General features: G+C 42.7%; 3 protein-coding genes and 1 long non-coding RNA gene across 5 annotated transcripts in view; 3 read left to right on the top strand and 1 right to left on the bottom strand.

Moving 5' to 3' along the window:
- KLHL31 (kelch like family member 31) overlaps positions 1–7,114 on the bottom strand; it is a 12,436-nt gene extending 5,322 nt beyond the window's left edge. The window contains exons 1-3 of the mRNA XM_054196869.1: positions 6,922–7,114; positions 3,425–4,628; positions 1–1,534 (exon numbers count right to left, since the gene is read on the bottom strand). The exon at positions 1–1,534 is cut by the window's left edge and continues 5,322 nt beyond it. Coding sequence (XP_054052844.1) covers positions 802–1,534; positions 3,425–4,596 — 1,905 coding nt within the window. The 5' untranslated portion in view covers positions 4,597–4,628; positions 6,922–7,114 and the 3' untranslated portion in view covers positions 1–801. The remainder of the gene's footprint in view (positions 1,535–3,424; positions 4,629–6,921) is intronic.
- Positions 7,115–14,104: 6,990 nt separating this feature from the next.
- LOC128907008 (elongin-A-like) lies at positions 14,105–34,092 on the top strand. Of its 2 annotated transcripts, XM_054195309.1 has the most exons (11): positions 14,105–14,182; positions 21,178–21,234; positions 23,114–23,226; positions 24,854–25,700; positions 27,262–27,361; positions 28,167–28,340; positions 28,950–29,047; positions 29,854–30,034; positions 30,539–30,662; positions 33,496–33,614; positions 33,755–34,092. In XM_054195309.1, exons 1-11 carry the CDS (start codon positions 14,105–14,107, stop codon positions 33,814–33,816), a joined length of 1,953 nt encoding a protein of 650 aa, XP_054051284.1. In that variant the 3' UTR covers positions 33,817–34,092. The 2 variants fall into 2 exon arrangements, with proteins under 2 accessions (XP_054051284.1, XP_054051283.1); XM_054195308.1 differs by lacking the exons at positions 27,262–27,361; positions 28,167–28,340; positions 28,950–29,047.
- Positions 34,093–52,848: 18,756 nt separating this feature from the next.
- On the top strand, positions 52,849–58,532 carry LOC128907010 (uncharacterized). Its single transcript, XR_008465409.1, has 2 exons — positions 52,849–53,120; positions 54,544–58,532. It is a non-coding gene; the product is annotated as an uncharacterized LOC128907010 (long non-coding RNA).
- A 5,445-nt stretch (positions 58,533–63,977) lies between these two features.
- LRRC1 (leucine rich repeat containing 1) lies at positions 63,978–135,843 on the top strand. Its single transcript, XM_054195310.1, has 14 exons — positions 63,978–64,151; positions 80,260–80,377; positions 94,027–94,105; positions 97,278–97,367; positions 113,203–113,259; positions 114,868–114,931; positions 115,683–115,757; positions 117,542–117,686; positions 119,934–120,052; positions 121,125–121,208; positions 129,517–129,632; positions 130,553–130,725; positions 132,278–132,414; positions 134,347–135,843. Exons 1-14 carry the CDS (start codon positions 63,993–63,995, stop codon positions 134,503–134,505), a joined length of 1,575 nt encoding a protein of 524 aa, XP_054051285.1. The 5' UTR covers positions 63,978–63,992; the 3' UTR covers positions 134,506–135,843.
- Positions 135,844–142,998: the final 7,155 nt, after the last annotated feature.

The raw sequence follows: 142,998 nt of genomic DNA, 5'->3' as shown, positions 1-142,998 counted from the left end.
GTGTACGCATGGAGGTCAGGACAGCAATCTGGCACCCAAGGCAGCCCTTGCGGCTGGTCCACAATGCTTACAGGAGCTAAGGCATTTTGTGGATTCAGGTCTTGAAGGCTGTATCACAGCATTAGATATGAGAATTAAAGGGTTTCATGGCAGAAGACAGTGATCTCTTTCTAACTTCAGAAGGAGAAAATATTTTGAGAAATTTTCTGTGAGTGCCACTGCCCCAAAAGGAAAGTATGCACGTGCTACATGCTATATTTTTTTTTGTTTTTCTTTTTTCCTTCTGTTTGTCAAAATAGAAAAAGCTTAGAAAAGAACAAAACTGAGCACTTTTATAATGACATGGCACATTTCTGATGTATGTTGAGATTTATTACTAGCAATATTTGACTTTCAATTTGGGTTCTGAAAGCATTTAAAACTCAATATTAAAAAAGCCTCACAACAATCTTCTGAAGCAAGTTTATCTCTATTTTACAGGTAAGGAAACCGAGGCACAAAGAAATTAAATGATTTGCCACAGATAGTATGGTGAGTCAGTGGCAAAATCAGGAAAAGAAAGAAATTCTGCAGTTATGGGTTAACTCTCTCTTCCTGCTAAGAACATTCATATTATCCCTAACATGCTGTTTCACGCCACCTGTATTAAAGATCATGAAAACTGGCCAATTTGCACTGTTAAAACTCTTGCAAAGCCAATGATTTTTTTTTTCCCATATAAACACAAAAATGCTACTTAAAGGGTTAATTATACTGCTGTGCTGGTAAACATTTTTTCTTTGTTGCTGGTTAGACCCGTATTCAAATACTGACTGGGACAGAAGAGACTGAGCTGGCCCTGGACTCCCTTGTCTTGGTGTTGGGCATGGATATCGTACAACAGGATACCCCCACTGTGGCCTCGGGCAGCTCATCTTCCTCTGTCCATTCGTTGAGATCCGGGTTATAGCACTGAATGCACTTCTTATATTTTTTCTCTATTTCATTCCAGCCACCCACTAAATAAATTTTCCCGTTAAGGGTGGAGGCGCCAGCCGTGCTAACTCCGGTTTGAAGAGGCGCCGCGTAACTCCATTGCCCTGTGTAAGGACTGTAACACTCCACGGGGAGAACGTCCACCCTTTCAGCTCGCCCCCCCAGCTGAGACCCACCCATGACGTAGACCCTCTCCAGAAGGGACACCGCGCAGTGCCACCCCCTTGGGGTGCTGAGGCTGGACTTATCCTGCCAGCTATCTTTGCTGGGGTCGTACATGCACACCGAGCGAGAGTAAGCGTTATTAATGTAACCTCCTGTCACCAGGATGCGACCATCCACCACCGCGCTGGCGTGGCAGCACCTGGGCACCTCCAGAGGTGCCTTCATCTGCCACTGGTTAGTTGCGGGCACATAGCATTCGACCGAGGAGAGGCACCCCTCAGAGTTGCGACCTCCCACTGCAAAAAGGAGGCCATTGAACACATTCAGGCTAAAGTGGGTGCGCCGCTGATTCATGTTTGCCAGGTGAATCCAGGTGTTGAAACGAGGATCGTATCTGGAAGCATTAAAAAAAGAGGGTAACTGTCTCGCGTACTCCGCTGCTAAATTCTACAGTCCTGTCTCTGTCCCACTACTGCTGCAGCTGCGGCGTTGCTAAAGTTTTAGTTATTTATTTAGCCCATCAGAAGTCAGTGGAATGAAACTGGTATTCCTGGTTAAATTTCCAAATAAATTTAACTTTTGATTAGAGAAAAAAAATTGTTTGTATCATTCAAACCTAGCATTATTTCAATAAAGTAAATCTGACTTTTTCCTGTAATTCAATTTTGTATAATAACCTCATTAGAATATTGGAAAGAGGTACTTTCAATTGTGTGTTGAAATTTTAGAAGTTTTTTTGCAATTTACACCTACAGCAAAGATGTCAAAATTTACTCAAAGGGTTTTAAAAAATGTTAGGTGGTGATTTATACATCTTTTTAGTACTTTCTAAATAGTAAGTATTCCTTCCCTGCCACTCATATGGAGAAAGAATTATGTGGAAAGAACATCTTTGCTTCCTAACACCATACCTATCCGAAATAACATTCTCTGTTGCTGACATTTAAATGAGCAATTCTGAAGTAGGGAATAGCATGTTATGACTCCTGAAGGAGCTGGGTGAGGTACATTAGTTGGTCCACACATTTCTCTTGTTGCACGCTGAGGCGGCCAGAGAATCACACGAGAAAAAGACTATGGGAAAGTAAATAATAATTGTTATCTGTCGTACTGCATTGTCATCTGCAGCTCTGAAAGCAAGTCCACAGACAGACTGATGTGACTTGACACGCTTGAGGTGAATGGCAGAACAGGGAGCAGAACCCATCCAGCCACGGACCACGAGAATTTCCCCACCACCTCCCCACCATCAAGGTGTGCACCAAGCACACAGCTCCTTGTGAGAACATGAGGCATAGCTTAAAAGCAGAAAGTTGGGAGAACAACAACATAATCTCCTTTATGTGAGATATTTTTCTGACAAAGCAGATTACACAATAAAAATGATCTAGAGAAGGTTCCTTATTCGTTAACTTTGCATGTTGGTTGATGTCTTCAGAAGTTATCTGAATGTTCCTTCCGGGAGCAGAAAAGGAAGCATTGGTGGACTGTGACTGTGTATCGCCATTGCATGGCCGTACTCTGGTTATAGATAAAAAGCTGAGTTGTGTCACCTCCAGCCTTTGCTTCAAGCTATTTTGTGTCATTAGCTCTTAGGCTGAACTCTTTAAAAGAGAGTTCCATCCATTTGACTACTGCATGTCAGCCTATGCATTCTTCTGACCTTGCTATCACCAGTGCAGTCCTTGGATGACTATAGATACAGATAGGAACTGGAATATTTCAGAAGTGAGATATTATTTGGAGCACACTGTAGAAGAGAAATACAGCCTTCCAAGAGATGGTGACATTGTTTTCAAAATCTCAATAAATAAAAGAGCTAAAGGATATGAAATACAGCTCTTGAAAATATGGTGGATGGTGCATAAAAAGTCAAGATTATAATACCTAGAAGGTGGCTTGCAGAACTTTCTGTTAGGCATCAGAAGCTCCTGAAATTTAAAAAGTCTCACCTTGTCTGATTTGGTGTATTTAATGGTACCTTAGAACATCCAAGAACTTCCTATTTATGTTTCTATTTGTTTCCTCCATGTGGAGGAAGTTTTCTCTGTCTTCCTCACTTCTCATTGTGCATGTGTAACCATGGTGAACTTTTTGCATAACTACAGTTGCGTATTTCTGTTCATTCAAATCTTAATATAGAATAGCACCCATACCTCCCCAACCTTCTCCCCTTCCTTTTTATCTGAGCAGTTCACACTGCACATCACAAACCAGCTTGGTCTATCTACCTGCATTGTTTGGAATTGATCTCTCCATCCCTTTTAAATAAATAACCCGTTACCTGCAGAAATTGCTGACTGCATGCTTAGCTTGGTTCCTGGCATCGTTCTGGTCTTCCCCACCAGCCACATAGAGAAATCCATCCATCACCGTCACACACTGATTAAAACTTTTAGCAGGCATTTCACTCAGCTTTTTCCATCCATTTTCCGGATCTCTGTACAAGATGTCTCTGCTAAGAGACTTTTCTGTTAGCGCAGGACGTCCCCCTACAGTAACTAAGACTCTGAAACCTCCACGGATCCTCGTTCTTCTGGACTGCAGTGTATTCTGGTGGTAGGGAAGCAAATGATAGTTCATGGCATCCACTAGGAGCTTATGGCAGTCAGCATCTTGCATCATTCTCGGCACAGTTTGAACATAATTGACAAGGTCTTGAGCTGAGATGGTACCAAAGCGGATGTTACCTAAGAGATCGGCAGCAAACTTTACTCTTTTTTGGTCAAATTCCAGCCATTTTATTGCAATCTGGAATGCAACAATTTCAGAAGGCAACTGCAAGTCGTCATCTGCAAGAAGTTCGTTAATCTGATCAAAAGTAAGTTTTAAGAACTGATCCGTTTCTGAAAATTCAATGAAGTTGTCTCTAATAAATTTGTGTGCTGCTTCCTTAGTTGTTTTTAGTCCATATGTTTCTGCAATATTGGCCACGTACATACAATTCTCAACATTGATTTCTTGGATCAGAAAATCACAGCACATCTTTACAAGGGTGTGAATCTGCAGATAAATTGCTGTGGAAATAATACTACCTATTGTATAAAGTGAGAGAGTAAGTTTTCCAGTGTAAGCATAGGTGATAACAGTAGCTAGACCCAACGGGGATACGTCATTGAGGTCTACTCGTTGAGTGGAGGGATCTTTCTTTAAGATGTTATGAAAGTAGTCACTGCTTGAAGCCATCACCACCTTATGAACACTGAAGGATTTGGTTTTGGTACTGATAGTCAAATCACAAAGAAAATTTTCTTGTCTCATTCTGCTTAGACCTTCCAAGAGATTTGGGCTATATGATGGGTCGGAAACTTCAGATGAGATGCAGCTGAAACCATTTCCTCCATCTAAGAGTCCATTCAAGACATTTAGTTTACTGAGGGGGCCATCTTCTACAATGATAGTCATTTCATTGATATCTGCTTTGTTCTTCTTCACATTCTTCTTCTTAGGGGCCATGACTGCAATGAAATATTACAGCCAAGGGCTTGCTAAAAATAAAATTAAAACATTTAGAGCGACACTGCAGTAGTGAAATTTAATAGCGGAATGATTATGCAACAAATCTAACCTTTGTCAATACATATAAACGCCACAAAACCACAACAGACAGGATAATATATCTTCCTAAGAGCTATTATACTGTCCTAGATTGTAGTGTGGATGCTTATTAATAACAATGGATACTCACATTGTGAAGAATACACCTACAACACCTAAAAAGAATTCCGTTTTTTAATAACAAGATCATAAAAATAACATTCCCCTAGTGTCACCACATTCAAAGAGTTAAATTCTCTTTCTAAACATTAAATGACTTTGTCAGAGCATAAAATCTTGTAAATATATATTTAAAGCAGCCAGGCTCTAGATATGAAATTCATTAGTCTGAAGCGTAGGAAAGATATGGGCCCCCAGCTTTGCTCATCCTTACTCCAGGGCTAGTACAGACTTACAGGCAAGATCAGAATTCGACCAGGAAATAATAAGAGTGAGAGAAATTCTTTAAAAAAAGAGGCAACACAAGACATAAATACAAAGTGAATTTTAGTATGATGTAGTGTTGATTTTAGATTTAGTATCTGCTCCAAATTGCTTCCAGGTTTTTGTAACTTTTGATTTTCTAGACTGATGATATTCTACTTCCCATGTCAGATTCACAAATGCATTCTACTCATAGCACACTTTGCTTGCTTTTCAATATCAGTAATTTGAAACACAATCCTACATTTAGGATTTTGTCTAACTTTTATTTGAGAAAAACGTCACGCAAATACTAGCAGGGTGTGTTATTTTAAACAAGTTCTGTATGTGTGAAGGGTAAGAATTACTCCCATTTTGTTAGAACGGATATTCGAATTAGACTTATCAACTCGAGGCAAGTTCCAGCTCTTGCTGAAATGAAGGGCCAAGTTTTTGTCAAATGCAATGTCAGATGGCCCCTAGGTAATTTTCAAAGGAGCTATTTCAAATAAATGTATGTATATGCAAATACACCTTGACGGAAAGCACTGATCTTCAGCAACACAGTTAAAAGAGAATCGCTGAGATCAGCATTCAAATATAGCATTTATCTTCAATATATCCATTGATTTTAAAACAATTTACACCAGCTAATTTTCTCTGAGATGCTTGCTCTCATTCATGAAGACATGCTACCTAACATAAACCATAAAACAAACAACTGGATTATTTTAGGTAACTTTTAATAAAAAAAACTCCAGTAGTATTTCAGTCTAAAATCTCAGCACATCAATTTTTCCTTAAGCACACAGCGCATAACAAAACGTGAATTCAGTTATAGAAAGGAATGGCTGCTGCCTGTGAGCACCAGGATTTTTTATTTTATTTTTTTGCTGCTGGGTGACGACCGTGTGCAGAGCAGGCGAGGGAGAAGGCCATGTGTGCCGAAAAGTGTCACTGACGTGAGCCGCGATCCCCAAAATGTCGGTGTGCCAGCGCGGGGGTCAGCTGCTGCCTGGCTCCCCCCGCTCCGGCTGCATTCCAGGAGCTCCATCTGTTGAGACCCATCAGAGTCACCTCCCAGAATAGCAACCTCCCAGCAGCTTGCCATTTTAAGACAGGTTCAAACGAAGGTATAGCTGGTGTTTTAGTATACTTTCGTGGTCTAATGCAACTTTTTGGCAAAAAAACCATGCTATCACAAGTGTCACGTATGTTTCTTGACATAGAATAAAAGCAAAATTAAACTTTCGGATGTTTTTGCATGTTACCCACGTAGTTATAGCTTTGCATATTAATAGCCACAGCTTTATAGTTGGCAAGGGCGTATTCTTTTTGGCAGTCATATTTGTGTTTCTAAATATTTTGAGAGACCCATAACTTAAAAATTTTAACACCTGCAGCATTTAACGTTTATTGTCTCGCTGCATCATTGCTGAGCTCATTTAAATATATGACATTTTAAGCTCTCTGTTCAAAAATGTCCACTCCCCAAAGTTTTTTTGTGAAAAACACTTTTCTATCAGCAGAAATACGAGCAACTAGTTTAGTGTATAAGCACATACGTGACAAGACATGCAAAAACAGTGAAACAAATCAAACGATGCCATCATAAATCCAAGTGACTGAACTTTGAAAGCCCTGCATGATTTGGTTTTCTATAGCCATTTGCTTTCACCTAATTTATTTTAGCTTAAGAAAAAATCATGCCTAAGGACACTCAGGGTCCCAAAACAATGCATTCAAACAACCAACCTTCCCCCCTCCTTTAAAATGTTACTTCTAACCACTATCAAAGTGAGGAGTTAAAAAACCCCTTACCCTCCTCAGAAAAAGGGTGTCCCAGAACTGTCCAAGAAGCTGTCAGTGAAAATGCCTCTTCCTTGGAAAAATGAGAAGACAAAAAGAGAGGAAGTGTGGTAAAAAAGAGAGAGAAAGATCACAGGCCACTTGGTAAGTCCCACCTTGTGGTTTCCAATGTGACGCTTTGCTGTCACGGTCAGCAAAAGAGACTGGAGCCTGCGCTCGGGTGCTCTTTAAAATGACCCCTCCTCTCCGTGCCTCGCTCCCTGCCTCTGCCCAGCCACGGGAGCTCAGCTTCCCCAGGCTGCCTGGCCTCCGTAAACCCGGGGGACAAGCCTGGACCCTCCAAATGCAGTGGTACAAGGGAGCAAAGAGAGGGGAACGTGAATATAGTAGGTAGATCCACAGCAGGCAATAATTGTACCATCTAAGTGTGGACCACTGGGTTCCCCGCCTCAAAATTGGGTACCTGGGTGAAAGCCAGTATGCTCAGAGAGGGGGACAGGTTTAGATTGGACATAAGAAAGATATTTTTTGCGATGAGGGTGGTGAGACAGTGGAACAGGTTGCCTAGAGAAGCTGTGGATGTTGCTGGAAGTGTTCAAGGACAGGACGGATGGGGCTTTGAGCACCCTGACCTACTGAAAGATGTCCCATGGCAGGGGGTTTGGACTAGATGATCTTTGAAGGTCCCTTCCAACCCAAACCATTCTTTGGTCTCTTCCAACACAAACCAATGATATTATCCTATGATCTGAAATAACCAGCAGGAAATGCCAAGGAAAAGGTGGCACTTTAGTTCCACTTTCTTAGGATTTCCATACTTAACTCTGGGCAGAGAGAAGGAGACAGGCTGATGGGGATTCACAGCCATGTCCTATTTCTTGGAATTAGGTTGCTGCTTCCATAAAGACTTGCCTCAGCTTTCAAGGATACTGGCTTACATCCTCTGATATATTTGCAAAGAGACGTGAGCATCGATCTTCTGTCTTGCAAGAAGGTATCCTAACTTGTGGATTATACCATACACCCTTTTTTACCTCCACCTCTTGCCAGACAACCTCAGGAATAATATAAAGCCAAACCTCCACATCCCAGGAGAATCTCTCCCACGGGAGAGATAAAAGGGGTGTGAGTGACTGCACGGGAAGGGAAGGATATTGGGGAAATGGAAGTCAGAGAAAGGAAAGATTTTCTCTTGGCTGTACTTTGTGTAATGCTTCATCTGGTAGATTTATTGGATTACCTCCAGGCTCAGATGGGCTATTACAACTACTGCTGCAAAATAACACTTGTCGTTTTGAACAAAAGGCCATCTCTGTGCTAGTGGAGTTACAAAAAGTTACAAAGTAAAAATGAAAAAAACAGAATAGGGAATTATAGTCGATAAAACATGTGAAATTAGAGTGACGGAGATGGACATGAAGCCAAGCTCTCCCAACAGCACCAAGGTAACAAACTTTCCTTGCGAACAACAGGGCTATAGATGTGAAAAAATAAGGACAAAGCATTATTTTAGGACATATTTTAGGAACTTCTCCTTACTATACTATTAGATTCCTATTGCCTCAAATATATAACTCAGTATAACATCAACTCAATATGTAGGATGACTGCTATCATCATCTTAACACATTTCAATATATTTTAGTTTACCAGTTCAACATAATTATAAAATTCCTTACATGGACAATTATCCTTAACTTTTTTTGAAACTCCGCCTTAAAAGGATCAGCTGTAATGATTTTTACACAAAGAATATATTCCCCACTCTGCTTCATGAGTTTGAGGAACTTGTAAAATTAACCTGTAAAAAACTTGTAAAAAAAGCTTTTGTAGATAGAACAGGCATATTTCTAAAAGAAGACTCCCAAACATATAAATACTAATGAACCTGAGTTACTCAGTGTTCCCTGTTCTAACAGCTCATGCCCAGACTTTTATCAATTTTTATAATTTTAAGATGTCCTCAAAACCCAACATTTTTCAGAGAAATAATATCTTTTTTTTCTTTTGTTATTTTTCAGTTAGGTTTTTTTTTTGATAAAGGGGACTCTTCTTCTCCAGAATGAATACACTATCATGATCTGTAGAAAATAAAGGATTATTCTAATTTTCATACCATACCTTTAAAATTTACTAGCACATTGTAAAATAAATTTAAATCTTATGCAGTCTCTACAAATGTGTTTCCAACACCCTTATATGATTCACTGTTAAAAAAAACAAACAACACAATGGGGAAATATCCTCACTGAAAATACAAAACTAATTTCTAATTTCCCGAAAATGCTGAACATGCTTTGAGCTGCGCAGTATAGAGATAACCATCTTGTGGGGCATGCCTTGATGACTCAATGTAATAACGCTGACGCAATCAAACATCTCCCATAGTTCTGAAACTTTGGTTGTACATTAGGGCAAAACCCACAAAACCTTTAGTTACTCGGTCTTCAAGATCAGAGGACAACTGATGGCATACTTGGCTATTATGTGTCATGCAAGCTGGTCTGGGAACTAGTCACTCTCAATTTCCATTAATTTGCCCATAACAAAGTGTTTTAAAAAATAACCATTACCAGGATTAGCTGCAGATCATGACACATTTTTTTAAAATCAAACTTTGATTTTTAAAATCAAACTTTGATTTAATAAATTTTTAAATTTTCAGATATGCTTAACATTGTTTCCTTTGTATCTTGAAAATGACCTGTTATCTTTCTGCTTATTTCCTTTCCAATGACATAGAAACTAATTACTGTAAAATACTTTTATATTGATTGAAGTCCTTGCAATCAAGTTATGAATTATCATCACAGTTAAAAGAGGGGGTAGCACATTTTTGGCAATATTTTAAACCTGTCAAGATGCATCCTTTTAGGTATAAGCGAATCTTGGTGAAAAAATACTTAATTTGCTCCATAGTCAACTGGTCTATGTGAGTGACTAAGGACAATACTATCAATGCACGCAGCCGTAGCAAGTCATGTAGTAATGTTTCAACATTTTTAGTGGAAAAAAAGCACAAACCTTTCAAGAGCCCAATAAACAAGAATAATTGTTACTATTTGTTCCATGTGCACGAGTCAGAATCAGCAATAGGGAACATTGTTCTTTCACCAAAAATAGGCCTTAAGGCAATTATAACCATCTTTTCTAATCCATGCACAAACATTATTGCAGCCTTTCTGGAAAACGTAAAGCCTTTTCTTTGAAGTCAACATGTTTTGATTTGTTGGTGGAATGCAAGCGTCACAGCCATTGCCACATGGAGATCTACCTTGGCCAACTAAAGATGTCAACAAAACTCAGGCGCAGCTTTAGACCGTGACTGCTTTGTTTGCTCTGAGCCCTTTGTGTATGCTCATCCAAATACTACACACCCCCAAAGCCCATACTTAGTTCACTATCATAAATAGTTACGAAAAATATCTTTAAATGCATTAGTCTGAATGTATTGAGCAATCACAACAATAATGCCTTTAGGAAGGCTGAAGCTCCTTATGCAGATAACTGTGAAAGAATATTGAATTTCAGTTGGAATGGCAGACTTTTCAGTACAAAGATGGAAAAGAAACTGGTTTTCTTTTTAAGCTGCTGAGTAAACGTACAAACTACTGCTATTTAGGATCAAATGCACTGGCCCTGATTTCACAGAAGGTGGCTTTGAAGAAATGTGTTCAGCAAGACACCCAACCCCAGGCGGGTCACTCAGACCTCCCCCAGTCCTCATGCACTTGCTCCCAGTTCATTGCCTGATTTTGCCCAGCCAAGCCTCTCACATCGGTCCACCCCCTGAAACTCTCCCCTAGCTCTTCTCCTTAGCTCATACAAAGCCTATTTCTCTTTCTGGTTTCCCTCTTTCCTCGGCAACTCACCGAGTACTGACAGTGCATGGAGAGGACCCTAGGGATGAGATGACAGCTTGCAAGCCTTGGAGAGGAGCTGATGGCACAACACAGCTCTCAAGCATGTAGTGACAGAGCAATTATTAGAGCTATATTTTTGTGCGTGGCAACCCCACTTCTTCCTAACAGGAGTCCCGCATCCATGCCAAATGAACAGATCCTCGTTAACGATCTGCACTGGCCAGCAGTTGTGAAGGACCAAGTAAACTTGGAATTCTTTCCTCTGCCAAAGTTATGACAGGTGATATAAGAAATGCCACAGTTAGATCTGGGCTAGAAACATTTTTCTTGTTCTAGGAAGGTTTTTGAGATTTTAAATGTTTTCTTCTTCTTCACTGGCATGAAATCATAATCTTTCAGAATAACTGGTCAGAAGTGCAGCAAGGAGATATTCCTCATCCCAGAAAACCCAGTAACTTGATAATTAAGGCTTTCAAACAACATATGGGAAACCCAGCTTCAATTGTATAATCCATATGAAAATCTAAGCCTCAATTTCTCTACTCAAAGATTACCTTAACCATAATGCTGGTGTGGGCTGAATCTCTTCCAAGATTTCTTCTGTATAAATGCCACTTGGTATAAGTAATTTCATATTATTAGAGTCAGAAAAATAAAGAAAGAGTAACTAGTTGCGGGTAGACGATTTTAAGGTAGGGTTGATGAAGTCTCTACACACTGTGAAGATGAGTTACTTATTTCTGTGAAATCAAAGATGAGCATGGGAACTGGAGAGCCAGTCTGCAACAGGGACCTAGATCTGTTTTTTCCATATGCAACCTGAGCGCCTTACCTACTGTATTGCACTGCCAGCTATTTTGGTTTCTCTGCTGATAATTTGCTATATGCTGTGCCAAGCTGTAATAAGATCTATTTTGCAAGAGTAGTAACCCTAACATGCAAATACCAGACTTTTGCCTACTTAAATTTCCCCTGTAATTCAGACTGGATACACTCTTTTAAACACTTCCCCAAAACACTGCTTTAAAGAGTGAAAGGTGTTCTAGATATCTATGTTAATTATACCTACATTAACTTCCGTGGAGATAATGCAAACACAGATTTTTTTAGGAGGGACTCATTCAGCTTGGAGCCTTTCACGCACATGCTCAGCCCCAGCAAGCTCCACGGCAGAGCTCCTGTTTCAACTACACAGTTCCTGCAGCACCAAAGACCGATTCCCTGCCCTATGTTTTTTGTGACCTTCGGTAAGCCAGAGGAGCTACACTGAAAGTCGGAGGACCCAAAAGCGCTCTGTCCCCCTCAAAAAAAAAAAAAAAAAAAAAAAAAAAAAGGCAAAAAAAAAGCATTAGCGATCAGGCTGTAAATAAGGCAGGAACGATAGAAAAGGATGCCCTCTTCAGCCTGAATGCTGCCTTCACTGCCTTCACCTGCAGGTTAGGACTGCAGCAGCATGCCTGCGGGCACAGTCATGCCTTTATGGGCTTGGCCTTGCTATCAGAACAGGTGAGGGGTTGACTCGCTGGAAAGCAGCTCTGCAGAGAGGGGCCTGGGAGGCCGGGTGTACAACAGGATGACCATGAGCCAGCAATGTGCCCTTGTGGCCAAGAAGGCCAATGGTCTCCTGGGGTGCATTAAAAAGAGCGTGGCCAGCAGGTCGAGGGAGGTCATCCTCCCCCTCTACTCTGCCCTGGTGAGGCCACACCTGGAGTACTGTGTCCAGTTCTGGGCTCCCCGGTTCAAGAAGGACCAGGAACTGCTGGAGAGAGTCCAGCGGAGGGCTACAAAGATGATCAAGGGACTGGAGCACCTCTCTCATGAGGAAAGGCTGAGAGACCTGGGTCTGTTTAGCCTGGAGAAGACTGAAAGGGGATCTCATCAACGCTTATAAATATCTAAAGGGCAGGTGTCAAAAGGCCGGGGCCAGACTCTTTTCAGTCATGCCCAGCTACAGGACAAGGGGCAAGGGGCACAAACTGGAACACAGGAAATTCCATCTCAACATGAGGAAAAACTTCTTTCCTTTGAGGGTGGCAGAGCACTGGAACAGGCTGCCCAGAGAGGTGGTGGAGTCTCCAACTCTGGAGATCTCAAAACCTGCCTGGACACGTTCCTGTGCAACCTGCTCTAGGTGAATCTGCTTTGGCAGGGGGGTTGGACTAGATGATCTCTGACAACCCCTACAATTCTGTGATTCTGTGATGAGCCAACAGCCCGGCAGGGAACAGCCACTTTGGGTCAGTCCCTGCTGGCTGTGCCTGGCTCTGTGGGACTGCTGACCAGAGCTTGGGCCCAGCCCCAGGACACATCTGTCTGCACCACCTCTCAGGAGGGCCCCGGCATGGTTCGGGCCCTGACCATTGACCCCCGTCCGTGAAATCATAGAATCACAGAATGGTTTGGGTTGAAAGGGACCTTAAAGATCATCTAGTTCCAACCCCCTGCCCTGGGCAGGGACACCTCCCATTAGTCCAGGCTGCTCAAAGCCCCATCCAGCCTGGCCTTGAACACTTCCAGGGATGGGGCATCCACAACCTCCCTCGGCAACCTGTTCCACTGCCTCACCACCTTCATAGTGAAAAATTTCTTCATGATATCTAATCTGAATCTCCCCTCTTCCAGTTTGAAGCCATTACCCCTCATCCTATCACTACATACCCTTGTAAAAAGGTATTTTTTACTCCAGCTTTCTTGTAGGCCCCCTTCAGGTACTGGAAAGCTGCTATAAGTTCTCCCCAGAGCCTTCTCTTCTCCAGGCTGAACAACCCCAGCTCTCTCAGCCTGTCTTCATAGCAGACGTGCTCCAGCCCTCGGATCATTTTTGGACCTCCTCTGGACCTGTTCCAACAGGTCCATGTCCTTCCTGTGCTGAGGGCTCCAGAGCTGGACACAGTACTCCAGGTGGGGTCTCACGAGATCAGAGCAGAGGGGCAGAATCACCTCTCTGGATCTGCTGGCCACGCTTCTTTTGATGCAGCCCAGGATGCGGTTGGCTTTCTGGGCTTCGAGCGCACATTGACGGATCATGTCCAGCTTTTCATCCACCAACACCTCCAAGTCCTTCTCCTCAGGGCTGCTCTCAAGGCATTCTCCGGGGAAAAGCTCAGAGGCCGGGTCGGGGCAGCGCTCCGCTTGGGTGAGCAGCCTGGGACGGATCGGAGGGGCAGAAGGCTGGGGTGGGAGCTGACGGCGCTGCAGCCTGGCGGAGACCGGGAAAGGCGCAGCCGCCAGCCCGCTACCCTGCGGCAGGGCCGGACCGGGCCTCTCCACCGCCTATGGCGGGGCGGGCGCTGCTACAAGAGGAGCAGGCGGGGGTGAGCGGGCCGGGTGCTATGGCGGAGGGGCGGAGCGTCGCCCGTAGGGTGCTGGAGCTGAAGGAGCTGCTGGGCTGCGCGCAAGAGCCCGAGGAGGTACCGGTGCCGTGGTCGCGCTGGCTCCGGCGTGGAGTTCCACCCGCGGGCGTCAGGGGGCCGCCCCGATCTCTTAATGTATATTATATATGTTTATGTGTACATACGTAACGCAGCAGTGAAGCCCCGTGGCGGGGCGGCCCTTGCCGTGCTGAGGCGATCCGGGCCCGCGCTGTGTCCCCTCGGCCCCGGCTGCCGTCCTTGCCGAGCGGGGAGAGGGGTGTCGGAGCTGAGGGGGAAGCCCCGTGTGAGGTTCCGGCCCCGCATCTCCATTTTGTTTCCCCTTCCTAGTCGTGGCTGTGAGGGGTTGGAGGAAGGCTGGGCAGCGGTCGGGTCACGCATGGCCATTTCCCGGGTGGGTGAGGGCCGAAGGTCCGTGGGGGTCACCAGGAGGCCCTGGGTGAGGAGGAGAAGGGCAAACAAAGGGAGGTGTTGTGTCCTTACATCCAACAGGTAGTGCTGGCTGTGCGAAGTGGCTGGCCAGGTCAGAACAGAGGTGTGGATTTCTGTTTTCTCGGTGGAATAGGTGTTTCTGCTTTGGTGTTTGGTTTTTTTGTTTTTTTTTTTTTTTTTTCCCTTTTCTGCCAGCAAGAGGCGTGTGAGCTGTCGTGCCCTGCGTTGTTGTTATCCCTGGTTCCTGAATAACAAAGCTCTTCTCTCTGAAAAGAAATGAAACCACCTGTAGGACAGCGGGGCTGCTCGGTAGCTGCACAGGCTAGATAAGGACTACTTGAAGCAAGCAAGCATCAGTGGGGAGATGAATCAGACCAGCCTCTGGAAGCTGCTCCTGATGCTCTGGAGGTAGCGGGAGGCAGACAGGGTGATAAGCGCAGGCTCCAGGGCTTAGCGGGGACGTAGACACTCTCCAAGCCCCATCCTGGGCTCTGGAGGATGATGGAAGCAAAGCAGTATGTGCCAAATCTGACTTATGAAGTAATAAATCACACTTGGCCGAAGGTATATTCTCTGAGGGTTGAATTCAGTTTGAAAGTCCAGAATGCGTTCGCCGTGATAGATTTCTAAGACGTTAAAACTTGATGCAAGTTTGTGGAAGTATTTGGAGTCAGAGACAGTATTTGGAGGCAGTAAAATTTAATCTGCAGTGTGTTTGGTAGTTAATGAACTTGAAAAGCTTAGTCATTAATCATATCTACTCTGTGTTTTCAAAGTGCGTGTGTATGCATATATAGGAAATACTGATTTTCTTAGCCAATAATGGTTTATCTTCCTGAATGCCGGTGCTGTAGGCTATATCTGCGCAAAATGCAAATATCTGTGCAGGTGCTTCTTCAGATTTTTTAATTTGAAGTTCAATGAACCTAAAACTTCTTTTTGTGCTACAGAACTGATCAGATCTTTGAATCTTTCGTCTTTCATTTTTTTAATACTTGGGACTGGTGTTGTTATGCTATTCTGAGCAAGTGATTGAAAGGGAAAAGAAACAATTATAGAGGTAATTAATCTTAAGTGATCACAAAACAGTAAGTTTCAAAACACATTCAACTCAAGTGAAAAATGTGAATAGCCCTGGCAGATTTGGCTCTGTTAAGGGAGGAGATGCACAGTTTTTCCTGTGGCATGACTGCAAGCAGGTGCTGCATAAAATGGGACTAATGGTGGTGCTGCAGCGCTTCTGCTGTCTCTGGTAAAACTGTGTCTAGTGAAATAGAAATATTTATGGATAACAGGGGCTAAGGAGTGGTAGGGGAAGGGAGAAATTGGCAGCTGTAAATTGGCAGTCATGAAATGCACTGCTAATAAAAGGTAAATCTAGTAATAGAAAACGCGTAGTTATCATGTTTAAAGGCAAAGAGGAAAGTATTAGGTGTGTGCGGAAAGAATAATAAATCAATATTACAGATGTGTCTGTAGGTAAGTGTTGGTGTTGTCAAATATTTCTGTTCCATACTTAAGAATAATATTTGTCTTGGCACTTTTTAATACTTGTTGAATACTTTCTGATCTGATAGTAACCAGGGAAGATGCAGAACATTGATTGTTCGTGTCAAAAGCTGCTTAATGTGCAAGGTTTGATAGCTACCCCAGTGAGTTTTCAGAGAACTGACCAAAGAATGAACAGAACTAATGATTTAAGTATTGAATGATGCTCAGGATGCTAGGGAAGTTCACCAGGACAGGGGAAAAAAAACCCTGTGCTATTGTTAACACAGGTAAATGAAATAGTCTTCATTGACATCGATCATGAAGGAATGCATTGAGCAGCTACATGATGTTGCGTATAAGATGTAATTGGTGTAGAATTAAAGGATGGTGCCATGATCTGTGCCACTTGATGAGACTTTATGTAGATATGTACTGCCAAATTTATCTCAGATCATATTCAGCTGACACTAACTGTCATAAATATATGCAAGTCTCTTAAGGCATTTGACTTGCTTCTGTATGACGCTGATTACAGTAGCAATGTTATGGACCTGATGCAATACATCAAATGGATTTCAATTGCACTCACCAAAAATAAGTGCCAGACCTTATCAGAAAACAATGTTGATTTGTGGATTTGGTTGTGGATTTGTGGTGGCTTTTCTTGGGGTGGGATGTGATTATACATCTGTTCTTGACATGATGCTACTCAGATCTTTCTTAATTTAGAAGACAGCAAGCAATGTAGGGAAATACTACAACTACTGAAGTAATTTGTGTAAAATGAAGAGAGACTCTTCTAGAAAACCAACTTTGATCACGTGTTAGGCTATGTTCATTTAAGCAACACACATTTTAACATGGCTCAGTGGAAAGTCACAGCTAGGAGCTGTGAATATAGGTCACTCAGGATAGGAGACTGTATTTTGGAAAGCATTGACTCAGAAAATGATTCGGAGCTCTGATGTATTACCAGTTGAGCATGAAATTGCAGTACAATGCAGTGGCTTATGGAATAAATGCTATCTTTGGGTAGTTTAGCAGGGCTCTATAGTATTAGAGGGACAATTACAGGAATATTATGTCCTGTTCTGGGGCCTGTTTTTAAAAACAGCCCTGTCAAGCTGGAAAGATAATAAGGCAGCCAGAGAATGGCTATAGCTCTGGTTAGTGTAACTTACTGGAACTAAAGAACCAAAGTAAAGTGTGTGATTAGTGTTTACATCTCTGTGTTGTATAAGATGCTTGAAAGAAGACTCCTTTAGTTAGCAGAAAGAGATAATTAGATTCAGTAGCTGAAAACAAAACTAGACAAACTTTTTTAGGCAAACAGTTGTTCTTTTTTTGGGTTTTGGGGGGTTTTTTGGTGTGTGTACGGGTTTTTTTTGTTTTTTTCTTTTTTTTTTTTTTTTACTGAGGGCATAGGAATGACTCGCTTGGGAATGTGTTGGGTTTTTCTAATGTCTTCAAAGTCTTGGTGCTCTTTCAAATGAGGTATCTAGCTCAGCCAGAAGTCACAGACTTGGTGAAATTTCATGGGCTGTGTTATAGAAGAGAAGGAGCTAAATAATTGTAGGGATTCCTTTGAGAGAGAGAGATGCAGCTAGTGAGTGAGGAGGGAAGGAGAGACAGCAGGAAAGAGTTACTGTGGTGAAATGTTGAATCAGTCCCTTGACCACAGATGGCCTGGGGACCTGTTAATGGGTCCCATCCTTCCTGAGGGTCCAGCTAGAAAAAAAACAAGGAGACTGTACAACAGTTGTGTAAGGGATGATAGAGCAACACCGGTTCAGTGGGAAGAGACCAAACTCAGTGCACCTGAGATCTGTTGTTATCATCACTTTGTTTTCAGTTTTGACTCTGGAAAATGTTGTTTGCTTGCATGCAACCCATTGTTTGTTACCATTGCCCCCTGCTCTCCCTCCTCCCCTTTACCTTAGCTTGCTCTTGCTCCTATTGTCGCCTTTGCTTTTGTCCCATACCAGTTTGTCCATAAGGCTCTGCTTCTGTTGTCTGTTTATGTTGCATGAAGACCAGTGTCTTGGGCTCGCTTGGAATGTCATTTGTTGGAAAAACAACAGTCCTAAAGGCTTTGGAACATTCGTTAGGAATGAGTATTTAGGAATTACATAGAACAGTTCAGGAATTGTATATAGAGATAATTTTGCATTCTTCACAAGTTTTCTATAAACTTTACCATCTCTTTTAAAAATAGAGTTTTTCTGTAAGGGTGTAGCTGATAGTGGTATGCAGGGTAAAATAAACCAGTGGAGGGTTACATAGGTATTGTGTGTATATGGAAGGACTTGGTGGGGGAAAAATTACTGGATACAGTCCAGTGAGATAAGAAGAGCCAGAGGGGCTACAAATGCTAATGGTAAAAGATATGGTTAGAGGGAGGCACCTCAACTGTCAATCTTCATTTTGTTTTTGAAGGCCTAGTCACAACAGACTTCAGATAAATGACTTTCTCTTTTTTTGCCTTATTTTATGTAATAATTGTAGGGGTGCACCATATAAATATCATGAAGCCAAAGTTTGTGTTTCTAACAAGCTTTAGTTTTGGTGACAGGCTTTACTGTGTCTTATGCTTCACAGTATACCTTTCTGTGACCTTCACCAAAGTCTAGTAGATACTGGAGACTGATATTTGTTCTTTAAAAAGCAAGCAGCCCCTCCTAGTCTTTGATAGAGAAATGAGGACTCTAGCAAATGGGATAAATACAAAGTTTTCCTTCTGTTACTGATGTTTGCCACAAATTAGATTTGATTTCTGATTGTTTGTGTAGGCTTGGTTCTAAATGCCAAAGGCTCAGAGCTGGGTGATTCCTACCGACAGTTTGGATGCTGCCACTTACGTTGTCCAGACACAGTACAAGGCAAAGGGAACTGTCTCTCCTTCAGTAGTCCCGTGCACGCATAGCTGCCGATCTCACTGCAGCCTGAGCCATTCCCTGCTTTCGAGAGGTCAGGATCGCTTCTCCTAAAAGGCTGTTCAGAGCGTTTGATCCATGCTTTCTGTTTTCTTTTTAATGAAACCCTCTTGTTTGTCTTAATTTGCCCAATGTGATATACATTTCAAGAAAGCAAAATGAACAGTATGATCTTTGGTTTAGAAAACTGTGAAAGTTTGTCTTTCATTAAAATGCATTGACTGCTTTTGGACATGCTTGTCATCTAGGTACTTTTGTAATTTAGCCTGTTGGTTTGAAGTTGTATGAGTAGTAATTGCCTGCTTCCTGAATCTGTTCGCCTGAAATGAACTCGGCTTGTCCAAAACCCATCAACAGAGAACACCCAAAACCCCCATTCTCTTTGTAGCTGGATGAAAACAACTTTTAGTATTCTTCCACGTATAGGTTTGTCTTTGGCCTATGGGATTTATTCCCAGTGACTCATACTGCTTGAGTATCTAGTCATCCTATATAGCACAATATAACCTGTCAGCAATGGGTTGCTTCTGTTTTTTCATTGCAAAATAAATTAAATGAATGGGGATATATATTTTTAATTTAATAAAAAAATGACGTAACCTGGCACTGATAACACAGTTTCTATTACTTGTGGTTAACATTGTGAACAATTATTATTTTGCATCTTTGCAATGTATTTTTTTTCCCTGATGGAGTTATTTAGAAGTCGTCCTTGGCTCATGAAATATGTAGGCTATACCTGTGAACTGTCTGGAAAAAGTGAAATGTTAAGCGTGTATTGTTCTCAGAAGTCAGAGTAGTTCTCTTGAGATGGAAAATTTGTTTTTTAAATTCATTGCATATATTCTTAACACAACTTGCTGGCTCAGGGAATGTCTTACTCTTGAATAGGAGATAAGCAGAACTTCACGTGGCTTCTGTATGGGTTCTGAAATTTCAGTCAGGAAGCCTTTTTTTGTAGGTGTCCGGCCCTTTTGTAGTTAGCTGAACTTTTTGGGAGAGAGTTGATTTGTTACCTCTGGTCCTAGGTGTATGTCTTGCTGTTAACAGCTTTTCTCATGCTTTCTCAGGCTGTGGAGCGTTTCTCCTGTACTTCTCTAGGTCTCAGAAACACTCTCGGAGGGTGGATGATTTACAGAAAGAACTGCATGCCAGGCATGTAGATAGAGCCCACTGAACGCAGTGAAATTTAGTGTCAAGTGTTGGATCCCACTACTAATGCATTATAGGAACAATGAAACTTAAAACAACAGTAGAGAAAAATATCCTTCAGTGCAATTTGTAAATAGTTTCTTTAAGTTTGCTACTCACTTTTCTACCTCTTCCACCTTCTGCACCATCGTTTCAGAAGCAATATATAATATGATAAATGACAGTTCATCGCTTATTTAAGTTACCATAGCTGTTATTGTAGTCAAAAAGTTTCTGGGTAGTCTGTTTTGCATTCCTACAGGTTCCTGCCATTGCATTTAAAAGTGGCAATGATCTGAAAAACCTGACTAGTATTCCAGGTTGTGTGAAAGCACTATGAAATGCTGTTCAGTTGCACATTAATTCTGTCATCTACATAATATGCCTTATCTTTGACAAACTTTCAGTGCGAAATAAAACAGCTGTTCTAGCTTGAGCTTGTTTTGTTACTGTACAAATTGCAGTTAAGTTTTCAAAACCTTATTTTTTTTCTCAAACTGGGCTCCCACCAGCTCTATTGCCCTTTCTTGGCCTGGGCTGATGGAGTGGTGCTGCTGACTGGGAGACCTGCTGGGAGACTTGCTGATTTTTTTGCATGGTGCTGGTTCTGCATAATGCAACTTTTCTATTGGTTCCGTGACAAATGGGGGTCACTGCTACACAAGGAGTGTGGGCGTATGTATGTAGCCTGTACTGCTTTATTATTAATCTTTAATGTTATCTCTGTAGTGGCAGATTCATACCTCCTGGATTTTCTGGTATTATGGAAACTGGGGGTTGGCAGAACTGGACTGGTTCACAGCACAGACTTCAAGCACAGCCCTGATGTGTAGTAAAGAAGTGCTTACATTTTCTTGGAGTTACTGGTTATTCCTCTTAACACAATTGAGTATTTTTGGGTTAAACATGTGAATGAAGATGAGAAAAACCAAATAGAACTTACGAATACTTGTTTTAAAAAAAATAAATCTAATGTTTTCCTTCCAGATCATAAAAACACTTAAGGTGCTACAGGATTTGGATATATCACTGGATATTCTAGTGGTAAGTGACCAATAATAGGTTAATCTCTTCCGTAGTGAATTATTGTGTAAATGTCAGGGGTCTGCAATCTTAAAAGCAGGGAACGTGTTGTGTTTTTAAATTTTGACTCTTAATCCTGATTCGTTTAGAGCTCTATACAAGGAACCATGGAGTCTTTTCTAAAAGCCAGCTGGAAGCTGGGCATACAATTTGACAAACAGTATTATGCCAACAGTGATAGTACTGAGCAGCAGTCTGAGCATACAGAGAACACTTTGGTACTTGGGGTTAGTTTCTTCTCCTTGTGAAACTGCTTTCAAGTCAATATCTTAAGACAGTACAAATAAGGGTGAACCATTCTTTAGGTTGGTTGTCTAAATCTTATGTCTTTTATTAGCAGCTCAACGTTAGTTTCCTGCATTTAAAGAGCAAGCATCCCAAGTAAAGGATACTTGTGACTTGTACCCTTTCTAAGCTGCATCCTATCAAATTTTATATTAGAAATTCTCACACTGGTCTGTGAAGCTTCTAGTTGTTATGAGCAATGTGTCTGTATTTTGGGAAGAAGGAAAATGTGGTATTTGCAAGAGAGTTCTTTGAAGACTAGGAGAAAAATATGGTAATTAAGATGTTGGGCTGGGCTGTTCAGGCAAAGGCATTTGCCTCCCTAAACACAGGTAGACTTCTACTGAAATACAGCAATATTTATATATTTTTATTGTAAAACAAAATAATCTCATTATGATTAGTTGTTTAAAATGACAAAGGGCTTCTACAGACAATTCATGTTCCCAGCAAACTTGCATGTTTTATAATGTGACAGACTTTGATGGAGGCCTTCAAGTCAAATAGAAGAAAGAGGTGTCTTACAACTGCTTACAACTCCACATATTTTTGATGCATTTGAAGAACATAAATAGCTTTAGGAAACAATCCCACCAAATTTCTTGCATCTATTTGCAGTACTCTGACCTACCAAACCAGTATTGCTCAAATTACGTAGAAGCTAAATATCCTTAAAGTGAATTTAACGAAGTCCTTTCTAAGGTGTGAGCTGATTATGTGGGAGTAGCACATGTATAGCTCTTGCTCAGGCTTCATATGAGTATCATTTCACTAGTTACAAGCTGCTGCTAACCTAGTGAATTCCAGGTTTTGTAGGCATCTTAAAAGTGGGAGTTTGTGAATCAGACACACTTTCTGATAATGCAGGATTGAAGAAAAAAAATCACCTGTGTTTCTATATACACTCAAAGTCTGCAAGATAGTTGTGCTTAAACAATGTAAAACTCAGTAGAGCAAGACTTGAAGGCACAATGATAATGTGAAAATAATTGTACTGGGGGCAAAATAGAAAATGACAGGTTCTAAATGTCTTTTTTCTTTCTTTTTTTTTTTTTTTTTTTTTTTACCCTGTGGCTGAAATTGAGACTGAGTTTGGTCATATGAACTCTGCACCTCTGACCCTTCTACCCCTGGCTGAGATGCATTTTAGATTACAATACGTCCATCATATGTGCTCTCTAATGTGCTAAAATGTTCCTGCATAAGCCTAAAGGGAGTTTGAATTGATTAATCTAATTCAGTGGAGCAGGATACATTTGTGGGCATAAGCATTCCAGCCAAGAGAAATTCCTGAAATACATACATTTAATGGAGGAAAACTAGTTCTCTTAGCTTTATGAATTAAGAGTGCATTTTGTTTGCCATATTTGGTTATAAATATCTACCTTTCCTTCAGTTCTGTTTGCAGTATAAAGAGTGTGTTTATTTCTTTAGCTGCCATAAGACTGCTCTGACTACTAGGCTAATACTGTTTGTAGCAGTTTTAGAGAAGACTTTTATTTGGTATGTTAGTTGTGATTTATTCTGACTATCTTTCTTGCACTATCTTCAACAGGAAACTGGCATAGGCAAAACAGTTAACAGTTTTAGGAAACATGCCACTGCTGGGAATGTAGCTAAAACCCTGGTAAAACAATGGAAAAAACTTATTCCTCCAGAAAATAAAAGGTAGGTGTCAACTAACTTTCAGAAAAAAGTTAATTATACCATAGTGTAACTTAATAAAATGCAGCTTGGAAAGCTTAGGAAAGTGTTTGGAATTACAAATGTGCATTAGGACAAATGCATAAATCAAATGGCAGAAATGAGGCTGTTGTGGCTTAACCCCAGCTGGCAGCAAGGACCATGCAGCCACTTGTGTGGTTCTCCCCTTTCCCCCTAGAAGTGTAGGGAGAAAAGGAGGGGAAAGGTAAAGGGGGGGGGGGGGAAAACCCTCTACCCTGTGCATTGAGATAAAGACAGTTTAATGGAACAATATCAGACAAGGAAAATAGCAATAATAATGAAAACGGTAAAAGAATAAACAAGACACAAGTTGCTCTCACCACCCAGTAAATTGGTGGATTGGCACCATCCCAAGCAGTGGTCACAAGTACCTGCTGCCTGGCTGATTGCATTTATATACTGAGCATGATGTCTATGTAGGGAATATTCCATTAGACATTCCATCATCCTATATATGCTCCTTCTTAGCTTCTGTGGGAAGCTGAAAAAAGTCCTTGAAAAACATAAACACCACCTGGCAACAACTAAACCAATATTCATTGCTGACATTCCTTTCATACCAAATCTGAAAAACAGCAATCAGTAGAAATAAAATTAACTCTCTCCTAACTGAAACCAGGACAGTCTTGTACAAAATACTAGAAAACAAATCAGAGCGACCAGTATCAGTCAATTTGTGAGCCAGCACTCAGACTTCAACTGCTTTGTTTTTTTTCTTACTGGTGCAAGTTCGTAGGACCCAGCTGATGCACGCAGGACTAAGCCAATGATGTGTATTGCTCTGCACTTCTTCAGGGAAGTGGGAAGCTTGCTCTTTCTTCACAGAGGTGGTGGTTAAATGAGGCAGCTCTCCAGTGATTTTGGTTCTATAGAGGACTTCCTTATAATGTTCTTGTGGACTGAGAGGGGCTTCCAATATTGGAGGAGTCACACTGAGGAGATGTGACTTCTCAGAATGGAGCAGCCACCACTGCCAAGGCCAGGCTAACTATGCTTTAGATGTTTTGCAGACCTCTGACAAGTTGAGCTGAGAAAGCCAAAGTTCTAGATTGACTAAACAGTCCATTTTAAATCTGAAGTTGTTCAAGCAACGGGAAAGTGAAATGCCAGAACCTGTGATAAGCAAAGTAAAAATACTGACCTGTATCACCTACAGAGCATGTCGTAAATTCTCTGTCTCGTAGTTATTTCAAGTACTATGTCTGTGTTATAAAGCATGCAGGGAAGACTGTTTAAAAAAAAAAAAAAAAAAAAGGCGATCCAGCACATTCTAAGCAAACAGTACTGTGTCAGGCATGTTTTCCTAGTGATGGTTGTGTTTCTACTCCCTGCTTGTCGTCTTGTTTCAGTATTTAGCAGCACTAGACTCAAGAGCTGCTTCTCTGGGATTCTGTACTGTTAATGGAAGAATAAGAGCACAGCAGAGCACAGTTCTGTCTTGTAAAATTATGACACATTGTGTGATTTAATGCTTTTAGTTTTACTAGTATAGGTAAAAAGATTGATTATTCAAGAATTTAGCATCAGATGTAGCATGGGATGTAATTTTTATTTTTTTTTAATACTGCAGTGGTCCCAGAGGAAGAAAACAAAATACTGAAAAAGAAAAAGATGAGACAAAAGCTTCTGTTTCCGAGGAGGTTAAGCATCCAGAGAAGTCCAAAGCATCTGTACTGGCATCCAGAAGTTCCAATAGCGCTCCCATTTTGAAAAAGTTAAATAAGCAGCGTACTTGTAGTGAAAAGACCCACCGAAGTAGAGATCGTGAGTCTCAGAAAGAATGTGATAATAAAGAATGGAGCAGCAGTTCTAAGCATGCTTCCCACAGTAACAATCCTCAAGCTAAAGAAAGTGACTTCAAAGAGAGAACCACCACAGACAGCAAGAAAGTTTCAGAAAAGCAGTGTTCCTCTGTAGCCAATAAAGACTTACCATCCCTGAAGGAAAAGCCTAGTAAGGATGCTTCCAAACAGAGAAATCCTAAGCATGTGAAGAAACCAAACCAAAAGCTCGTCATAAAAAGCAAAGTGGAATTATCTAGTGAGGAAAAGCAGTGTTCCTCTGTAGCCAATAAAGACTTACCATCCCTGAAGGAAAAGCCTAGTAAGGATGCTTCTAAACAGAGAAATCCGAAGCATGTGGAGAAACCAAACCAAAAACTCATCATAAAAAGCAAAGTGGAATTATCTAGTGAGGAAGAATTTGAGCCCCCTACTATGTCTTTTGAATCTTACCTTAATTATGATCAGGTTACCAAAAAAAGAAAGAGGAAGGCTTGTTCTACAGGTGAACGGACAAAGTGCAGTGAACAGAACAACTCACTACCACAAAAGGCTTCAAAATTTTTTCATGAAAAAGAGAGAGAGGACGATGAAAAAAAAAGTGAGAATGATCAATCAGAAACTCCCAATAAAAAGGTAAACCACTGCATGGTTGAGATAATAGCAAATAAACTGCAGACGAATAAGTGCTTTGGACTCCTATTTTCAGTGAAATTCAGCTGTATTTATTTTAAGCAATAGATTGCATGGCTCTGACATATCAGCTGCATTGCAGTTGCCAATAATTGCAATAATAGAGGTAAAAATGATTGTTTGTTGCATACTGGCAGTTTAAAATCATAGAATTGCCTAGGTTGGAAGGGACCTTTAAGATCGAGTCCAACAATCAACCTAACACTGCCAAAACCACCACTAAACAACATCCCTACAGTCAACTTGTCTTGTATTTTTAGGATGATTTCCAATATGGCAAAGGTCTTTGATCCATATGAGCTAAACTGCTTTTTACCCACAAAGTAAAAGTACTTACTTCTGGAAAGATGTCCTCTTCTGTTCTTGACCAGCCTGGTTTGTGACTGTAGCAGCTGGTTCTATATAGCACAGTTGTTCTGTCAGATGCTGTGGTTCTTTAATAGTGAATGTTAAGATCTGCAGTGGAACTAAACTTTCTTCTTCTAATGCATTGAAATAAACCACAGTATTGCATATAAAAGTGGCTTAAACATATTTGTAATCTGAACTATCCTAGTCCCTGGTAGTGAAGAAGCTTAAGTAGCTCCTCTGAGCCAAGGTAGATCTAAAATGTGCGTTAATTAGACCTTTAAATGAAGCCCTTTTGTGCACTGGGAATTGGAGGTCTTTTCAAGTCTTTTATCTTTACTGTGATGTGAAAGCTCTGTGAAGGCTTTATTTATTGTGGAAGATCTGCAATCTGAATGTAGTATCTTCTGTCCCAAATGGAGAAATAGTAATGTAGAGTCTTGTGTATGATACTCTAGCATAAACTGTTTGAGGAAAATTCTTGGATGTTCAAGCAGTTGTGAAAAGTTATTAAACATACTGAAGTGAAGTTCAGGGAGATGGAAGCTTTGGGCTGTAAGTGCCTGTCTTACAATTGGAGGACACCCAATACCCAATTTAGATGTTGCACACAACGCCGAGCATTTGTAGGGAACTGTACTTACCAGACTGCTGCATGTTTAAATCCCTTTTTAAGGGGTTGTCTGTGAAAATTTTAGGCTAAATGGCTTATCCAGCACAGTATAGGAGACTTGATAGGACTAGGTATAAAGCTGTTTCTTGTCTTTCAGGGTGGCATTTAGTTTGCCTTTAAACATTTAATTGTGGTTTTGTATTCTTGCAGTTTTGTCTCATTCACTGCATGCCTCTAACCTCAGTAACAGTTTATCTGAAAGCCTGTTAGCTGAACACATCTACTCTGTTCTTTAATTTCTTTTTATGCACTGATTGCAGATATCCCACTGAGTTCCCTTTGTGATGTAGTCTTGATAAATAGACTATGAAAGGGTATGCTGAAAAGTAATCCAGTGAGTAAATTTTATTGCCGAAAAGAAATAATTCTAGTTAGCCTAGTTAACTTTGGGGTTTGCTTAAGGGGTTTTTTTTGTAGCTTATTTTAAGCCTCAGTAAACCCAAACTTGTAATGTTGAAGCAATGTTTCCTTGACTGTGCACAGGCCAAGGTGGCATGTCTCCAAGATCTTCTTAATACTCCACTGCCTAAATTTCTGACAGGCATCTCGGTCTCATCTACCTCATATGCTGCTGAATTTAAAGGTAAGTAGAATGCAGGGCTGATAAATGTTGAACAGTGCAGACTTTTACAGCTTTATGTAGAGATGTCTTTATCCCCTTTCCTAATAAACTATATCAGCTCATCTGTCCATGGCAAAGAAATGCCTCGCCTTCACTTCCTCCTCTGTAGGAATCACATTGAAGTTGAAGGGAGTTACAAAGGCTTCCATCTTATGGCTTGCTGAACAAAGAAATACTGTAGAAGGTTACCACAGATGTAGAGAAGGCATAGGTCAGGTGGTAGTTCTACAGGCTCCATTTATCTTTACTCCTGGTAAAGCCTTAGTGGAAATTCTTAGGAAGCATTAGGTCTAGCTTTGGCATAGGAACTTGCTCGCATCTTTATAGGTAGGTGACACAAAGTGACAGTGGTTCCCCTCCCAGCTTTGGTGAGGTTTCAGTGGTTTCATATCGCCCTGGTCTTGAAACATCACTGCTATTGCAGCTTCTGGCTTCTCTAGGATAACTCAGGAAGATCAATAATGTGCTGTAGAACTACTAATGGAGTAATCTAGCTGTGAATACAGCTCACGTAGATCTGAACTAAATAATGCAAGGCTGGTTTGAGTTGGTGCAGCTCACTTGCAATGTACATGCTAATGATGAATGGACTTCTGTAACGTATGAGACGTGTAAGGGCCCCAAACCGTAATGCAGTAACCTTGTATTTCAAGAAAAATGAATGTACCTGTGTCCTACCAGCTGTGTTTCTCTCAAAGTTGAATGTTTAAAGCATTGTAAAATGTCACAAGGTAAAGGAAACCCTGCTTGATTGTTTTGTTTGCAGATTTCCTAGCACCTGCTGTAGAAGCACCCCAGCAAGTCGTTGAGACTAGTCAATTCACAGGACGGAGACTGAACTCTAAAATGCAAGTTTACTCTGGCTCTAAAACAGTCTGTCTTTCAAAGATGCTTACGCTGTATGAACAGTGCATCCGTGTACTTCAAAATAATATTGATTGTGAGTACTTTAAGGGAATTGTAGCAGTCTGTGCCTAAAGTGTATCAGATTTCTTTTTTTCCTGTCCATGCCAACAACTGGCCTACTAAAAGATATTTTCTGTCCCTACAAATGTTGACTCAGAGCAGGTTGAAAGGCACTTTAGGGGAAAAAAAAAAAAAAGGATTTATGACCATGCTAAAATGTAGTTTTGTGTTGAAAGCTTATGTTTTTTTAAAGTTCTAGTTTTAGTTAAAATATAATGTCCTATAAATTAAAAGCCAAAATAGCTGCTGACTTTTTTCCCCGCAAGATGTTTGTTTGCATAAATTATTAGAATGGGTGATCAAGAAATTTTTTATTCCCTTGCATAGGCAGAGAGGGGAGTGATGCATATCGGTAAAGATGGGACAATAGCTATTCAAAGATGCTTTCTCTGTCTTCAAATACAATTGCCAGTCAGTATGGAGCTGCTAATTTATAAATATTTTCATAGACCGACTTCAAAACATGTATTCTGTTAGTGTTGGCTAAAACTAACTTGTATTTTTATTTTTAAACTGTTTGGTGAGTGGTCTTATCCACTGAGTAAAATAAATGAGATGCTTAAAGTACTGTCCTCTTTTGTAGCACTACATGAAGTAGGAGGTGTGCCCTTTGAAATTCTTGAGCCTGTGCTAACACGTTGCACGCCAGAGCAGTTGTTTCGAATAGAGGAATGTAATCCGGTAAATTCTGCCTTGTTAAATTCAGGCAACCACAGAGGACATGAGGCATCTGTTTCTGCCTTCCTTGCACCCTTTTTGATAAAAACTCTCCACGGGTTACACTGGTTTTCTGTCTTGCATACTTATTTCTTTGACCTCAGCTGTCTTTATCAAGCCTCCCTTTCTCAAGTGTCAGGATTTAAAGCATTTGAGAGAATTATTACTGATAACTAAGTGAAAGCCAGTGGGGGTAGAAAAGTATTTCTCTCTCTAAAAATAAGGAGGGAAAAAAAAAAAAGACCACAGTATTTACCACTGAAATAGCTGGGAAAGTCGTAATAGAACCAACTGCTTTCAAGTCACAAACTGTTAAGGCTGCAAAGCATACCAATCAGCAAATATCAGGTGAGATTTCATGTGTGATAGATTTCTTATCTACACTGTTAAGACTTTAGCTCCATGATGCGTTTGGACATCAAGGTTGTAAGTGTGTAGTGCTTCATAGTGCAAGTTGGCCATTTCTCTGCATGCCTAAAGTTGAGAGCTGGGGTGGCCTGAGCTGGTGCTGGAAATACAAGTCTAGCCTGTAAGCATGGCTCACTAACTCAAATATAGAGCTCTGCTACTTGAAGCTTCGTGATTTCTAGACTGAAGTCAGTATCTGCATGGTATTGTCACACTATATGTTGGGGGTACCTGTGTAGCGGGATTTGTTCCGCACCTTTTTCCACCAGGGAATTGGGCTTTGTCTACAGGCTCAGCTAACAGGCACTCTTGAAAATGTTATTTTAAAATCTTTGATTTAAGATGCCTTGTGTTCAAATTAGACATTTACAGAAGAGTCTGACCGCTTGTGGAAGAAACACTGCCAGAGAGATTTTAAAAATGAGAGCCTTCTGGAATATGAGTCTTGGCGTGAAATGTACTTGAGGTTGTTTAATCAGAGAGAAGAAAAACTGAAGACGCTTACAAAAAATATTATTTCAGCTCAGTCTGAGAAACCAAAAGGTAAAATCTGTGGTTAGCTTTTCCGCTTGCAAAACCCAGTCTCTTCTGCTATCCTTGACACTTAATATGTAGGGTTTAGTGGTTTGTTTGCATTGAGCATTAATGCTGTATCTCTAGGAGAAGTCATCAGGAAAGAACACTTTTAATTTACAGATTGCTTAAAAAATAAATACATGCTTAATCCAATACATTAATGCATAATACTTGCAGCATACAGTAGATGGATCTTACCTTACTGGCTAGACTGAGGATCCTAAGTAACAATGCAAAGAGTACAAACGTAACTACAAATACCAAAGTTAATATGAAGAAATAATCTATGCAGTCTGTATATGATTTGCCATGGTTCAGTTACTACTTTGGTACCAGATTCTGCTGTTCTGAATTATTTTTTTTCCCAGTTTAAACCTAGAAATTGCCACATAACCATATTATTAACTGAGCTTTCAACATAATGGGCAAACAAAAAAGTTACGTATCCTCTGCTCCTTGCTTCTGTGTTAGGCAGGCAAGTAAAAATGGCTTATGTGACCAGTGCAGCAAAACCACCAAGGAACATTCGCCGACAGCAAGAAATCCACGGGACAGCAGGACCTGTCACCCAACTTCATCCCATAGAGAAGTGCAAGTAAGTGTTCTGTACTATGCTTTTAATTTGAGTTTAGTTGTCTTTGTCAGTACAAAAGCTTGCTGGCGAAATATTTTTGAAGTTATAAATAGCTCTCTACTTACTTTCCTTTTTTAAGCAGCTAGTGGCTAGAAACTAACTTGCCTTTTAAGTCTTGCATGCTCTTCTGCTGTGTATGCATCGTCATTGCACATTTCTCCAAAGTGCCAGCGATGAATTCGCCCTCCCAGCTGGAGAGTGAGTGGATGCTGTTGTTTTTCTCCAGATTACAGTAATGCCACTTGACATCCTGGGGAGATTCCAGTGTTGATGTTTCGTGTTTATAAACCTGCCTAGTAGCCTCACATGCTCTCCTGCTTTAATAAAATCCCAGTCAGCTGTCTGGAGTGATACAGCTGACCAGAGTGAATCTCGGCAACTTTTAATACTCTTCATGGTGGATTTCTGCTTTGGCAGCTTAGCGGGGTATCTGGAACAGTCTGTAGTAGTAGCCAACACTAATCACTAGAGGAACAGAAAACTGGGATTCCACAAATGTTTCCTTTGTACAGCACAAAGCCAAATATTCTTTGTGACATCTTAGTTCAGAGTAGTTCAACAGCCATGAGAACTAAAGCTGGGATGTGATGTTTGTTCTGCTGTTCCTGCCAGCCTAATGAATTCTCTTGTATCCAAGATGATGGCTGCAACAGGGAGATAAACCAGCTGTAGCACCAGCTTCTGCCTCTTCTTCCCTTCTCAACTATGTGGAGACAGACATGCTGGTTTTTACTGTTTCAATATCTGTTCTTGTCTGAAAGAAAGGTCAGCGGTTTGATTTAGAAGCACACCATGGGTTGATGAGTCCATGTGCCAGCAGCTGGACCGTAAAAGCTATGGAGAATATTCATACTGCCTGAACATGGGTATCTTAAGCTGTGGTCACTTGCTCTGCTGTGGCTGTTGGTGAGCATGGTGCCCTCCCTTGTCTCCATTGCCTGCGGTTGTTCCCATGTTGGCATAACTGCTTTTCAACTCTCTCTCAAAATTATCCCTTTGGGGGAGTGGCAGGTGGAACATTTTTCATTAATCTGAATTAAGGAACAGTTATGCAGGTTGACAAATATGTGAGTGGATACTGACAGATAGCTGGGAACAGGGACAACAAAAACTTAAGCTGTTGCAAATGTGATGCAAGACCGACTTAGTACAGTTGGACGTGTCAGGAGAGTCATTTTAAGTCGTTTCTGTTACGATGCTGCAGTGCCTGCAACTGTACTGAGTAATTGTTTGGTCTTAGGCACATGAAATTAGATAACTGAACTGACCTGGGCTGACTGGGGGGCAGGGATGTCAGCTCTGGTCATCATATAGTTGCTAATCAGTTGGTAGGGGATGTTTAATTCAGCTGGAGTTTTGTATCAAAACGGTGGGAAAGTGTGTTTTCTGTGTATTTCAGAAGCTTGACTTAGTCGAGCAGCCTTGACTTACTGCTCAAGATGGTGGTGGTATGGGGCAGGAATGGCAGCCTGGATGTAGGTTTACCTTTTAAGGCCTCTTAAAATCACCTTTTACACCAGATACGATGTTTTTATAGCTGCCCATTTAGCTGATGAAATTAGGAAACTACTTTCCATACTGTTGCTGCATTCAATGAAAAGATAGCCCCACGCCAAGGCAGTAGCTTAAGGCACTTCAAGTTAGGCTTTTGCTTTTAGTTGCACTGTGGGAGGGTGTATCTGTGTTTTGACAGACCAGCCTTCCAGTTTAGGTGCTTCAGGTATGTTAGTGTAAATGTCCTTTCTGCTCCAGTAATCTCTGGACCAGTAGCTGAATGATATACTCAAAGCTATGTGTTTGTTTTTCTCATGTATGCTAAATTTGGAAGAACTGTTGTTGTGTGAAACAAGCTGTAAGAGGGTCATTGCTTTGTCTTCTCGAGAAACAAGAGTTTGTTTAGGCACAATAAGTTTAACTTCATTGCTTTGACCGTGTCCTCTGAAAGCCTAGTGGTTTTGCAAGCTGTAGAATTTGTACAGCTGAAATCTTTACTTCAGAAGCTGGTCTTGGAGGAGCTGAAAAGGTCCTATGGCAATCACGCGGATCCCCAGCAGGCTGCTGTTCGCAGTTCAACAGTATACAATAACTGTCAGCAGACGTCAGTGACTGGTTCTGAGGCGTACAGGGCTGCCCAGTTTGGTGACATCATGCTCACACTATAATGCTGTGTTGATTTAACTGTCTTTAGCAGTAGGCATCAGCTCTATATCTGTGCCTGTCTCAGTACTTGTTCTGTTGATTGAGGATTCCAACCTGATATTTAAGGATAGCTATTGTGCCTTTTGCTAGACGTTCCTACTTAAAAAAAAAAAAAAAAAAAACAAAAAAAAAACCAATCAAACAAACAAACAAAAAAACAAACAAAAAAAACCCCAAAAAAACCAGGAAAGCTTGGGTAAATTTGTCCTCCTTTTCTGTCAGAGCTAGTTAGCAGTTCAGCTGTGCTCAAAGAAGAAAATAAAGAGCAAACTAGAGCACAGAGCACTATGAATCACAATGGTATTGCCAAACGTTTTGATCTGTCCCAAATTCTGGTCATGTAATTTTAAAGACAAATAAGATGCATAAAATCTAAGAAATGGAAAAATCTGTTCAAGAATGGAAATGGACTAGATGACCACCAAACATCCCTTCTAAGCTGAATTATCCTATGATTTTTAAATGTATGAAATCTTAAATGCTTGTGATCAGTTGGTTGGTTTTTTTTTCCCAAAATGAGCCAGAGCAGATAGTAGTTTAATATCAAATGCTAACTTTTTTCTTATTTCCTTTTTTTTTTTAAAAAAAAAAAAAGGTTAAGGATTGCAGAAAGCAGACACAGAAATAACTCATCATCAAATCCTATCCCTGCTAGCAACAGTGGAAGCTCTAGCTCAAGCGTAATGCCTCAAGATGGAAAGAAGCCTATCAAAAGTAAATGGAATTTCCTAAGATTATAAAGAAACTTGTTTTAAATTGCTGTCTATTAATATATGCTTAATATTATGCTAATACCATTTTAAGTCACTCACAGCTGTAATCCTAACTGGTCACTTTTTTTTTTGTTATTGAAGAAATTGCACCAATCATGAGGAAAACTTTGAAAGCCTTGAAGAGTAGAGCCGGACGACGATAAAATGAGGCTGCGTATTTGAAGCTTTTGTGACTATTTGTGTATCATGCTACAGCTAACGAAAGTAATGTTGATGTAAGCATTCTTCAATTTGCCTTAGTTAAAGTAGTTATGAAACGGTGCAGGGGCGAATGATTTGCAATAAAAATTGAAACATCTGAGTCCTTTCCTGCTGCTGCTTTCTTATTCATGAGCGAGAAAAACTGAATTGAAATAAAGTCAGTACAAACTAATAAACAAATCAGTTTATATGGACTTTTATGGACGCTGTCTTTATCAGTTTATATACACATTTGCATAAGCTTTTCATGGAAGCACTTAAGCTGTGGGTATATTTTTGCCAAGGTTAAGGTTATCTTGCAGAAATGGCCACAAGGTGTATTTAGATACAATTGCAAAGAGGTCTTGGCATCTCTTGCACAAAAGTGTTTTGGAAACTTAGTGTATTTGTTTCACTGAAGGTTTTTGTAGGCAGACTTTTATATTTTTCTTTTTATAAAAATGTGATTTGGTTGGATTTTAGTTTTAACTCTTCCAGAAACAGAAGGCTGTTTTATAAGACAGTTCTGGAGCTCAACTTCTGACCTGCTGGAATTGGGCTGTGAACTATCCTTACTTAGGACACCACGTGGTTTTCGGTTCTTTTACTTGACTTCAGCAATGCACCTTTAAAGGAGAGGTAGGAGAAGGCAATATTTAAATTTAAATTGCTTTTTAAAAGCAGAATTTATATACTGCCATGACAGTGAGTTAATGAAAAATCATGTGTTATTCAGGAGCTCCTTCTAGTTGGGACACTTTTGGTACAATAATTAAAGCCAGACCTGTTGTGTGATACCATTTAAAGGCATGAAGTCCTTGTGTGGGAGATAATATTTTGGGAACAAGCAGAAGGGAGGGAAAGCAAGAAAGTCATTAGTTTGATGCTGTGGTCATCCTGTAGAACTCATGCAGAATAATCCATTTAAGTCTGGAGATGAGAGAAACCTTGCGCTATACTCTGATCTGCTGCTTTCAGCCTGTCATGAAGAGGCCCATCTCACAACCTTGAATACAAGCCTTGTGTTCAAAGTGAAAAAGCTATTTGGTCTTGAATAGCTGTCCTCTCAAGAGTTGGGGACTGCTGCCGTTTGGGCTGATCTATTGAATGGGTTTGCTTTTATAAATGAGATAATTCTTTGTAGTCACTTCATCTAAACCATCTCACTTGCATGAATTGAAAGATTGACTTTGCCTTGAAGGCATGGCTTACAAATGGAGGGGTTTTTTTCTATAGGCTTCACTCAGTAGCTGCAAGTAGGTCTTGTTTCTTCCTTTGTACTTCTATAGGATTTGGCATCTTGAAACTCCTCCTGAAGCACAGGGTGAGGGTAAGATCATGAAACCAGTTGATGTCTCTTACTCAAGACACAATTTTGTCACCATCCTATAAATTTTCAGGTAGATGACAAAAATACAGCTACTAAAAATGGCTTTTGCAGTCAGGTTAACGTAGTTGCCCATATGTAACAGCTTGGGCAAATGCTCCATTTCTAGAGGGATTTTAAGTCAGCAGGTGTGCTACTGTGTTGTGATTTTTCTCATATGTTATGCTTGCACTGAGAAGAATGGAAGATGAAAACAGGTGTGTTGACCTGGAAACTCTGGGGGGAGCTTTCTCTGTCTCTGGAATCAAAACAAGCATTGACTAATAGGAGAGGTAGCGCGGTGTCTGCCATGCATGTCTGTAAAGAATGCTTCTGGGAGGAGCTATTAGGATTTAAACCTGGCTGAATGGCTAGTGTGCCACACTATCCATCAAACAGCTCTGGTCATTATATAGTTGCTAATCAGTGGTGGAAGTTTAATTCAGCTGGAGGTTTGTATCAAGTGTAGTCCAAATTGTTCAAGAATTATGTTTTTTTGCAGAATCACTTTTATTTGTTGTAGTTCTTGATGGTATGCTGTTATGTGAGAAAAGACAAAGCTGTAACTAAGCCTTCTGTTGGACTCTGGCATTAGAGAACACAGCTGTAACCATTTGGAGCAGCTATAGATGTCAGGAGTGTCCCCTTGGGAGACTGAAGGATAAATAGTTGTTTTAACTATAGACTTGTATTGTTAATTAAGGAGGAGATAACTCTTATCCTGTCCTTGACAGGGATGGCAGAGCTGTGTGGAGGGCAAATTTTGACTTCAAGATTAAGTGGCTTTCATTTCCTCCTCTTGCTTTCTCTCACTTCAAAGGCTGTAGATGTATCGTTGGTAAGAGATACGCAGAGGGTACCCATGGGATCAGATTGTTTTCCTGATAATTTCTACATTAGAAAATACTGTAGACAAGCAAATCTCTTTACGATACAGTAGTTGGGGTTACACACACTTGAGGCTAGGCTTTTTCTTTCACTTCAGATGTGCTGTGGTCTGTTCCTAGGGACTGAATGCCCAGCTGAGGCTGCAGCGTGTCAGGGGTGCTCTGGAAATTCATCTCCCAGCTCATCTGTGAGGAATCCTGTGTTTGTGGTTTGACGCTGCTTCATGACATGATTCAAAGCATACATGGAGGTAAATTCAAAGCTTACTTCAAAAGCATACCATTTTAATCTGGACTGGAACACTAATGTAGATGCTTTGGCAGTCTCCTGCCTTCCCTCCCTGTATGTAGTTACTCCAGTAAAGAGGAGTTCTTGCTAGGTCTGTATGTTCTTGGCATCTGGTATGCCTAACGGTACATAATGCTGCAGAACATTGACCTGAGGCAAATCAGTTTCCTTCTGGTGGATGCATGGAAAGACTCTTGGTTGCTTTTGTTTTCTACTCCCTGGGCTGGTTGCCACATCCCTCTTCCCGATAAATCCTCTATCTTCCCCTTGTGTGTTTGACCTGTTCTGTGTTCTAGTTGACTGGCTCTGAGCTCCCTGGTGGAGAGTTGAGAGTGACTCAGAGCAGCCTGGAGGGGGAGACCTGTGATCCTTCTCAGAGAAGTGGCTATTTTCACAGAAAGTCTAAACATCGTGAGTGCACGATGGCCTTCTCTTCCTTAGAAACACGTCCTGCAGTATCTCTGGAGCATCTCATCCCAGCAGCACAGTGTTTTTCCTTACAGGTGATGAGCAATTTCCAGCAAATTAAATCAGTAATGGGAGAAAAATACGGTCACAAAAGGAAAACCCTGCTGTTACGGAAAAGACCACAAATGGGGGATATTTCTTTTCTTCTTGAACTGTCCACTTCATGCAAAGAAACCACTTTCCACTTCCTGCCAATGTTTGTTTCATAGCATTCAGGAATGTTTTCCATACTGTTAGTGGTTGAACTCAAGAAGAAAGCTCGGCCTGACTGCTATTCCACTTGAAAAAGGATGTATGACCTTGCCATTTAAACAGTCCCTGTGGCAGGAGGAGAAAACACAGTTTTGAAGTGATGCATTTGCTCTTATGAGACCCTGTTCAGAAGGCATGTGAGGTTCCTGGAGCTAAGCTCTTCTCGGGAACCATGTAGGCGTTCAAATGCTAGGTTAAGTCCTGGGCCAAAGCCAGGAAGGGGTTTAGGGTTTGGCATGATCCTTGTGGAAGAATTTGGAGACCTCAGTGAACTGCCCTATGCGTACTGTTGTCAGTTGTTGCTGTTCCAAAGTAAGGCACAACTGGGATCCCTGTCAGCCGGGAGGATGTTGCAGCTCTGAGCATGGTGCTGTTGGCTGTCTAGTGCCTGAGGATTTCTGGTAGCCGTAGGATAATCTCGGTAGAGCGAAAAGAAATCCCCTCACGCAGTGTAAATCTCAGACTTGCCATCTGAAAGCTCAGGAAAATGTCTGCGCCAGGATTTAGTGTGGTGAAAAATGTTGATGGATTGACGAGTAAGAAGACGTTCCTAGATTTTTTGGGGGGGAAAAACACCAACAAAATAAAACCAAAACAACCAGTGAGGGTTGCCTGATCCTTTTATTTGTATTGTTTTCCTTCTCTGCCCTTCCCGTAAAGATAGGAGAGGTCTTTGAGTGAGTGACTGAAGGCTTTGGTTAGATAGCCTACTGTCTCCTCTTGCAGCCACCCTTGCCACCAAGCAGAGGTTTCCCTCCTCCCCCAGAGCTGCCACAGGCAGTGTCCACAGCAGAATTTATCAAAATCTTTTTCCTGCAGTTGTAACTAGTTATTGCCACTGGAGGAACAAGTCTAGTTCTTTCTGGATTAGAAATGTCTGCTTCTGCGAGCTTAGTTCTACCAGGCAAGGGAGGAAGGAGTAGCTTGCTCTCCTGGTTCACCACCTATGGGAGAAATGGTCTTTTTCTTGTTTCTTTACAGGCCAAACTTACTGTGGATTTTTTTTTTTTCTTTTTTAAATTCATCAGTAATTTCCATATGAGCAATTCTTCCCTCCAGCACCCAAAGCGTTTCCCATCTGATCTGCTGAACCAATTGGGGCAAAAAGAATGGTGATGTGTCCTCACCATCAATCAGGTTTGATCTGCTGTAGGGGCTGGGTTCAGCATTTCTTGGTGTGATTATTTGCCTTTGGTTTTCGATGTGTCTCTGCTTTGGGTACCCTTGTTTAGCACTGAAACCCTTCAGGAGGGTGGTGGAATCGCTCTCTGCAGTTGTGCCGCTTGGCGTGAGGATGGGAATAAATCATTCTTCCTCTTGTTTATTGGAAAGAATGTGCAATGTACAGGGGCGTATTATCGTCCTCTCTCCTAGAGTTTCTAGTAAATGTTTTTTTTTAACGTGCTTTTTTAATTTTCTGTTTTGCACACTTGTGAATTGCATCCTGACACAGCTATTGGATTTTCTCCCTCTCTCAACTTCTTCAAAGGGCTGAACTATGTTTTATTCTGTGGTACAGTCATTTTCTTTGGTTACACGTCTTGAATTGTTTTTAAAACTTCAACCTTAATCTTTAGCAAAAAGGGGCTTCTGTGACTACACACGTCTCAGAGACAGAGTTGGAGAGTTGGAGGCTTTTCAGAAAATAAATATAATTTGTGGAGAGGTGGGATGCAAAACAACAAAAAAGCAGATGAAAAACAAGCATTTCCAAATGTGCAAAGGAATGCACTAATCCCAGAAGGCTTGAGAAGACTGTTTCTGCAGATGGACATACAAAGCCCAAGTCTCATGGCCTAGAACGATGACGCTCAGGAGAAGCTGTGTTCTCCAAGATGGAGCATCCTGGAATCTGAGGTCTAATGGTCCTGTGCGTTTACCCTCCTCAGCTTCCTCACCCAGGTGGCCCTAGACAAAAGTAATAAAAATGGAGCGTGGAATTGCCAAGACTGTGGAATTAAATACATGATGAGGCTGTCATAGTTTTTCAGAAATGAAGCATCAAATATTGAGGAAATTACCAGATATTTTAAGGCATAGAAATCTAGTTTCAGAATCCAAGTGTCTCTCTTGGGTTCAGAAAAAGAAACTATTCAGGTCAAGATAGTGCAGAAGGTTGGGGTTTTTTTGTGTGGGTTTTCCTTTTTCTTTTTTTTTTTTCCCCCAAGACTTTAAAGTCCCTGATTTACATGTGAAACTACAAAGTCACGAATGTCATCTTTGTAGCTTAAGCCCTCAATGGTGCGCGTACTGTGGGAAGTGCTGGTGGAAGCCTTCAGCAGCGTATGTTTTGTGAACTCTGTTTACAGAGAAGTCGCTTCTTCTTATCCCTGGTGACAGACATAAAAATGGCACTCGCTCAGGGAGAGGCCTGAACGGCACTGGAAAATCTTACGTAGCCGTCCTCCTACAGAACTGCAAGTGGGTATCCAGGCAGTAGACAGAGCTTTTTACCGCTTCTCCAGGCCCTCTCCCTTAATGTTTATGGAATCGTTGAGGCTGCAGAAGAAGGGATGCTGCTTGCTAGAGCCTGTGGAAGCAGGAAAATAAGCTGCTTAGGCAGAAACGAAGAGGAACGAGCTGCTGCTTGCCTCTGGAAGAAGGAAGGAGTCTATGCTGCGAGAGGGGAGAAGGCTGCTGAGACCTGACTGGGAAGCAATATTCCCTCTTTCCAAGATGCTGACCTCTCTGAGGGGAAAAAAAAAAACAAACTCGGAGCCCTTGTCCTCCTGCCACCTTGCTCCCTGTATTTCATAAGTTTCTCTCACCAGACAAGGCACTTTCCCTACTTCCAGCTGTTCACAACGCTCAGGGCGTTCTTAGCTTTTCTCTCCCACGGATGTGCTGCATCCAGCTCTCTGCAAAGCGTGTTTTTCCCACAGTTACCTGTGTTGATGTGCTTTTCAATGCTTTCAGACCTTTCAGCCTGAAAGTTAGATAATTAGTCTGTCTGAAATTTAGATAAACACTAAAGTGGTGCGTTTAAGCGTGACTTTTCAAAGCATTAGCATCATGCTGGAGCGGTGCTGACAGCTGAGTTCTGGGCTTAGGCATTTAGAAAGGCACAGAGAGAATGAAATGTAGAGAAGCCCCAAAGGCTTGTGCACAAAGCAGCTTCTCCAGGTTTCTAGAAAGCCTGGGACCTGAGTTTGCTTCCACAGCTGAGGGACGAACACCACAGACCCTGAGTGGAGGTACCGATCTCTCTACTTTTACAGGGAAGAGAAAAATACTCCATGCGGCTCCGAAAATGCAAAATCAATTTATCAGGGACCTCGCTACAGCAAGGAGCTCTCTGCCCTGTCCCACAATGTTTTGTTATCATCTGGATGTTGATCAACGGCTGATTAATCCACTGGCATCATTTCAGATTCCTTCCTTTGGTAAGGGGGGGCATTGCTGACAGCCTCCCTCGCCTTTATGGTCGTAGCAAAAATGATTCAGTGCTTTAAGGAGGGGAGAAATACATGAGGAAGTAAGGCTTATGTTGCCTCTTGGACTTCTGCATCTACTCTTCTCTTCAGGCCTAATGAACCAGGGAAATGTATATTTTCTGAAACCTATTTTTCCAGTGACTATTTGGAGAACAAATACTTTTCTAAAAGAAACTGGAAACGTCAAGACATGGCTTTATTCTAGGAGTCCTAATAGGTTCTTAATGGACGATCAAAGATGTTAAAATTTAATGTTCTCAGAAAGGTACTGGTCCCTATGAAGGGAAATGTCCCCAGTCTCTACTACATGTCTTTCCCAGACGTCTCCTGATCAGGAGAGCTGCACGAAGCTGTACCTGTGTTTCCTCTGATGTTTGGTACAGCAACACATTTTTCATTACTGAGAGCTCAAATCGTTTTGGTCTGTCTAAGAAGAGAGGCTTAGGGAAGAGTTTCCTCTTGAAAACCTTGTAGTGGGTTCTTCTACTATGAAGTTATTTAATCATTCAGTGTTATCAAAACTTTCACCGCTAAGATGACAGCATATCTTGATTCTCTATAATCTGTACCAAGAGCTTTGTGGAAGAACTTCTGCATAATGTATGAAGCATTTGTCTCAGTTGTTTGAGTAAGACTGAGCTATATTTTGCATGTAAGTCAGTGTTAAACATAGAAAGCACAGTATAATTTTCCTCAAAATTATGACACTTACAGCACAAGAAACTCTGAGGGTTTAGGGAAAAACAAGAATGTGACAGACCATGTTTTTGGTGCTTTTCTGACTAGCATAGTGGTTTACAAGCTTCTTAGTTCTCAGGAGTTAAAACCCACTGAGATCCTGGGCTTGTAGGGGACGAGACAACCATTCTTCCTAACAGTCTCTTTTTTTTTTTTCTTGCTCTGCAACAGGAGGCTTCATCTCTTATCCATCATTTCCAACAATCTGTTGAAGTATATTAAAAATAATGCCTTTCTTCCGGGGATGAATTGCTGTAGTTCTCAAAGAGTGACAGTTTCCCACGGCGCTACTGTTCCCATAGGAGAGAAGATACTTTTGCTTGGGTGCTGACCCTCCTCCTGGATGCCCATCCGTTATTCCCTGCCTCCTCCTGGCAGCGCCTGGCTCCCGCCTCGCTGTAGCTGCCAGGGGAAGGGGAAGCTCTTACCTTCAGGGAGACAGCAGCGGGCTGCCTTTTTCTTCCTATGCTTTCAGGTACATCCTGATTACCTAACTTTAAAGTTACTTGGCTTTTTTAAGGTTATTATACCGTGGTTTCCAGGAAACAGGATTTGGCAAGAATTTCGGCAACAGAAGGATAACGGTGTCGCTGTGAGAGTGCTGCCCTGAGGGTGGTAAGGAGTCAGGCGGGTTCTGTGCGTCCCCCCTCCTGCCCTTCTTGAAGCATGGCTGCTGTCCCTGCTTGTCGCCTTCCTGGCGGCTGCTCCGTGACCCAGCAGGGGTTGTTACAGAGGGGTTCAAGTGCTGCAAGAAGTGGCTGTGAGAACTAGGTCCCTGTTTCCTCCCGAAGCTGGGTACGGTTTGACTCTGCAACTCCCTCGGGCAATTATGAAAATTATGGTCCGGGTCATTTCCTCTTAACAACCTCTTTCTGAGCACGCTGGCATGTAGCTGAGAGGGTATTTTTTCTCCAGATAGATGCCAAGCCACAAGCGTGGGCAGCCTTAAAAATCAGAGAAACATCGGGCTAATCCCCAACTATGAGATTAAAAATAATACACTGTTTTTTCAGTCTGTCATCCAAAGTGCTAACGTAGCTGCTTGCCTTGCCAGCTCTCCCTGTAACATCAAGTAAGGCGATTTTGGTTCTACCCCTTTTCCACCCAGAACCCACTGGCGTTTCAGCCTCTCCTCAGAAACGAAAGGCTCATTAACCCATGCTGTGTCCTTACCTCCACCCCAGCACCTCCTCTATCTACACAGCTCTTGCAGTCTGTCTGTCTGTCCTTTTTATCATAATGCTTCCTCCTCCAGCTCCTGATGCAATACGGCGACGCAACACCATGGCTTGGATGGGAGTACTCTTCACTGGGTTAAAAACCGGCTGGATAGCCAGGCCCAGAGAGTAGTGGTGAATGGAATTAAATCCAGTTTGGGGCCAGTCACAAGTGGTGTTCCCCAGGGCTCCATATTGGGGCCGGTTCTCTTTACTGTCGTTATCAATGATCTGGACAAGGGGATTGAGTGCACCCCCAGTAAGTTTGCAGATGACACCAAGTTAGGTGGGAGCGTCAACCTGCTTGAGGGTAGAAAGGCATTGCAAAGGGATCTGGACAGTCTGGATTGATGGGCCAAATCCAATGGTTTGATGTTCAACAAGGCCAAGTGCCGGGTCCTGCACTTGGGTCACAACAACCCCATGCAGCGCTACAGGCTTGGGGAAGAGTGGCTGGAAAGCTGCCCGGCAGAAAAGGACCTGGGGATGCTGCTCAACAGCCGGCTGAATATGAGCCAGCAGTGTGCCCAACAGCATCCTGGCCTGATCAGGAACAGTGCGGTGAGTAGGGCTAGGGAAGTGATCATCCCCCTTACTCAGCACTGGTGAGGCCCCACCTCAAGTACCACGTTCAGTTTTGGGCCCCTCAGCACAAAAAAGACACTGAGGTGCTGGAGAGTGTCCAGAGAAGGGCAACGAAGCTGGTGAGGGGTCTGGAAAACAAGTCTTATGAGGAGTGGCTGAGGGAGCCAGGATTGTTCAGCCTGGAGAAGAGGAGGCTGAGGGGAGACCTTATCGCTCTCTACAACTACCTGAAAGGAGGCTGTAGAGAGGTGGGGGTCGGTCTCTTCTCCCAAGTAACAGGTGATAGGACAAGAGGAAACAGACTCAAGTTGCACCAGGGAGGTTTAGACTGGATATTAGGAAAAATTTTTGCACTTTAAGGGTTGTCAAGCATCGGAGCAGGCTGCCCAGGGAAGTGGTTGAGGCACCATCCCTGGAGGTATTTAAAAGATGGGTAGACGTAGTGCTTAGAGATATGGGTTAGTGATGGTTTTTGTCAGAGTTAGGTTGATGGTTGGACTCGATGATCTGAAAGGTCCCTTCCAACCTAGGCAGTTCTATAAGAAGGAACATCTCTGCAAGATGCTCTACTGTATATTCTGCCTTTTTTTTGTATTGCGCACGCATGCTTTTCTTTTCTCTCTCATTTTCGGAGGTGTCACCTTAGTCCTCACATTGAAACCATTCCCTATTCCCCATCATGGTTAATTTTATAATGTATTTCCAGTGATATTTTTCTTTTTTGTAGCACTTCTACAGGAAGTTAAATCTTTCTAGTTTCAGAGACGCAGCTGTTCCCTGCTAAGGCATCCCAAAATACTCAGGATGCTGTCGACGTGTTCAAAAATGAGGATGTGTCTGCTGTTTTCAAGTATTTGTTCATACTTTTCAGCCTGCTAAATTTGTTTTCTTCACACTTTGACTTGCCGATTTGTTGCTAAGTGTGAAATAGGTGCTTGTGTTCCCTAAAGCAGATGCTTCAAATTCAAGTTTAGAAAGTCCAATTTCAATGCCAGTGTTTGAAAATGGGACTTTTTAAAAAACAGAGCTTTCTCTGTACCCAAAACCTGCCTTGCTTTCGGGTATTGCTCACCCGCAGCTCTGCTTACAGCCTCGCACGGTGAGTGGGCTGTGCCTGTTTTGAAGCGCGTTGATAAACACACTGCCCTCTGCTCACCTAACTCTGGCTCCCATGCCTTTTGGCAGATTTTAAAAAAGCCTGGGTTTTCGTTTGGTGGGGTTTTTTTAGGTTTTTTTGGTGTTTTTTTCCCCCCCTCCCCATGTGCTATTTTTTCTAGTGGAGACAAGATACTCTGGAGCCACAGTAGCTATGCTGATCTCCATACAAGACCACACATAGCTCAGTTGTGTGGAGGTCTGGTGGCCTCGGCGTAGCAGTCTACAAAGCCCAGAGATCAACGTCTGAGCTCGCGTCTTTAATCAGACGTCATTTCTTGTCTCTATTAAATAAGAGGGAGATTTGCTAGAGGTAAGGCTTCTTCGAGTGCCTTCCAAGAGCTCCATTGTTTTACATCTGGGCTATGTAAAATACGTCCCCTTGTCACATTGTCCCCCAGGGTACAGCCCGGTGGCTGGCAGTGTGGCCGCGGCAGGCAGCGAACCTCCAGATTTCAGTCGGGGTGACTTAGCAATTCGCATGAGCGTGCTGCTAATGGCCTGCCACTTCCCACTACGGAAAATTAAGGCGCAAAAGGTTGAAGGAGAGTGACACTGCTTTCAAGATATGCCGCAGCACATTTGTGTACAGACTATGAGGCTCGCTGCTGCCCTTCATGGGGTATAAAGAGCTGATGGGGCTATCGGCTCTATATACTCATGCTCTTTTTACCTGCTCTGAATAGCAATTATCATCTAAAAATCTCTTGCTTGCGTGAGGCAACGCTTATGGCAAAATAGGTGTTTCAGAAAGTTAGAGAAACCCGATGCTGCCAGGATGCAGGGGTGATAACACTTACTTTCTGGGAATGTTAATAGGAGTCATCCACTGACATCTCCCCGGATTTCGGAGAAAAAAACTGAGCGGAGACCTTGACTCTCAACATTTGCAGTGGGTGGGAGGGGGAGGGCAGGCCGGATTGAACTCAGAAAAACTAATTTTCCATTGGTTGGATAATCCCTTCAAAATCTGTTTTCTGAGCATCAGGATGAGATCCTATCTCTTTATTAATGCCTGCATAGCGCGCCTGTGTTTGAGCAGAACGGGTATCAGCGGATGAGCGGCCACGGCAAATGCAAAGGCCGTTTCTGTACCTGGTCAGTGGATGATAGCTGTGAAGCTGAACCATTTAAATCTGTGCTAAGATTCAGCGCTCAGGATTTATTCTAGAAAACGTATGCTGGAACTTGAGAAACTGACACTCCGGAGGGCTGTGCTGCCATCCAGCGTGACCTGGACAGGCTGGAGAGCTGGGCAGAGAAGAACCTAATGAGGTTCAACAAAAGCAAGTGCAAGGTCCTTCACCTGGGGAGAAAGAATGCTAAGCACCAGTATAGGTTAGGGGTGGACCTGCTGGGAAGTAGTTCTGAGGAGAAGGATCTGGGGTTCCTGGTAGACAGTAAATTATCCATGAGCCAACAATGTGCCCTTGTTGCCAAAAAGGCCAATGGAATCCTGGGCTGCATAGGGAAGAGTGTGGCCAGTAGGTCAAAGGAGGTCATTCTCCCCCTCTACTCTGCACTGGTGAGGCCACAACTGGAGTACTGTGTCCAGTTCTGGGCTCCCCAGTTCAAGAGGGACAGGGAACCGCTGGAGCGAGTCCAGCGAAGGGCAACTAAGATGATTATGGGACTGGAGCATATCCCTTATGAGGAAAGGCTGAAAGAGCTGGGACTCTTTAGCCTGGAGAAGAGAAGGTTGAAGGGGGACCTGATTAATGTTTACAAGTATCTAAAGGGTGGGTTTAAGGAGGACGGAGCCAGGCTCTTTTCAATGGTTCCCAGTGACAGGACAAGGGGCAATGGGCACAAGCTAGAACATAGGAAGTTCCGTTCAAATACAGGGAAAAACTTCTTCACGGTGAGGGTGACAGAGCACTGGAACAGGCTGCCCAGGGAGGTTGTGGAGTCCCCTTCTCTGGAGATTTTCAAGACTCGCCTGGATGCAGCCCTGAGGGATGTGCTCTGGGCAATCCTGCTTTAGCAGGGGAGTTGGACTAGATGATCTCTAGAGGTCCCTTCCAACTCTGAAGATTCTGTGATTCTGTGAAATACAGGAATGGCAATATCCTCTCAGACCATCAGACGAATTGCTCAGTTTGCAATATGCACAGTCCATTAAATCCAATAAAAGAATCCACTATCACCAAACCAGAAAAACAAAGCTCTGTGTTATACGTCTGTTATTTTGCAATATGGAAAATATAGCTGCATTCAGTAAGACTTCAAAATTGCAAGCCACTCTGGTGAACGTATAGTCAAATTTCTTCAAAACACAGTATACGTTGTCTCGCCATTTTCCAACCTCAGCAGGGAACAGCGGGCAATTCTCTGCCGTATATTTTCTCTCTTGCTACAGACAGCTGTGTTCGACCCAGATCACTGGCTCAGGCTGATGCAGGGAAAATGATGGTTTTGTGGCATCTAGTTTATCAAAAAGGGAGAATATGGGTTTATCTATTTATTTATTAATCTGCAGAGGAGGAGGCATGGGTACTGCATATTTTTTTTGCAGGTTTTTAGCTGAAAAGAACAGTTTCGATGCCTCACACAGCGGAGGGAGGGAGGAGTATTTAGTCACCTCCACAAACATCTGAGGGTGATTGTGCCGTCAATAACTGCCAGGTAAATTTTGTACTATTGGAAAAATCAAAATATGTATTTGCTGTTGTTTTTCTACTTACACTACTTACGCACACAAGTTTTTCCCCCTTACACTTGAGGTAGAAAGAAGGAGAATATTTTTGCCCTTACGCCTCGCAGCTGAAAAGAGGCATTTGAAAGCAAATTAGACACATGAGAAGGAACTAATGTGCTTGTTTTGTCGTTTTCAGCCTGCGTACAGTGGGGTTGCTGTCTTTGATGGACTGGTGAAAAGAACGGAAGGATGAATTGCTTGTCACCATATAATCTGTCAATATATAATTTGCCAACATATAATCTGAGGCAGCCTCCGGAGAAATAAGTACATGCTTTGTGGTTGCATTCATAATGAATTCAATGAAATGCAGATACCTTGTATAAAGCCGGGACAATCTAGCCGTAAGACTAAGCTAATTGAAAAGATCTCTCTAATTTCAGGGTGAGGTTCTTGCAAGCTGGTGAGGGCTCTATGTCAAAAACTTATCGCAGTGCTGGAAAGAGCCCTGAAGCTCCCGGTATTGATGATATTCGGTTGCTTTGCCAATTCGCTTGTGTTACAGCACAGGTTGCAACACCTCTCGGAGCTCCGAGCCACTTCTCCCCACCCGTCCCTGCCGGCTGTCTGTAATTTAGCGGCTCCTCATGAGCTGCTCTGTGAAGTTTATGTAATTAAAATTGCCTTTGTGGAGGAAGAAAGAGGGAAGTCAGGCAATTCGAACCTTGACTCGACTTCGCGTAGTGCGCTGGTTCCCAAAACAATTTAACTTTTACCACTAAGTAAAATCAACTAAGTAGCTGGGTATGACCCTAATGGTCCAGAAAAGATATAAGATGTTAGCGAGGCAGAGAACACCAATATTAATGGGGAAAAAAATAACCTGAGTTTCTCATGACTCTCTGCTTCCACGTTGCAGCCTGTGAAAGGCGGCAGGAGTTTATACGCGGCTGGCCAGCAGGCATGGCCACCCCAAATACTGCCGAGCGTACGGCAACTTTTAATATAAGTGCACAGACATCCATGATGGGATTCTCATTCTGCTCTTCATGAGCCCCAGGCCAGAGAAGAAAAATGTGCTGTAGTTCTGGAAGAGTCAGTCCTGAATACTACAGCTCTCCTTCACAGAGAGAAAGTTCCTGGGAATGCCCAGCATGCTCTTTGTTCACCCGTTTATTTTTCTTATGAGCTCCAAATATAACTCCCAAATGATAAAGCTGTAAATTCTTTGAGTGAAAAACGTCACAATGGGATCTGTTCAAAACTGGCATTGCCACAGTCTGTCTCTTCCTCTCTTGCCGTATGTTCCTTGCCCCTTCTTTGCACCAAGCTGAGTATTTTTCTGATGTAGCAGCGAGCCAAATTGGTAAAAATAGACTCCTAAACTGCTGACCAATTATTTCCACCTCCTTTCTTGAATCAGATTTAGTGCTCATGTAGTATATGGTATGTTGATTCAGCATTCAAAGGCAACGAAATAAAAAAACTCGTCTGTCTTTGTATTTTTCATACTGGTTTGGTTTCCCACAGGATCAGCAAGATTGATCTTACCCCGCTGCTGTGACCAATGAACCAGGAGAGCCTGGATCAGGGGAGATGAAGGAGGAGAGCATTTTTTTCAGCAGAAGCTTGCAACTGGAGAGGTTTAGGCTGAAGAGTGGCTTAGGGTGGCCAGAAGTGACCTGAAGCCCTCAGAGGTGACTGAGCCGGTGCCAGGCTGGAAGAGCCCTGGCAAAGCAGGAGGGAATCGCCGTGCTGGGGAGCTTCAGGGCTGCACCTTCTCCTCTGCTGATCGCAGGGGTGTTGGGTTCGGTTTCTGACATAGTGGCATAAGCCTAACCTGTCTGTCTGTCTAGTTGTTCATGCGTAAAGTGAAAGTGTAGCCTCAGAGTCTAAACACATGCAACTGATGAAAATTGTATCCCATGGAATTGGGAACTAAAGTGGTTCAGAGAGCAGATGCAACTACCAACCATGGCTGGATTGGTTTCTAGTTGAACGGGCTTGCCTGAACTGGCTATAATGTGCCTCCATGAGCAATAGTGCTGTCTTGCATAAGAGAGGGAGCAGAGATTTAGGCTTGAACAGTCCACGTCCCTGGAAGTGTTCCAGGCCAGGCTGGATGGGGCTTTGAGCAGCCTGGTCTAGTGGAAGGTGTCCCTGCCCAGGGCAGGGGGGTTGGAACTAGATGGTCTTTAAGGTCCCTTCCAACCCAAACCATTCTGTGATTCTATGAAATTTAGGCTTAAACTGCAATGAAATTTCATACCCAGAGCGAGCCGAGAAGCAGGTTACGTTTATCCGAGTGGGGAGCCTTAATCACTGCAGCTACGCTCAGCCTGGATAGGAAAGAGCCCTGGGAGCAGAAGGTGGAGACCACGCAAGTCTCTGCCCTCGGACCTGCACCGAGATGGGAGAAGGCCTGGGGTGCTCCTGTTTCTTCTGTTTGCAGTACTTGGCTTTGCTGGTTCAGAGCTATGGATTGCGTGAAGGGCTACTTGACAAATCTTCAAGGGGTTACTCTGGAGCATGTAGGTATAGCAACATTAGTTCACATCAACTTTTGAGGAACGTAAGGGTTTTTCTACTGACCACCCTTACCTGTTTTATCTTGGAAACTGCATTCAGCACAATTCTGCAATTCCCAGGTGCCAAATTAGATGCCTAACGCTGGGTGAGGTATTCCTCATTGCAGGTAGTGATATTGTATGGCCGTTCCCCAGGAGAAATCATGGCCTGTAAATGTGCAAAAGCGCCGGTGGCCTGTTTTCCCTAGATTTTTATTCTATTTTTGCTTTGGTTCATACAAGGCACAATATTCTTGTTCTGGGATGTTACATTTTTGAGTTATTGGTTGCCACAATTTCGTGGCAGGAAAGCACGAATTTCACCTATTAATATTTTAGGTTTTTTCCCCACAATGTGCATTTGGAAATGTGATAAATTGCTACAATTGGTCTTTGAATATTACAGCAATAGGAGCTAGGTGTAAATATTCAAACGGGTGCTTCTAAGGCTAAATTACTAAACGCCTGGTGTGCGACGCTTGCTGGACTGATTGGTTCCAGAGGGACTGGTGAGGTGCTAAGGGTTTCTAAAACTCACAGCCGTGTTTACTCTCTGTAACTAAACAAGAGACTAAGAGGCCACACTAGAAACAGGGTGGGATTTGAAAACCTTAAAAAAAAAAAAAAATATTATAAATAAAAGCATGAGCCTATGATCCCAGGGAAGCAGAGAAAGAAAGGTGAAACAATATTCTTGACTGGCTCAGTTTGTTAACAAGCACAAGCCTTTTATCCAGTGGAATTTACCCCGGCACGGAGGCCTTCTGTAAAAGCCTTTGCTCCACACGCGACCCGCTTCAGGTCTCTGCGAAGGGCAGAAATTTGGCAGAACTGGTGAGGTTCTGCCGCGGACATTAATCCTTAACGGAGATCCCAGTTATAAGGTTCGGCCACTGGATGTCCTCCTTTTCCAAGGTCTGCAAAGGTTGCTCAGCTGGAAAGCCCCACGTGTTGTTGACAGTTTGCGGAGCACTGCATAAAAATATGCCGTGTGTTTTGGGTATTGCCGAACTCCAAGCTTACCACCCCTGAAGCAGTGGAATCGGTTTCACTTCGCAAGGTAATTAAACTCCTCCTGGATGCAGAACGTGTATTTAATCTGCTCTTTTCTCCATCTTTCCCTCTTTTTTGGTGACTGAACTGCTATTTATGTAAAAGCTCGCTTTGCAGGACTCTTGCATTCCTAAACACTGAGAAGTTCACCAGATTTCTTTCTTCTTCCAGTGCTTACCTTCACTAGAGTTTATTGCAGTTTTTACTGCGGATTCTGACTGCAGCTTGGTTTTTCCAAGTTCCTATGAGTTTTCCCAAGGGCGCATCCCTCTGCTCGCACGAGTCCTGATCTGACGGCACGAAGGCTTCATCAGAAACAGGGAATCACATCGTGTGTGTGGCGGGGACCGCTCTGCCCAGATTGCTGGGACTCGCTTTTTTTCAGAAGGCCTGCTTTCTCCTGCAGCTCGTGAGCCATCGCCACCCACCTTTCCCGTGCTGCAGGCTCCCCTGCCTGCACCATCACCCTGGGTGTTTCCCCGCCCCAGCTTCCCCTGCAGCTAAAGCTCGCATCCAGCCTCCTCGTTCTTGCAGCTCTAATGGCATCATCCTCGTTGCCAAACATTCCTGTCTCCTGATTATGATTCGACATTGCTTGTCAAACACTCGCCAACAACTTATAAAAATCTGAGCTGGCAGAAAGATTGGCAAAGGGCTGTCTGTAGCCGCACGTGGATTTCGTGTTTGTTCATGAAATGTGGCAAACATATTAATGAAAAACTACATTGTTGATTCTCTTTGGTCGGAAGTTTCAAGAAAAAAAATACATCTATTTCTTCTAGCTTTCTCCCTTTTAATTTCTCTAGTTTAAGCTGCTGTTAAACCATGTTATCTTTCCAAGAAGGGGGCAGCTTGTGCTATGTAAGCACTTGTCTGAAATCGTGAATGCAGGTTTTGCCAGAGGACAGACTCGGTAGAAAAATTAAGGCTAGACTTCTTTTCCTCATAAAGGAAACTCACCTTCTGGTAGAGATGGGCATACTTACACTACATACGTAGACTTCATGTACCGGCATGGTACTTTCATTCCTACCATGCTGGTTCATGAGGCACATCTCCAACAGGAATCGGCCGCTAGCTGCTGAAGTCTCCCAAGGTGACTGGGGCCAGGTATGCATTTATTTATCCACTTGCTAATGTCTCTTTTCAGTGGCTCAGCATTGGACGAGTGCTTCAGAAAAAGACACGAACAGGCTATTGTTCTACGCATAGCTCTGCAGGACCGGCAGATCCTCATGGAAACTCGCTCACCCCTTGGGCATCCCGACGTGCCCGCTGTGGAAGGGGAGGCATGACGAGAGCTGCCCGGGTGGGCAGTAACCTGGGGTGCTCCCCACAAGACTCTGAGTCCTGGGATTTGCTCCCAGCTCGGTAACTGTGCTGGTTTCCAGACTCTGAAACAAACCTAGTGTTCAGGCGAGTGGTGGAGGACAGAGAGAAAGCCACCACGACAGATCTGGATGACACGATGCTTGTCGCGAGGTTGGTACCTTAACCCCAAGTATGTACCGATGTTTCCATAAGAGGGAAAGCAGCAGAGCGTGGTAGGAGCAGACTGCTCCTACCTGTGGACACGGTGAGGAGCTAAGAGCAGCTTGAGAAGAGGACGTTCAAGGCAGGAGTCCTCCCGTCCTGGAGGTGTTGGCAGCCGAGGAGCCGGCCGTGGCTGACTGGAAATGAGCTCTCTTGGCTCCTGCTGTGGCAATAACCAGGCTAGGGGAGCAAATTAAATCTCACGTCCCTGCCCTAGAAACTGGGATAATGCTGTGAAATTTGCTTGCCTTAGGCTAACGGCACTGATGGTGCATCTAATTTATTTGGTCTCAGAAAATTTGGCTTCTAAACTGCTTAGGAACCAGTGACAGCCTGCAGTGTGCTCAGCCTTCCTGCTCTTGGATGAGAAGAATTATTGATCTCTTTCTGTCATTCTGAGGGGCAGTTTGGGCCACGGTAATGGTGGTGGTGAATACGGATGAAGAAGAAACGGGGTTGGAGCCCAGCGTCTCTGTTCTGAGGTCAGACATTGCCACTTTTCCCTCGGGTGCTCATGGTCATCTTGGGAGAACTGAAGCCCACTGTGACTTTGGGGGATCTGCCTACTTTTTCTTCTTGTGGCCTTTGAAGAACTCTTTGGAAAATGTAGGACGCTGCTTTTAGTCACTGCAAAACTAGAGATTTTGAGTTGGAGGGCTGAAAAGAGATTAAAGGTTTTGCAAGAAGCAAACCCTAGATTTACAGCAAACACAGAGGATTTTGCTTCCTCAGTACAAAAGCCCAGATGCAGCTCAAATGAAAATCAATAATTGATCTACATCCATTTATGGATACATCTACGTTCACGTAGGCTGGGAAACCTTATCCCTGTGCGCACATTTTCCTTTCAAGCAGCTTGTACTCAGACTGCCTGCAAATATAGCTGCTCATCCAGTGGGCAACGCTTGCTCCCTTCTAGGAATGAGCTGGGGCCATTTTTTTTTCTGCTGGATGCCAGGAGGAAGACTGACAAGACAGATGGAAGCTGCTGAACTGTTACACAGCTTGTTAGAGAAATGCAGAGCCCTTTAAAGCTCAGGGTGCAGCCAGGATTTACCTCTTGAGAAATGGCAGCAGTCCCCAAAGTAAGTAGCTTGCATGGGCAACAAATCTGCCTCAAAATCTGCAGCCTGTAAGGCTGAACTCAAAATAAGCCTTTTTTGGGGGGGGGCTGAGATGCTATAATATGGGACGAGGCTGAGCAAACATATTGTGACTCTCCCCTGTTTGGTGCTCCGTGTCCCAGATCACTGACTGTGCAGCCACGCCAGGCTACGGGTCACGCGCCTTTATTCTCCTAGATAGAGAAAAATTCCTGCTATGTTAATGACAGATCTGTGAGGAATTCAATTTTTTGCTTCAGCTGGTAATGAACCAGCTCTGGACGGTGCTTGCAGGGAGCACATTGCAAGGTCTGCTCCGCTCCAGCACTGGGCTGGTGAGACGATCCCGCTGGGACCCCACTGCCGGGAAGGGCCTTGGGACGCGTCCCAGGACATCACCCGCTGATGGAAACCCAGTTCTGGGGGGTGGCAGCCCCCACTGCCACCAGCAGAGCCAGGTTGTCCCCTTCCCCGGGAAGGAATGGCTGGTGTCTGCCTAGGGGTCCAGCTCTTGAGGGCACTTTGGTGCCTGTGCCTCTGGGGACTGCCACCCCCCCTTCTCCTGCCCCGCTCCGTTCCGCTCCTCCCCTGCTGCTGCCCCCCACGGCCCCCTGTCCCTTGTGTCCCCCCACGTTATGCCCCATCCTCGGTGGGGGCAGCCCCCTTCTGCCTCTGCCCCAGCGTGGACAGGCAGATCCCCTGCCCCCCCCAGCCCTCCTGCCACTCTCCGGGGCACAGAGCTGACCGAGTCCACAGAGGATTTGGAGGATTTTTAGCTGCTAAGTATTAGGCTTGTTAGGTGCACATGCTGCTGAGCCGATGTGAACCGATTTTTATAGTTTTTTTTCAGAGGAATCTTGGACAAGTTTCACAGCTGTGGCAGCAAGAGGCACACCGTGCCTCTGGACCATGCCTCTGTGCACGGTCATACCCAAATATGAGTATATATTATGAGTATATATGAGTATGTAAATACCCAAATCTGAGTCAGACTTGCATGATAGAAAACATTTTCCTGACAGTTGAAGTCTGGGGAAGTTGCAAGCAAGTAGAAACTAGATCTCACAAAAGGAAGTACTGGGCCAGCTAACGATGGAGATTATCAGCTCTTCCCATCGCTCCTGATGACAGAAGGAGAAAAGGTGCCCTTCTGCTTCCTAGGGAGGTTTCCAAACATAAAGAAAGGGGCTTTGTTTTCAGCTGTGGGAGGATTTCGGCTGAGAAAAGTTAGCAGGGAAGCAAAGACAGGAAACCTGCAGCAGTTGGGCATTGTGTGCGAGGGGAGAACCGGCCCATTCCATGTTTACAGTGTGTCTCCAGGAGCTAGAAAGGCCAAGATACTTTTATTTTTGGCTTAATTTGTTGCTGTTGTGTCCTCTCACTGTTTTCTCTTTTCACCTTGTAGCCCCAAGATTAATTCAGATTATAGCCCAGAGCTTCCCGCCCTCTGGAAAATAAACGTCATGATCTCATGTGAGTCCCGTAGGAGATGGACAGGGAGGAAGAGGGAGACAAAAGAATTGAGGAAAAACAGCATCATCAGCCAGATTTGCATTAGGCCCAACATCTGTATCCTGGGATCAGATTTCTGCTGAGATTTCACTCCAGGGCAGCTTGTCCTTCCTGCTGGGAAGAGACTATTTTCTACAGGATGAGCATGGCCATGCTGGGAAAGTTGGGGGAAAAGCGATATATAGGGAAGTGGGGCCTGGATGGGCTCTGTTTCTGTGGGAGAGCCCACGTCCCAGCATCATTTCCACCTGGGGACAACCCCATCTATATGGCTACTAAGCCTGAAAGCACTGACGTACCTGAAGAGCCTGAACCAAGCGAGCCCACCACAAGGAGTTGGGATTTCAGGCAGATAAGAAGTCAAACCTGTGACATGAGCCAAGAGAGCCCGGCGCTGTGCGCAGCAAGGCGGTATGACATCCATAGATGTGTAGGCTGCAAAATTACAACCCGCTTCTTGCCAACGATGTGGCTGCAACAAGCACGCCGAAGCAGACCCGGTCCCCCTTTCCCCCTCCTCTGGCCTCCCGTTGGCCTATGCCTCTGCGGGGTGTCTGGATGAAACGCTAAAAACGGGAAGCGGAAATACAGAATGAAAAACTTGAATAGAATGTCCAGGCTTAAGATCTGTGTTTGCACACTGGCTGAAGAAATAGTGGGCACTTCGTAACGAAAGCTGAGCAGTACCCATGGTGGGTGATGGTGCTTTCACGCGAGGATTCCCACCAAGGGGCAAGACCAGATGTGTATTGCACCACTGGTATCAGCTGGAAGAAGCCTGTTTTTCAGGTTTGTGTCCAATCTAGATCACCAGATTCTTTTCTGGTCCACATATTTTCAGGTGTTTGCAGTCATCTTGGTTGTTCACCTAATCAAATTCCCATCCTTTCTTCAAATACAAACCAGTCTTAACTGAGCACATGGATTGGTACCTGGTGAAACCTCTTCTCTCATAATATGACCAAGGATACAATAGGATAGTTCAGTTGGAAGGGGCCTACAATGATCATCTGGTCCAGCTGCTGGGCTGCTAGAAGCTCCTTGCAGTTGGGAGTTCGCTAAAGTCATGCCAGGGTCACGCTCCAGCCCATTTTGCGTTCCATTTATTTACTCCTTCTGTTGGCCTGCGGAGCTTCTGAGGTGCCTGCATGAGCTTCCAGTTCACCACGGTATGTCTGCTTGCCAAGTGTGTACTTGACCTAAATTCTCTTGAAAACCATCATTTGTGACAACTGTAGCGCAGACTTTACAGAACTGGGTAGCTGGTTAATAAATGCTGTGACCTGGACGCACAAGCTCCGCCATTTTGTTATCAACAGTATAGGCAGTTATTTTTCTATTTCATTTATTTTTTAGTGTTAGCTATTGTCTTAAACTATGTTTTTTTTAAAAAGTAGAAGATTGAGCTGTTGCATATATGTCCCAAATTGCTAGCTTAACCTTTCAATGCTCAGCATAACGTCTCTTCAGAAAGGTACTTCATTCTGAAGACAATTGTGCTTCTCACGGAGCGGTTACATCATACCTGGTAGCTCACTGCATTCAGATGTCTCCTTGTAACGCCAGTTCTTACTGTGACACAATTAAAGGCAGCAAAAATATTTTACCTGGTGCAACAGCTTACTGCGATTTTTCCATTTGGCATTCCAAATAAATTCCAGTTGTATTTCCTTTATCCTGGGTCTGATTCCTTAAATGGGCAACTTTCACAGTCTATCAGTCCCTCTTACTCTGAGGACAAACATCAGAAATGTCCTCATTCTTTTTCCTAAAGATTAATAACGCTTTTCTAACATGGTATTTTATGATTTGAAGAAAAAATCTTCAGTGAAGTACAACTGTCTAATTAACATGCATTATATGAGCTACATAACTATTATAGGAAATTAGTGAAGGGTAGACTCACCATTAAACTTGCATTTATGAATACCAAATGTGTGTGTAATTGTAGCTAAGACCCCGTTTGATTACCCTAAGGGCATTAAACATCCCTTCCAGCTAAGATGAGAGGAAGAGTGAAATTAGGAACCACATACAAAAAAAAAAAAAAAAGTTTTGAAAAAATTATGAGCCAGTCACAATATTTGTCATTGTTGTCAAATTCATGTTAGCCCCAGTGCTAGCTGCTTCTGCTTCCCATCAGTAAAACAGTCTCCAGGTCCATCAACCAGTACCTGAAATGATGGCTGTAAGGATGCTCTGGATAGGAATTCTTGTCACACAGAGTGACGCTCCCCCCACAGAGACCGTGTCTTCTCCTGACCCTCGCCATGCTGAACGCAGCCTGGCTCAGAGCCCACGGTGACCTGGGGGTCTCTCATCACTCAGAGGATAAAGATCATGAAATGAAGGTGTGGCTTAATGCCTACTGAAATCCCCAGGCTGGGCTGATAGGCAGGGTGACCTACCTCCTGCTGGTATCTGCCTTCTCATTTCATGCCAAACACAGCAGCGTGGTTGTCTCCGTTGGCCATGGGAAACAGAGCACCCAACTACAGGCAGTCAAGTGGTATTTAGCTGCATCATGAAGCTAATTTGAAAAAATAAACACAGACCTGAATTCGTGCCTCTACTTGTTCTCTTCACGGTGGCTGGAGAAGCCAAATTTGCTGTGGGAGGTTGTATCTGGTTCTATTGGACCAGCTGAAAATAGGGAAAACCTGAAAGAATAGTTGGGTCTCAGGATCTATCCATCAGCTGTGACAGCCAGTCCAGCAATTGGGGAGGGAAAAAAAAAAAAAAGGAAGAAGGGGAAAAAACCCATTCGAGCCTCTGGAATATCTCTTCTCCTTACGTGCCAGAACCCATCGCTTTGTTCTTCTGGCCAAAGAAGATGATGGGTGTCAGCCCTTGAAAGTTGGTGTGAAACAAGAAACCATAGGACACAGTGGAACCTCATATTACTGGCCACTCCTTGCAAACCAAACTGAAGCAAATAGGATTAAATCAGAGTAATACCTCATGTGATTACAGCTCATTGTGTTCAAATAAAAGCTGACGTTATCGTGAGCGATTTGTTTAGGGGTGGGGGTGGAGAGGAGAGGAGATGCTACAGCTTTTGGTCACAGTGGTTGCTATTTACAACACTGTAAAACCACAGCGAATGCGTTAAATGTGCTGCCACGAGCACGTGCCGCTTGAGCTTGGTATTATGGCTATAATAATTCATTGCAACTCTTAAATGGGTTTTTATACTAATAAGACATTAATATGGTTCCACATCAGTTATTTCACATGTACAGAAACTTTGTGGATGTGGCACTTGTGATGCTGTAACCGTAATTTGTAACTCCATTTGTAGCTCTGTAAGCAACATGGGAACGCTTTAGAGTCACACCTACCTGCTGCTTTTACAACGCCCTTCCAAACAATTTAAATAAAAACTGAAGAGTAAATGTGACCGGAGCCCTCCGCCAGCAGAAACGAGAAGTATGTCAGCGCTAATTAACTCCAGCGCCCTGCCAGGCCTGGCTCCCAGCAGCTCTGCAAGCTCTACTACGGTTACTGCGGGTCCCCTTTAATTTGGTTGGGGTGGTGGGGGGGGTAACTACTCTTCCAGTGGCAATCAAGTGCTGGTTAGATTATTATTTCCCCCCAGACTGGTCCTATTTCCTGTAGTACTTGGGTCTTTCTCCCTTCTTTGCACTCTTGTTTTATCCCTGCTTCCCTGTGCCCTGTAATTGCATGTCTTTGGCTAATGAGGCTCAGGAAATATGACTGGGGGAGGGAAGAAATCACGAATGCAGAAAAGGCTTCAAGAGCACGGCCTGCTTGATTTTCATTATTACTATTATTATTTTTATTTATTGTATCTTTCCTTGCGTTAATTTGAGGTTTGAACTATGGGCTTTATAAACTACTTAAACTCTGCTGATGCTAAAATCTATTTCCATCTGTTCTCTTTTTTTCTCTCTCTACCCCACAACATACTTTTGCTGTCAAGGACTGACTCTGAGTATCACTGCTTTATTCGCAGCAGCACTAACCTCCTCTGCGCTCACCCAAACCCATGGATATCCTTGCTTTAGGGCTTTTTATAAGAATCTCAACTTAAAACTTGGCATTGTTTGCTTGAATTGGCATTTGACAAGCCAGAGAGCAGCCTGTCCCAGCCCTGCCAGGGAGGGAGCGCTGCAGCGTGACCTTGCTCTCGCTTCTTTCAAACAATAACTTCCAGGAATACTCCTGAGATCAGCCCAGCCTTATCTATATTTTACATTTCATTGTCTGAATCCCTTAAAAGTAACAAAACACTAAGTTTTCGTTTGGGAGCGCACAGGATGATGGTATCCAGAGAGAGAAATGGAGATTTCCAGCACAGTTCTTGGCTATGTCCCCAGAGCAGACTGGCAGTGACTGAAGGGGTGGGTGTTTGTTCAATAGCCTAGAAGACATTAATTTTTCGGCCATGACCTGTCTCCCAAATTTCAACTACGATGTGACTGCGCGTGTAACTGGTTCCCCTGCTGGTATTCCCAACAGAGAGCCTTGGGAGCACTGACCTGTTCGGCAGGGCGATCCCTGGACGCAGCGCATCCCCGCCAGCAACCCCGTGCTGGGGAGCCTGCTCTCTCCCTGCTCTGTGTGCGCTGCCAACAACCGGGGGTGCAACTCGCTCTCGACAGTAAATCCTCCTTGGAAGAGGAACGTCTTTTGGTAGCGAATTCTCCTTTGCTTATATGCACCTTAACGCTGTTTAACCAGGCGACAGTGACGGCCACAACGCCTGGCGTGGGCTGCCCGATCACAGGGCGAATGGCAGAAAGAAATATGAAGTGTGGTATCACGGCGAGAGCAAACTTCATCTGTTCCCCTCCGAAGAGGGGTTGGTAGAAGCCTGACCTTGTCCACCCGCGGCTGAAGAGAGCAGCCTGCCAGGAAAGAAGCACGAAGCTGCTCCCGAGACACATTCGTTGCTCTGTCAAAAGGGGTAGTGGCATTACCTCTCTGAAGATTTCATGCAGCTCGAAGGCTACTGGCATTGTGGGGAGGGTCTTAAAAACAAAATCAAGCTGTCCCAAGTAACTGAAATTCAGCCAACCAGTATATAAAAGTACTACAGTACTTTTAGAAGTACTAAAAAGGAAAAAAAAAACCAAGTAGAAATGGAAAGTTTTAAATAACAACGCTCAGGGAAAAAAAAAAAAGGGAAGCTAAAGCAGACCAAATGGTTATCAAATGGCAGTTTGGAGCCAGGTAATCCCCTGCAGAACTGGGAGAGCAACAGACCTTATTTCCTTCTGCGTGCGAGCCACACCTTGCCTTGCCATGGAAATGGTGTAACGCAGCAGGACTGCTGCTATCAGGGAGGGCAATGCTTCTCCTGCCCCTGGGGGACACAGCTGCCCCAAGGAAGGAGTTTGTCAGGTATGTGTCAGTACGAACCCTGGCAATTTGCTGGCCTCCTATGCTTGCTCGCAGCTTCTGCACGCCTGGTTAGAGCTTCTAGTTACTCCGTTGTACCACAATTCTCTTTTCCCACCCCTTTGCAAAGACCTCGTCCACCAAAACTTGCCCTGACATGAGGTCACTCTTCTTCTGGCCACACAGGGTACAGAACTGGGTCTCTTCTTGGTTTAGGGAAGAGGTTTTTATTGCTGATATTTCTTAGCACGGCAGAACAATAGAAACTAGTAACTCATTACACTGACCAAAGCTGAACAGGTTTATTTGCTCAGGATGGTGCTTTTAGCCGTGAGAATACTGTTTCCTCAACAAACACGCTGGTTTGCCTCTTGGCCTCCTTGATGCCCATTTCCATACTGTAGCCTGAGGCTACATCTTCTGGTGTGCAGTGGACCGGGGCCACTGGCACTAATTTGATGTCCAAAGCTCCCAAGGATTTTATCAAAGACCCTATGACAGTAGGTGTCCATCTCAGAGAAGGGGAAGAGACTCTTTGTCCTCACTTTGAGTGTCAGCTGGTGAAGGCAGATCTCATAAATAAGTATTAAGCTCTCTTGCCATCACTCTGTCCCCTGGACTCCGTGACACTCACGAGAAGCATGCAAATAGCTCACCTCATCCTTCATTAATGTACCCAGGCTCACCCCACAGTCACTGTCACCTTCCTGTTACTGTCTAGACTTGTCACAGTGAGACCTAGTCATGAGACACATGACAGCATCTGCAGAAGTGACACCTCATGCCAGACTTTGTGCTTGTGTCATGCAAGAAAGGCTCAAACTGTTTGCAAGCCTCCGAGACAGACCAGAGTGCTGGGATCCGAAGCCCTCTCTGCCTGGAGGGTGTGCTGGGCATTTCTCCCAAACAGCACAGAAGACGATGGGACAGAGAGCACCACAAGCTGGCATGAAAGCCCTCCCACAGAGGCCACCGCTGGAGCTCTTGCCTGGTGCCAGGCTCAGCTGTCGGGGGATGGAACTAGATGATCTTTAAGGTCCCTTCCAACACAAACCATTCTATGATTCTATGACGATGTAGATACTTCCAGCCGAGCAGAAGGTGAGCAGGATTATCTTCAGGTCCTGAAGTGACACTCACAAGGCTGTTCTTAAGAGCTGGCGCCCAGGAGTCAACCTGTTCACCCTCCCATTTGGCAACTAAGCAAGTCATATTGTTCTTCAGTTTCAAATGCTTTCATGCCATCCCACCCCTACGATGCAGTCCTATCTAGAACTTGCATGTCCTATGCATGCTGGGAGTGCTCAGTCACAGCCCTCCCTCATTCCCTCGCCTTGCTGCAAAGCTTCCCTGCAGTCCTGCTTCTCCAAAGGGTTCCCTAGGGAGAAAGGCTCTGAGGACCTGTAATGGTCGCTGAATTTAGGCGAGGCAATCTTGGCAGCAGATCTCCGTTGAGAGCACCGTGTTCCCTTCGTCTGGTTTGAGACCTCCCGTGCCAGAGCTTGGGTCAGAGCTGCCAGGAGAAGCTTGATTTTCTGAACCTGGCCCTTCTGCTTGCCCCCAGGGAGGACCAGCCTCACCAGAAGCTGGAAGTGCAGCACCTGGCTGGGACCCACCAAGAGTGATGGTGACAGTCCTCCTCCACCTCTGAAATCTGCTGGCCAGCCTCCTGCATCCCCGCCTTGGCCAAGCTCCAGGCCGGTGCGCAACACATTTGTTTGATTTTCTTCTGTCTTGTAGTTATCTAATCTCCTGCCCCGGGGCTGGGAAGGCCTGGGAGCGCTGGTCTGTGCGTGCCCGCCCCGTTTCCAAGCACACGCGAGCAGATTTATGAACGCTCCCTCCACGGGTACTGCAGGAGCCCAGAAATTCTTTGCCTGAAAATATTGTAGGTATATTGACAACGCCAATCTCCGAGCCCTGCTCAGAATGCCACTAGATGATAGCCCTCCTTTCAAGTGCGGGATGAAAAAGATCGATCGCGGCTTTCTTCTTCCATGTGCTATAAATGTTTCGTACACTTGTAGTGGATGAAAATTATATTGGAAACCCAGTTATGGTCCTCTGAGCTGGAACGCTGACACTTTTCTGTCCAACACACGTTTTTTAATCACGGTATGGTCAGAAGGCAGATCGTTTCCCGTGGCTTTCTGAAAAACCACTCCCGTTCAGTTGTTATCAGGTCAGCAATATTTACAGTTCTTCTCAGGCGGGCTAGCAGATTTCTTTACATACTTTATTTGGACACGTTGTGAGGTTCCACATATTTTTTTTGGTAATTACTGGGTACGCTGGTTGAAGAAAGAAGCTGTTGGTTCCGACCGATTTTTTTTTAAGGTACTTATAGGAAAATGGTTACATTTTTAAAGTTTCTTGTTTTGTACGTCAGCAAGGAGCAACAGTACACAAGCTCCTAAAACGTCCTTTTTAAAACCCCAAAATAGGCAGATCACTGCAATTTGACAGAAATTAAATAAGTGTAGCTTGCAAGATTTATCAGCTGATTTAAGAAAAAACAAAAAATATATTGCAACTTTTAGAGATTGTCAGTACCGTGCAGGGATTGAAGAACAGAGATGACTACAACAAACTTCCCCCTCTCCCCTATTCCTGTCCCTGCACCCAGTTATAATTATGCGAGAAATTAGCAATATTTCAAGATGATCGAGTGCCTGTTTTCAAAAATATTTTATGTCACTGTGTAGATTACAAAATTGCTGTTATGCAACCAGAGGGACGGGAGCCTCTGGGGCCGTGTTTTGTTGTGAGAGCCCAGCTCATCGCCCCGCTGGCGTCGGTACGAGAAGTGGGAGCAGCTGGAAACACCGTGTTTACCTTCACTAACCCTTCCCACCGCACCATTGGCTCTTTTGGAAGTGGATTGAAAAAAAAAACCAACCAAACAAAAAAAAACACACCAAAAAACTAATTTCAGAAAGCCTTAAGGATAGTATATATATATTTTTTTTTAATGCCACAGCAATGTAGTTTGAGAGGACAAACATCCTCCACGGCCACGGTCCCTAGACACCGTTCCATATGTTTTATGGAGTTACTTTCCGAAGAGCTCGTCGTGTTCCAACAATTGAAAAGAAAATGTTGGTGCCGTCCACGCACGTTCCGGCGGGGGGATGTTTGCCAGCACCTCAGGTAAGGCACGGCATGTCTGAAAGCGGGCAAAACGAGCGGCTCAAACCCGGTTCACGGCATCCCCAGCCGCTTCACACCGTGTCACACCGTCCCACCGACGGCCACCCGACCCCAGGGGGCTGCCGGGGGTTGGGACCCCCGACTCCCACCCCCACGGGCTGCTGCACCCCCTTTGCCGCCGGGCAAAGCTTTTACCCTCCCACCCGGGGGAAGAAGCTCCTCGGCAGAAAGTTGGGTGGCCGCCCGCCGCGGGGCGATGCGGTGCCGGGGGGAGGTTGCGCGCGGTGTGTGCTCCCCTCCCCGGGCAGGCCGGCGGGCCGGGTGCGGGTCCGGGGCGGGGCGGGGCGGCGGGGCCCGGCCCCGCTGATGTCAGCCGGGACGGGGGAGGAGAGGAGGGAGGGGAGGGATGGGGAGAGGCCGCCCGTGTTCCGGGTCAGGCGCGGGAATGCGCGGCGGCCGCCAGCAGCAGCGCGGTGCCCGGCGCCCCGCCATGCCCTTGCGGGGAGGGCAGCGGCCACACCAGGAGCACTAAGGGGGGGTCCCGCACCCCCCTTCTCTTTGCCTCCCCCCTCCCCCCGTTCGGCTCCGGCTCCCGCCCATTGTTCTCCCGGGGCCGCCGCGCTCGCTCCGGGGCCGCTTCCCGCCGCCGCCGGCGCGCTGGATGCGGGTGGCTGCCGCCGGCTGGCCGGGACGCGGGGTGCGCGGCGGCGGAGGGGGCAGCGGCTCCCGCGGCCGGCGGGGAGGAGGGGGCGGCGGTGAGCGGCTGCACCGCCCGCCCCGCCGTGCGTGTCCCCCCCCGTCCCCTCCCCCGCCTCCCCCGGCGGGGCGATGTTCCACTGCATCCCCCTGTGGCGGTGCAACCGCCATGTGGAGTCCATCGACAAGCGGCACTGCTCGCTGGCCGCCGTGCCCGAGGAGATCTACCGCTACAGCCGCAGCCTGGAGGAGCTCCTGCTGGACGCCAACCAGCTCCGCGAACTGCCCAAGGTAAGCCGGGAACGGGGCCGTCCCCCCGACACCCCCCCGCCCCCCCCGCGGTGCCGGTGCCAGCCCCGGCAGGTGCCCGCCGAGCTCCCCCGGGCCGCCCCGCGGCTGCGGTGAGGGGCTGCTGGGTGCCCCGGGGCGGGGCCGGGGGGGATGCTGTGGTATCCCGGCCCCGGGCGGCGTGGGGCCGTCCAGTCTGCGGCGGTGACCCCGGCAGTTCAAGGAGGAGCCGGAGCCCCGGGTCAGCCTTTAGCTTTTCACCGTAGTTTGACGGAAAATGAGCTTTCTGGAGCAAAAGCTGGCGGTGCTCGCCCGGCGGGAGGAAAAGTACTGTTTGGAGGGCAGAGGGGTTAGGGCCGGAGTCATGGGATGTGAATATATGTTGTGATTAACATCACGTCATCGGAATTACGAGACCTTGGAGGGTATTAAACCCTCCCCTTTTTTTCCCTTTTCGGTAGATGTTATCTGCTCTGTACATGGGGGAAAAAAACCCCAAAACCCTCTAGCAGACAACAGCGTTCTCGTTTCTGCCTTCCACTCCTGGAAACTTCGTCATGCAAAACATGAGAGGCGAATAAGCTTTTTGTTTTGTGTTTTTTTTTTTTTTTCTTCTCCGAATTAAGTCCCACGCAGTTGTTAGTGTTTTGCTTCTTGCGGGAAACATGTAGCCAGATTTCTGCGCACAATAATTTTTTTTTTTTTTTTTTTTTTTTGGTAGTATTGCCAAAGGCAAATTCACTTTCAACTCAAAGTGGTTTTGAGACCTCAAGGTGGTACCTGCCAGTGTGACCCCCCTGGCTGGCACTTGCTGGTTTTGGTAGAGAAACTCCATCGGGGTGATTCCAGCGAGTCACTGTTCCACTCCACACGGATACAGGAGGCATACTCCACTTTTGACTTGAACAACCAAGGGCGTTTTTCAGTGTTTCCTCTTTAAACTTTGGACACCTCGTAAGCCTTTGTGAATTGTGGTTGGTTGAGTTTGACACTGGAAGGGAAGTGTTATCTGGAAGCTGCGCCTTAAAACTGCGTGAACTCTTACTAACTTGGAATCCAAGAAGCTGAACTCAGTAGCCAGAGAAATTTTCAAAAGCACCTTTGTTTCCACCTGAGTCAAAGTTGTTCTGTTCATACCCAAATTTAAACAGTCTTACTTGTCTTTTTTTAGTCTCAGTTCTCTCACATAAACTGCTTTTTCACTCTAGGTAGTGAGAGTAGTCATGGTGGAGAAGTTTTCCTGTAGACAGTAGTAAAGACGTTCAGTTGAACTGACGTATTAATTTCGGCTTTTTCTCTTGAAAATCCTGGGTGCAAGTTTGCATCTTGTTGCGACTGAGCTCTTTATCCTTCTGAAGTGGAGCAAAACTGGTTTACTTAGCCTCCGTGTAGTGGGTGCTATTTTTACTTCCAGCAGTTTCTGCTGGCTTTGTGCACAGATGAGACTCAGGACTCTCTCTCTTTTCGTACTAGACTTTTCTTCTTAGTGTTGGCTTTCAGGCTTGTACACTTCTTATTGCGGGGCTGCTGAATATGCTTGTGACTGAAATCCCATTGAGGCCTATGGCTCTCCGTTGTTTTTTAAAAATTAAGAAATCCCCCACAAACTGGGTGCTGAGTACAAATGTAAAGGATGATGTCTGTTGTTCGTGGTATGATGTGGTATTTATTTCTGTAAACAGAGCGCAACTATTCATTGTTTCCCTTCTTCCTTGAACCGTAATATGTGAAATAATAGTCTTTTTTGTCCTGTGGTGGCTAAAAAGACCACTTCTTCCCATTACTGACACGTGAGTACGTATTAAGTCCCATACATGTAAAAAAATAGCTAAGGGGGTAAAAAACCCCAAAAAACCAAACAACAACCCAGGCTCCTTGGCTTTGCAGTGGAATCAAGCAAAAGCTGAAGTTAGAAAGATTTTATTTTTTTTTTTTTTTTATGTGCAGGGATCAGATTACAGGAGTGCCTAAATATACTGTCCGAATATGTTTGTGGGTTTTTAGCTGGCCTAGGAGGAATCCAATGAGATACAACCACAGAGGCATACTTGCTGTATCTGTCCTGAGCGCTTCATGCCTTGTCAGCAATGCAGGAAGGCATTTTTATTAGGGCTTCCTGCACACGGACCTATGAACTTTTCTTGTCAGTTCCTTATTAATGTTTTCTGATAAATGGAATATAGTGCCATCAGCTCATAAGTGTTGACTCTGTAGGAGTTTCGGGTACGAAAATACAGCTGCAGTCTTGGATGTGGAACTGATCTATTGAATCTGGAAATGGATGGGAAGCGCCTCGTTTACAATTGCTACCAGCAAATAGTTTTTAAAAGTTCTGCTATAGGAATCTGGCTGAGGAGAACAGTGGAAGATCTCTCTTTGGAAAGTAGCTACAGGGTACACTGTTCATTCCCCTTTATATGAAAAGTGTAGCGTCGATGCAGACTGCAGATACAGAATTGGAAATAAGTACAAAAAGGAGGGGTACACCATACCTCTGACAGAGGAAACACGAGGGAAATCGTTAGGGCGTGTAATTAACAAACTGTTAGGTCAGCATAGATTTTAGTGGTCATTATGCCCTTAATCTGGTGTAATGCATTATATTAGTCTTACCTTACCTCCATTAAGTTTCTTCTCTATATGCCTAAAGGCAGTAACACAAAATCAAACTGGTTTTGGGCTCAGTTCAGGCCTAAGCAAGTCAGGAGACTTCTTTAACTCTCTCTCTCGGTGGCTGGCTCGTTAGATGTTTTCCCATACTTGATGAAGTCCTGAAGTTCACAGTGATCTGTGCTGATTCCTGGCAAATCATCTCTATGCTGTGCTGATGCCGTCACATATCCTGTAACACCGAGAAGGTGTTTGTGTCACTGAGAAGATTTTGGTCCTCCTTAGGAAACTGCTGCTGTGAAGGCTTACTGTGAAATAGTGAAGAATCGCCCTATAGACTTGCAGGAGTTGGATGGATGAGGAAGACCCCAACTCTGCTGCCCTGCTCTTCATTATATACGCTGGTAGTTCAGACCTCCTCTTCCCAGTGTGGGCAGGTGTGGTCTGAAATGGCTCTTACAGCAGGCAGGAGGTCTCGTGATACTTCTGTGAAACCAAGTAGGTATCGGTGAGTTCTTTTCCCAGCTTTGCCACGCGGCAAGCCTGAGACACCCATGATGGTTTTATCTCCAGACATCTGCTTTCCTTCCACTTGCACAATTTTTTTCATCCCTTCAGATATAAAGTTTTCCGAGGCAGATAAATATCAGCAAGTGGCCTGTTGGAATGCATGAACTGGCTGCACTTCTCTTAAGTTGATGGGGCAACTTGTGTTGGATGCCCACGCTTCCCCACTTCTCCCCTGTTTCTCCCTGCCCCCGTTGCTGTTAAATAGCAATGAAAAGTGTTCTTTGATTGGTTTGCTCTGATACACCAGTAAAACAATATACTCTTAATACACCCTAAAACCTCCATTTTGAGGTACAGAAGTAGTCTTGGTCTTTGTTTAATCTGCGGTCTTTACTAGCATGCTTAAAACCTCTATTATTCTAGAGGACAGTAGAGCACGACATATGTTAGGGTGTTACCAAAAAAACCCCATCAAAACAAGCACACATAAAAGTCCCCTCAAAAGATAGAAGGCAACTCAAAGAATTGCTGTAGTGTCCCATTTGGGAAAGGGCTTGCAGAAAGGCCCAGCAACGTTGCGGCATTGTATGTTATGAGAGTCATCTGAAGTGTCCTCAGGAGAGGAGAAACAAGAAATACACTTGAATTGTCTTGAAAGAATTACTTTGTTGGTTTTATTTTTGTTGTGTTTGCTCACCAAAATGTATGGTGCACCTTTTTTTAAAGGGAGAGGTGTAGGAAGGGTTCATCCGTAAAACATCCGAAACGAAATGTCCAAGAAGCGGAGGGAGGCGGTTTTGCCCCTGCTATTTCCACTCCTCCCTTTGTTTGCTCCCTTGTCCATTAATGCATATGTGGACCATGAAAGAGTGGGCTAACTCAGTTTCTCTCACCCCCTTTTCTCTACAAATATGTTCTTTTCCGAACCTATACCTGTCAGCCTCTCAGGAATACAAGTTATTCATTCTTGTTTGTACAGCAACTTACAAATATCCTTTTGCTACCGCAGAGGGATCCTTTTGGTTTCCCACATCAGTGCTCTGATTCTTTCCCCAGGTCTCAACTGCTCTGCTGGGTCCCTGGATCCCTTCTTGCCTCCCTTCCCTGACTACACGATGGAGAACATGTGCTCGTGTTGACAGCGACCTTTCTCTGCTGTTACCACTCGTGTCGCAGATTCCTTGTCCCGCATGTTCATATTTTCCCATCCTCCCCCGTCCTTAATGTTCCAGGATCTTTGCTTACTTCCTCTGACCTAAACGTCTCTCTCTGCCTTGTGTTTCTGATTCTTTGCTTCCTCTCCTGTCCCTTCTGTGCTGTATTCTCAGCTGCCCTTGCAAACATTTTATTTTACTTTGTTTTACTTGCCTTTACACTCCGCTCTTTCCCCTTCCTTTCTGCTGCCTCCCAGGTTCCCTCTTCTGCTTTTGCCCTTTCTGCAGGATGAGCCAGCCCGGTGGGATGTACTGGAGGAGCAGGCTGTGTGTTATTAAGCTGCTGGTGGTTTTCCACAATACTGAGGTCTCTGTAGCCTTCCTTGGCAGATGTGGCTGTTTTCCCACAGAACAGCAGTTTCTAGCTGTCAGCATGCTTCTCACCACTTCTGCTTTACAAGACAAATTAAAGAGCTGCACCCTTCAGTCCCAAAAGGAAGGGCTTTGTATCGGGGCAGTGGTAGAGTGTGGCTCTTAACTTGCTTAAGTAATTCCTTCTCTGGTGTTGGATCCAAAGTGCCTTCTGTTGAATATTCAATGTATCATCTGATTTGATTGAAAAAAAACCATAGTATGTGGTCACCAGTGTGCACAGAGTGACTTAAAAATGTAGTCTGTGGATTTTTTTTTCTAAACCTGGACCATTTTTATTTTCCTTAGGAGAGAAAACTTGAAGTCTTTTTCAACTCAAGCTGTAATGTGTAATATATCATTTGCTACACGTCAAAAACTACACTTCACCGAAGAGTAGGCTTTCTGGCAAATTGCTTTGATAGAAGAAAATAACACATTCTGCACGATGCATTTCAATAGCTTCTCTAATGAAAAGCATCAGATAAAAATAATATGCTTTCAATTCTATAGATCAGTCTGTAGTTGATGAAATGTTGTTTCCTGCTCTTGTACATGAGAATTTAAGGGCCAATACATCCTGTCAACTTAATTTCTCTGTGCATGGAATTGGCAGTACAAAACTGGATCTCTGCATGTTTTTTTCCCCACTGTTTTGTAAAAAAAAAAAAAAAAAAAAAAAAAAGTTTTTTTATGAACCTTTGAATGCAGTATTATATTTTGGCTCTTATATTAAATCACGAGCATTCTTTGCATTGGTGGGTGGTGGAAATAGCTTGTAACTCTTGTTTTGCTGCTGTTGTGTCTTGCTGCTGCTCAGTTGTTCTACTCGAAGGATAAAATCCACTTTCCCATGAGACTTTTTGCAGATGTTGTTTATGTGGGATCTCCAATAGCAAAAAAAAGAAATTCAAAATTTTATGTATGCACTTAGTTTAGTTAAGAGTCTGCTGAACTCTTTCTTCTTTCGGGGTTTATTTTTATGTAGTGTTTGTAAACCTAATCTGATGCAACTCTCAATCATTTCTCTTTCTGTTTGAGAGAGAGAATCGTAATTTTTCTTCTTGGTGTTTTATGCTAATGCCTCTCTGTAGTTATTTGATTGATGTGAGACCCCTTCCCCGAGAGTGCTGGTTAAACCCCGGCCTCCTCTCGTGCCCCAGTTTCTGTGTGAGAGAAGCCGGTGGTGCGCTGCTGCTTGGCTTTCAGCTTAGCCGGTGCCTGTATCTCCTTATTATGAGTGGTGTTGAAATTCAGGGTGCTGTTATCATACCAAAATCTTGTGAAAGCTCCTTAAGAAAAAGTCCCTCTGTTCTTCCTGTACCACACCTCTGTCTCAGGAAAAAAACCCAAAACAAACCAAACCCCTTTTAGACTAAATTTCACTGTTCTACTATAGTTTCTCCCATTATGCAACTGTAAGCCTGAAAGATGCTTGCTTGGTCAATGGCCAGTAATCTTCTGTGGAAAGAGATTATATCATACTATACCTCTCTCTAAATTTGTGCTCACGGGTTGTAGCCATGCCTTCTTAAAACGTAAACATCTAGAAGCTTTATTTCCTTTTTTTCAAATTTATAGATCTCATTGGGATCACAGATATGTGCTGGGATATCTCACATGATCGGAGTGCTGCAATGGATGAAAACAGGCTCTTAAAGGACAGGGCAGGAAGGGAAGGATGAGGAGTTGCCCTTCATGTGGGAGAGCAGCCAGGGATATGTGGAGCTTTGCCCTGGGATGGATGATGGGCCAGCTAAGAGCAGGTTGGGATTAGTGGGTGACATTGTTTTGGGTGTCTGCTGTAGACTGCCTGATCAGGAAGAAGTAGTAGGTGATGCCTTCTTCAGATAACTGGAAGAAGCCTCACGTTTGCAGGCCCAGGTCCTCATGTGGGTCTTGAACCACCCTGACACCTGCTGGAAGGACAACACAGCAGGACATAAGCAACCCAGGAGTTTTCTGGAGTGCACTGATGACTTCCTAACACAGGTGATCAAGGAGTCAATGGACAAAGGTGCTCTGTTGGGCCTTGTACTTATAAATAAGAAAGGACCGGTTGAGATGTGAAGGTCGGAGTTGCAGTGGCTGTAGTGACCATGAGATGATGGAGTTCAGAATACTGAGAGGAAGGAACAGCACAGAAAGCAACATCACAACCCTGGACTTCAGGAAACAGGCTTTGGCATGTTCAGGGATCTGCTTGGAGGTGTTTGATAAAAAAGATGTTTATGCTGCCATTCAGAGGGCCATTGACAGGCTGGAGAAATGGGCAGAGAAGGAATCTCATTAAAGTCAGTAAAGAGACATACAAAGCCCTGCATGCACTTGGGGAGGAATAGTCCCGTTGTCCAGTACAGGCTGGGGGGAGCAACCATCTGGAAAGCAGCTTTTCAGAAAAAGGCCCTGTGTGACCTATTGGACAGGTTGACTGTGAGCCAGCAATGCTCCCTCATGGCAAAGAAGGCTGAGGGTATCTTGGGCTGCATTAGGAAAAGTGTTGCCAGCAGGTGATCCTTCTACTCTGGCCAGCACTGGAGGAAACACACCTGGAGTGCTGTGTCCAGCGCTGGGCTTCCCAGAAGAAGAGAATCATGGGCATACTGGACCACAAAGGCTATTAAGGGCGTGAAGCATCTGTCATGAGAAGAGACTGAAAGAGCTGGGATAGTTTAGCCTTGAGAAGAAAAAGGCTCATGGGATCTTATTGGTGTATATAAATACCTGATGAGAGGGTATAAAGAAGACAGAGCAAAACTCTTCTTGGGGTGTCCTGTGACATTATAAGAGGCACAGACTGAAACACAGGAAATTTTGTCTGAAATAAGAAAACACTTTTTTCACTGTGAGGTTGGTCAAACACTGGCGCACAGGCTGCCCAGAGAGGTTGTGGAGTCTCCATCTTCGGAGATGCTCAGAACTTGACTGGACATGGTCCCAGGTAAGCTGCTTTAGGCGACTCGTACTTTGAGCAGGGCGTTTGGATAGACTAGATGATCTTCAAGAGGTCCCGTCCAACCTCAACTGTTCTATGATTCTGTAGAGGTCATGTCAAGGAGTTTACCTGTCTTTAGCTTTGATATTTTTAATGATGCAAGTAGAATTGTCGTGGTTTTCCCTGTTTATTCACCCTCAAATGTGAATATTCACCTTTTAACATAACATTGATAGTGTCATGCTGGTTTTGCACATCTTGTTGTAAATCCTTGAAATACCAGTAGACGATTTGAACAAGCATGTACTTCCAGTTAATATCAGAGAGAGAACTATGCCACTCTGTGGAACTTAAGTAGACTGTATGCACACAGTAAAGGTAGTTTTACTGAAAGTTTAAGAATCTTTTTCAGTATGACAAATGCTATGTGAAATACTTTCTAAGAACACCTGCAACTTTACAACTTCAGTGTCTTCAGAATACTAACCTTTTGTAAAAAAACTTTTGTGGGCGTAGTCAATTAGTACTAGTGTGCAATGCATGCTTGAATTATTACAATAAATAATGGTTTGTAAAGAAGCAGCATTGGATCCTTATATTAACATCCCTCTAAACATAGAACACTGTGCTGAAGGCTCCAAATAAGTTTATCAGATAAATATCTAGTTTTTCTGCTAGATTCCAGATTTTTCTGTTTTGTTGCTTAAGACTTGAAGAAGCTACTTTGCCTTTCAACATCGAATTTGAAAGACCGCAGTCTGAGGGGAGCAGACTGGTCTGGTGTCCCCTAGGAAGTCTGACTTCCCTGTTAATGTCCCTGAGATTGTTCAGAAGATTTTGAAGTCTGCTTGGTTTGAAATATTTTCTAATGTCAGTTTTTTTTCTGTAGTAGCAGTGGAGTTCTATTGATTTTTGACCTTGGTTAGAAGAAAGTAATTAGGTGGTTATGTTTCAATACTTCTAACTTTTTTTTTTTTCTGTAAGGGGTGTGTTGTTGTAGTAAATTGGTAGGATCCCCTTCTCCATGTGATGTACACAGGTAAGACAAGGTTTGTGGGCAAAGATTATACGTCTGTAGCTCTGAAATCAATTATAGAATTATTTTTCTAATTATATCAGCTGGTCTAAAAAAAGATGTTACCTCCTGCCAAACAATCTTGTATACTGGAAAAATGCATGCTACAAATTCATTAGTGAGATTAAATGTGGTTGAGGTTTTTTTTTTTTTGTTTTTGTTTCTCCAAATGACAAATGCATTTAACTGCAATGAATCCATATTTCATTGTAGCAGATGTTTTCTGGCCTCTCTCAAAGGCAGAGATGGTCCCTCCCACCGCTGTGCTCTAATGGCTGTGGCATCAAGTGCTCTTTAACCTTTGTTGCCTCTGCTTAATTGACATAAAAGAGAAAGTAAATCCTTGCCTGCCAGGAAACAGTATGAGGCAACCTGTTCAATGCATCTCTCAGTAGAGCAGTATTTGGATTCAGTGCTGCAGTGTATTGCGTTTTGAGAGTGGATAGTCCCTTGTTTATTTTTTTAAAATGGATGGTAACGACCGAGATGAGGACCTGCAACTGGCCCGTCATTGACTGTAGGTGAGAAAATGGCAGGTGCTCTGAAAATTGGGGCCAGAAACGAAGCGGGTAGATGCTGAATGGCAGCTTCAGTGAGGCATCGGTTACCGTTTTTGCTCTGTCTCCTGTAGACCCCCCCATAACCCTTCTGCCTGGCTAATCCTTCATCCTTTGGAGGGGGAGATAGCAGTTGCAACGTGTGGTTCCGTTTAGGGTATATGCCCATGAACTGTGATCTTTCGTGAATACTTTCTCTTCTTGTGAAATCTAGTGATTTTATTAACATTTTGTATGGATTCCTGCTTGAATGTCTGCCCCGTGCCATCTTTCATTGTTATTCATGATGACAAACTTGGTGCTAGTATGCTGCAAGAGCAAAGTACAGCTTCAACATATTCTACAAACATTTTAGGGCATGTGAAACAATCTTCCACCATTCCAAAAATCTGTAGAAGTTCTGGTTTTGCCATGAAACTTGTGGAGATGGGATTAGAGACCTCAGCTGCATGAAGCAGTTGTCCATTGCTGGCTTGCCACCTAGCAAGGAGGCAGAGGTCTGCATATCATGGCCCACCACCAGCTGCTGCTGCATCTCCTCATGTCTTGAGAGGAAATCTAGTAGCTGCTTACAGTAACACTTTGATACAGCGTCATCAACTGCATGATGACTCTGCTGTGCTGCTCTCTTAGTACTTTCTTTGAAAATTAAAGCGTGTTTGGCACAGAGGAACATGAGGGATCCACATTTGTGAAACCCTGTTGCCCTCACCAGCTGTCCCTGCTCGCAGCTGAAGGCAGGTGGGAGTGATTTGAGGGATCCTGATGTTGGTAGCAGGCTTGTGGGAGATGCCAAGCTGATAACGCCCATACTAGGCTTCATTGGAGTCTGCTGGGACCTTGTTACACACTTCATGAATCCGGAGCAGGATCCAGCTTCCTCATCGTTTCGTTGTGCAATTGGTTAGGATGTGCTTCTAGGGGAAGGTGTCCCCTTTCACTGCTCTTGCTGGTTTTCCTCCGTGCTCCCACTCCTGCTCCTGGCGAGTGTCTCTGGGACAAATTTTAAGATGACGATATACAGGATTGCATCCTAGAAGGAAATTTTTGCTTACAAGTGAGTTGTGGCTTTCGACTGGGGGTGCCTTGCGGCCTGAGTGGAAGGCAGGGCGTGTTACAGCTCGCTGTAGGTGTAAGTGTGGCCATGTTCTCGTCGACTCCTGGCTGGTACGTCCAGTGGCTGACTTCAGAGCAGAAGCAATGTCCGAAATCCCACCAGTCAGTTAGCGTAGGGCATCAAGTATCCCGTCCCCTCGGAAACCTTACCACTGAGTGTCCCCTATGGATGGGCTTTCACGGAGTTGACTATTGAGGACTCTTACAAGAGAGGTGGGGGAGGAACGAGGAGAAGCTTGCCCTTCCCTCTTCACCTTTGCCCTTCTGACAGGCAGGGGGAATGTGTTTGTATATAACTGTTTGGTAATAACCACAGCCTGATTATTAAACACATCCCCAGGAAGCAGAACACTTGAATTCAGTGCTGCTTCTGCCTCACTTGATTTAATCCTTGCTCTTAGAATCATAGAGTCATAGAATCGTTTTGGTTGGAAGATACCTTTAAGATCATCAAGTCCAACCGTTAACCTAGCACTGCCAAGTCGACCACTAAACCACGTCCCTAAGCACTACATCTGCGCATCTTTTAAAAGCCTCCAGGGGTGGTGACTCAACCACTTCCCTGGGCAGCCTGCTCCAATGCTGGAAGACCCTTTCTGTGAAGAAATTTTTCCTAATATCCATCCTAAACCCCCCCCGGCACAACTTGAGGCCATTTCTTCTTGTCCTATCGACTGTTACTTGGGAGAAGAGACTGACCCCCACCTCTCTACAACCTCCTTTCAGGTAGTTGTAGAGAGTGATGAGGTCTCCCCTCAGCCTCCTCTTCTCCAGGCTAAACAACCCCAGCTCCCTCAGCCGCTCCTCATAAGACTTGTTTTCCAGACCCCCCACCAGCTTCGTTGCCGTTCTCTGGACGCTCTCCAGCACCTCAGTGTCTTTTTTGTGCTGAGGGGCCCAAAACTGAACATGGTACTTGATGTGGGGCCTCAACAGTGGCAAGTACAGGGGTACGATCAACTTCTTAGTCCTGCTGGCCACACTATTCCTGATGCAGGCCAGGACGCTGTTGGCCTTCTTGGCCACCTGGGCACACTGCTGCGTCTGACCACCAAGCTGCATGGTAACCTAAAGAAAAGTTGGGCTTGCCCTGCTGTCTTGCTGAAGCCGTGCAATGGTACAGACGAAAAAACAACTTCTAGGGGCCAAAAGCAAGTGATGGAGAACCTGGCTGGAGAGCTGGAAAGCATTGTGTCAGCCTTGCTGCGAGGTTATTTCGCAGATTTGATGCCTTATCTTGTTCACGGCTTTGCTTACCAAAATCTCATTGCAGCTTCTGCTTGTGTTTGCCTGAAGAAAGACCTTTTCCCGAGGTCTTTCTGAGGCAGTATAACAAAGGTGGGGGAAGGATTGATTGCAGTTTCTCTTATCTGGCGACTGAAAGAGGACACGAAGCTAGTGAATGGAAGTGAACAAACAAAGCGAAGGCTTCCCCCATTGATTTTTTTTATTTACAATGTAGAAGAAGAAAATGGAGCCTGAAGTACGATTTGAATCAGGAATGCAATTAGGAGTTAAACAATGTTTAAATTACTGTGTGTCGCTTTTTAATTCTAAAGTGCAGGTATCCTTTAGCTGGTCAGCTATAAGTTTGGAAAATGGGTGAAATAAATATAGATGGAGTTTAAGAAACAGGACCTAGTAACATCTTGTGTCTTGGTAGTTTACATAATTCCTTTTTGAATATAATACTGTAATTTCCTGAAGAAGCCTTAAAAGCTGAGGCAGCATGCATATGTTGAAAATCTGTATTGGTGTCTAAGGGAAACTTGACATAAGAGCAAGTACTCACAAATTTTTAAGCTTGTCAGCAACAGCTCAAGTGCCTGCACCAAAAAAAAAAAAAAGGAATAATCTCTTTCTATACTGTGTGAATATAACCCTGAAACTGGAGTTAATTTGCAGTTTTCTTCCTTCTCTCCCTGTTGTTCTGATTTCTGCTGCTCATGCTGGCCCACCTCGAAAATTAGGCAGTGTATTTCATAAAGGTTCTAATTTTAATTCTTTTTGCTGCTAGTAGTAGCCTTTTTATGGAAACATTTTGCTTAACACAGTAGTCATTTAGTTATGCTACCTATGCCAAATGGGTTTGGAGTGTGACATGTCTCTGGCACTGGAAAGGCTCTGGCAGTGAGATGTTGCATCTCACGTTAAGCAGAGTTTGCTGCAAGTAGGGCTTCATGCCCTCCTGTGTTCTTTATTTCAATTGCCAGTTGTTTTTGTCTATTTCCTTTTATTTATTTATCTTTTTATTTTCCATCGGGAAAGGTGCTGAAGCATTCAGGCAAGATTCTCGGGCATGAATGTTTTTTGTTGCGGGAGTGAACCATTGAAAGAAAGCCAGCAACATGTGGTGCTTTGGCCACTTCCGCAGGAGAAAATCTTGAGTTTTATCAGTCCTACTAGTTTGGTTTAATTCTGTTAACTTTTATTTCTAGAATCGAGTGCCAGTTGTAGTGGTATTCTTAAAAAAAAAAAAAAAAAAAGAAAAAATTATAAAAAATGAGGACTATGGGATCACACTGTCTTTTTATACTTTATCTCTTTTTTCTTCTTCTTCTTTTTATTCTATTGGCTGACATTGACCCAATTTTGTCAGAATTATTTATTCTTTTTTTTAAAATATGTGGCTGGGTGGAGGAGAGAGACTAGTTTTCCAGTGTGGGAAGGACTCTGTTCGAGTTGTGTGTTCTTAGAAAATTCATGTTAGAGAAACCTCTACAAATTCTTTGATAGCAGGAAAGGCTTCAATTGAAGGTTGGGAATTGCCACTACATAGAAAGTTGTAGGCTTCTTTACTGCTGATGCTCATGGAATTATTTGTCTCATTGAAGTGCTATTAATTAGGCTGGCTAAACTGAGCAGCATTAAAAGTGTTGCCAAGATACTCGTAGAGACGTCGGGTCTGCAATCAAAACCTGCTATTAGAGCGTGCTGGGTGGATGTGCTGCTCCGGCCAACAACCCCATTGCGCTTCGGTTCGTGTGAGAGCTTTTCAAATAGCGACTGAACTGTGCCTGATACATCAAATTAGGAACGTGTTTCTGGTTGGCATATATTTAAGAAATTACAGGTATTTTTATATATATACATACACATATGTATATTTATATTTGACCTCTATTCAGTATACTCTTAATTATCTTTGTTCTCTGTGGTCTTTTTGACAGGTAAAACAAACAGGGCATAAAGGAGGCGCTTTTGCCTCTCCAGTTGCGCTTTAGAGCGCTAATGATGTGGATAAAGGAAGAATAGTTACTGAAATGGGAGTAGGATGTAGTAACATGCAAGAGTGATTGAGTTCTGCAGTTTAAAGGAAAAAAACAAGAAGTTCAAAGAAATGCCATTCACATAACTGCAGCTCTGATTTTTATCTAGGAAATGGTGTCATTCATTAAAAATTGTTATGCAAACTAGAAATGAAGCTTCCAGTTAATTTTTCTTTTAAGTAGTCAGTTAAAGAAACAGGAATGCTTTTAACTATTGTGCAATTTTGTTTGTTGCACATTTAATAAACATACACAACACTGACGCGTGGTGTGGTGAGGGCCCTCAAACCTTCCTAGGGATGCCAGCTCTTCATAGCTTTTTGTGACCATTCTGCCTTTTAACCGTGTTCTTCCTATCTTTTCTCACTTGCCATTGTAGAGCATCTCTGGCAAGGACAGCTGTTGCTTATGGGAAGATTTGTAATAGAACATCAATATTTTTAACTGTCATATAGTTAAGCAGCTACACGCTGGCTGAGGAACACTTTTTGGCAAGTATTTATTTTGGACAGTGTTAGGACAGATTGGGATGTCTTCTGTGGAGCGTACTCCTGCTGTGTTTTCACAAAAGTATCTTTAAGTGCTTTTCTAAGCTTCTGATGGATTCTTGGTTTAGTCATATTAATAAATATTTAGCAAAAGAGACGGCATTTGTTTTGGAAGATAAAAAATGTTAATGACGTGAAAAGGCAGTTATGGATCTTGTAAGGACAAAGGAGGATTAAAAAAACATCGGTGGCTTTTTAAATTGTGATATATGTTTTTAGGGAGCTAGAAATGTGGAACTGTAAATGTTTTTTTATCTCCCTCATGCAATTTCAACTCTGTTATCAATGGCCTTTAATACTTGGAAGGGGACAGAATGCCACTCCGACTCAAAAAATGCTTTTGAATTTTCACTTCAGATCTGGTGCATCTTTTGACTGCTGAGTGTTTATAAACTTTTTAAAGCTCTATCCTTTTTATTCCCTGAAAGGAACCCCTGTTTTTGAGGGAAAACCACATTAATGTCAGTTGTGTTTTACTTTTCTGTGATAAGGAACAACAATGTGTATTGAAAAATTGGTGCTGAGGTTGCAAAACATTGCACTTAAAACTTGATTTATGAACTTCGGCCTAAGATGCTGAGACTAAGACTGGAAACTTGTATCATAATGCAGATTTGTAAGACTTTTTTTTTTTTTAATTTGTCTCCTAGTAAGACGCCGGTATTACTGCCTGATCTTGTGTCAATCTAAGATAGAAACATTCAGAGCACACACTACAGCGCCTTAAAAAAAAAGTAAAATCATAGTAAAAAAGGTGCTAATTTCCAAGACAGGATTGTAGGTGATGGAATGTAGGTAGATACCCAAAACTTGCTATCATCTTCGTGTTGCCCTGAGGGGCAAAACCCGTGAGGGTACAGACATGCACACATGCCAGGAGGGGGGGAGATGCACAGGATCTGATTACCAGGAAAAAATGCCGCTGCTGTCTGGGGACACAGAAGGCTCTCAAAATTTGAGGCATCTGATCAGCTTTCGTCAAGACGACTTGCATTTAATTCATTTAATTCTGCACCAGTCCTCACCCCTTGCAGTCGCTCTCATTCAAAGGCCTGTCTGGAAGAGGGGAAAGCTGTGAGGAGATAAAGGCCCTGCAGCTTTCCTGGAGATGCCTACATCTTAATCAGTTTTTAATAACCATTCTGTTATTCAATCACCGGCTGCTCCCAGGGCCTGGGGTTGGCCTGATGTGCAGCTTGGCCTGTCTCCTTTGATGGTTGTTCTGTCCTGGGGGGGTGCCAGACCCTCCGGGCCCATAGCCGGGCGTGAGGGAAAGTTATGGCCCTGCCTGCATTGCGTGCACATGTCTGCACTGTAGAGGGTTTGGGTTCCTCTTCAAGCTGGAAAGACCTGGAATCGTGCGTATCCCACCAACTTTCATTAGTCCTTCCGAAACTGGGCCGCGGAGCGGAGGATGTTTGAGGCTGGAGAGAGCCTTCCCGAGGGAGGCTGGCTCCGTAACCTGGTTGGTTATGGCGTTCGCCGGTGAAGAAGACCTTGGCAGCCCCTCTCTGTGGGTTTTCTGGTTCGTCCTTTAGAAGTGTCTCTCTGCACTAACTTCCTAATGAGCCCCGGTGTGTAATTAGGATGTTTTTAATTACCCTGCTGGGTAATCTCGCCGCATTAATGATTCTGAAGCAGGCACTCTGCATTTTGCTATTGTCTGTCTGCTGTCATCTTTAGTAGCAAGCTTTACAGATGGCTTTTTTTTTTTAAATAAATTTTCATTTTAGGTAAAACGGTCTGTTTGCATGTAAAAATTAAAACGTTCGTTCTGATGCAGGTCTGAAAGAGGTTTGCATAACTGACTTTAAACAATAACTTTAATTAGCTCAAATTTTGAAAGCGGCTTCCAGTTATTGCTTATCATGCTTCTATGTGAGTTATGTGAATATTGTCTGACATGGAATTTTTCCTTTCTTTCAGCCTTTCTTCCAACTTGTGAAGTTACGGAAACTTGGACTTAGTGATAATGAAATCCAGCGGCTCCCTCCAGAAATAGCAAATTTCATGCAGCTGGTGGAACTTGATTTGTCTCGGAATGGTAAGCTCCAATGTTAACTTGTTCAATTCTATACTGTCCTATGACACGGTCTATGTTAGTAGGGTTTTTCTGTCTCTGAAGCTGCTATCTGTGTCCTGCAAAACACTTTTCCATGTAATTCATGGATTTGCCTGTAGTTCTAGATGGGAAGGAACGAAAGCGCAGAGGAGAGCCGGTGGTAGAAATACAGTAATAATATAATGCTTGACTGTAGTTCTGCCTTTCTGAGAGCCTGCTTTATTTTCCAATTTAAAGCAATTTATTTCCAATTTACATCCTATTTTTATGTGGGTATTTACAAGTGTAAATTTCCAGTTTACATCCTGTTTTTATGTGTGTATCTGTCACAATGTTGATTTCTTTCCCCGAGCTCTCTGAAACACCTAGTATTTAAGAAGAAAAAAAAAAAGCGATTGAAAGAAGAAAAGCTTCTTTCTGTCCAAAAAAAGGCTGCCTATGGGTTATAAGTCCAGCTCTTCATCTCTGCGCTCCTTACCTGTGATTAGCAAGAGGCAGAGTGCTGGTATTTCTGGTTGTACTTCTGGAAGAAGAATCAGTCTGTTTGTCACCTGCAGAGATAAATTCAGAAAAGGGTGCTGGGAGAAACTATCTTTTAAAATGTGCTGTTTGAAACCACATGGGCTTATCATTGGGTTGTAAAGTTTGCTGCTTGTATTGTCTTGAGCTGTGTTGGAATGAAAACAGTTTGTTGTTTTTTTTTTTTAACTTTTTTTTTTTTGTCTGGCCTGGTGAACTTATCAGTTCTGCAAGAAGTTCCAGGGCTGGTGGGTCACCTTTAAGCAGCCTTATGACCCAGTGATCTAGAAATGGCGAATCCGTGTTACCAAATCAGAGCAACTGTCAGCTATTCTTGCCTCCTTATATGCAGTGGCTACGCACAAAACGCGCTCTGAGGTGTGATGGATGGGGTGGGGGAGAGCAAGGTTGCATAACCGTGTAAATAAGTGAGGGATGTAACTGAATATTCGAGAGAAGCAACAGTGCAACAGGGAGCCTTTTTTTCTTTACGGTTTTTCTTTACGGTTTTTCTTTACGGTTTTTCAACTTCATAGTGACCCTTTGCCACTGAAGAATATTCAGTGGCCACTTCACCTCCTGTAACTGTCTGAAATTTGCGTATTTGTTTGATGCTTTTAATGCCGTCTTTATCTGATAATATAATTGATGAAGTATAATGAGTCTCCAGGCAGTTGCTGAAAAATTTCTGTGTACCATATAACTTTATGCACATTGGCAAAATCTGGTAAGAGAAGAAAACTGGAAAAAATCTGAGAGACAGAAGAAACACATTAGTTAAAACATTTTAGAAATACACAAGCATTAATTGTCGTGGTATTTTGGCTACTGAGTTTGGCTGAGTTGTGTGCTGTCTGTGACAGACCTTATATGAAAGGAAACACTCTGTTGGCTTAGTAATTCTCTTTGCAAATGAATAACTAGCTGCAAAAGAGCTGGTGGATCAGAGCCATGTGAACTCTTCTCAGCCTGACTTGGAAGCTGGCTGGAGAGCTCAACTGTAACGAGAACAGATGGTGTGAATGTTTATGGTTGGGCAGATGCGTGTGTGTCATTAGAAGTTACTGCTCAGGGAAGGGTTTTATCAAGTGATGGGTTGGACTAATGCAGGTGGCAGGGAGCAGTTGCTTGCCTATATCCAAGGTTCAGTGTTAATTGCCCATTTTATTGCATTACTTTCTCTTCTCTGTGGTTCATTGCAGTAGGTGACTGATACTGCTTCCCTCTGCTTAACCATGTCATGGTTATTGCACGGCTTGACGCTTCAAATGAAAAATGCACTGTGCGAGGTGATGCAGGGGACCATAGCAGAAGATGACTGATGTTACTTTCCGCTGTTTGGTCATGATATGGTTGTCTCACAGCTCTTCAAATTAAAAGGCAAAACACATACCATCTGGGATGCTGCAGGGGGAATAAGATTTTGGAGATTTACAGTATTTTCATTTCTTAGCTTTGTATTTTGAACCCACCTTCCAATATGTCAGATTCTCAACCTGCCAAAGGTTTCTCCTCTTCAGCGGTTTGCACTCCATCAGTTTTTGCTTTTCTAACTATCAAAGTACTTAGGAAAAAAATAGGAACTCTTTGTATTCCTTTCAGGCAGAGAAAAACAGCCCAGCTTTTCAAAACGCAGTATGCAGCATGAATAGGAAAGTGTGATGGTGACATCTGAACTTGCGAAATAAGAGATCATTGTTCTGTGTTTTTTGTTGTTTTAGCTGTCTGGTTCGGTGCACTAATTGCTTTCAGTTCTGGCCATTCTGTTTCCTCAAGAGCTTAAAAACGCAAATATAAATTAATCTAATGTTCTGCGTGCAGGAGTATCCCTTTATATTTTAACCTCTCATCACAGGAGGAGGAGGAATAAACAAATTACTTCTATTTTCCTCATAATAAAATGGTGACACGTCTTCCTTTCTCGTACTTTCTAATCCTTTGGTCAACGTATGGTCTTTGAAGCTCCATGAGGTGGTGGGTATGTCATATGGCTGGACTTGCGTGCGCTTCCAGGCTGCAGTGGCCAGCTGCAACCTGAGCAGTGGTGAGGTGTTGCATCTGGAGGTGGGATGGATCCCCCCCGTCAGGATGACAGGCTGAGAGAGTTGGGGTTGTTCAGCCTGGAGAAGAGAAGGCTCTGGGGACACCTTATAGCAGCCTTCCAGTACCTGAAGGGGGCCTACAAGAAAGCTGGGGAGGGGCTGTTTGCAAGGGCATGTAGCGATAGGATGAGGGGCAATGGTTTTAAACTAGAGCAGGGCAGGTTTAGATTAGACATTAGGGAGAAGTTCTTTATAATGAAGGTGGTGAAACATTGGCACAGGTTGCCCAGAGAGGTGGTGGAGGGCCCATCCTTGGAGACATTCAAGACCAGGCTGGATGAGGCTCTGAGCAACCTGATCTAGTCAAAGATGTCCCTGCTTGCTGCAGGGGCTTGGACTAGATGTAAGGTTCCCTTCCAACCCAACACATTCTGTGTTTCTATGATCCCTCACGACTCTTCAGAGGCAGCTCTGGATGCCTGTGCAATGCAGTATTAGGTGTTAGTAGACCTAGTTCATGGGCACTCGGGAGAGGTGAACAGGGAAACACTTAAGTGTGGCTTTCTTAAATTCCCAAGTGTTTTAAAGTGCCCAAGGCATGCTAGTATATGTTAAAAACATGCTACATAATTGATCCTTTAAGCAGTTTTTGGTGAATCTAGAACTACAAAAATCCTTCCAAGTGAAACTCAGAGATCTTCAGCAGATATAAATGTGATGCTCCTGTGATCTTGGGTGTACGTGAGAGAAGTCTGGGGAGGGTAAAGTGATAGCCTTCGTGGTGCAGAAGGAGAAGGATTTGGGGGAGGCTAGGAGCCATGTAATCTTTAAAACTTTTCCTGGATTGTTTGCATGTTGATGCTATTTGTTATTCCTCTGCAAGGCCATGTGTTCATGCAGATTTCCTAGGAAGCATCCCCACCGTGCTTTTCTAGTCTGGCTGAGGCTGTTATTTGAGCAAAGGTTGAATGGATAAATCAAGAATGGGAACATCAGAGGGCAGGGAAGCTGTGCTAAGAAAAACAGCATAGTGATGGTGAACACTTTGAAGGTTATTTGGCAATGCAGTTTATCTCTGCCCCTTGGTCTTAGGTTGTTCAAAAAACTGATGTACTAGTTCTGAGGCTAAAGAAAACAGACTCATAGGATTTCAACAGTGGATGCCTGAGCTTTTGGGTTGCTGGCAAAGCGTGTCTGAGACTCAAAGTATTCCCTGTAGCATCTTCAGAGATAGATGCTCAACGGCTGTGTGTCTGAAACGACCGCTGGCTCCCTCGGGCTCTCCAAGCTTGGGTAAATCTTTCCCTGGATTCTCACATCACTGGTGAATTCTGCAAGATACTGGGTCGCTGAAGCGTCCTTGCTTGATGTCCTTGAAGTTTGGGCAGGGCTCCTGCGCTTTGCATTGAGTTTTCAGTGCAAGTCTCTGCTCTACATGGTAGAGGAGAGATTCTGCTCTAGGCACAATCAGAAGTGCCTGTGTGCTATTTGTTTTCCCACAGCCCTTGGGCGCTCTCCGGGACAAGTCTCGGAAGACCCTGTGATTCAGAAAAGAAGTGCAATTTCCAAAGGGATGAAGACGTGCTTAAATTTCTGCAGTTTCTTCCTTGTGCCTAGGCTGGCAATTCATTAAGCTTCCCCCTCTCCCAAAGCGCGTGCAGCTTGTTTGAGATCCCTGGGAATTGCACTACCCGTGCTGCTCATCCCGCCTTTTATTCCCCCTCCCCCCCTTTTTCTTCTGTGCAACCCCAGGAGGCTGAATTCTTAAAGCTTAGGGCCCTGCTATCCCAGATTCATTAAAATGTTAATGGCTTTTCTTGTTCCGTAGCTTTTTCCAGACAGGAGGGGTTTCTGTAGTTAATTTAATGCATGCTGATATTTGGGATTATGTATGCTACGTATGTATGCTGTCTTCTTGCAGACGTCATGCATTCCTTTTTTAGTGTCCCTCTTCTCCAAGAAGAGGGTTTTTTGTTTGCCTTTGACAAGTATTAAATCCTTCAGATTCCACATATATGTTTTTGTCACGATATTGCACGCTCCTTAAAATGCCCTGAAGGTGTTAATTTCATTGTAGTATCTTTAAATGAAAGAAATTGCTACCCCACACATACTTTCTCTTAACAGGTGTGGTGTGGAAGTCTGGATTATTTTTTTTTTTTAATGTCCTATGCCTTTTCCAGCCCTTAACAGATTAAGAGCAGCTTGTTTCATTCAGCTCTTTTAGGATAAGAAGAAAATCACTGTGAGCTTTCACACTGGATGGTGGCTGCTGGGTGTTAGGCACTGGGGTGGCTTTCCTGCCCTTCCCAGCTGCAGGAGTGACAGTTGAACTGTCCTGCTGTCCCACCCCCTTCTCGGATGAAGACTAACCCCCTTGCTTATGTAGGAGATGAGCCTCTTGCACTTCCGTGTCTGCCTGCATTTTGCTGTCTGTGTGTGATAGAAACCTGGCAGGCTTCTCTGCTGCTGCTCTTCTTGCTTCCATTGGACGTGCCTACCAAGGGCTTGGTCATGCAAGCCCGTAGCACCGACGGATTTGCACTAACTGCCTGTAGCTGGCAGCAGGTAAGGGGATTCAAGCTAGCTGTTCTTCTGTGGAAGTGCTCAAATCAGTGCCGCCTCTCAAATCAATGGAAAAGATGCAAGTGTGTGTGCACTGTGAGAATTAAATGGATTTTGATAATTTTTGTAGATGGATTATGCTGGTTCTATTGCTGACTCTGCTCTCAGCAGAGCTGAGATGTGTTACTTTGTGAACTGAGGAGACATGGGTTTGCTGTGGCATCTACTGAGGAAATCTGTGTGTGGGCAGATCTTGTTAAGCCATATTTGACTCTGCATGATGCTCGATACCAAAATCTCAACGTGGTTCTTTACTTTGATATCCAATAAGAATAATACTGTTCATTTAATGGGTACAGTTTCATACCTACTGTAGAGATGGATTCTGGCTACGTGACCTATTAGGTGCTACCCATTTCTGTAGTTTCTGGTTAAACTGAGCTTACGACTGTATTGATAGTGCAGTTGTTCTGGACACAACTCTGATGACATATGGATATTCTCATTCCAAAATCCTCTCCCAACACAGTTGCCATGTTATGGCAAATATGCTATCACTTACGTGAAAATAATTATAGATATCATAAAAGATAAATATGCTGCTTCAGGATTACCCTGACAGTAGACATGGCTCCTCAGAAGCATCCCAATCATTACAACACTGCAGTGCAAGGAGAGAGCTGCTGCTGTGCATGGCCGACAGTCTGAGCAGCGTCCAAGATTTTGGAAGTCAGTCTTTGGCAGCAACAGGCGATTGTCCCAAATGCTCTGTCAGCCTTATTTTTACTTTTTTGCTTGCCTCCAAAATGGATTATGCTTGCAGATTTAGAAACTTTTGGTTTGCTTTGTCTTCAGTCATCAGGGTACTTTCAGAAATCAACAGTAACGGTATTTAACTGTTCTGCTTTCACTTGCAGGCGGTTTGATATTACTGCTTTTTATTCAAAGTGTTTATTCTTTTTAGCTGCTTTACAACCTAATTAAAAGTCTCTTTAGAGAACTCAGTCGTCCTCAGGACAACACACTCATTGTGCATTACGTGATAGGTACATTTTATTCAACAAGTCATTTAAAGCTTCGGTAGAAGACCAGGTGAGCATGCAGCAGCTGACCTGCAGAGCATCAGTCCGTGACACTGAAGAGTGGTGTGTGATCTTTGCTTCGCTGTCTGGAGCTTCAGCTCACTTGTTTGTATCAGTGCATGCACACCAGTGCTTTCCCTTTTTACTCTGCTCTCAAAGACGTATGTGCCATCTGTAGGATTGCCTCCCATCTGCCCGCAAAGTGGGTAAGTGTCCCACTTTCCCTCTCCCCCACCGAACACCGAAAGCAGGATAACCAGCGTTTTCAAGCTAGAAATACTGACAGAGGAAAGGCCTGAACGCTTGTTTCAGTTCAGCCTGGACTGGCGACCCAGCTATTTTACAGTGAGGACATAAGCTAATTAGGCAGAATCACTCTTGAGTCTTCTGATCCTGCCCTGAAGCCCCACATGGGTTCTGCTCTCTCATCTCACAGCTGCTGCCTCTTGTCCCGTGCTCTCGCCTCGGATCTGGCTGTCCACCTCTGCAGCATGTCCACGGCATCCGAGCAGAGACCTCCTCCGGGACATCCTCCTCTTCTCTGCCTGCCACCGGCTGCCCTGACACAAATGTGCTGGTACAAGTCTGGTGGTAAATAGCAAAATCCAGAAAGTTGAGAAATAAATATGAATTGACACTTCCTTGCTCGGTGGACAAGAAAAAGAAAAAAAAGCAGCCAGCAAGCTGTGTTGTGAGGCAGTACAGTTGGCAAATGCATCTTTTTTGTTAACATATGCAACTGCTGGATGTTGCTTGTTTGCCTTCTGAACTGCTTTGTGTCCAGGTGAGCACTTACGGACAAACAGGAGTTGCTCTCCTGCTCCTCAGTGGACATGTCTTACCTGGTACAAGAAAGTCTCCTGTAAATGCACTCTCTGCAACCCTGGCTATGAACACCTGAAAGCCATGGGACATCCCACCAGAGACTATTCTGGGTTGTTGTGGTAGTGAAGCACTACTGCAGATGATCTTAAGCTTTAGCCTGGGGTCAGTGACGTATATTTTCTAGTGACATATATTTTCTTTGCACTGTCTCCTGCCCCTCCCTTGAGGTTAGTTTAAATCCTGGGCTTAAAAAACATTATCATCATCATGTCTTACACGTGAAGTTCAGGGATCGATGTACAAAGCAGAGTACAGGGGAAGAAAGAAACACGTACCGCAAATTGCTTTTAGATTCTGGAGCGCTGCGGAATCCCACAGACATGTAGAAATTCTTGCTCACTTTGAAGAAGCGATGTAAAAGCTGTACTTTGTGAATCTGTGTCTCTAAAATTAATTTCATGTTGATAAATTGGAGGAGGAGGTGAGCTTTATATGCAGCAGGAGAAGTAAGGTCAGAGAGAAAAGGCTGGACCTCGTCACCTGGGAGGGGAAGGAAGAAGGACCAAGTGCCAGCTGTGATTGGGCAAGAGAAGATAAGTGAAATCTCATGACAGAATAATCTAATTAGAGAAGTTTAGAAGGTGTTATTTTTAAATGGATTACAGAAAAGTGGATTTTTCCATCATGGTATATTCTGCCAGATTTAGCTGTTTTTTCTAAGGAAACTTTGCTAATGTACTTGCGTGCACATCTAGCAACAGTGTCTGTCTTCACCCAAATACAAGAGAAGGCTATGGATTTTGAAGGGTTTTTTTGTTTGCATTTTTTTTAGGGGGGTAGTTTTGTTTATTTTTTGGTATTTTTATTGAGGTGTTTTGGTTTCTTTTTTGAAAGCAGCAGGACAAGTTGGAGACCAAAACCTTTGTCCTGTTGAAATATTGGCTAAAGCGTTAAACATCAGGCAATCCATATGGGAGTTCCTCTGTCACTGCTTCTTCCTGCATCTGAGAAAGAGCGTCTATGGATTTACCGCATGCTATCTGCTCAAAAACCAGATTGTTTTTGTGTCCCCACACAGTTTTCTTTCAAGTAAATTGCTTAATATCTATGTATCCATAAAATGCAGTTTTGTGAGGATTTTTTCCCCCCTGCTCCGCTCCTCCCTTGGAAAAGGGACCTATCCAGAAGCAATGAAGAGGAGCAATGAGATGCGGACCTCGCTTCAGTTCCTTGTTAATTATACAGTAAGGGATTTAGTTGAGAAAACCTGACCTGAACCTGTTCGTGAATTTTCCTTCAAGTTGCAAAGACAGGTCTTAAAAGAGCTGTATCTCTTGTATTTGGTCTGTCCTCAGCCTCAGAGCTTGAAGAGGAAAATGCTACAACCTGTACAAGAGCCACTTGAATCTCAAGAGAGTTTGCCGGAACCGTATGACTCCTGTCACATTGTGCCCCAGAAACTGTAACATTTACCTAAAGAGGTTGATTACTGCAGCCTTCAAGACCTAGTAGCAAAACCTTCCTGTTTCTAGGAAAAAAAAAAAAAAAAAGCCTGTCAGATCATTGGGTATGTCATGATTTTAATGTGGAAATGGAGGGGGAGAGGATGAGTGACCTTCCTCCATCCCTTTTTCCCCTGGAGACCACTTGGCTGCTTTGGGGGAGGGTAGAGAGATGTGGTGGTGGCGTCTGGGGGACAACAGCCTCCTCAGCTGGGCTTTGCAGCTTGAAGAGCCCTTCGTAAAGACAAAGTAATATTTGCCCCACAAATTCTTTCTTACAAGGTATTTGGCTAAGTGGACAGTTTCCTCCTCCCATGTTGGGAAGGTGGAGGAGGTGGAGAGTGGGGTGGGAGAGCTTTCCCAAGGGCAGCCGTCTCGGAGGCCCCTCTGCAGTGGGTGGTGCAGAGGAGGCTCTGTGGAAGTGGGAAGAAAACCTCTAGGCTCCTAAATCACACGAGCACTGCAGTGCTCAGTGCTTTATTGGAACTTGCGTGTGTGTATGTGTGATATACTACAGTAGGTATTGTATATTATATATGTGAGAAGAGGCAGGGGGAAGATTCTTCTGTGTATTGAACTGGATGGATGAGATCCAGTTCACCTCTGGTTATCTCTTTCCTGAGGCATAATGCTGCATGAATTTACTGTCTTTGAGCCTGGAATGGGCTTCCTGGGCGTACATTTGGTATAAACTAATCAACTGCTTAATACATTAATGAATCACTAAGTGGTTAAGGTGTCTTGCCTGTGTTGTACATACCTGGTGGTGGGCCTTCTGCTATGACTGTCTGGATCAGGACTCTTCAGTTGACTTCTGCTGCTGGGGTGTATGGGGTGTGCCAGCTCCAGCCCTCCTAAAGCACAGCGCTCTGCGTCACGTTCATAGCTGGAAAATATAACAGCGTCCAGTATTTGCTTCCTGAAAGACTCTTGAACATTGTAAACTCTCCCTCAGGAACGTGGCACATCTGAGACTTCAACTAAGTGCTTGTAAAAACACTTTTCGCTTTAAGCTGGAGTCCACTGTTGGAGTAGCTCTGGTCTGGTAGCCCTGTCTCAGCCTGGGACCCTCCTGGCCACTGCTGTCTCAACATTGATTAGATATTGGAAATCATGTTCACCATTTCAGAATGTGTGAAGGATGCTGGCCATGTAGCCTTTGGGTAGACAAAAAAATATTGTCAGTTCTGGAAATTCGATATACAGTGCTGTAAAAATGTACCATACAAAAGGTTTTGTCAGTTTAAAATGAAGGCTGTCTTCTCCCCCACCTTCCCAGCCACCAGAAGAAAGTAAGTGGGGGAATGGGGATTGAGAGATGTCACTGTTGTAAAAGTCCTCAACAAAAAATAAATTAGCACCAAACAAAAGGATTTTTAGAAGTAATTTTCTCATTCAGACATTACAGAATTCCTTAGTGTCAAACTTACCTCTAAAGTCACATGTACAAAACTTGCTAGATTGTTAGCAAATTCTTGTGCAAACTAGAGCAATAAATGTCCGAAGAGGTATTTTGAAGGGGGGGGAGGAATATTCCCTCTTATGTACATGACTGCCAAGCTTGATTTTCATCCACTTCTGCTGGCATGATTTCTTTTTGCTGCCAGTGTATTTGTATTGTCACGCGTCACAGGGCTTATGCTTGGTTTATGGCTTTATTATTAGCAATGCAGTGCAATCTGTATGCCAGAACATCTGGGGCATCGTGTAAATGTAGAGCATTCGTCAGTGCGTAGCATTAGAAGAATCCTAGATATTTAAGTAGGATTTGAGCTGGTTATCCAGCAGTGGCAAGAAAAGCATTCAACCTTACTGCTGCTGGTATTGGCAGAGATATACGTGTTAATGTCTGTAAGAAAATCGAGCAGTCAACAGTAACGGTGAAAGCTGCTTAATCCATCAAGAGACAGAGGACTTCTTTATATATTTTAATATCCTCTGTTGCATTTCAGTTGATTATGTCAATGCTTCTATTATGAACCATCGTCTTCTTTGCTATAATAATGTCTCTGAGTTTGGGTTTTTTTTGGTCAAATACTAAAATGCTCCTTGCCTTTTCTCTTCTGAGTTCGTTTAATCAATGCAATGTTACAGTAGTCTTCACATGTAGTGATTAAGTATCTAGTCACAACTTGGTTGTGTTTTGCCTGAGGAATCTTTTTAAGATGCCTTGCAATTAAAACGAGTTACATTTCAACCTTGTTGAACTTACTAAATGTATAATGATCCTCAGGTCAAAGAGTTGCACTGAATTTTTGTCTGTCCCTTGTCCAGTTAGGTGGAGGAGAAAAATGAATCGGGTACAGAAAAAGTATCAATGCAGGGAGGAAAATGCACTTCAGATAGAAAAAAAAATGCTTAACTTAGAAATGGAATTTCCCTTCTTTTCCTTGTGCCTGTTACTGTTTCTTGTTGAAGATTTTTGCTCGTGTAGTGACTTCATAGTCTGGAATATCTGGGCTGGGAAAGTGCATTTCATTTTCAGAACAGATTTTGTAATTTGCAAATGCGTCCAAACTATAAGCAGTGCCTACCTACGCTGCCTTACTTCAGAGCAATGTCCCTGCAATGACGTCAGTGCTTTTACTTTGTGGAGTGTTAGTGACAGGCAAATGCTTTAAAGTGCTTAGAGTGTTATGAGAATTTATCACTCTTATAGAATCACAGAATGGTTCGGGTTGGAAGGGACCTTAAAGATCATCTAGTTCCAACCCCCCTGCCATGGGCAGGGACATCATTGAATCAGGCAATCTTAATGATACTTTTTTTTTTTTAAGTTACTGAAATGCTACTATTCAAACCTATTTGTCCCTACCATATAAGAGGAATAAAGTGTGAGGTTTTGACTCCTGAAGTGAGGTCAGCAGAGGCCCTTGTGAATGTGACACTTTGCAATAGGCTGGTGGGTCACGCGTCCCCGATTTAAATTTGGGAGCCCTGTGGCTCCTGCAGTAGCTTCACGGCTACTTCCAGGGTTCTTCATGGAGAATCTGCTTGTTGACTGCGTCACTGGTGCATGCTGTGCTGGATTTGGGCTTGTGAATGAGGTGAAACCCATGGAGAGGTTTGAAGAGCCTGACCATGAGGCTTGGTTGTTCTCCGGATCCCAAATTGCAGCCCCCGCACCTCTCTGGCCTTGGTGCCAGGCTGGTGTCCTGCCATGTGGTCTGGTCCTCCTGGGAGACAAGCTGCCTCAGAGGAGCGAGCTCTCTTACTCCTGATTTGGGGAGTTGGTGTGACCTCACCTCAAAGGCTTCACCTTATGGTTCACTCTGAATTTATCTCATTGCTGTGGTATTTCTAGGAAAGATCAACTGTTTCCCTCAAACACCGCAGCTGTTATGAAGGGGTGGGGGAGGTAAGAAGATATAAAACATCTCTGATGGGACATAGTCTCTAAAGTCACCTATTCCATTGTATGGGACAACTATGGCTGTTGATGGGCCTTAGTGTTTGTGTAGATTTAAGAGTAGTTTATTCTTGTTCACCCCAGTGTCCGAGGGAACTATTTGTGCTGGGCACACGGCTGCATGCCAACCTCACCCCAGGTGGCTTTGCTTTTGTTTTCCCTGGGGAGTGTACTGGGAGCACTGGGGTTCGTGAGGCAAGAGTGATTTTCTTCTAGTCCAAGAGGAAGCACCTCTAGGCATGGAGTAAAACCCATTTGGGGCTTGGGGGTGCCCATCTCCCTCCTTCCCTCCAGCCCTCCCCACTCATGTAGGAAAAAGAAGAAGGTTCCCAGGAGATGCTTCTCTAATGCCCCTTTACTGGTCGTACACAACTGGTGACCTGTGGGTTTGGAAGATGTTCTTGTTGGCTCTGGGTTCAGTTCTGAGCTGGGAATCATTCAAAACAGATGCATTTGCTCAGATTACCTGGCAAGAGATGAACCTGGTGAGCAGGTACTCTCCTCCCTCCTTCCCTCCTTTATCCATCACACCGCTTTTGGAGCGAAGAGCTGAATGAAATACATAGGTAGTCAATTCTGAGTTACTCAGCTGAGTGGGAAGAGACGTAATTTCCAAATATTTTTCAACATATTTAGAACTGAGGAAGATCTATGAAATTTCACAAAGTATTCTTTGTGATGAGAACAGTGGGAAGAGGAGATGGAGTAGATGTAATGCTCTGTAGAAAAAAAAAAAAAAGGAAATAGGAAAAAACTTGGAAACAGAAGTCTGATTTTTACTTTGAGATTTGCCTTTTTTTCTTTTTGAATTCTTCTCAAAGCGAACCATAAAAATCTAAGTTGTTAAACAAGGAAACCAAACATGTTTGTTTCATTTTTGCTGGATCTCAATGACAGTAATCAAGGACTTACACAGAGGACCCACAGCCTATTTGTGGAAATACAGCTTGATTGATGTAAGAGGCCCAGAAGACAATTTTATTTTTAAGATAGCGTGTGTAACTTCAGTAGGTAAATGTGTTATGTTGAAGGTACTTGAAAAAAAAAATTCTGTTTTCACATACAAATATCTCTGATTACTTTCTGGCCATATGAAATAGTGCATTAGCACTTACTTGAGACCCATCAGTTTGAATAATATTTTCAGGTTACTTGGGACCCATCAGTTCGAATAATATTTTCAGGTTACCTGGGTTTAGTGTGAGGGAGGCTGGTTCTGCTCCCATAACTGTATGTTACAGGTGGAGAGACCTGCACATACTCTTCTTCCTTCCCTAGTTTTCCCTCCCCGCCTACTTTCCGCCAGCACAGACTGTGGGTGTGTATTGATGAAATTACAAGAAGTTCAGATTTTAATTGGTTCTTTAGGACTGTCCTAGCACATAGAGAACCTGTTTTCCTGATGGGCAGAGGCTGATAAAGATCAGTCCAAGGACAGGTGAGTTGTCTAGGATCAGGAAGAGGAGTGTGGGGCAGGAGGGGGAAACTGGGTTGTAGAAAAGCACAAAATGGCTCTGCTGCGATAGCCATGGATGTGGATGTGAAGCAGTCTTGGGTGTTGAAATGTCTTGAAAGATGCCAAGATAACTCCTTGCAGTAGCAAGTTACTGAATGTAATGAGGCAATCATTTCAGTCTAGATGCAGTAGTTGTTGACAATTTTTTTTCTTTTTTTTTTTCTTCTGCAGATATTCCTGAAATACCAGAAAGCATCTCATTCTGCAGAGCACTACAGGTAGCAGATTTCAGTGGGAATCCACTGACTAGGTAACTTCCACCTTCTTCTTAGTACTTGCCATACCAGAATTACAATCTTGCTGTAACAATTATAATTTTAAATAAGCCCTTAAAAATTATGATCTAGGATCTCTATGAAATCTTGCCAATGGTGTCTGTCTCTGGCAGGGACTGCAGCAAAAGCTCAGGTTTAAAAAGTGATATGCGTCTTTCCTGGGAGGGGATGAAATTTGTTAGCCAACCAGGAAAAATGTAAATCTGATTGTCTCTTAAGTAATTTTCTTTCTTCTTCTTAAATGCATAGGAAAACCATGCTCATACTTGGGAGAGATCAGGCAATGGTTAGCACAAATGCATTGGCACAAACCCAGGTGCCTGACAATTTGGAATAGACTTTAGATCAGCTGCTGCAGATAATGGCTTTTACTAATGATTAAAGCTTGGACAAGCGTTTCATCACCCTCCCGTCAATTGGGACACAGTGACATGCAGTAACATGTGGCAAAAATGCCTCGCATGTGTCGGTGGTTGCTACGGCTGCTGCTGATCTGCAGTCTGATGAGCTGGAGTTTGGGGATTACGCACACTTTTAGTATAGGAGTTTTCTTGACACGTCTCTGTTCCATTTGCTGGAGAATTTGGAATTTATCTAGTGAAATGAGGCTGGAGAAAGAGGTGATCTGCTAGTTGACAGCTCTGAATGCTATTTGGAGAACTGTTTCCTAAACCAGCCGGTGCCACAGAGCTCCTTTGTGATGCTGAGCAAGTCACATAAGCCAGAGTATTCGCAGTGGGCGCTCGCTCTCTCCAGCCTGCTCTGCTGTGCACTGGGATGGGCTGGGAATACTGGCAGGATGAGCTGGCTGGCTGGGGTGCAGGGCTGCTAGCAAACGGGAGGGTGTCTGTCATGTCTTAAGCTGCTGCAGCGGTTTTGCAAGGCGGCTTCTCCCACGTGCGCAGCTGAGGTTCTTCAGAAGTGCCCTTTGAATGTCACCCACAGTCTGTCCTAAGGTCTCTGGAAAGTCACCTCTCTGAGCGTTAAAGGGACACTTGTGATCTTAATCCCCGTGCCTCTGTAGCCCATTTATATACTGAGGATAATAATACCACAAAAATCCAGTAGAGCAAACTGAGGCTGAACTGATGCTTAGATACGCAAGTGGCGAGGGTCACCCAACAGCTTTTTCCCAGGCATCACCGTGCAGCGCATAAAGCTCAGAGCTGCATCTCGTGGTGTTGAAATGAAAATTGTCTGTAAGTAGTGTGCGTTATTCTTCCCCATTTTTTTTGTGCTGAATAAGGCCTGAGGCCCAAGTCGTGTCTTTCCTTAAACAGTAGTTGTAACACACAGCTACAGCTGAGTGGAATTAACAGAAGAGTTGAAAGGCTTTTTGATGGGGTTGAAATAGGTCTCATAACTCTTTGTTGACAGTTTAAGGGAATCTTAAAAATTCTTGATAAAGTGGCTCCAAAGTGTGCGTGTGTCCTGGAAAACGTCACTCCAAGCAGTTTCCTAAGTTGGAAAACACAGATACCAGGAGCTGTTTGCACACGGTTGCCAGGTATTTTCTGTGACGAGATCCAGAATTTCAGTTTTACCTACACAGCAGGGTGTAGGTGTTGGAAGTAATTTGCCCAGGCAGAGTGGGAAAGTCTAGTAGTGATTTATTTTCCTGTGTGATATCCTGGAACTTTTTTTAGCCATTGATTCTTGTCCTTATTTCCTCTAAGCTTGAAAGCCAGTTAGAGATCTTCCCAATCAATGTCCTACCACTAATACAGTATGTTGCCTCATTGTCAAACTTAATCATTCATGAACCTGCAGCATTAAAAGTGGCTGGCAGACCATTTTTCTAGCTGTTTTCAGATTATTTCAGGTTTATATTAATAAAAAGCAGGCTCATTAGTTGTAATTAGACTGGAATTACACTATATGCTATAGATAGCATAGAATATTTCAGTTGGAAGGGACCTACGATGATCATCTAGTCCAACTAGCTGTCCACGTCGGGGCTGACCAAAAGGTAATCAGAGCATTTAACTCCAGTCTTAAACCTGTTAGAGCCTAAATGGTAATGAATAGTTAGAGTGGAGCTCACATTTTTGAGCTACTGAGCATGTTCTGTTAATAAGGTCCAGAAAATGACAGTGCAGGATGGAATTGAGCACATGAAAAGCCCCCTGTCCCCCATTGTAATTTTTTTTCCTCTTTCCCCATCACGCACAGCTGTATTTACCCGTAGGTGTGAGGCTCCTTTTGGCTAGTTGCCTGCAGGTCATACCGTGTGCCTTGAGCTGGGTGATGGGGAGAGCAAGGAACCAAACCAAATGCTGCAGCTCAAGCTTTGGTTGCATGCTCTGGGGGTCGAGCAGAAGTTGGATGGCTGGGCCTGCGGCTTCCCCTCCTCTACCTCCTCGTCCCTTTTAGCCTATGTGCAACTGCAAACTGAGCTGCTTGGTGCAACCCGGCGGCTGGCGAGCAGTGGTACAAGAATCCATCCATGCAAGGGGAGGGGAAGCCGAGCCTTGCAGCAGACCAGCCAGGTGATGGACCGAAAGGCTTTGGGAACTTTGGGAGTGTTTTGCATACGGCTGCATTTTATAGCGTAAGAAGGGAGGGATTACATGCTGTTGTGCTGTGAACCAGTAAGTGTGAAATGCTGTAACAGCAGTCTTCATGGTGAACAGGCTGTTTCTTCAAAAAGCAGCAACTGAAGAGCAGCCTGGTAGCTAATATGAAATGGCCACACTGTAAGTATGTATGTAACTGAAGCCTGAATAAAAATAATTGTTTAATTAACCTAATTAATCTAGGTGACACAGGAAAATTATAGTGAAAAAAATACAGTTTTAATATGTTTGATTTTTTTAAAAAAATTGTTAAAATACTTAAAATGTTCTCAAGCCCTGTAGCTTTTTAAAGTTGCAAACTGGGGGCAGGGAAGAGAGGAGCTAGGAGACAGGGATGTTACCTGTGCTGTGACACAGAAGAAGCTTTAAAGTCTCTAAGTCACGGGGTTTTTCTCCTATTGTGATCCTTAGAATTTTCTGAGAGTCATGCTGGACTCTAGGCATGCCTCGCTCTGTGAGTATTTGCTAAATAGACTCTTGTTTTCTACTACATGTTCTCTTTTCCGGTATGTATTACATGAATATGAACACTTCTGCTGCAAGTCCTTGATTTGAATTAATATCTCCATAGGTTGCCCGAAAGCTTTCCTGAATTACAGAATCTAACGTGTCTTTCAGTAAATGACATCTCTCTGCAAGCACTACCTGAAAACATTGGGAAGTAAGTTGTTTTTTTTTTATACTTTATTACTATCTTAATTTGTTTTCTCTTTATTGTTATGCTTATTGTGTAAATGACTTGCTGCATAATTATATGTAATATACCTATAAAGATATTTACAGGTCTGTGCTTATTTTTTATATTCTTTCCAGTCTGAGGGTTCTGTTTAAGAAAAAACCCTTTGCATTTTCACTTGACATTAGCAGGCTAATGCAGAATCTGAAGCATGTGTGTATGTTTCAACTGTGTTCTCTGGGATTTGGAGTAATTTGGAATTCTGGGTGCAAAATTAAATGGGTGTTTTGTGATGCAGATCTGACCTTTTGCTTTCCTTCATTGTAGTAGACCATTGATCCATTATTGTGAACATGTCAGAGGGCTTGCAGCTTAACTCAGACAATTGTTGGCACAAGAACAGATGGGTAAAAGCTGGCTGTGGTCAGGAGGGAAATTAGAAGTTTCCTAACTATAGGAGCACTCTGGTTCTGAAAAACCTCAAGTGGGAGCTGTGGAGATGAAAACTCATGGAACAGCTCTTAAGATTAAATTTGATAAGCTTTTAAGATATGTTTGTTAACTCTGTGAAGTAGAGCAGGGTTGCAAGGACAGACTTCCAAAGTGGAGACACGTGGAAAGTAAATTGAACATTGTTTATTGTCTAATTTCAACTGAAATCAACATCCACACTTGCAGAAGGGAAATGTCTCTCCTTTTAGTGGAGAGAAGGGTATCTCTTCCAATATGAAGGAGAAGAGGTAATTCCCTGTCTCCTCACTTGAATGTGTGAGAATGGCTGTGCTGGTTCAGATCAAAGACTCATCTAGCCCACCTTCCTTCTACAGTTGCAGTAAGTAGATGCCTAGTGAGGATTAAGAAGAAAAGCATGTGTTTGATGACTCTTCTTTCCATCCCCTGACTGTTTCTGGTTCAGATTTCATGAGCTTTGGATTTTGACTGGTTTACTTGGTAGCCCATAATGAATCTCTCTTCCAGGTACTTGTCCAGTTTCTCCTTGAGCTTACATGGACATCTTTCGTATTCTCCCCTGCTAAATAGCTGCCCAGGTCTATACCCATTGCATTGATTCGTTGTTGGTTTTGTTTGAGCTTGACTTTACCTGCCTTGCCTATGATCCCTAGTGTTGGAAGAGGCAGTGAGCAGCTGATCCCTATGCACTTGACCTGCTGTCGATGCCTTTGTAGTTTTCTACTGTATCCCCAGGTGCTTTTTTTCCAGACTGAAGAGTCTACCTTGCTGTTCCAGCTTCAGGAATAGTCTTCACAGTACTCAAGATATCTGTGCTTTTAACTTGGAAAAGTTATAGTTTGTTACTTTTGCTGGGAAACATACCATTTTAGAGAATTTGAAATTTTTTGCAACACCTGATTGTCCTCTATCTGCCCCCCGCCCCTACTTTTTTTTTTTTAAGTCTACACCTATCTTTATGGTTATCTTGTCCATATTATTGTTCTAAGTTGCCGTGCACCAAGCCACTTCCATCTTTCTTCAGAAAACTACAGAAACTCAGCTGTTGAGTCATGAGTATCAGTAGAGGTCTGTTAATCTTGGACATCCTTTCATAAAGTGGAACACTTCTAACATGGATTCCCCAGGGCGTCAGCATAGCCCCTAACAGTAAAACCCGACTATTTCTAAACAGAGGAGCCCTCCAGAATGCATCTTATTATTAAGAGCTCCTGCAATGTAGTCATGTTCAGACCGGCATTGCTTTAGCCACTTCCCATGGGTATGAAAGCTGTCAGCTGGCACCGCTCCAGCAGCAGCAGAAGTGGAAAATGTCTTTTGAAACCTTCCGCAAGCACTAACAGGTACAGTTAACGTGCACCCAGTGACTATGGCGAAGTCTCACCTAAAGTTTGCATGGGCCAGGACTTTTGTGACATTCTTCCTTTTCTGTAAAAGTTCCCAAAACTTTTCATGGAGCTTTTTGCAGCGCTGGCAGCTAAGAACAGGCTTGTTCAGGCTTTGCGGTTACTGAAAACCAAGGCCAAAAAATTTGGGATCCTGCCTGATTCTGAAAATGAACAAAAGAAACACGACAAGCTGAAACGATTCCCAAAGCATGAGGTGGACCGCTGCTTTGCAGACAGCGGCTAGAGGAAGGTTGCCGGCTTCCCTGAGAGGTCACTGGCTGTGGTGGTTCTGTCTTCTTTCTTGTCCTGCCTGTCGTTTGGTAGTGTGAGTGGTGGTAGCCTTTGTTTTGAAGCAAATGGCTAGAAACAACTTTGGTTAACATGGTGATACCGGACATTGTAAAGATGTCAATATGTGGAGCTGTGCAAGAATAAAGGTAAAAAAATGCCTATTATTGATCCTAAGCAGTCTGGGGAAATGCTGTGATATTATTTCAGCCGGACGTGAGCTGTTGCAGAACACAGCAGTGTAACCCATGCTCCCTCAAAGTCTGTATCTGATTCCTGATATCGAAGCTAAAAACCGGGGGTTCTCACTTGCTTTGGAAGAGCCATATGTTAGTCCTGGTGGTCTTTGTGAGTTCTCCTGGAGGGTTAGACTTTTACTCAAGTCTGACAGTCATGCTTTGATAATAGAATCATAGAATCGTCTAGGTTGGAAGGGACCTTTAAGATCGTCAAGTCCAACCGTTAACCCAACACTGCCAAAGCCACCACTAAATCATGTCTGTCAGCACCTCCAGGGATGGTAATCCAACCATTTCCCTGGGCAGCCTGTTCCAATGCCCGACAACCCTTTCAGTGAAGAAATTTTTCCTAATATCCAGTCTAAACCTTCCTGGTGCAACTTGAGTCTGTTTCCTCTTGTCCTATCGCCTGTTACTTGGGAGAAGAGACCGACCCCCACCTCTCTACAGCCTCCTTTCAGGTGGTTGTAGAGACCAATAAGGTCTCCCCTCAGCCTCCTTTTCTCCAGGCTGAACAATCCCAGTTCCCTCACTGGGAAGTGCTCCCAGGTTAGCTACCTAAAATATGAATATTGTTTTCTGGAGATGTTCAAGGCCAGGCTGGATGGGGCTTTGAGTAACCTGGTCTAGTGGGAAGTGTCCCTGCCCACGGCAGGGGGGTTGGAACTAGATGATCTTTAAGGTCCCTTCCAACCCAAACCATTCCATGAGTTTTACAAAAACACTTTAATCTCATTTGTAGAAGTTGCTGCTGTCAGATTTATGCTTAAAGAAACAGAGACAAATGTGTGGGGCTGTTATCTTTGGCTTATCAGGTATTCATGATAGGTGGCAATATGGCAGCTGGGAAGTCGACGATAAGCTTCGGCTGAAGATGCATGCTTTTCAGCTCAGAAGAATGTTAATGTAACATGAAGGAAACTCATGGGGTGTCCACACAAAATGTAACTGTTCCTTAAATCTGTTGGGGAGTGTCTTGGTGACAGAGGGAAAGGTATCCCGTGTGGTTTGAGCTGGAAATTATTGGGAGGTCTTGTTTGTAGGCAATTAGCACTGCAACCTGAAGTGCTTCTGGGTCACTTACCTCTGAGAGTGAACTTTGTCAAATTTTTAGCATTAGATCTATAAGTAATAGATTTATTTTTTTCAGTCTGGCTACCAACAAATGCAGCTTTCCTTTTATAGTTCACAAAATTTTCAACACTTATTGTAAGTGAATTTGATGGTGCAGCCGACCGCCTTGTGTTCGGTAAAAGCAGTGAAATGCTCTTTGGCTTCTCCAAAGGTTACCTACTTGAGCTCTTCATTCCCTTCTCTGTTCTTTTCCCTCTGCGCTTGCTGGGACCCAAAAAATCACAGAATCACAGAAACTTCAGAGTTGGAAGGGACCTCTAGAGATCAACTAGTCCAACTCCCCTGCTAGAGCAGGATTGCCTAAAGCACATCCCTCAGGGCTGCATCCAGGCGGGTCTTGAAAATCTCCAGAGAAGGGGACTCCACAACCTCCCTGGGCAGCCTGTTCCAGTGCTCTGTCACCCTCACCGTAAAGAAGTTTTTCCGTGTATTTGAACGGAACTTCCTATGTTCTAGCTTGTGCCCATTGCCCCTTGTCCTGTCGCTGGGAACCATTGAAAAGAGCCTGGCACCATCCTCCTTCAGCCCACCCTTTAGATACTTGTATGCCATAATAAGGTCTCCCCTCAGCCTTCTCTTCTCCAGGCTAAAGAGTCCCAGCTCTTTCAGCCTTTCCTCATAAGGGAGATGCTCCAGTCCCATAATCATCTTAGTTGCCCTTCACTGGACTCGCTCCAGTAGTTCCCTGTCCCTCTTGAACTGGGGAGCCCAGAACTGGACACAGTACTCCAGTTGTGGCCTCACCAGTGCAGGGTAGAGGGGGAGAATGACCTCCTTCGACCTACTGGCCACAGTCTTCCCTATGCAGCCCAAGATTCCATTGGCCTTTCTGGCAACAAGGGCACATTGTTGGCTCATGGATAATTTACTGTCTACCAGGAACCCCAGCTCCTTCTCCTCAGAACTACTTCCCAGCAGGTCCACCCCTAACCTATACTGGTGCTTAACATTCTTCCTCCCCAGGTGGAGGACCTTGCACTTGCTTTTGTTGAACCTCATTAGGTTCTTCTCTGCCCAGCTCTCCAGCCTGTCCAGGTCACGCTGGATGGCAGCACGGCCCTCTGGAGTGTCGGCCACCCCTCCCAGCTTGGTATCATCAGCTAACTTGCTGAGGATACACTCTGTCCCATCATCCAGGTCATTAATGAATATACTGAACGAAATTGAACTGAGGAATGCTAGGAATTAGAAAGAAAGTAATGCCAATCCTGCCTTTCTGGCTGTAGAGACCAAGTAAGGCTCTTAGAGGTGTTTGGGTATGTTTGCAAATGCCTTACTGGAGTTTCCATGTGCTTTGGATAATAACCCATGGTGGCGTTTGATGGAATAGGTTGCACCTATGTGCTCTGTATGAGATCTGTCAAATAGTGAGCAAACAAATACATACTGGTGATTTATTCTACTACACTTGGTCTTGTTTTGGGAAAAACTTGCCACCAGTCCTCTGGCTGCTAGAGTATGTGGAAACTTAGGGAAATGCATCCTAAATTCTTATACTCTTGTCTGGGAAACTGCCTAATACAGCAACTGAAATCTCTAATTCATCTTCATGTAGCACAGTGATCACTATGTATTTAGTATCTCTTTTTTTTCTTTTTTTTTTTTTTTTTAGCTAGCTAATAAACATCTTGTGGCACGGCAAATTTACCCTACTGTCTTAAATGGGGAAAGCAAAAAAAGTAATGGCAAGTGTTTTCCAAACAGCAATACTCTGAAGGTTAGTTAAGAAGTTCTTCCTAATGGCAGATAATAGACTTGAATTGCCTTGTGGTGAACCATTAGTGGAAGTGTGGCTTCTTCGTGGACTCAGATATCCAGTCCGTTTTTCACATGGTCTGATGTGTAAGATGAATGCCAGCGCTCAGCTTCACTGTTCCAGGCCAGTGTCTGAACGTAGAGTTGCTGATAATATGTTTACTGTGCCGTTAAAATTCTTCTGCTTAGACTTTTTATATTTTTCTTTTCTTTTGTGTTGCCAAAAGGAGTGTTTTTAAGGGTTCCAAATGGATGTTTGAAGAGCATAGGCAAGGCCTCCCTTGAACCTTTTGCTTTCCTCTTGCTCGTGCGTAGCCATGTTCAGTGTATGTCAACTCTTCTTCTTCTGTGTAACCACGTCAACCTGCTTATCCAGGGCTGAAAGTTTTCCCGTGTTAGATGAAGCATTCCTCTTTTAAGCTCATGTATTGTTTTAGGGCATACAAGAAAGATGTGCGACACACTGCTTTAGGACTTGATAACAGACTAGATGTCTTAATATTACTACTACTTTTGTGTTTCTCTGTGATTTGTGTTCTCCTAACTCATGGTGCGGTTGCTATCTGGAGTAAAACAGTGAATGCTAATGCATGTGAGATATTTTAGCTAACAATTAGATGGGTGCAGCTTGGAGCAGGAGTTGTCCTGTTGGCTAGTTGAACCGTTCAGAGAAACAAGTTACACAATTTAAGCTGTGAGTGGGAGTGTCTTTCACAGCGTTTCTCTGTCTAATGAGAGCAAGTCTAATTTACTTGCCTATTCTGCAGGACTGTGTCTGTAGAGCTGCCCAACGAGCAAGCATAACCTGCTCCTCCCAGTGTGGGTAGCACTTATGAATTTCCACTTGCTTCCAGGATTTTTTTTCAATACTTCCTTACTCGTGTAACACCCAAAACACAGGATGTGGCTTTTTCCTGAAATTCAAAAATCGGAGGTTTTGTATTTAAGGGTATTTGGGTAAATCAAGGTGTTTGTCTGAAAGTCTTCCTAGGGCATACCTTACAGTAGTATGAATAATCTAGTGTCTGTCTGTCCCCAGCCCCTTCTTTGTCCACACATGTTTATTCTGTAGCATTGGCTTCGGAGTTAGTTCCCTGCCACCAGCCCACCGTGATGCTGGCTTTTTACCAGCAAAGCTTTCAGAACTTAGAGATCCATACAGTGCTCTCATGGCTTAACGTCTATGAAGAGGAGAGAGATTGTGTCAGCTTCATATATTTGTTTATTTATTTGTGGTTCTTAGGCTTGAATGAAGTCCAGGTACCTTCTTTGGAAGGCCTTTTATGTCCGTCTCTGATGTTTGATCTAGCATCGGACTCTCAGATGGGTGCTTCACAAGGAATTGGCCCAAGCCAAAAAATCAGTCCTTTCAGCATGAAATGCATGTTTGAAAAAGACAATTGTCTGTCAAACTCTGTGGGGACAACAAAATTAATAAGTCTCTTTAACGGCTGAGGCAAAATGCGGAGCTTCGCTACTGTCTTTTAAATCATGATTTAAGGCCTGCTGCCCATCAGCACACCAAACATCTAACTCATATCCAGTTTTCAGCTTTCATCATTTTTTCAGCAGTCTTGTCTGTGCCTGGAAAAGATAAAGATTACCTCTTATTTTATTTTATTTTTTTTTTTTAGATACTAAGGTTTGAAGTATGAGATTATTATTGACTGGCAGGTAGAGTGTTTTGGAAGTTCCCTGCCTGAACTCTAGCATGGCAAATAAAAAAGCTTTCCTCTGCAGTCTCCTCCCCCCCGCCCCTTTCTGTAATGTTCACATGGTCTCCTACTCGGACACAATCTCCAAATCCTGAGGATTCAACAGTAGATGATAGTAATATCATGATTCATAGTATTCCCGTCATTCACAGCCCCCCCGCCCCACCCCCCCCCCCCGGCTTTTTTTCAGAGAACTGTGCAGTCCGTGATGCAAGAAAGTAGCATAGCTTTATTTTAGCTTTAGAAACTTTTGTTGTGGGGAGGGCTGAATTTCTTTAGATGGGAAGGATATTCTTCTGGTACTGATGACTGATGAGTCTGGTTTACCCCAAGCTGCAAGCAGCTGAATGAATCGGTGGACCTTACTACTGAAAGGGGATTACCAGGTAAGCAGAGAAATTTCCCTCTTAATGCCTGCAGCTCGCAGGCAGAATGCTGAAATAGGCACTTCATTATGACAGTGAACATAATGAAAAGAATAGAGCAAATGTTACTGCACTTTGGAGTGTTGCTTTGTGGAAAGATTTGTTATAGGCATGCTTTTCGAGAGTTGTGGAACCACAAATATCCAGAGACTTCATGTTAGAGAAAAAAGTGTGGTGTTTTTTTTTTTTTATCTATGTGTGTTTAATTCTAAAGGTTTTGAAGTTCTCAGCAGCTTCTGAACTCAGAATCTTTAATGTTGATCTGAATAGGGGTAGTTGGAGAATAAAAGTTCTTCAAAGGCAAGGATGATGTGCTCAATGCAGATGATCCAGAAGCAGATCAGAATGGCACGCTTATTCTGACAGTGGGTTCCTGGGCAGTCCTTGACTGTGTTTTTCTTAGTGTATGCTAAGATGCCTCAAGTGCAGATTACACATGTGGTAGCATCACACAGAATGGAAAATGCTCTTAAAATTGTGTGGAACAAGACAATGTAATTCTGTTTCAAGGTTTAGCATAATAATGTCTGATTAAAATAGTGTCTTACTTGAGACAACAAAAGTGCTGGGAAGGCTTATCTTGCAAATACATAGAAGGACTGTAGGTGGTCTGCCTAGGCTGATATAAATAGTGTTAAAAGCTCTCACTCTGGCTTATCTGAATTTAGTACAGCAAGTAATATTTACAGAGTTTGAGTAGGTAGAGCATTCAGTGTTAATCACAGCTGTTTGCTAAATGCCAAAACTGAATGTTAAATAACTTGAAAGTTTATTTCAGGAACACTGTTTTACAATGTAATAGTGAACACGGTGCAATCTGGCCTTTAAATAAGAGATGTTCCATCTTGTATGTTACACAAGGAAGAAATATTTAAGACATATTTAGCAATATTTTTTTTGAAATAAAAAAATTCCATTTTTTATTTAAGTCATTAAAGATTGACGTTGCATGAGTGGAATGGAAGAAAATTTGAAAATGAAACCTTGTTGTAATAGTGAATTGGCTTAGCCTCTCCAACCTGTTTCAGTGATCTTGATAAGCAAATTGGAGAATGTTCAGTTAAAGCATTCAGAAGTGAACAGGCTGAGCTGTAATTATGAATCTCTCTCTCTTCTTCTTAATGATGCCTTTTGAAGGTCATAGGGAGTTCAGCGTTCCTGTCTGTTTTTTTGGACCATGCTTGTTGCTGTGTGGGGGAGAGAGAGAGTAGAACTGATCTCAGCAACTTGAAAATCAAGCTTATTTAGAAAACTAGTCTTAATTAGCAGCTTGGACTACCTCTGTCACATATTTAGGGAATTCCTTGGCCATAAACTGTAGAACTTTCCTTTGTTTTTAAAATTTGGATGTGACTTGTACTACTGGCCGTCTGTTCAGTCTTTCCTCCAGTTAGTGGCTGATAAGATACTAATGTTTTTTATCCTTCTGTTATCACTTGTGGAAGATCTGTAGCTTTTTACCAGCCAATTAATGATATTGACAGTTGACAATCAACTATGCAAATGCTCTTCCTCTGGCTTTCAATGTCTTTGTCCTTTAAGTCTAGGATGACAAAATTATCAACTTCACTTTCTTTTGTGCCTATTTAAAATCAGTCGTCCAAGGAAAGAGTGTTTTCCCCCCATAATTTGTATTCACTCTTCCCAGCTCTGTAGAAAATTGCAAGTATGAGGAACATAATCCTTACTTTCAGATTTTCTTACTGGAATTGCTCTTACTCAAGTACTGTCCTGCTTGTCAAGCTCCAGAAGTGGACTGCTAAGGAAAGACCCATGTGCTTTTCCTTTGCACACTATAGACCTAAACTTGAGAGGAAAGAGTTGTGTTTAATTTAGACGCAAGATACCTCAAGTTGCTTTGCCTCCAAAAAGGAGAAGGGGGAATGCTCTCGGAGATGGCTTCCAGAAGAATGGCCTTTAACAATAGTGGTGAGACATAATAACAGTTTCATCAAAACTAAATCTAGTTACCTTGCTTTGCAGTTGTTTTAACAGCAACCCTTGCATTCCAAGGTAAAACTATAGGACTTCACATGTGTGAAGATAGTTTGCTTTGAAATGGCTAAGTGCACTTATTTAGGAAATTAATACTTCCTGTAATTTCTGGCTCATGTGAGAATTTCTGCGATTCAGTAGCTAAGAATTTGCAAAAAATTGCTCTCCCCTGTTGGATGGTGTGGGCTTAAGGTCTCTCTCTTTAAATTCTATCGGATTAATTTTACAAAAATTCATTAGTGCTGCTCTTTATCATTCACACTGTAAAACAGGTTTTCATAACCAAAGTGTAACCAAAGGGGGAGGAGGCTGGTTAAAGCTGACGTTTGAAAAAATATAAATGCTTTAAGCTTAAGCTAGAGTTTTGGGAGAAATAATCTTCTTGAAAAAAAGAAACTGGCTGCAATTCTGTACTATTTGTAGGTTATCATATAATGGATATGAATTTTAAGGTTCTTTCATGGTAACTTTGTCTAGTTGTATGCCAGCATTATGCAGTAGTTAGAAGAAAAATAAGCATTTAATGTTGAACGTTTTAAAAATGAGGACAAAATGCATACTAGGACTGTATAGACCACGAACTACGTGGTTATATGTTAATGCAGTCCTAGGAAATTCAAGAAGCATAATCCTTCCATATGAGGCTACTGTTGCTTTTGTTGCATTGGAAGTGTCATTACACCAAAAAAATCCACATGGAGCTGGTTCTTCAGACACCGAGGAAGGATATGGTGCTGGCAGGTATAGTAATGGTGTGTGGGTGAAATAAGGCAGACACAGGGAAGAACTGAAGTGGTAATTAATTCTGGAAAGGGGTGCGTCTTACAGAAGTTCTTGAAACCACTCAAGTTTAAGCACCCAATTTCATAGAATCATAGAATGGTTTGGGTTGGAAGGGACCTTCGAAGATATCTAATCCAACCCTCCAGTTGTGGACAGAGACATCTTTCATTAGATCCCATTGCTCAAAGCCCCATCCAACCTGACCTTGAACACTTACAGGGATGGGGCATCCACAGCTTCCCTGGGCAACCTGTTTCAGTGTCTCACCACCCACGCCATAAAAAATATCTTCCTTATACCCAACCTAAACCTACCCTCCTTCAATTTAAAACCATTGCCCCCTGTCCTGTCACTACAGGCCCTGGTAAAAAGTCTCTCTCCATCCTTCTTATAAGCCCCCTTTATATTTTGAAAGGCTGCTATAAGGTCTCCCTGGAACCTTCTCGAGGCTGAACAACCCCAACTCTCTCAGCCTGTCCTCATAGCAGAGGTGCTCCAGCCCTTTGAATCATCTTCATGGCCCTCCTCTGGACCTGCTCCAACAGGTCCATGTCTTTCCTATGCTGAGGGCTCCAGAGCTGGACGCAGTACTCCAGGTGAGGTCTCACCAGAGCGGACTAGAGGGGCAGAATCACCTCTCTGGATCTGCTGGCCACGCTTCTTTTGATGCAGCCCAGGATTTGACTGGTGTAGGAGTTGGGAGTTTGGAGACTGATGTTTTCAGGCTCCTTCTGCAGTCAATGATACAGTCAATGAAGAGAGGGTGAAATAAAGAGGCTTCTTTTGGGAGTAACTTGGAACAGGACCCTGTCCCAAAGGAACATGCTGTACCTTCAAATACTTATGGTCTGAGTAAGTGGCATTTTGAGAGCTGGCTAGTGACTGATTAACCTTGTCATTTCCTTGGGGGAAAATGCTGCTAAACATCAGGTTCTCAATGAATTGTTGGTATGTAGCTAGAAGCTTTATGGGATGGGAGTAGCTTAATAGGATCCTGTCAGATGAGTGACTGGTCACCTAACTGCTGTGTCCTGGGGTAGGGTCATACATGTTACTTATAGTTTTATTTGGGCAGTGGTGATGGGATGTAATATATTTAAATATGGTGAGTTTCATGCATTTTGTGTGCTGCTGTCAGAGTACCGCAGTTACCTTCTCATCTCTTGGAAGACCCTTGATAGAAAAGAAACCCGGCATGTTCCTTTTCTGCACAAAAAGGAAAATGAGCTGCCTGGTTTAAACTCCCTCCCTTCCCAGTCTAGTGTCATGATGAATGTTTCAAAGTATACATGCTTTGTAGAGATGCAGAGGCAGGCATTATCAAAGTAACAGTGATCTTCAGATGCTGGCCCAGCGAAACGAAGTCCTTTGGAACTGGTGGAAATAGCCAGAATGTGGACTTCAAATCTCATTTCTGTATGCTGCATCCTTAGACTGTGTTCTGTAGCCATCGCTACTGCTGCATAAAAAATGTAATACCAGACCAAATTCAGGATCTGTACTGTCTTCTCACCTTAGCTAGCCATCCTTATTGTGTAGGACCCTCCCTTGTTCTGTATAAATATGGGGACCATGCCCATTCTCCTGTCATTCCCTTCTTTTTGCAGTCTGTACAAACGTGAGGAAAAACTACATTTGGGATTTTACATTCCCCTAACCAGATAAAACTTGCTGGAAAGGGTACAGATGGGGCCATGCATTTCTGCATGTGCTTTAGATCTTCATCTCTTCCATCTTTGCTTCCTTGTTTCCAAAAGCCTGACTTCTTGTCCTGCATGCTCAGCTGTATGGTCCTCCTGACATAAGGTCAAAATGTGTGACTTGTATTACTCAAGTAAGAGAAGGCTGTTGTCCAGTTCTTATTGACTAAATACCTTTAGTTTTTATATTAGTCCTTTTATAATTTATCTTCATTTTCTACTAGCTTTTTCTACATTTCTCTCTCCACCTTTGTATTTTTAACTTCACGTTCACAAGAAAATAGCATTTATCTTACTGTACTTCCCAGTGCTTTCCTTAGAAGCCTTTGCTGGTGTACCTCAAGGACTTGGGTGCTGCCTGTCCCGTTGCAGCGACTGGGATAAAAACAGGACAGGGATAAAAATGGGATATATGGTGTTGTCCATTGTCACCCTTAAAGCTGACTTTCTGTGCCTGGAATAGCGGAATGATGCAGCTTTCCCTGATGAAGTTAAAGCGCTAGGATAACTCATCTCAGTTTTGTATTTTTTAACTTTACAAGACAGAGTATATTTAATGCATGTGGTATGCTGAAAATAAAATGTAATTTCATCCAAGGTAACTAGCGAACATGTCTCTCTGTCCTTTTTTTTTTTTTTTTAACTGCAGTTGATGTTGTTTTACCTATTGCAGTGAGTTGCTGTTGTCCAGAGTCTCGTCTGCTTTTGAAATGGTTATTTTGTACTACTAATAATCCCTTTGTAACTAATCCAAAGAAAAACTGACTTGCTTTGGAAGAACAGCAACAACATCCTTTGGTTCTGATCTTAGTGGCTGGTTCTAGTCTTACCTTTATTTTGGAGGAGACCGCTGCGATTGACATGAAGGAGTATTTGTGGTATTCCCTATCTGTAGACTATGTTGGATCGTGAGTTTCTCTCTCAAACCCTGGCAGGAATGCTCAGGAAAGGCACTTCCAGCATTTACAGACTACTTTGTTGCTATCAGTTTTGTTCTCAATTCTTGATCTCACATTCTTTTCATCTTCTAGTACACATGATGAAGCAATCTGAGCAACCTGATCTAGTTAAAGATGTTATTAAATCAGAAAACATATTTGAAAAATAGCAAGAAACTTTGGATTTTTCTTACAAATGACTAAAAATCCTGTTTCTTAACATACCTTAAAAACAGAAAAATGTTAGTGAACATACCATGTGCTAAGAACCTTTTAGTAAATTTAAGGAGAAGCTATATCTCTGTAATGTGTCAGAGATTGGTGCTTCAGTACATCAGCATGCCTTTTATATGATGCTATTTTATATGATAACTGTCACATTTTCCCATCTTAAATTGTAGCACATAGGTTTACTGGGAGCCGCTTCTGCAACTAGTCAAAACTTAAGAATAATGAGTCAAAAATTTCCTCTCTTTCAGGTGCACTTTAAACAACACTTCAGTCTAATGGGGCAGCTTTGCTGGTATAAACTTCATAGACTTAGTCTCTATTTTACGTTACTTGGTGGGAAGCTTCATTTTGCCCGTTGGGGTCCCCTTACATTGGGTTTGGACTCAAGACCTTGGAAGAAGTAGAAAGGCTAGATTAAAGGGGTGGAGGGTAGCACCTTTGATTTTGTTCCAGGGTAGAGTTATAGTTGTGAGCATGCTGTGGATGAGAAGAGCTGTAGAGTAAAGCATTTCTCCTGCAGAAAGCTGCATCATTAGGGATGAAAATGTAATCCCATAGGTAGTTGGCTCCCATAAAAAGAGAACCTAGCCTGGGACTGCGATCGGCCACTGTTGGTGTCCGAGATGTAGGGTATGCGGTTGGATGCAGAGCTGGCTGTTGGTGGGTTCCCATGAGAGCACGGCTACCCAGGAAGTCCTCATAGTGCTTCTGGCTTGGGCAGTCCAGATACCTTCCTTGCACCACCTTGACATTTGTACTGGCCCAGGTGTTTAAGGGGATTTATTCTACGTTGGATTAGGGATCTGTGTTACTCTTTTTTGCTGGGTTAGTTTTAAGCAGGATCAATTTCCTGAGCTGGTTCGCTGGCCTGCCCCAGTTTAGTGATATGATGAGGCTGGTTAAGATGGTGGTTCCCAAGTTCTTGCTGTTGAACGTGGTTCTGCTGACAAAGATTTCTTTTTAACCACAGCCAAAGTGGTGTCTGATGTAAGAAGAGAAATTAAGAGATTGCACCATTTTACTCATTGACACTTCAACATGATGGGGAGGGAGATAAGTAGATGCGGGGTGATCTGTAAACACAAGATTGCAAGGCAGCTTGGCGGTGTGTGCATCCTTTTTGTATTCTCTTGATAAAAGTGAATCATGGGTCTCACCTAATATGAGCCTGAAGAGAAAGTGCGAAATTCGAAGGAAGATTGGAATAGGTTTCTGGAAAACCTGTAAACAAAAATGTAATGGCAGTCTGTGGGCGGAAATGTGAGTAAGAGCAGACTCACGTTTCTCTCAGGGAACAACGGTTCTCCATCACCTCTTCCCTCCCCACCTCCACTGGTTTGGTTTACGTGAGGATGTCGGATACCACATCCCACCTTGACTTGTGTTTTATAGTGTTGAAATTGTTATGTGAGAGTTTTCTCTTGTGTCGTTGGAATGAAGGCTTCCTTACTACCTCATTTCTGTCAAATGATTTTGAGTGGCAGGAGCTGAATTATTCTCACTTATCTTTTAATTGAATTTGTAATAGGCTTCTATTAAAATATCTTCACCTATGTGCTATATGCTGTGTCTTCTGAAGGAATGCAGAACCCATTGGGTAAAATGTGCTTGTTTCAAAAGCTGGGGAGTACTATTCAGACCATAATCAAAGCTCCTGTGAGATTTAATTCACTATTTTGAGTGCAGTATGAAATCATTGCTTGAAATAAGGATATATCTTTTAGATACCATCCAAAGTCAATCCGTGAAAAATCTTTTCCCTTTAATAGTTCATTACGTCAGTTATGTTGCTTTCCCTACTTAGGATAGCTGTATCGGAGTTGCAATATGAAGGTTATTCTTTAGTTTTATTCAGGTTATCAGCTGCTTTTTTACTGGGGATAACTAATGATCCTGTAATTCAGTATGTGTGTGTTGTTTGAAGTGAAAACAAATATTTCAATTTTAAGTGGTCTGAGTACACGAGCTTGTTGGTTTTTTTCCTAAGGTGTACGTACAAAAAAATTTTGGGTTTAGATTTAACATGCATTTCAAATTTAGTAGAATTCCTTTTTTAATCTAGATTTTGTTTAAGGCCTAGCACTCTGTCCCCCTCCCCTGCACCCCAGGACAGAACATATTCTGGTGCAGGGAACTACTTACTTGCAGTCACCATATTTGATTTTTATTTTTCCCTGGGATGCTGGAGGATTAGAGCAGATTATAGTGTTGGGATAATGTCTGACTCCTTGTGTTCCATTTAGTCATAAATAAACCCCTGAAAAAAAATCTGAATGTTGCTATGGTGATGTTAGTAAAAGCCTGGGATATGGAGTAAGTGAGCCGCTTAGAAGCGTAATGTCACTTACAGTAATGAGCATGCCGTCGTTAGAGCGGTGATGGTTTTACCTGATGCTCTGTAACTTTGGTAGCCCACGCCAGATTCTGAAAGCGAGTAAGTAAATGCAATTCATACAACTATGCTCTCTTCAGTAACTTGCCATTATGGCCTTTTAACAAATAGAAATTTGTGGCTTTTCTCTTTACTTTCTAGCTTCAGTGTTAACTACTTTCAGTTTAAGGAGAAACAAGCAAAAACTTCCAGCCTTTGTATGCTGCCTTTCACATGATGGTCTGATTGAATCAAAACAACAAAAAAAATCAACTCACAGCAATTTTAAAATTTTGTTTTAAACTGTGTAAGCACACACCTCTCCTGAAAACCTGGAAAATAAAGTAAGATTGCATTAAAATGTGGTTGTTTGTTTTTTTTTTTTAGTCTTTATAACCTGGCTTCACTGGAACTTAGAGAAAATTTGCTGACATATTTACCAGAGTAAGTGACGTTTAATGTGTTTGATTATATTAACATAAAATGTTCTTATTCTTAAGATGTGTTAACATATGAAACTGAATGACAGCTAGGAAAAAATACTTGGTGCTGTTGACAACATTTATGAGGTACAGCTTTGTTTTAGCAACACCTAGTTATATCCATTACTTCTAATTGTACTTGGCTTACAGGAGGAGCCTGCAGTCTGTGTCCATTGCTTTTGCTCTATGTAACTATAAAACACAGCAGCACCAAATGTTTCTTCCTGCACACATTGAATGAGGGCATCGGCAGCGGGAGGGGTGGTTTGGGTTGTTCTCATGCTGAAATGCCATGAAAGTAGGATAATAGGGAAAGCAGGGTAATGGAGTCTCGGAGATTTCAACTCTAGAACTTCAGAGTATTTAAATCAGCATTCATGTTGGGGGCTCAGGAACCAAAAGCTTCCAAAACCTGGAGATCGAAGCCTCGGTGACAAACTAGGCTTGCTGATGTCTGAAGTCTGACTCCACCCACGGTGGCTTTTTTGTGGGGGGGAGAACGTATCTAGATGTCTCTACACTGTCTGCATCAGAGGAATCGCTGGTCTTTTGTAAGATTAACTGTGTATCTTACAGTTTGGGGATCCTTTTTTGGCTGCCTGGAAGAAGCCTCTTCTTTCGCTAGTGAAGGAGTTTCCTTCCTTTCCCTACCTGGCTGCTTCTTGCAAGAGTCTTGGTGACTCTTATTCTTCTTGTTTAGATAATCTAATAGATACTGTAAAAGATTTAACCTATTTTAATCAGAATCTGTTCCCCAGTTGCTTTGGGGTCCTTTTTTTCTTGTCAATTGCCCAGTACCTTGGCTGCAGCTGTTTATAGCTGTGAGCCACAAGGCACTTTAAATGTCAGTGGTCAGAAGATAGGAATTAGTATCTGGGGTTTGCCATGCGATGTCAGAATGAAGCTATCACAAATGTTGACAATTTTATTGCTCCTGGAAAATTCAGACTGTCAGTAATGTAGCTGACGAGTGTCACTGGCTTTCGTGCTATTTCCTTTGGGGAAGGTAAGCAAGAACTCTACAACAGACTGCTTTTGAAGAAGGATGGTCTTCCATGTCCGTTCATGTATAGAGAACTTCTTTTACGTCCTTTTGGGCTTCCCTCTGTTTGCATCCTCAAATCCAACATGAAATACTTCAGAAATGGATAGATCATCTTGAGAAGAAAAATGATGGATTTATTGAGTCTTGAGTCATGCTGTTAACGTTTGATCACTGTGGGGAATTTTTATACAGTTGTGTAAATTTCCCCTAAAAATAAACCTAACCAATTCTACTAAACTATATGGCATTGTTCACCCTGAGGGACTGATGGTTAAAATAAAGAATAATGATTTGATTGCCTATACTAAGTTTTAAGTTTCAAGGGCATACAGTTATACTGACAACCCAGATCATTTTTTCAGTAAGATATTTCTGCAAATAGCCTATGTGCAGTAAAATAACCGTCTGTCTACAATACATTGTAATTTGAAATACGAGTTTCAGTAAAATGAGCTCATTTAAATACATGGGGTTTCTGTTGGTTTAGTCTGATGTGGTTTTGTTTTGGCTTATCTCATCTCACAGATCACTTGCCCAGCTGCAGCGACTAGAACAACTTGATTTAGGAAACAATGAACTTTATCACTTGGTAAGAGAACATGCCACTGAAAGTGCATGTTGGTCTTGTTTTACGTGTCGTTTAGATTAAGTAGGTCGTAGGATGTCCAAAATTGAAGGAGGAAAAAATGTATGGAGGGAGAGTTTTTATCCGTACAGATGAATTTTGGTAGCGAGTTGGTGCTTCCCCTGTCTGCTTGGTCTTGTTCAGTACAATATTACTTCACCCAAAAAACTGCAGCTGATCTCTGGAAAACAGAAGCAATGCACAGAGTTTTTCTATGGAAAGAGAAAGGAGCGGAAGGGCAGAAACTCTTGTCTGCACTTGCAGTTACAATGAAGACACGGGCTTCTGTGGGGAGCTGGATGGGCTGAGCACAGATGAAAGCTCAGCTATTTCCAGGGTGAGAGCAGGAATCTTTGGGAAGGGGCTGAGGCAAACTGTCGAGGGCTGCGTGGCAGATAGATCTACCAAAAGATATCTGTCATCTCCCTTAAGATGACTCAATTAAATGTTGGATTTGCAGTAGATTAAGAGTGTGCATGCAATTTGTTAGTGCATGTCAGGTAAAGTATGATAGTTTCTTAAGCTGTAACAATTAATTTGTATGATGGAGTTCCCAAATGCTTACAGTCACCCTTGCTTGCTGCATTTAACTGTGGCGCTTCTAAATAGTGCTTGGAGTAGGAATTGGTTTACTCAGACTATAATTACGGGGTGGCCGTTTGGTTTTTACTTAAAGCTCCTGTGTTACTTAACATTATTACTTTCTCTGTTATAGCCAGAAACAATTGGTGCACTTTTCAATCTCAAAGACCTCTGGTTGGATGGAAACCAATTAGCCGAAATACCTCAGGTAAAGATGAGCTCCACTGATACTGTTTTGAAGATGCTTTTAAAAGCAAACCTTTTCATTCATGCCTAAAGGGAGGTTATCTATAATTGCATAGTTTTCGCAGTCCATTTTGCCTGGGTTTGATTTTGGATGTGTAAGTGTTTTCTCTTAATAAGTTCTTCTGCAAGGGATTGTATGTCATATCATATGTTTTCAGACATTTTCTTTTAAACATTTTGGCAAAGGAATTGTTTCCTAATAGGCACATTGTTCAGTTTATAGGATGACACATCCTCTGTTTACAGTTCTGGCCCAATGATCAGGGACCCACTAATTGGCTGAAGTTTTGTATCTATCTGAGTTGCCGTTTTGACAGTTTTGAGGATGAGTCCTTGTGTTTTTACAATGATGATCTTCCATTCAAATACAGTGTTTGGGAGAAGTACAAAGACAGAACTGTTGCCATAAATAGAAATTTTGATTTATGCAGGCAAATCCCCCATCTGACATCAGTCATGGGATGAGGGGCCTTAGCATTTAAAGCTTACAGCACTCTAAATTCCCGTTCTTAAGAACAGTAATAACGTGTGCGATGGTTTCTTTTACCTCTTTTTTTTCTTTAGAGCCAAGTTAAAACTTGTTTTCCCCTTTTGCTCATGCAGGTTGCTGTTATTTGCTGTATTGATCTCATTGTCAACAATGTAACTTGGAAATCAGTTACAGTTTACTTGGCTTTGTTGACTTTGTTGTTGTTGGCTTCGCCTGATAATTTTTTAAGTAGATGTAGTTAAACACTGATAATCATTCATAAAAGGTCAAGTGTGACTTCAGCAGCTGCTTTTATTGAAGCTGGCCACTATTGTGTATTTTGTTTAATGTCCAAAAGATGAACTTGTAGGATAAAGGGTGTGTGTTTGCATTTAATGAAAGATCCTCTTGAGAGGCAAACATTTCCAAAATAAAAGGACTGATCTTGTGAGTTAGGATCAAGGCTGTCAGTGTATAAAAATTTCATATATGTAAAAGTAGAGGACGCTTCTGCCCCAGACGTTCTGTTCTCCGAAAGATGATTTGGATGACTAAAATGAGAACTATTCTAGAGCGTGTATAGGGGTGTCTGTGTACATGGGGAATGGGAGGGTGCTCTGATGGCTAATAGAGGCAAAGGTATTTCTCTGTCAAACTTCTAAGCTAATTGGCAGATTACCATTGTAAAAAAAAAAATTAAGTAATCATTAATAACTGTAGGTGATGGCAGTATAACTTGGCAGTTCAAATATGCTTGCTAGAGCAACACTCCCAATTCCTATTTCTACGTTTGTTGCAGTTGAGAGATGTGAAGATATTATATCCCTAGATGTCACGGCATGTTGCTGTATCAGCCAGGAGAAACTAATCCTAATTTGCCTAGGGTTAATTGGGAGGGGCAGACTTTAATTACGTGGAGGTTGATAATCTGGAGTTCTGAAAAAACAACTTTGCAGTCTTGACTTGAGGAAAACTCCAGTTTTGGCTGGTGCTTGCCTGGGTGTGCTCAGCATACCTTGTCTGACTACTGAAGCCAGTCTTAATAGTTAGAATAAGAAACCGTGACTGAATCACTTGGTTGGTTTATCATATGTAGAACGTAATTATTTTATTTTATTTTTTTTTTTTAGGCATTTAGAGGTCATACAAACAATGGCCAATTTAGAGGTCATACAGAGAATTGTTTTTCTTTCTGGAATTTCATTGCGTTGGTACATTTTTCAAATTGCTTTGTTACGTGTTTGGGCATGACTTAAATTTTTTGTCTTGTATCGCAGGAAGTAGGAAACCTGAAAAACCTGCTTTGTCTGGATGTTTCTGAAAATAAATTGGAATGCCTTCCTGAAGAAATTAGTGGTCTGACTTCTTTAACAGACTTGCTTGTTTCTCAGAATTTACTTCAGGTCCTACCTGATGGCATTGGTAAGTACAAGGTGAATGCTATCACACAGAACCATTTAATCCACCATAAATTGGAAGTTGTTTGTTTTCAAGTCTTTTGAAGTCTTTTTGTGCAAGAGATGAGCTTGTCTCAGCTTTTTTTTTTTTGCTTAGTATGAAGTGCGTAGCTCTATTAATTTCGCATTTTAATTGTCTGCATAATGACTAGCTCATAATCCTTTTTTGGCCTTCACTTGATACCTACCCAAACAAAATAAAAGTTAATATATCCTCTCTGTTCCTACTGCGTCCGTGTCACCGTTATAACTCTTTAACATTGTAAAATTCTAGCTTGTAGCATACTGTAGGTCACTTGATAAGAGTGACTGACAGTATCACTACAAAAAAGGCTTCCTTTTTCGTGGGGATGTGTAATTATCTTCAATTGGACAACGTGATTAATCCTATACTGAAGCCAGTGGAAGGCTGTTCCAACTTCAGCCCACTTACTCCTCACCCATGAGGATCCAAACTACAACCTTTCTGTGTCTGACGCCTTAAAACAGGTTTAATAACTGAGGAATGTTATCTGAAGCATTACCAGTGCCTTTTTTCAGGTAAATGTTTGTACCCCTGCTGTAGTTGTGACAAATAGTCGGCAAGGCGTTGTTTCTCTACTACTCATCACTTGTTTTGCTGGAGAGTTTCACATTGCAAAAGTGTGCCGCCTTCTTGCCAGGAATTTTTTTTTTTTTTTTTTTAAATAAAGGTGTAGGGAAGGAGGACTTGTGAATGTGGAAAAGAATAGAGCCTAAGAAAAGATAAATGTTTTTCTAGAAGTTAAACTTGGGGGAGTGGGGTGACTGTTGTGGGTCCTACAGTTGACTCAGGTGGGTTTGGTGGAGAGTTGTGGCAGCTCTCTCTGGCCAGTACAGTTGTTGTACACCAGCCTGACAGAGGGGAGCTTGTCTGTAACACCAGCTGGTGAATAAGAGGAATAAGAGGAGCTCCTGCTTCTCGAGAAGCCTGTTAAATGGAAATCCTTTGCTGGGGAAGGAGATTGCAGAGAGCTGGGCTATTTCAGGCCAGGCTTAGTTTGCACATGCATTTTGTAACATTTTGTGGATGTGATTTTGTTACAAAGGCAAAAAATTTGCTACTTTTTGTGTAATATTGGAACTTACTATGCAAAATGAAGAAAATCTGTTATTGTGGTTGAAGTGATTATCGCTGGTCTCTGTGGAAGCTCCTGGGAGGAGCTCAGCTGATCACTGAATCCTTGGTTGGGCTAGTGGATCTGTAGCACTCTCGAAGCAGGGCTTTCACCAACACCAGCGTGCCACATCAGCAGTGGCTGTGTCTCACGAAGGCTCTAAAGCCCCTAATGGAGGTGGCTCTAGCACCCCCAGGCAGCCTGTGTCAGTGGTGCACCACCTCCCGGTGAGGAAGCTTTATTCCACCCAGGTGCGGAGCTCTGCACCTGCTGCCTTTCTCTGTATCAGCCGTCTCTTCATGATTTAGCATCATCAGCGAATATGATGTGCCATCCTATTACAGCTATTTTGGACCACGTGGGGGTGGGCAGGGAGGTGTCAGCAGCTAGTGATGTCCCCTGAATTCTCTGTCTTGGGCTCTTCCCCGGATCAGCTCTGCTTTGCGCTAAAGACCATTCTGGTAGAAAGGAGCAGAATAAGGTGAACTTTCTGCTCTGAAATAGTGTTTTGTCCTTCCTGGGGAGAAGACCTTCAAAGAAGCTTGTCTTCTATTCTAAAAAAATACACTTGGGTTTCATGTCTGACTAACTGGGTTCTCTATTAGGACAAAGAGACCTCAATCCTGTTTGGGCTTGGGCTGTCGCTTCAGTGCAAGCCTTTCTTACTGTGGTTGAGTAGGCATAGGTGATCTGAGCACTTCCTTATTAATAAACATTGTATAATTGAGGGGAAAAAAAAACCAACCCAGATAATCTTCTCCTGTTTATAGGCCTTTGGGTAGACATGTCCTTGACATTTACATGGGGTACCATTCAGATTGCAACTTCAATACAATATAATATGCTTGAATATCGGATATGAATATTTACATTCAGTAAGAATTCAGTGATGTTATAAACTTGCAAAAATAGCGCAAGCGCCAAGTGAGGCAGTGCTTGAATTCTATTTTTACCTGAAAAAAAATTTAATTATGTTAGAAGATTTCTAAAAGTTTTGCAGCAGAATCATTTTCAGTAATTAAAGCAGGTATTGGAGGATACTAAGCTAAACAGATGTGTTAATTCTTTCTGTGCAGGAAAATTGAGGCGGCTCTCCATTTTGAAGGTTGATCAGAACAAACTTATTCAACTAACAGATTCAATTGGAGACTGCGAAAGCCTTACTGAATTAGTTCTAACAGAAAACCAGCTGCAGGTAAGCATGGTCATGGCTGCGCAAATGGCTGGCGGTAATAAGAGCCACTGCTAAGTGCTGAATCACTTGGCTCATAAAACTACTCACCATTGCTACTGTTAAGTAGCGAGTTTCTTTTAAATGCATCTTATTTCTAACCTGTTAAGTGAATGCTGAAGATCAAGTTGTGTGTACTGACAATCCTCCCTTACAAAGGCTTATGCAATTACATATTCACTCGTGAATCTTTCATGACCAGTAAGGGAATTGGAGCACCTGGAGTGCAGGTATCACTTACTTTGTTGCGTTTTTAATGCGGAGTTTGTACTGCGTTGTGCTGTTGCCAGTTTTTGCTGTGCATTATCTGGATCAGACTTGCTGGCACTGAATAGAAGCCCTGAGTGCTGCAGAGCTGCTGTTGTACTGTCCCTTGCTCTGCTGATCTGCTCCAGCCAGGTATTAAATATGGTATGTGGTCAATTAAAATAAAATCTCAGACTTCCTTCCATTAGGTGTTTCCTGCCATTATTTTGAAACTGCCTTCACGTGACACTGACACATGAAGAGTTAGGAGTGTTTACAAAAATCTAGGGTTGAGCATTTCTTAAGTTAAGCTGGCGCTGGTTGAGTTAGGAGCTTAAGCCTGTTGGAAAGATGTCTCTCCAGGGGTCAGTTCAGAGCACCTAAGTTAGAAGCTTGCCTCTCAGTTATTTAGGGACCCTAAAGTTAGATAATATGGACATTCTGCCTACATGCTTCTGTTAACAGCTGCTGCGCATCTATAATTTTAGTGCAGAGGTAACTCATGAGTGAACTTGTGTTAGAAACTGACATTCCTGGACATTTATTCTGCAAGATAAAACCTTGGGTCTCCTTTGGAAGGCCTGGTAGTCATGAGGGTTAACTACACTCCAATTTTGAAAATGGACCAGTCTATTAATTCTACTAAATTTAATAAATTCTGTTAAATTAAATAATCGATTAGATCTATAAATAGTCTATTAAAATTAATTAATTTTAAAGTGAGATAAATTTTGTTCCGACTCTATGAATTTATAAATTCTGTTTGCATATTTTGTTTTTGTTGGCACAGTCATTGCCGAAGAGCATCGGAAAACTAAAGAAGCTGAACAATTTGAATGCCGATAGAAACAAATTAACATCTTTGCCCAAAGAGGTAAGTTTTGTGTAATTAACTCTCACAGATGTGATTATACAAACAGAAAACTCTTGATTTCAAATGCCTGGAAGAAGTAGCAGGCAGCTTTGATCCACCGGCTGTTCTTCCCAAACTGATCACAACCAGAAACTTGTCCATTAGATCTGAACAGCATAAATCTGAACAGCAGCTGTGGTGATTTGGTGGCTTGTAAGTGCGAAATGTCTTTGCAGTTGAACAAGAAGGCTTGGATCTAATTAGCTTGTAATTAGTAATTCCCAGTGTGGGTGTCAGGTCCAGCACTATTTGAAGACCGGGAGTTCTGGTAGAGTGAATGCGTTTGAACGTCAATATGCCTCTTCTGCATATAGTATAAAAATACTGCTGGAGCTTTCCTCGCCTCAATCTTGTGAGCAATAGCAAAGGGAAGGTTTCATATTAAGAAAAATGATTCAGAGACTGTTTTGACGAGTCATCTTGGTTTTGGAGATCTCAGGTCTACTTTTGCCTTTAAATATGAGGACCTGACGTGACCAAGATCACTGATACCTCAAATCTTACAGCTATGATAGCTAATGAGGCTAGAATTTCTGTTGTGAAACTAAATATAAAGAAGGCCTTACAAGTTTAGTTCAGCAGTAAATTCTGGAAAGAAATCTGGAGAAGCAGCATCCTGTGATTGGAGCATGGGACTGCGAGTTGGTTCTGTGTGCACTGCTGTTTGTCTCTGATTTTTGCCCAAGTAGTTCTCCCCCTTCATTTTCCTACCTATTTTTAACATGTGACTCTGAGGTTGTAGCTTTTGTTCACCACTTTCAGTCACTTCAGGAGCAGGTGGAAGCAGATGGGTGGGAATTGAGAGGAATGAGCCCACACTCTTGCTCAGGCCCACTTACTTAGGGAGCTTGGAGAGCCTGAGGAGGAAGGAAAGTGGCTGGGAATCAGGAGATGGGGCAGAGCCAATCATCTGAAAAGGAGGGATTGAGCAGGGGCAGAGGATGCTGCTGTAGCACTGGAAGCAACAATGCCAGTGTCCCGGCTCTGGGCTGCCACAGCTTGGTCACCCAATGGGGGCTCCATGATAGCCCTTATTCCTCCTTTACAGATTGGCTTGTAAATGTATGTTTGGCGGGGGGGAAGCAGAGGGAGGGAGGAGAAGATGCGAGTACTGCAGCTCCCCTAGCAGGACAGTGTCTCTTCATCACAGAGGTGATGCTGATTCTGAACAGAAAATTGCAGAGAGTGTACCCAGTTGGGTTGCATAAATGCTAGCAGGAGGCAGGACCTTGGGAAAACTGCGTTTCTGGCTTGGGATATGATGGCAATTTTGGTCTTGTGCTCATTCAGCAGAAAACTTTTCACGTCTTCACAAAGAATTTAATACGTTACACAGGTGTCCTAAACTGTATGTACTTGAGGCATACAATTTTGTGTCTAGCCCACCTTTAAGCAGAATTGTTCTGAGTTTGTTATACCATGTAAAGTTTTACTGATACACTTTATTTCCAGAATGGCCATTAATAGCTTATGTAGTGTGTAAGCACTATAAGGGCAAGCAGTGTGGCTTGGAAGGAGCAGGGACAGGAGGAGGTGAGAGGAGAAGCTCGGCTTCAGAAGCAGGGTGAATATGGAGTGTGTCTACCTGGGGGGAATAACAGAGTCAAGGGCTTGGAGCAGACCGATAAAGGGATTGATGCCGAACAGGAAACTGGAGACTTGGAACCAGAAGTGGGTTTCAGAGGTGGAAAGTGAGTTGGGGATGTCGAAGGGTGAAATGAAGAACAAGAAAGCGTGTGGAGAACATTCGTGCACATGAGAGAGAAGGGAGAGGACACCTGCACAAGGGGTGGGATAAAGTCAGGGATGAGTCTGTGTTTGGAGAAGGTGGGTGATGGGGAATTGGAGGGCGTTACCTGGAATGAGGTGAGCTGAGGAGTTGTAGAAAGCCCAGGAAATAAAGGTAGTAGAGGGTGGTTCCCTGTGAGCTTGGCAGAGAGAGGAAACAGAGCTCCTTGGCATCGACTTTTTTGAGATAGATTTTTTTTTTTCTTTTTTTTTTTCCTGTAAGGTCTCTACACCTGTCTATCTTTCTCATCAGAGCAAACATTTTGAAATTACATTAGCATAAGATTTCCAGAAAGCTTCATTAAAGTATGTTTTGCTCTGTGGATTTTTAAAATTCTTTTATTTTTTATTTTTAAAGGAAGTCAGTCCTTCTCCAACTGGAGGGTCATATCCGCGCTCTAGATTGGTGGATTTTGAATTCCCAGGTGGTAATGGTAGCAAATAGAAAGCATAAACAACCGATGCAGTGGTTTGTAAATGTGGTTTGTGTTGCTTAAGATGTCTCCTGAGATAGCATGGCGAAGATTGGGGTCTCAGACCTTTGCATGCCAATCAGTGTTAGTGCTTGTACGCTGGTTCCCCCTTCACAGAAGCAGCCTCAGATGCAGGAGTACGTATTGCAGAGATTCTTGCTCAGTATCTTCCCCTTCTTTTTCTTTCCCTCCTGTTCTTTCTCTGCCTTACAGAGTGCTGGAACAACTGTGCATTTGTGGTCTTCATCCTTGTAAGGCATGGGTGGAGGACAGGCCTTTACTGGTTTATGTTGGAGAGGGACAGAGACATGTAGCCTGGTAACGTGTATAGAAAAAATGGGACTCTGCTAGGGAGAAGAGTACCTGTAACCAATAGCATATCTACCTACTGGAGTCTCTGTCCTTCCCTCCAGAATTATTCCTGTAGCAAAGAAGGCTTTTATAGATACGATGGCAGAAATGATGTGCCGTGTCTAATATAACCTGATGAGATAATCTATGAGTTCTAGCTTTTTTTGTGGTGGTATGGGCCTTTTTTGCTGGTTTGGGGTTTTTTTTTGGTTGATTGGCTTTTTTGGTTTTGTTAGCAGTTTACTAGGATTGGATTTTGGGTCAACCTGTCAAACCATTGCATTGCCAGATCGTTTCAGTGCACACTTGTAAAACCAGTCTCTACCTTCTGGTGTAAGATGTCTTGACTTGGGATTATTGAGAAGTTTGTATGCAAATACCCCTTCAAAGTTTCCTGGTTCAAAGGTTCTTCTGTATCTGGTGCTGATACATAAGGTAAAACGTGGAATAGCTGAATGTCTGACCAAGACTTGAGTCACTGACAGATTCCATCTTCAGTATCTCATCTTGCAGCACGATCCCTCTCACTGAGCTGAGTGGTGAAACAGACTTCGGCAAGAACTGAGAATGTCTAAACCTGTTCATAGTTACAAATGTTTTTCCCCCTAAACTTGAAAGACCTGCCTGGTGACTCTTTGGTATTGAAATCCCACCCTGGCACTGGAACGCTGGTGAAACTGGTGTGTTGATTTTGGCACTTGCATAAATAACCTCCTTGGAATGTTTTCCAGTTCATGTGCTTTTGTTAATGAGCCTCTACAACCTGCAGAGATCTGGTAATGTGTCCTTCCTGGCTCTGAGGTATATTGTGAGGATTATTACCACAGTAGGTAAAATGGCAGGAATTTTTTTGGCAATAACTGTGCTTTTTACATTTTTCTTAATTTTTTTTTTTAATAAGTTGGGGACGCTTTGTTGTTTCTGATTTTAACTTCCTATGTCCCATCCCTTCCCTCAGTTGTGTAAAAGAATGTGTTTGTGTGTCTGAAAGGGAAAAAAGGCACCAAGGAAGAATGCAGGAAAACTTGTCTTGAGTCAGAGGGTAGAGAAGCAATATTGCTGTGCTCCTCCCATACTATTCACCAGTGGTGCAGGGGGTGTTGCAGTGAGTTGCCAAAGATTTTCCTAGCCAATTTAAAGTTAATAATAACTGAATAATAGGTAATAATAGTGAATTGGGCAGTTTCTTCCACCTCTAAATATATTCTATGCTTGCAATTAAAGAATTAATCTATTGTGTCTGGGGCCAAGGGAAATTCTGACTTTGTTTACTTTGAATCCAAAATAAATTTTGGTTATGACACCCTGGAAAAGCTTTTACAAGACAATAGGAACTGTGTTTAAATTCCTAATATATTTATCAGTTCCATAAAAACCTAGTGAGAGTTCTTGATGCTGACAGCTGTATTGAAAGTTAAATACAAGAGATGTGTCACTGGACATTAACTAATCACATGCTAAAGAATAGCCGTTGTAGTGTTTGTCATAATGTCATATTTTTTTTTTGCATTGCTTACACCTGTGTGAAAGATGCGAACTGGTAAAGGATTGATTCATAGCTTTTGAGCAGCTAACAGATGCTGAGATCAAAAAATGTTATTCAGCTAACGTAAGGAGGTCTTCTAAGTTTCCCACCTTTAGTTTGGGTTTTGGCTTTAGAGCACCAATACTGTGAGGATGCACCATCGTAATCAGTGAAATTTGGTCTGTGGAGCTGTGGAACTGACAGCTGGGCTCAAGGGAGGGAGTTTTTGGGAGGGATATAAATGGGAAGAGAGGGATGAATCTGCACGCTTTTATTGGGTTTACCTACAGAAAGCTCCAAAGGTGTCATCAGCAAGAAAAATCAAATAGCAACCGCCATGTTACTGCAACAGAGAAGTGCAGGAAAAGCCAGGTGATCAAAACGAAACTGATGCAGGTGTCAAAACAGCAGTCTGCCTGCAGTAGAGAGGAAGAGTCATGAGAAATATCAGCAGAGAAGTGATGTGATAAGACATGCAGTTCTGGAGGACAGTTTAAGATGGACTGGCAGCAGGTAGGTGGATGGCAAAAAAGCAGGAGGCTGAAGTGGTGAGCGCTGCTTATGATCAGAACGTAGAGCAGAGTTGTAGCAGCCAAGTGGTCATTCTCGCTGTGTATGCCCAAGTCTTACTGCTTCTCCAGAACAAGGAAGCTGTTGGAAAGATGAGCCTCAGATTGAGATAGAAGAGCAAAAAATTCCTCCATAGGGGTAGAGTTTTGTGTGGAAACCCCAGGGGTTCTAGTGATGCTCATCCTCTGAAGCAAGTCTGCCTGAATACAAATAAGCAGTTTTGTTCAGACTTTACAGTACTGTAAAATCAGTGATCTCAAAGATAGCACTTCATAGTAATGATCATTTTCTGCCTGACTGATGTGTGGGTTTTGTTTTTGTGGTTTTGTTTTTGTTTTTTATCTAGGCTTGACTGTTCTTTGGAGATGATGTGATAAGACAAGTGAATAACCCTTTGATAAAAGTTGGTAGAATGAAATAAATCGCAGGAGCGTGACTTAAACATGCACAAATCATTTGAGACCTTTTCCTGATGTCTAGCTCACTACAGAAGAACGTGAGGACTTCTTTAAGCCTCCAGCCTTTGGAACAGTTACTCATGTCCCTCAAACTAAGCACTCTTGTCCCATTAATTGAAGTCTGTGCTCGAAATGAACTGTGTGCTTAACTGTTAAATGGGCTTGTGGTCTCCACTGTGTACTTGGTGTCTATGCGGTGGTTTGGCGAAGTCTGTTGTAAGCATGTGATCAGACCCTTGGAAAGCATGGCTTTTTGTCAGTTAATGACTCTCAGCCAAACCAGTGACATTCTGATACCGTATTACTTCATGGTGGTCACAACGATGTGTTCCTTTCAGCATGCCGTTTAGTGTGTGCACTTTGCCTCAGTGGTACCACTTCATGTGTAGGTTTTCAAAAGTTGGACCTGATGTCTTTCTGTACTACTGGATGGGTGCCATCTTTTTTTGAAATTACAAAGATTTTTTTATTTTTTTTAACTGTCAGCTTGTCTTTTTTTTTCTTTCTGTGATATCTCACCCGATGCTGCTCGTTAGATGCTGTCTGCATTTTCTAAACACAGTTTCATAAAAAAAATTCAGTATCTGTCTGTTATCTCCCCCCACTAACCTATTAAAAAAAATAAAGGGTCTTCACTACCTCTGAATGAAACACCACCTTTGAACAATTGCCTAGTCACTGATAAAGCAGAGTTAAAACAAGTTAAAATAACTTAGGAGTTCTAATCCTCTTTGGCAGTAGAAGAATGTGTGTTCTGTCTCCATTTGTTGGCATGCTCTTGTCCTGTATGGATAAAGAAGAGTAAATTGAACATCTTTTGTATTTTCTTAATTGTTAGCCGCTTGGAAAATTATGGGTCAGGTAAATTGATAACCCTGTAAGTATTATTCAGTCCACGATTCTGCTGTTACCTTTCATTAAACTGCTTTAAATGCATGATGACTCAGGCCGGCTGGTTCCACTGCTGCATTTTTCCATTGTCAAAAGTACAGAAGTTTTGGGCTCATCAGGGCTGCATGGCTTTACTTTGTTTGTTTGGCTAAACTGTTTGGGTCCCCATACTCCAAGACTGAGTAACGCAAACTTCATTCGTGGAAAAGCAAACACTTTGTGTCACTTAGGGCATCACTTGCCAGCTCATCAGCATTCACTAATTGTATCTCTTGCTTTTCACAGCTCCTCATGTTAGATACACCAATTAGACACTTCGTGTGTGTGTATATAAATATATGTTGGGTTTTGTTGTTTTTAAAATTTTTTTCGTACATGGCACTGCATTCTGTGAATGTGTCAAGGCACACTATTTAAGAATCTATACACGTTTTAAAGTGAATAGCAGAATTATTGTACTAAGAAAAGTTTGCTTGTGATTTGAGCGCTGGTTTCTAAGGGCTTTGATTCACGAGCTAAAATGACTAAGAAGTTTGCTGCTCTTAGTGTACACGCAGGGCTGGGTAAGCTGACGCTCTTGTGATATAGCTGCATTTTAGAGTGCAGTGATTTAAGGAAAACCATCCCAGATTTTGTTGTGTCAAGAGAATGTTGTGCTGTAACTTTGCGCTGTAAATAGCTTGTGAATCAGAAGCCTTGAGCAGCTGATCGCTGCTTTCTTCCATTAACGTGTATTTATAACACAAAGGTAAGTGGGGTATAAGTGCTCCATTGGTTTATTTTCTCAGTCACAGTAGCATCCTTTTAAAAATGGCTTTTTCCTTGGTCAATAGTGTAGGTTAAATCAACATGATTTTTACTTTGATTAGTGGAAAAGCTTTTGTGGTATTTGTCTGCAATCTCAAACGTGGGTTTGGACTGAATTGTGGATTTTGCAAAGACAGAACTGACCGTTAATTACAGCACACAAATAATTTCAGCTCAGATCGGGGGACTCCTGACCACGGTGTAGTGGCATGTTGCTGTATTGTGACAGAAGAACCTTCTTACATGTGTGTGTGATTGCAGAAGTCCTCTAATTTTTGAATTAAGATCTTTCAGTAGGTTTGCTGTCTATAGTTAGGTTCTAAGTCCGCTTAACTTGAAAGCTTCAAAAGGCGTTGGGATATTTTGCATCTAATAAGTAAGAGAAGAAACGTATTTTTTTTTTCCTCTTCTCATGGTGAGTTTTGGAACTGGCAAACAAACATCAGTGCTTTTTGAAGCTCTGTATGATAAGCAAACAAAGGTACGTTTCCTTTGTGAAGTGGAACAAAGAGTTACTTGAAGCAGCTTTCAAGTTGCTAAAACTAATAATCTCGGTGTTTATAGTAGTAATTGCCGTCTGGAACAAAAAGGTGGAATGTGGGTTTTTTAATCAAATGTGGAGGGTTTCTTTTTTACTGAAAATACATACCTTTGATGCAAAATAGATATTTTAAGGGTAAAACTCAAAAATCCCATCTTTTTCACCCAAAAATTTGCTTGGGAATAGAGAGATACTTATGTTTGGATAATCTGGTAGAGACAGAAGATATTAGGTTGAATTGGCCAGTTCATATGGGAATCATCTAGAAATTAGATGCTTCTAATAAAACAGAGGGTCAAAGTTGTTACTCATAAAGTCGTCTATTTTTTGTGAACTCTTCATTACTCTTTGCGGACTCAATAAATGTTGGGAGTTGGTTGGTGTATTTAGCACTTTGCCTTGCTGAAAGCCGCCCCATTGCACTTGCTTGTGTCTAAGGTTACCATGAGGAAGGAAAGAATTAATATGTAAAACATAGAGCTAGAAAAAAATTGAAAGCTTAAAGCTAGTATTTTTTGTGAGGGTTGTCTACAAAGTGCCATCTGTGTGGTTACTGCTCTCTTCCTGGTGCAGAAGGCTTTACAAGGTAGCTACACCCTGACCTATTTGTAAAGTTATACATTATTTGCAGATACAGATGTTCAAGAAACTGCTCCAAGAGAGTCGCTTCAGGTCAGACTTCTTTTAAGCTAACACTCGTTTGCAGTCTGTACCTCTGGGTGAAGTGTCTGGCAGGCATCGTAACTTGAATGCGCTCTGACATATTACGTGACCCGTACTGCATGCCTTTGTTTATACTGTTGTATTGCAACAAAACCAGACTTCTTTTTTCTTTTTTCTTTTTTTTCCCTCTTCTCTAATATAGATTGGGGGGTGCTGCAGTCTTAACGTGTTTTCTGTACGTGACAACAGATTATCTCGAATCCCCTCTGAAATTTCACAAGCCGCTGAGCTTCATGTCCTGGATGTCGCTGGAAACAGGTAAGAGATTTTTATATTGTCATGTTCTTTTGCTGGATTTGCTTAATTCTTTCTAACAACAAAAGATACTACATCTAAGAATGAAGTAACAAAAAAACAGTTATGACTTTTGTGTTAGGATTACTGTTGAAATTGTCAAAGTAGTCTACTTGAATCTACTTGGCCCAAAGTAGCATCAATTGTATGTTGTCGTGAGTACGTTTTCTGAATTGCTTTGACCCTGAGGAAAAGATGGGAATTTTAAAAAAAAAAAACAAACCTCTGGGTTTCTGAATTAAAACTGAGAATCTAGGCAATTTGTTAGAGCTTCAGCTGAAACTAGCAGCCTTAACGTAAAGTAACACTAATATTGAGTTTCTTAACTTTGAGATGCAGTGCAAGTAACAAATAATGCCACATTGACCTTGCGGCTTCTCGCGAATCTTAGTTGATATGCTTCAGGCATCAAAATGCAAAAAGGAGTGGATTGAAGCATAAAGCAGCAAATTAGTTCTGTTGCTTAATAGGAAGTTAAGTGGGGGGAAAAAAGTAAGGGAAAAGCAAGTGGCATCTCATCTATGCAATATAATTGTCTCATAGGCACTGACGTATTTCTGTTCTGGCAATTGTGTATATACAAGGCTCCAGAGCAGAAGCAGCTGTCTGCCTTCCAGGGCATTTTACTGCAGTAGAGAAATGCTCAGTTTTACCTGTTACTCACAGCTACAGAGAATTATGGTATAAAGTTAAGCTGCAGATTCTTTTTCAAATAATGGAGTAGTTGGAGTTGATGGCTACTGCAGTGCTTTCTATTAAGAGATATTAATCTCAATCGTGTTTATTCCAACTCAGGGATATATACTGAAGAGTAGACTTCATGACTATTTATTAAATCTCCTGGAGATTGTCCTGACTTTTTTACTTTTCTTTGTTTGAACTAGGCTGACGTATCTTCCCCTCTCACTGACTACCTTAAAGCTGAAGGCTTTGTGGTTGTCTGATAACCAGTCCCAGCCTTTGCTGACATTTCAGACTGACACAGACCCTGAAACAGGAGAAAAGATTTTAACATGTGTATTACTTCCTCAAATGCCTTCTGAGCCTGGTTGCCAAGGTAAGTGCCTAGAGTCGGTTTTTCATTATGTATAGAAGTACTTTGTCTTTGTTTGCTCTGTTGTCTGTTCCATAAAGGTTTGTAAAGCATGCATAAGCTCTAACGAGCAAAGCAGCAAAGTTCTGGTTGAATTTTAACTTGAACACTTTTTTTTGTAGTCATACTAGTTTTCAGAAGACTTGAAAAACATGGCTGTGAGTGTTATTGAAAATATGATGACACCAGCTACAATAAATAAAATATAGACCTGGAAGAAGAAGACTTAATCCTATCATTGTTCTGAGGCTTGCCAGTGGGCCAAGTAGCAGTGTCTGCATTTGCCTACATTGATTATACATCTTAAATACATATATACCTAGTGAAAACTGGTGGCTTTCCAACTACAATCTCTTTACCAGAAAAATAATTGCATAACTAGTAATAAGCAGTAGACATTTTACTTTTTAGCAAGCTAATTTTGTTTCAAGCAAAGATACTGTACAGTAACTCTATAATGTTCTTCAACAAGTGTAGAATTGCAGTATAAGTTCTTTTTACCTTTTGTGCTGAAACTTGCCTTTGGGTCAGGTGGAACCATAAACTCTTCTTCAGCGTTACCTGGGTTGCTGCTCCAGTAACTTCTGGATGTTTTTTGTGCTCAAGCTTTTATAGCGATGTGTGAACATTCAAGGGGATTCATCTGAGCTAATATTTAAACTTTAGCTGTAATCACTGGAGAGTAATTTATCCCATCCAAGAACAGACTTTTAAAAGAAATCACGTGGATTCTTCTCCACCGAGTACAAAGGAGGCCTGAGGAGAAAAGCTCAGCTGTAGATATCTGTATCGTAGGTACCCAAACTTACCTAGATTAATTCCACTCTTTGAATACTTTGCAGATGAAGCAAATAGAAACCATTAAAGCAGTAAAAGTGTAGAATGGCTCTGTTTTTTGTCAGCTTCTGGATTTTAAGAATACAAATTGCATTTAGAATTAAAATAAGTTAATTAATTAACCCCTTTAGATTTAGAGAAGATTAAGCTAGTTCAAGAAGAGTAGCTGAGGCAGGCTGACTTTCTCTAAAGGCCTCACCACTAGAAATTAGATTTCCTCCTCTCTAAATGAATCTCACGGCTTCAAGGGTAGAGGGTTTAGAATTAAGATTGTTGGATGTGTGTGTCTAGCAATACTAAAAGGATGAGGTCAGTAAAAGCAATGATCCTGTGTTATGGAATGCCATGTAGGGAACTGGCTAGTGTCATATGGCAGCCATGGTCTGGAAGAAAAGCTTCTGTAGTGGCAAGTATATTAATTTCTATAATCAGTACGCTCAAACTGCTACAAACATGAAACAGCCCAAGTACAGAAACTTCTGCTTTATACAGGAACTATTTATTGTGTATACTTGATAACAGAAAATTAATTCAAGTTTTGTTTTCTATTAAAAAAAAATAGAAATAGCCAGTTGTAAATCTCTGAGTGATAGGTTGGATATTGCAGTTTTTAACAATGTACCATGTTGATATTTTAGGCTTGCTGTGGCTCATTGGTTATGTTTTGCTGTTCTAACAGATAACTTACCACGATGTGGTGCACTGGAGAGTTTGGTAAATGAAATGTCAGACGAAACATGGAATGAGCGGGCAGTGAATAGAGTCAGTGCAATTCGCTTCTTAGAAGATGAAAAAGATGAAGACGATAATGAAATGGTATGTTTTCCAAGCCTCTGGATACCTGCAGACATTGTGACTTTAACACAAAAGTGTAAAAGTATCTAAGCTGTCTTGCTGTAAATATTTCAGCTGTAACCGCATGCTTTTTGCATACATTTGTAGCAGAAACTGTTCATGTTGATGGCCAAAACTTTTTTCATATTGACTTAAAATACCTTTTTTCTTTTCTTTTTTTTTTTTTTTCCTACTTTGAGTATAACTTTCATGTTCTGATGCAGGCCAGTCTTCTTTTTGCTTTGTTTTCCTTTGACTGCTCAGGATGCTTTACTTCCAGAAACAAGACAGAATCTTTCCGTGCATCTGTGAAGCTTTGCTGCCTGAAAGTATATAGGGTCTAATTTAAGATTCCAGCACTCTGGCATGTGCCTCCGTTAAGTTTGCCATTGTTTGTCTCTCTTAATTTCTATTTCTAATCTCTCTCTTTCTCTCTCTCTTTACTACTTCTTTTTCTTCCCTCCACCACTTGCATTGAAACAACCACAGTGTCCATAAATAGCAAGAACATTGATCATTAGTTTCCCACTTAAACAAAGGATGTGGGAACATCTGTCACTGTACTTATAAGACCTCTCCATTAAGTTGGGCTCTGCATGTCCTGAAAATCAAAATGCAACATGATCTTTAGCTTGACTAACTTTCACTAACAATTAAAACTCTTTGTAAAGGTTAAGACTGCTTCCATCAGATTTTCAGTGTGCTTCTCCGATGCTCTAAAAACTTGCTGGTGGTCCTCATTAGAGCTCACCTTGAGATACTTCAGGGCACTGACTGGATGCAATCCAGCATACTAGAAACATGGTCTTACTTTAAAAAGTGGCTATAAAAATTCTGAGTTAGTAGGGAAATGAACATTTAGGTTTTCAAGCAAGGTGGTTGCTTAATCCAAAGCAGCAGAAACTAAATCTCTCTGACAAGCATGGTTCGTAAACTGACTGATAAGGGAGTTCAGAAGGATGCTTCTTAACAACCGTGCCAACCTGAGAATGTCCATGCAATAACGAGGGCTCAGGTGTTAATGATAACTGCTTTCAGTCATGGTATTACAGCCTGACTCGACGCAAAAACCTTTTTTAGAGGAAAAAAGTGTATGATCTTGCTGGGGAGGAGGAAGGGCAGATTTCCAAAGCAGTCTTGACCAATGCACGTATTTGTGGGTCATTAGTTCCGCTGTAATCTGCACAGCTCACATGTATACCAGTGAAAAGTAATTGCATGTATCTGTGTATTATTATACTGATACATATTTGTGCAATTATTCTTGGTGCTCTGTTGGTCTCTAATCGGGATGCTAACTGGGGTTTTCATCAGTTTTGTTTTCTTTGTAAAGGTTTCAGCACAATGACGTTAGACGTTCTTGTGTCTACGACGGGAGAGAAATGCTCCCCCTTCTTCCTTCCAAGATATTTGTTCTCAGTTGACAAGAGAACCAAACTGTGTGGTGGGGCTGGAAGGCACACAGAGCTCCACACAAACATGTATTTGACACTGTAGAGAGATCTTGTGGGATTCTTTCAAAACCAGCTGAATTTTTTTTTGTTTGAAATGTGATCTTAAATCACTTGAATGGTTTTTGGGGGAAAAAAATAATTCCCAACTATATTTATGAAAGAATCTTCACTTCATAACGTGTAATTGTTCTTCACTTGAGTGGTTTTCAGATTAGTAGGTCAAGAGATGAAAAAATTTGCTCCTAGACAGTTCTTAAAATCTCTTTCACTGTCTTCATAAAAAAGCAGCTATGAAAATAACGTTCAACATAGAGCATCGTAGTTAGAAATGGAAAAGGGGCGGGGGGGAGAAAAAAAATTAATACCTAATATTTGGTACGTGAATGCTAAAGCCTTGAAAGCGTATGTTGTTTTTCAAAGAGAAGGCGGCAAAACCACTTATTGCGCTGTTTATTTTTAGAGAACACTTCTAAGGCGAGCCACTCCACACCCTGGAGAATTAAAGAACATGAAAAAGACAGTGGAGAATTTACGGAATGATATGAATGCTGCTAAAGGACTGGATTCAAACAAAAACGAGGTCAATAATGCCATTGACAGAGTGACCACTTCTGTGTAGAGTTTCATCTCCAGGTTTTACCTCCTGTGTCTTCCCCTGCTGTTGAAAAGTTCCTGTCGTCTTCTGGGACCTCATTGAGCCCCTTTTTTGTTTTTAACCAGAACCTGATTCATCGTCTCCATACATGTGAAAATTGCTGCCCGCTGGAAGAAAGTGCCTTATTTCATCCAGGCAGTGAACCAATAATTTCCAAATCAATATTGTAATTTTAATAGTGCTAGGCTTTTTTTAAGTATAATACACTACTGTATGCAGAATACAATATTTTTGTCTTAAACACAGGGGAAATAATGCTTTTCTTTTCCAGTGTGCTGGGGTGTCTTTTTCCCAGTGGCTGGATGCGCTGGTGAGAAATATAGTTTTGTGGAAAATTGATACACTTTTTTATTTTTTTGGCAGCTCAGATGGTGTAAATTTTAAATTTTTGTATAGGACTTTCATAACAAAATGATGTATTTCATTTTTAAGAGAAAATTTATCTTGAGCGGTACATATTTCAGTATTTGTGGAAAGAACTAGTTTCATGGACAACTGTATTCATTCATTTGTACCACCCATTGTGCCTTATTGTGTCTCATATGTCGTAATAGTTTTAAATATAACAATTCTTGAAGAAAGTGAGTAGATTGAAACTTGGTCTCCTGTTTTAGATACGTTTTTCTTTCCAGACAGTAATTTGTTGGGATTTTTACAACAGAGAACTTATCTTTATATCATGGGATTTTAGGTCGTGAAGCACAAATGTTAGTTTTGTTGTAAACAGAATTAAGATTAAAATGACCGAACTGCTATTGTTTATTACATAATGCACTCACACTTTAACTTAGTTGTAATGAAACATCTTGTTTTGGATGCTGTGTTGCATTGCAGTCACTAGAAATTCATGCTTCCGTTCATTTTGGGTTTTTTTTTTATGTGCCATCTGTAAAATAACTTGAAAAACAGCACGATAGACTTTCAGAAGCACAGTATGAAACTAGTTTTATGTATTACACAAGAAAGCATGATTCTTTAAAGTGCTTTGGTGGTTTTATATAAATATATAAAACCATAATAAAAAAAAAATCTTTAAAAGCTTCAGTAGATTTATTGTATCATTAAAGTAGCAATTAAAGTATGTATGAATTAATACTGGAATTTACTATCATTGTTACTGTGTTGCACTTCCAGTCGTCCAATGCTGATTTCAAGGTCTTATTAAATCTGTGGGTTCTGGTTTGTTTGTAAAGGTAAGTATTAACCAAGTTGAATTCAGTAAATAACAATTTTGCAAAAGGCTGATAAAGATTGATTTTAGTGTCTCTGAGTTCTACGTGCGCCATGAGCTAACAAAGACCACTAACATGTTAAGTGCAGGGACTTGAGCAGTCTGAGTTCAGAGCAAAGATTTGACATATTTTTTAGCGTGAGCTAATGCAATGAACCCAAACTTCAACAAAATTCAAGACCCGACACTTCATGTATGGCTAACCACGTCCCTTCTTCTGCTGAACATTTCTTCCAGTAAGTGTTGGTTGTATGAGGGCTTCTGGGAGAAGATGGGAAAGGAGGAGATCAGGGGAGTCATAATAGCTTCTGTGTTAAAATTAATAACTGCAGTCTTTGATAATTTTTGTCATTTAACTTTTTAAATTTTGATTTGAAGCCTTTGCGAAAGGCACTGCTTTCTTGTTGATGTTGGACAAGTAGGTATGGCAAGCCATCTCCAAATATTCAGATCTATCCTGGCAAAATACATTAATTTTTGTGATTTCTTCTCTTCCCAAAGATTTCTCATTTAAGCTTCAAGGCTGGTCGTTTTGCAGGAGCTGCTGCACGTTGGTAGGTATTAGGTTAGTTCAGGGGTAGTGCAATTTCATTCTTCCCAAGGCAGAGCTCTGCCTGTTGTTCTCGGCAAGCTGCTGTTAAAAGAAAACCAGGAAGAAAAAATGAGGTTTTGGTACAATTGACTCCAGCCTTGGGTAGAATTTTCTTTTTAAAGTGCTTACTGGCATTGACACAACAAAAGTTTAAAAATGTAGGAAACTCTGTATCCAAAGTCCAAGTAAACCTCAGCAAACCCATTTGAGATGAAAATGAGTTCCTAAAAAAGACAGACCGAAGCCAAAAAGCCAAAGGCAGCAAGACTCTGAGCTCTGTGATGACAGTTTTTTATTTGGAGGCTGTGGCTTGGTTTTTTTGAGGGTTTTTTTTTTGGTTTGTTTGGTTTGTTTGTGTTTTTTTTTTTTTTAAGCATCTGTTCCAGATATAAACAGGAGAGCTGCATCAGCTAGATGAAATGAATGTGTAAAGCCTGAATTTGGCCTTGCGTAATGTGCCACCAGATGAAAACCATTAACTGCCTGTGTGCACCTACTCCCTCCTGCTGAAGTCGGAACAAGACATAAACCTTGTTATAGCTCTTATAAATCTTATTTGGCTAGTGATAGGTGTTTGGTTACTAGGCAGTTGCTTTTTGTTCATGCCAGCAAGGTTGTGGAGACCGCACCGTAGCCCAAAAACCAGCCAGAAGACAGGCACTACTTGCTTTGACATGAAGTAACTGCTCAGCGATCAATTTATTTATTTTTTCTTTTTAAATAGTGGAATGAATGTTTTGGTTTCTCTGGCTACAGAGAAATGGGTGATCCAGGCTCGTTGCCTTCATCTGGGGCAGTTCCACATTCCTACACCCTCGTATCATCTCCATGTGGTCGTCTCAGCCAAAGGCAGGTGGTATGAATTGCTTATTGAAGGTGTTTGCCTCCATTTGTTTGTAAAAGTAAATAAGTTGAGCTCAGAACAGAATCCAACAGTTGCTTGATGAGAGGTTAGAGGAGCTGAAGCCCATCATCAGACCACGCTGCTGCTGTCCCCAGAGAAGCATTGGTGTTCCTTGCCTTTCAGTGCCATCTGTCTTCACTTTGTGAATCTGGGTGCTGAAAAGGCTGGATTTTCATTATGTTTTTTCAGCGACTGTCTGGGGAGATTGAAAGAGGAGGTGTATTTTTCAGTCTTCTACACTAACACTGTATAGCACAATGTGTTTTGTTTGTGCTCTTCGGGTGAGGCAATTTGCAGGTAGTTCAGCAGTATATACAATTTAGTGCAGGGTGTTTGAGTCTGGCAATAAGTGCATTTTTCCAGGCTAGTAAAAGCTTGAGATATGACAACAGCTGCTGGTAATGTGGCATAGTAGCAGTTGAAGTGTCATTTGCTTTTCAGGGCGGGAAGGATGCTTGGATCTGTGCAAACAGTGATGAGTGGCTACCCTCTTTCTCCCCCAAATCCTCAATGTCTGGTTCACATCACTTTTTATCATGAAAGACTGACTTGCATGTCATTCCTGACTTGATCCAACCTCCAGCAGCCTAGACTCCAGCAGTCCCTCTGATCTCTCGAATGTTCCATGTGTGTGCCATTTTATAAAGTGGTCTACATACACTTGTCCTCCCAACAGTGTTGATAAAGTTCCAGGCACTTTTAACTGTATTTTATACCCAGAAAAAGCTGATGATGTTTGTTATGCTGAAGCAGTGTCTGTCCTTGAAGGCATGAGCCCTCCTTTCTCAGGCTCTTCGCTTGCTGATGCTTTGAAGAGCCTGAGTAGCGAATATAATTTTGGAAGCGTAACTTTTTTTTTTTTTCTCCATAAGCTTCTCCTTTTTCAGTTCCTTAGTAAGTCTTTTGGGAGGTGGGTTTACTGCAAGGAAAGAAAAGCTACAAAAGTTGCGTGCTGCTTTATTAGCTAGAAAGAGGTAACCAGGGAAAACCAATTGACCGTAGTGGTGGAGTGGATTTAATATTAACCTGTCAGTTACTGCATGGGAGTTCTCTCTATTGAAAGACACGATTCCATAGTCTTACAAGAATAAAAAAAAACCAAGCAAAAAAACCCAAACAAACCAAAACGACTCTTGCTATCATTGTTAGTGTAGGAAGATTTTTCCATCCCCTCTGTGTTGCTCCAGGCTTTTTCCACAGCTTCCATATAAATTACGTGTCGAGATTATTTTTCTGGCTTCCATGCCATATTTTTGATAATCAGCGTATTGTGGGAAAGCGCGTACTGGAAACTTGCATACCGCTGTCCTTTCCAGCAAATGACTTGTTTGTGTCCAGGACACGCTGATCGTCCTGCTTCTTGTCTGATATTAGTGTTTTACTAGTGCTGGGTGAACCATTTTTAGCTGATGAGCTGCTTAACAGGTTTCACTACTTGTAGCTCGTGAATTCGGCTTTTGGGAGGACAGTAGTGATGCCAGGAATTTAATTATTTTTTTCTGAAGTATATTCTTCAGTACATCCATTGACCCTATTCTGTTTCACTGTAAATGTCTACCTCCCACTGAGACTATTTATCAGAAACGTCCTAGACCTTTTGTTAATGGAGAATTCATTGCCGTTCTTTGCCTTGACTCCGGAAAATAAGATTACTTTAGTTTTTCAGTTGACTTGATAAGAGTGTTCCTCATCTTCAGCTTCCATCAAACACACAAAATCTGCTTCCATGCTTAGGTTGCTGTTAGGCAAGATGACAAAAGGAGAGTGCTCTTGGGTATCAATAGATGTTTTGGGTGTTCCCTTCCTCCAGAACCAATTGGGACGTTTTCAGAGGGCCAGTGCCTTCCTTTTTCATTCTGAATTCAGGAATATAATCAGTATTCAACCAGCTTAATGAAAACTGTGAGATTTTTCAAAGTGGAAAAGCAGATACGTGGTTTGAGGACAGCTTTGTGAGCTGCTTTGCAGAAGCTGTCGTATCTCCTCTTCTGGTGAATGTTGGAGACACTGTGCGTTTTATCGCCCCTTTTACGGTTCTTGTGGCAACAGGATGGCCAGTCGTGGGTTCTGCCAGAGCAGAGGGCTTTGAGTAGCTCGGTGCGTGTGGTTGGACTATGTCTCGTACTGATTTTAGGAGCAAGTGTTCATGGCAGTTTGGTTTTGAATTTGTAACATGTTCAGAGTGTGCCTCTTAACACTGATGTTGGCAGTCTGTTAACGTTGAGGTCTTAAGAAGTAGCGTATCTTTATACAGGAGAAGTCCTCTCCTGAAAAGTACAGCATCAGTATTGTCCATGGGAAGAACTCTGTGGCTCCTCAGTGATGTTTTGGAGAAGGGATTTAGCAAATCTCCCTTGGTGTTAATACCGGGAAGTTGACACGTGATGCCCAATAACCTTTGATGCTCTTTCTCTTCCTGCTCATCTGTTGCTGGAAAACGTTGTCTTGGCCGAAGTCTCTGGATGTGCAGCTGGAGGGACGGTAACAGCCATACCCAAAATGTTAGCAACGCTCGCTGCAGTAGACAAGTACTGACTGTGGTAACTTTCCTCACAATCCACAGATGCGCGCTCAGCTTGCAAATACCACCAAAGCAGCAGCAGCTCGAATTTCAGTTTGTAAGCATCGCCACAATAATGCAGAAACAGGACTTGTGATCAGCGGCACAGAGTCCAGTTGGAGGCCTGTAACAAGTGGTGTCCCTCAGGGGTCAATACTCGGTCCAATCTTGTTCAATATATTCATTAATGACCTAGATGATGGGACAGAGTGTATCCTCAGCAAGTTCGCTGATGATACCAAGCTGGGAGGGGTGGCCGACACTCCAGAGGGCCGTGCTGCCATCCAGCATGACCTGGACAGGCTGGAGAGCTGGGCAGAGAAGAACCTAATGAGGTTCAACAAAAGCAAGTGTAGGGTCCTGCACCTGGGAAGGAAGAATGCCAAACACCAGTATAGGTTAGGGGTGGACATGCTGGGAAGCAGCTCTGAGGAGAAGGACCTGGGGGTCCTGGTAGACAGCAAATTATCCATGAGCCAGCAGTGTGCCCTTGTCGCCAAGAAGGCCAATGGCATCCTGGGCTGCATAGGGAAGACTGTGGCAGTAGGTCGAGGGAGATCATTCTCCCCCTCTACTCTGCACTGGTGAGGCCACAACTGGAGTACTGTGTCCAGTTCTGGGCTCCCCAGTTCAAGAGGGACAGGGAACTACTGGAGCGAGTCCAGCGAAGAGAAGGTTGAGGGGGGACCTGATTAATGTTTACAAGTATCTAAAGGGTGGGCTGAAGGAGGACGGAGCCAGGCTCTTTTCAATGGTTCCCAGCGACAGGACGAGGGGCAATGGGCACAAGTTAGAACATAGGAAGTTCCGTTCAAATACACGGAAAAACTTCTTTACGGTGAGGGTGACAGAGCACTGGAACAGGCTGCCCAGGGAGGTTGTGGAGTCCCCTTCTCTGGAGATTTTCAAGACCCGCCTGGATGCAGCCCTGAGGGATGTGCTTTAGGCAACCCTGCTCTAGCAGGGGAGTTGGACTAGATGATCTCTAGAGGTCCCTTCCAACTCTGAAGATTCCGTGATTCCGTGACTTGACTCTTCAAAGTTAGTTTTGTGTTGCACTAAAACTGTCTCCTTTTGGTCCTGACACAAATTCAAGCAACTGATGAGACTATGCCACTGATGTAAGCAGTCTGATTCCCTGATTTCTCCCTGTAACTTGCCTGTTTTACCCAAACCCCAAATAAATGCATGAAACCATTTTGAAGTAGCTCATAGGAGATATGATTGCCCTGTATTTCTGGAGGATTAAACAAGGCACTGCACGGTTATAAACATGAGTGAATTTCTTGGAGTTTATTGGTGACATCATGGACTTCCACTAAGCAACTTCAGAACAACCCAAAACCTAAACTAACAAGAATTACTTTAATATTGATGATGATTTTTTTTTTTTTTTTTTCCGTTCAAAAGGGGAGAAAACTCCAAGCCTGAAGAGCATTTACATAGTGGATGTTTTTAGGATAACCTACAGCATTTTTATTTTTTTTTTTTTTTAAATGGTGTCTTCAGGGAATGCAAAAATCTTACCTGGCTTGTTAATGCTCGAACATCTAAGTTTAAAATTAAGTCATGTATTTACTGCTAGCAAAGTTTCCCTGTGGAAGGGTTGCTTCAGTATTCTGTTCAGGCAGCTTTTCTGCTGCCTCTTCTACAGCGAAAGCATGTTCAAGGATGCCTTTGTTTTCAGCAGCATTTTGTTTAGCTTTCCTTCTTACTTCATGCGAACCACACAAAGCTCTTTTAGAGACAGCCTTTTGTACTTTAAAAAGGGAATGAGTCTGAAACAGTTTTCCGTTAGTAGAATACTGTATGTTATGCATAGTTGTACTTCAAAGGAAGAGAATGTTTATATTCTAGGAAATACATCTTTACAGATATTTCCCCCCCTATATTTGCTAGTTAAGCTATTTAAGCAATCTTTCTTTAAATAGAAGAATAGGCGAGAATGTGTGCCTGGGGTTTTGAGTGGAATTATAGGAGCAGGTGTATTCCCATCGAAATGTTCTAGGTGGCTGAGAACACTGGCTTCTGCTTGCCGATGGTGACCAGTTTGTCGCTGTAAGCAGGACGTTTCCTTGTCCCTGTGTGGTTTCAGTATGGTACTTCAGAAATGTGGGTGGTTTTCACATCTTGGCTTTTAATGTCAGGGTGTTTTGGATGCTTTTTCGTTTGCCAGAATGATTTAGGGTGATATGTAGCATTTGCACACCTTTGTTGCCTGGAGGGAATTCATTCTCTAGAGGATTTATTAGCAAGATCTTATCGGAATAGACACCTTGTACTTTAGGAGAACAATTTGTCCTCTTAACATACAGGGGCACAATACAAAGCAGTATTTATGTTCTGAAGAGGTGGCCTTTGAAAACGTGAAAAACACTTTAAAAGGAGGTAAAAAAGGAGCCCACCTGACTTGCTGGTGAAATATTGAAGGAAAATGATCTCTTACAAATCGGTTAGGATCATTACTAACGAAGGGAGATGAAAAATGCATTTCCATGGAACAGAACTGCTGAGGCCTGATAAATAGTTCCCCCCTGCCAAACATTTCTTCTGCATTTACAAAACATCAGTGTTACACAGTCCAAAATACCCAGGAAGCTTGAAGTCCTAGATACCGAATTCCCCATTTCTCATTGTTTTATTCCAAAAATTTTAAAGAGAATGTAAAAGTATGTGCCTCACTCTGTATTTGCTAGTAATGACTTAAAATATTGACCATTTTAATCTTTTGGGGTCTCAGTTTCCTCATGCATAAAACACAAGAAGAACTTCCTACCTTATTTGGGTAGTAAAGAGACCAATTATCATCTGTAACACTCTGTAAGGAGAACTGATTTTTCTCTCTTAATATTAGGATATTTGCCAGTAGCCTCTTTTGTCTCAAAGCATGGCTCTATAGTATTGAATCTAATGAGAATGAGCTAATAAATTATTTTTGGAGTTCAAATCTACCATCTGTTGGCTACACTTAGTGATTTCCACCTTGAGGGATGATAGAAGTTTTTTGCCCATCTAATACCCTTTAATACATCAGAGTAATGAGTTGGGTGGGACCTTTTGCGGGGAAAAACGTATCCACTAAAGAGATCGAGTGATCGCTTTGCGATAAAGCGCAGCAAACAGAGCTGTACCTTTGCTATCGCTTCCTTCTAGCAAACTCTGCATGTGAC

The sequence above is a fragment of the Rissa tridactyla genome, chromosome 3 (assembly GCF_028500815.1).
Source record: "Rissa tridactyla isolate bRisTri1 chromosome 3, bRisTri1.patW.cur.20221130, whole genome shotgun sequence".
Taxonomy (NCBI): domain Eukaryota; kingdom Metazoa; phylum Chordata; class Aves; order Charadriiformes; family Laridae; genus Rissa; species Rissa tridactyla.
Note: the sequence above shows the minus strand (reverse complement) of the source record. Positions and strands in the feature narration are given on the sequence as shown.

Bases quoted from the DNA above. Each gene is read 5' to 3' on its own strand.
- LOC128907008 (XM_054195309.1), top strand. From the start codon at position 14,105: ATGGCGGAGGGGCGGAGCGTCGCCCGTAGGGTGCTGGAGCTGAAGGAG. The intron at 25,701-27,261 runs GTAAACCACTGC...GACTGTGCACAG, and splicing joins CAGAAACTCCCAATAAAAAG to GCCAAGGTGGCATGTCTCCA. The intron at 30,035-30,538 runs GTAAAATCTGTG...CTTCTGTGTTAG, and splicing joins TCAGTCTGAGAAACCAAAAG to GCAGGCAAGTAAAAATGGCT.
- LRRC1 (XM_054195310.1), top strand. From the start codon at position 63,993: ATGTTCCACTGCATCCCCCTGTGGCGGTGCAACCGCCATGTGGAGTCC. The intron at 115,758-117,541 runs GTAAAGATGAGC...CTTGTATCGCAG, and splicing joins AATTAGCCGAAATACCTCAG to GAAGTAGGAAACCTGAAAAA. The intron at 129,633-130,552 runs GTAAGAGATTTT...TGTTTGAACTAG, and splicing joins CTGGATGTCGCTGGAAACAG to GCTGACGTATCTTCCCCTCT.